Consider the following 105,000-nt stretch of genomic DNA (forward strand, 5'->3'; position numbering starts at 1 on the left):
TGCTGAGCAACATGTTCTCATGACTCAAGCCCAGGCTCTCCCTGATAATTACGGGATGATTTATAAAGAGGAGACGATGACGAAGACCAAAAGAAGAAGGAGGGGGGGAGGGATGGGACGGCTGTGCGACAACTTTGTCCAGGAAGAAACGGCTGTTGATGGATCTGCTGCCATCAGAGCTTCTAAAGTGCTGAAGGCAGATTCCCCCCCGTGCTGAGACGCCGCCTGCTACCTTTAAAAGCGTGATTAAAGAGAGCTAAGGATTACTCACTCACTTGCATTCACTCAGAGTCGGAGAGTCTCGGATGAATTCGAGTCTTTGAGGAAATTCAACTAGCCGGCCGGACCGCCAACTGCCTGTCACATGGAATCTTCCACTCCACCGCTCCTGCTCCGCTCAAACGGGAGAAATTGGTCTTTGCTTACACTTTTGCTTTGCCTGCTGGCCCGTCTTGTCAGTTGATCTATTTTCAGACGGGACTGGCCGAGTTACCACGCTTACTGAATCCCCCACCCCCCCACCCCCCGTCCAAATCTCCGTCAGAAAATATGTACACACACACACACACACATGCGAACACATGGACAATTAGATGGATCCATTTCACGTGCTTGATGTCAGAAGGTAGACAGCTGACTGGGCAGACGGGAGGGGGGGGTGGAGTGTGTGTGAGGATTAAGGGGGGGAGGGTATTCATCTGGAGAAACTGTGGATTAGTCTCAGTGTCAAATCTGATTAGCATTATTTGGAATATAACATAAATATGCATTATTTTCCAATTATGACATTTTAATGAGACTGCGTTCAATTTTAGCCGTGCCGGTGCTTAGGCCCTGATATTAGAGATGTTTGGGAAAGGATCAGGCCAAAACTATCACATGTTGGCAGATTTTCACTCTTTTATTCAGTTCACTAAATTGATAGAATCACACTTCAGCACATTAATCAACTTTTCTTATTTAAATGAAAATCTACAGACTAAGACGGTGTAATTGTCAGAGTCTTCATTTAGGTATTAACGGGTTGATAAGCGTTGGATGTGTCAGACAGAAAGAAAGAACAATAAAGGAACAGAGGGATTCATCATATAACTTATATCTTCACCTCTGCTCTTCTTGTCAAACACAACGTTGTGGTTGTGAGGTAAAGCTGTAACGCTGTGTGTGTTTGGAGGATTGCAGCTTCAGCATCGACTCATCTTATTGATTAATAAATCTTTTGCCGCGCCGCTCCAGTCTGGACTCTATAATGGGAGCTTCAGAAACTCAACTGTCCCTGCCGCTGTCTTCGTTTGGAAGTCTTCCTCTTGTCATGTAGGGACGCTGATCTTTTGCCGCGCCGCTCCAGTCTGGACTCTATAATGGGAGCTTCAGAAACTCAACTGTCCCTGCCGCTGTCTTCGTTTGGAAGTCTTCCTCTTGTCATGTAGGGACGCTGACGCCGGTATGTGACTTTGTGGCTTTGCAGACATTGTTTCCTTTGCTGGACTATTATTGGACACTGTGTCACTAAGGGTCACTGGGGTCAATGTCTGGGCTTGTCTGGACTTGCTGTGTGTGTGTGTGTGTGTGTGTGTGTGTGTGTGTGTGTGTGTGTGTGTGTGTGTGTGTGTGTGTGTGTGTGTGTGTGTGTGTGTGTGTGTGTGTGTGTGTGTGTGTGTGTGTGTGTGTGGGCGATTCTTGTAGGAGTGGCACTTGAAATGACAAGGATGGTGACGGGGGAGGAAAGACGGTGGGATTGATTTACAGGAAGAGGAGAAGGAAGAGAAGGGAGGGAGGAAGATAGTGAAAAGCAGCTGGCCTCCTCATTCTGGAATGTGTGTGAAGAGCAGGTGCATGTAACCGCTTCACTGCCCCTGTCATAACACCGCTTACACACACACACACACACACACACGCAGACCCGGACCCTCCCCGCCTTTGCAGACTGACATTTGTCCACCTACCAGGTTCCTAATATGAGCTCTACTAGTGTGTGTGTGTGTGTGTGTGTGTGCAGAGCCATGCAAATGACTCCAGCCGCTCTGCTGCAGCGTTCCCTTTAAAAACGCCTCTTTGATCTCCTCCTCCACCAGCAGCTGGGGGAGTCGACGCAGAGATGAAAGTTAACGTGTGCCTGTGATGTGTTTCACGCACGTTCTCTTAACATGTCATCTCTCACATTCAAGCCTAATCAAATTAGGTCAACACTTAATGGAGCGCGATGCCCCCCCTCTGACAACGTTATGATACACACACACACGTACCAAGACTCCAATATCCTGCCTCCATGTTCACCTGTCTGCTAGCAGGAGGATTGGAAAGATGGAGGACGGCGGAATAAGGAGTGAAGTCAGAAAAGGAGGGCGAGATGTGAGATAGATAGAGAAGATGCAGGAAGATGGTGAGGGGGAAAGAGGAGGAATGAAAGTGACAGGTAGTATGAGAGGTGAGGAGGAGGAGGAGGGCATGGTGATGAGGGGCTGTCGGTGGGCTTGTGTACTCTGCTTCCTCTCTGTAAGTGCAGATAAGAGTTCTGAGGAGAGGGATAATGCGGAGCTAAATGAACGTCTGGGCCCATACTGTGGAGGGAATTGCTACTGCAGGATTACGGGTCCCCTCATCTTCGTCGGTGCACTTTCTCAGGTACGTGCCTCTGCGTTTTGGTGCGCGTGCGTTCCTGGCACAGTAATTTCACGCCCCTGGTGGACCTCAATTCCAAGATTAAATACCCACTCAACCCTGAACCTCTCCCTCCCCTCCTTATGGAACTCCTCCACCCCATCCACTGCCCCCATCCATCCTACATTTGCTGATTGACCTCCTACCAAAGCCTCAGCGGGCAAATTGAATCGCACTCAACACCAACTAAGACCGTATTCTCATGGTTTCACAACATCGACAATAACAATAATAATAAAAGAACGCCTACAGGAGAAAGTTCTTCTCTTGTATTCGTGGTCGGCTTTTATTTTTAACCTTGGAAAATAAAACCTAAAAGCGGTTTTGTTCGCTCTTTCAGAACATAGAATCAATTTCCAGTTTGCCGCAGTGATACAGAAGGACTTCTTCAGCACTCAGCTGCTTTCGTCTTCTTGCCGGCGTAAGTTGTTTTGCTTACCTATAAATAATATTCAGCCCCTCGTCCCACAACGTCTCTCTCCCCTCTGAGCTGAGCTAACACAATGTGACATCATAGAGCTGATTGCGGCTTTTTTAGCATCTGCATGAGAAAGAAGTTTCCGTGTTTTGGAGTCGGATTACCAAGTTGCCCCATCTCACCCCTGTCGTTTACATTTACGTTTACTCATTTGCCAGACGCTGTCATCCAAAGCGACGCACACATGTGAGATTTGAATACAACACGAGCAGAAATGGTGTCAGGAGAGAACAACTAGAGTCAGAACCATGAAGTGAAGGACAGAGGAGCCAAGGTGTCTTGACCATTGTAGGTGTTTGCATTCACGTGTGCTAGGGCCCATTTGTGACTAAATAATAGGAGCGATGAAGAGTGGCTTGTTGTCCCAGAGGGAGTGTTTTGGGGTTTTTTTGGGTCTGTGCTGGGTTGGCATGTAGCCAGCTGGATTGTTGCTGCCAGCCTGTTTCCTGCCCTCGGAGGTGGTTTTCATCCTGGCAAGTGGTGCAGCTGCTTCAGATGAATCCAGCAGCTGATGAATCCGTTCAGCTCCACCTCAGCTAACCTGTGTGAACGTGAAGCAGAGAAAGAATAGCTCAAGCTCTGTTACTTTAAATAGGCTGCATCCTTATTGCACTGCGGGACAAGCGAGGTCTACTTTTATGCACTTCCTCATTTTCTAATAGCTGGGCTGCCTGCTACGCTGCCAGGCTAAGAGCCTTTTTGGACGAAAATCCAAGAACAAATGAGCAAATTCCTAACCCTGTACTCTCTGGAATCAAACCCACTCTGCTCCTCTCTCACCACGCTTCCAGCATCCAAAGGACTGTGATAAATTACAGCAAGTGATGTCTATATTTTAAATTATGCCACACACAGTTGACCTTTTGGTGACAATTTGTTGTCCTGAGGGACGGCGGCATTGTTGCATCATGCAGCCGTGTTCCTGCTGCAGAAACAGCTGTTATCTGCCTTTTTCAGCTCTTGCCCTTAAAGAGGTGTTACCACAGTGTTTCATCATAGGCATGTCAGGCACACACACTTCACACAGACATTCGGGCTCTGGTCTGTGTGACGGTAAATCGGTTCTGTTCTAAAGAGTATTTTTAAAACTAAGCCCATTCATTCGATCGGATCTCTCCTGTATTCTTGTTGTTATTCTTGCAACAAATGCACTCACTGTACCCTGACTCATAAATCAGCTGTGACTCAGCGTGTTGCATTCAGTGAACAGCTCTCACTCTATGGAGGCACTACAGTTGGAAGTGTTTTGGCAGATAGACAATGTGGTTTGAAGTGATGCTGACGATAGAAATGCCCCCCCAAGCAAAGAGAGAGGGAAACTATCCCAGACATCTTCTCCCTGCAGCTCATCCACTCATGTCCAAAACGTGTTGGCGAATAGTGGAAGTAAAAGGACAACTACATACGGTTGAAGACTGGCGAAAAGCTCCTTTTTAGTGGCGGTTGGGGAAAGACCGGCATTAATTAGATGAGTGGTAATAGACAAGGAGGAAGATGCGGCGGAAATGAAACCAGACAGATGGAGGGATTGCAGAGGAAGCTAATTAAAAAACATAATGAAGTGTGATGAGGATGAAGCAGGCTGAGAGGAGACCCGTGTGTTCCCCCCCCAAAAAAAATTCCCCTCTCCTGCCTCAGTTCTGCTTTATTTTGCTTTTGGTTTTTTTCTTTCTATCTCTGGACTCGCCCTGTGTTTCCCTCTGTTCCACCTCTCCTCTTCCTCTGTCTACAGGTCGAGGTTTTGTTTTCCCCACATGTCTACGTGTCCGTCTGCCCTCGTCTTCTATCACGGTTTCTATTCCCCTGTGTGTGTGTGATCGGGCGTACTTCATTCGACCGCTCGGCCTACGAATGAACGCGAGAAGATGGAGCGGGGCATCTGAGGGGATTGTTTAGAAAAGAAGAAGACGACGGAGTGAAGGGAGACGGCTTGACGCAAAGCAATGATGAGACCTGACAGGATAGAGAACGGGGTTAAGAAGGCGGCGCGTTATTTAATAAGGTGTGGCGCTTCACTGGGGGGTGATGAGAAACTGATTTACTTCATCCTTCCAAGGTCAGGATGGATATTATGAACAGAAGGGCACAGAAGCAATGATGGCCGTGTTCATAAACTATTCATTAACTGAACTGGACTAATTTCACAGCATGTCAGGCCCAAGTGTTTGTGCTCGCATGTGTGAGAGCGTACGAGGGCGTCGCAGACACATCCATTATGTGGTTGTGGCGTGTTGTACTTAGTGTGTGGGTGTGTGTGTGTGTGCAGATGAGACAGCTGGCTCACGTCTAAACGGGGGGATTTCCAGACGCACCTATTCAGGCTGTGTTGTGTCTGTCCCTGTCCCTGTCTGCCTGCTCTTATTGTCTGTCACTCCGTGTTTACAAAAGTGTCCCGGCTTGATAACAGACTCCTCAGGGTGTGTGTGTGCGGAACATGAGGTGAGCCCAGGCGCCTCCCCTTTTTCTGTGTTCTGTATCCTCCCAGCTCTTGTTTATGCCAGCGCCGGGACGTGCCTGGCGAATAGAGGGGGTTGGATGCCTGTGGGGCCGGGGGTGTGACTGTACCCCTCATATGGTGTAAGTGGGCTGGGATATCGGGGGGTCAGGAGAGGGGGAGGAACACAGAGAGAGAGAGAGAGAGAGAGAGAGAGAGAGAGATGCAAAAGCTCCAAGCGACAGAGTTGCCATGGCTACCGGGAAACGGATGAATGAATGACATCACAGTGGCGGGGAGGTGAGAGAGTGTGAAATTGATTTGGTAGAGGAGCGCGGGGAGGTGGCTCTCGTCGGGTTTTCGTCTGGCAGACACGTTTTGCGATCTCCACGGCACACTTGGTGTCTCCCCCCCCTCCTCCTCGGACGGACTCTCGCTGGTAAGCCTCTAAATTCTCTGTGTCTTCCCCTCTGTCGCTCCCTCAGGTGATAGCTGCCGGGCTGCTGGAGAGTGGAGGTGTGATTTCCCTTCCTGAGAACTCTGTCCTGGGTCTTGACAGTGTGTGAGGCGAGCGAGCGAGGCGGGGAGGATGTCTGTGTGTTTGTCTGCTAACGTGCATGGAAGTCATGTGGCACTCCTGCCAAGCCTCCGGGGATAAAAGGCAAGGCAGATGTGTCGGGCAGTTGTCAAGCTTCTAAATATACCCAGAGATATGTTACAGTGGAGGAATGTGTGTGTTTCTGGCTGGGAATGTACAGCAGATGCAAGACCAAGATTTCCATGTGCTGAAATTTGAGAGATTTATGCTCTTATACTCTTTTTAATTAGAAAGTGTGTAGGTTGTCATACTTCATAGCTGCGCTGACAGATTCTTTGCGTACGTGTGTGAGAGAGGTTCATTCAGCGTATTCATGTAGCGGCTGTGGTGTCCACTCTAACGTCTTGAGTGTTAATGCTTTCAGTAATCATCTGATACTCTTCTTCTCTCCGGGGAAATCTTTTCACTCGTCACTTTTCCGAGGGGAGATCTGGAGCGAAGGGGTCGGCGCCCCTGGAGCTGATAGAGTGATGTAGTGAGGGTTTAAGCCTCACGCTCAAGGACACTTCAGTAGAGGGGCTGCTTGCCAAAAGAGGGCACGGACTCTCTTTTGGCTGATCTTCCCGTCCGTGCAAGTTCATTGGCAAATACTCCTCCGTTCATGTCTGTGTGATTAATGATGAAGATGACCCCTGCTGACCCCTGAGGGACAAATAGTCAGAGTTGAAGAGCAGAAAGTAAAGGTCACAGGAGAGTAAAGCAAATCAAACACCTCAGCTTAGTCTCCTGTTTTGGCCAGGATGCTGAATAGGGGAAACAGATCACAGATTAGGGAAGAAGGAATCAACATTTAGGAGCATAACTGTTCTACAGATGAAATGCACAAAGTTTACACAGAGTAATGGTGAATTTAGCCTAAAGGTGAGTTCCCTGAATCTTACAAAGCACTTCCCTCAGTGGTGCTCTTTTGCAGACAGGCATATATGAAAGGAGCCATTTGTTTGTGTCTAGGCAAGATATGCAAAGAGACTCATTTATATTTGCATTTGCATTCAGTCGTTACGCCGGCGTACCTGTGCAGGCTGCTTTACTAAACTGCAGAAGGAGTTGGAGGAAGGAGTCACACATTATGTAGTGCACTTTGAATTCTTCATTTACGATAGTGACGAGTTGGAGTTTAGAACAAAGTCTTCAATCCCTCAAAGTCAGACCCCGTTGTCGCTGTGAGTCTTTGAGTCGGAGCGTCAGATGCCAGAAACCCGTCTGTCCACCTTCAGCCTCGTCCCAACGCTCAGGCCATCAATTATAAATAGGGAGGAGATGAATATATATGAGGCCATTTCAGACTGTTAATTTGAACGGCGAGGGAGAATGTCCTAGCCGGTGACAGGTGTGAATTTGTGTGTCTGTCGTGTGTGTACACTCTTCGCACGCACACAAATCAAGCAAACCTGTTGGCAGTTTGCCTGTGTGTGTGTGTGTTATGAAAGAAGGTCGCAATGCATGTTAGAGTGATTCCGGGCAAATATTTTAACGCGGTGCTGGCGTGTCCTTCCAGTCAGTGGGCAAAGCTCACAACTCTGCAGAGTGGAAGACTGTCAGCGTGCCAGATTTAAGGATGGCACGGTCGGCTGCGCAAATGGGTCACTTCCATGTCGGTAGCAAACTGTCTCAAGACTCTCTCTCTCTCTCTCTCTCTCTCTCTCTCTCTGCAGCCTGCTTTAGCACTCAGTACTGCCCTGTAGCTACACATCGGGCAGCGCTGTGTCACTTCGAGAGCCGAGTCTATTTACGTTCACTTCACCCATCTCCAGTATTCCTCCAGGAAGTCGGTGTTTCTCGGAGGTTGCTTGGTGACAGGAGTTATGTTTACACCACACTGAAGTCAGAAATCTGCTGGTGACGGCTTGTGTTGCGTGTGTGTATGTATACATATTTGTGTGTGTGTGTGTGTGAGCATGTGTTTGTGGAAAGTCGTGTAGTCAGCTGGTTTGCAGGGCTGTAAGCGCACACACACACACACACACACACACACATAAAGCTGTTCCCACAAGCATGCGAACTGTGGAGAGTTTGTTTGCGTTAGTTTGTGAACGGCAGATTTGTTGATGCTTGAAGAAACTACTGTAGATCAATCACTACAACTGCCACTGCGTCTTTATTGTTGTTGTTGTTGACAGTAAATCTTAAATAGGGTGATCCTACATGTTGGTGTGACTAATTAGGTCATCAGTTTGAGTGATATTAATGTAATCTACAGGATGCACAATCAAACATTCCCTCCCTCAGACTCATCAGGGCTCATTTATAAATGAAAAAACAAAACTACCCAGCTCCCTGCTTAATAAGTGCCACAATAATATTTATATTGCTGTGGCTCTCTGCTGTGTCTTCATGTCACAGCGCACTGGGGGACAGTGTGTGTGAAAGAGAGAGAGAGATGCAGAGACACTTGAGGAAGAGGCACAGCTCCACTCGGGCATGTGAGGAATCGGATCTAAACTTTCCATTTAAACCCAACAGATGAATCAGCTGAGCGAGCACTAACAGAGAGCAGATAGCAGATGCAGCGTAAAACACAACCCAGATTACATATTAATATGAGTTATTGTTATGCTGAAACAGGTCTTGGTTTTTGCATCACATTGTGTTTTAAAGATAGCTTCCCCTGATATGCATATTAGAAGATACTGTATCATAGTTTCAAGGGTTTCACTGAGGAAACACGGTTGGTTGATGCAATCTGCTGTTACCGGAATATTAAATCAGCCGCTTTGTCTTAATGACACACCCTTCCTTTATTTCTCATTTATCTTGCTGCTGCAGTCCTTCCATACAAACCACTGCGACAATATATACTTGCATGTCATTTCATTCAAAAGTGTGTATATAGACATAAATACAGTAGGTTCTGGTTTGGTCCCACACACTCTCACTGCCTCTCACACACCCACTCACACTCCTTTAGCTCCTCTACAGCTCCTATTTTTAAATCTAACATGGTAGCTGGTTATGTAAATGCTCTTTAAAGATAACATTAAATTAGATCTCCATCCCTGATAGGAACGCTTGTTTCCCCAAAACAATTGAGTGTCCGGGTCGCCCCAGGCCGGACAAAAGGTCACCGAGGCAGATTATAAAGAAGTGTGGACTAGGGGTTTGCTCTGTTGTCTGAAAGTGCTACTAAAAGCTGTACGTCTCAATTTGTACTCGTTGAACTAACCCCACTTGACCGTTTGACTTAACTGAGACACTCTTGGAGTTGTTGTTTATCGCTGAATATACACGCATGCTAAGCTAGGCTAAACACACCATTGACGTTTCTCTGTCTCTCTCTCTCTCTCTGTACCGAATGCAAATAGATGCAATTGTTATTGACCTTCTGGTTTCACTGTGGGTAGAACGGCAAACAAGCGCACCTCCCCGAAACGAGTACACACCCAACACCTCTGTGTTTCCACCACATGGGTTCATTCAGGTCTTTATCTGTGTTCCTGCCTCCTGCTTGCACATCAAGGCAGCCGAATGGCCCAAAATAAAACAGAACCCGCGTGGAGTTGAATGTTGTCGAACACGGCGCTGCGAGCAAACGTCTGTGTGCCCACTGAGTGTAACTGGAGCTCTTTTAATTTAATGACACAGGAAGCCAGATGGGGGAGTTTGCAAATCATGGGGTTGACTACAAAATAAGAGGCACCCTGTGTTTCATACAGCTCTCTTTCTCTTCCTCCTCTCTCATCCTTCCTATCCTCTGGCTTTCTTCTTCTTCTCCTGCTCTGGTCTGCTCTCCTATCCTGTCTGAGCCTAATCTGCCCTTTTGTCCCCCTCCCTATCTTCGCAGGGGCAAGTTGGAAATTTCTAAGCATTGCCTGTGGCAGAGCGGCTGATGGAGTGCTTGTGTGAGTGTACTGTACGCCTTCATGGTGTGTGTGAGTGTGTCTCTGTGTGTGTGTGTGTACTCAGGGGGTACTTAGGGAATGTAGGGGCTTGAATGGGAGCAGCTGTCAGCATAGCTTGACAACACAAGCAGCATGGTTTGCCTGTTTGTAAGTTTGAGGGCTGCGGTTTCGCAGTTTGCTCCAACTGTGCGTGGGTCCTTCAGGCCATTGTGAGCCATTAAGTGTGCGAGCATTTTTGTGCGTGTCAGGCAGCGGTCATGGTTTTCAGTCCGAGTCAGCCGGGAACAGAACAAGGTAAGAGGAGGACCCTGTGTTGGGTGCTGATTTGCTTTAGGAAGGGGGGGGCAGAGGGGGAAGGGGGGGCCCCGGGTTGGCTGGCACATGCAGGGCCGCGTTGCTCTTTTCTTTGTCTGGTTATTGATTGTCTCTGGTTAAAGCTCGCAGGCAGACCTTTCTGTTCCCCATATTGTCCATTGTGCCAGCTGCTTGGAGATGGGAGCCAGGGGGTGAGGGTAGTAAAAGGGGGAGACAAAGGCAGCGGGAGGAGATGGACTCGCTGACGGGATAGTTGGAGATAAGGGCAGCGTGGAGGGGCGAGGGGGGCAAAAACGTAATTACAGGCAGAAGAAGGAGGCCGAGCAGACAGCAGCGAGAACGTGAGAAGAAAAACAAAGACACATAAGTTATTGTTATACCCCCCCCCTCCTCCCTCATCTGGCTGCCTTTATCGGATACTAATTTTGTTCATTTGTCTTTCATATTCTCCTGACTCTAGTTTTTCTCTCTCTTTGCCCTTCCTCATCAATCCTCCCCCTCAACTCCATTTTCCCTACCAAGTGCTCTTCTTGTTTGTCCTCCTGGCCACCAGTGATAATGAGCTGAATCAGTCCCCCAGTGCTCCATCTGCAGCAGCAATATCCACACGGGAGGAAGCTGCAGCTCCTCTTCCTCCTTCCCACTGCTGAGTCCTATCATGGCACTTGAACTACATATTCCATTTGCAGGCTTTCTGTTTGTAGTTATTCCTACAGATACAGTGCTGCTAGTAAATAATTCAGTTTTCCCGAGCTGTTGACGTCTAACAGCTACATAATGAGTTTCATTTCCACCTCTCCGCTGCCAACACTAGACTAATGTGTTCCCCTCCTGTTTGTTCTAGCCCTTTCTTTTGTACCAACATGGAATATTTATCAAGCATTCCAATCACTCCAGGCTGTCATTCCTCATTTCTACTTTCAGGCCATAATGTTGACATCTAATGGTTTCATACGCTGCCTTCACACAAAGGTGGGAAAAATACATTACAGTGGAACTTGACTGAGCTTTTTGCCACATTTGAGTGTGTGTACATGGAGTTCCGCCTACTCAGCATAAAACTTGTTTTGCCGCTGCAATCGCACACAACGTCATCGTGTTTGTAGTTGAATGGTGACACTGTTTGTCGGGCTGAGTCTGACCTTTCCCGCCACGTTTTTCAACCTCCCACAGCTGTTTTTAGGATTCGGTTTCAACACTCACAATCTCATATGAGTCTGAAGCAAAAACAAGAAAGAAGTAAATGACCGAAGTGCTTCATGTACTGTGGCTGATTGTTTGCCAGTGCAGTGTTAAATTCCTCCCTTTTAAATGTGACGATCCGCCTGGGAAATGATTCCACATAGCCACATCATTGCCAGGTTATTAACCAGTATTATGAATATTATATATTCATTCCTGCCGTTCAGTCTAAACCTGTGCTGAGCTGCGAGGGTAAAAGTCTAATCCAGCGCTCAGGCTGAGATTCACGTGAGCAGAGGTCTGAGGAAACGACATCATAGGCTTGTGCTACCAACTACATGTCTGCACTTCGTAGAACACACTTTTTAACTTTTTAAATCTTTGGTGGATGTGTGTATTGTAGTACATGAATGCTTGTATTTGCGGTCTTCGATTAGATCCAATCCTTCTTTAATGAAGGCAGTTTCTCATTGCGCCCCGGCACGCTTTTCTCAAAACAGAGCAAACAAAAGATTTGGCTGCTCTTTTTCATTTTTCATTATTCATTTAGTTTTTCATCTCCTGTCAATGTTTTTGTTTACTTAGATGAAACCACTCACTCTTCCTCTCAACTCAAAATAGAGCTCACCCCATTGTCCCAACTGAAACAAAACACATCAATCAGTGAACGAAGCAGCGGTTCAATATTGCAACACACTAGCTGCACATACAGTTACGCACAAACACACACTCTTGAGTAATATTGTCTCAGAACAGGAGGGAAGAAAGCGGAAACATAAATGATCTTTCAGCCCCGTGCAGCAATCGTGCATCAAAGCGTGAGTGCCAAATTGCATCATCACATTACCTTACAACTTTGATAACAACAGTCAGAGGCACAATCTAATCAGACACACACATTAGCAATATCTCAGTAGCTTGTGTGTGCGTGTGTGTCTGTCCGTGTGTGTGTGTGGTGTGGAATTCCTAAAAAGGAATAGGCCATGATGAGGACAAACTTGGAAGTGGCTGACTGTATCACATTTTACTTCAGTAACTTTTAATGGTGCCTTGGCTCAATACACAGCCTGAGAATACGTCTCAAGCCCTATTTGGAGGGTAAATGTGTCCCAGGGGGACAGACATTCGAGGGCCAATTAAAAATTACAGAGGACAAGTTAGTTTGGTCCGCTCGGTGCATTTATTGGAGCTGCTGTCCTCTTTTTTCCCTTAAAGGAGCCATTTTAACTGATGGAACTAGGATGGTGATGTCCTCTGATGATGTGGGTATAAAACCGTACCTGTTGCTGTCATTACGACGGCCAATTCCATCAACCTGTGTGTTCTGTCCCTCCTAAGTGCTTTCATTTTCCTCCCCGACCGTGAATCCCGCCCACAGTCTGACTCAGAGATGCAGATTTTCAGTGTTGTTTAAACGATCAGGAGGTAATTTGGCCTCGAAACGCAGATATTGTCCATTTGAACGGCACTGAAATCACAGACGGAGACCTGTAAATGCAGCATTTACCTCCTGTCCCCACGTAATTGACTCAGCGTCCCTTTGAAAGTGTATCACAATAGACTGCGGTTTTTCCCAACGTCAACGGCGTGTAACAATAAACAATATCTCCTCCCATCAGCAGCCTCAGGTCTGCTTCATTCAGACGCTTTTTGAACCGTAGACACAGTGAAACGCTCGATTCGGCCGTGTAATTTGATTCCGGAGCTGCGTATGGAACAATTCGAGACGGCGCGCGCGCGCACACACACACACACACACACACACACACACACACACACACGCAGTCTTATTATGCCGCTAAAACCAACAGACAACACGTAGGTGCAGCTGGGAAGGTCAAATCACATTAACCGCGCACGTCGGGAAGAGAGGGAGGAAGACGAGAGATAACCTGGAATCCAGCGAATACAAAGGCTCTTGGGTTTATGTAAAACTGTGTGTGTGTGTGTGTGTGTGTGTGTGTGTGTGTGTGTGTGTGTGTGTGTGTGTGTGTGTGTGTGTGTGTGTGTGTGTGTGTGTGTGTGTGTGTGTGTGTGTGTGTGTGTGTGTGTGTGTGTGTGAGTGAGTGAATTTCTCATTAACTAGAGATTGTGATCAGTCTTGTCGTCCACTGGGGTAAATGGAGGATGTTGGTTCTCGAACTGTGGGCTATGCAAGTTTGCTCGGTGTGTGTTGTTGTAGTGTGTGTGTGTGTGTGTGTGTCTGTCTCCATGCTCTGTCATAATGTAAAGACACATAGGTTGTGTAATGTTGCCAGTCAGAGTACAAGGTGCTTATTTTTTCATCAGCCTTAGGTCAACCATAAAAAGAGCAAAGTAGGATTGATAATCTTAAATTTGTCTGGTAAAATCCATATTAGTTGTGTAAATATATCCCACATGATGAATAATTAATCCTCAGAGGTCTCCTTTCATGTTTAATTCATTGCCCACGGAAAAAAATTCCAAGAGCATTTTGGATTTTGCCATAATTGGGAACATCTCCCGCGTCACACCTCACACACATCACACACACGGCGTCGGTGTCAGATCGCACATATGCACACACTCCGGGTGGTAACCATAGAGATGATGCGTAGTAACACTGTGGCATAATCGATTGACAGCTCAGGGTGATGGTGGCGGAGTGACAGACGTGTCAGCGCCGATAAAGAAATCCATCTCCTGTGGGACAAAAAGCTGTCGCCGTTCCAGTTTGTCAAACACGTGCGACTGAATGAGCTGTTATTTACAACGATTACCCCGATAGAACAAGTGTATCCTAGCACAGAGCCAGACAAAGGAGCAACCTGCTGAGTGCTTTCTCAACCCTTTTTTGTGGCAACTTTCCTCTCTCTCTCTCTCTCTCTCCTTTCCTCTTCAGCAGTTCTTGCTTCCTCTCTCCTCCGGTCCACCTCAAACATTCTTCTTCTTCACGTACTAAAAATTAATGAATGTACAAATGAAGTCGTGTTGCTTTCCCCCGTCCCTCGGGCTGTGGCACACGGATACATACTAAGCAGCCCCCGGAGCAGGATTTCCTTCCTTATGAGGATTTAGGTCCTCTTCCTCTAACAGGCAGAATCCTCTCCGTATTAAATATCACAGATTATGGATCTTTGGTTATTTCCTTTCCGCCTGCTTTGGTGCTCGACCTACTTATAGCTGCAGAGATCCAGACGTTATTAGACTGTGACTCAGAGTCATTATGTCGTCCCGTATCTGCACCGACACCAGAGATGAGCTAACGTGCCCCGGAGCAAGATGCCTTAAATTGAGACCTTGCGTCGCCTCGTGTCCCGGCGTGTCGCCTCGGCCTCGTACCACACGCTTACACGCCTGTTTCACCAGCAGTGTTACGCTCTGCCTGTGACCTTCAGGTGCTACTGGTTTGTCGTCGTGTTATCCTTGACTTTAGAGTGCTACTCTCCGACACACGAGCAGCAGATGTGTGTGTGCGTGTGCGCGCACGTGTGACCATGTTTCAGTTAAAGCATTCAAAGGCGAACTCTGAGTGTGACTTACTTAGTATTCATTGTAGCACAAGCTTTGCAAGTGCTCAGACACCGAATAACCTCTTCTTCTCCATGAGAAATGCAGCGATGACACACTTGTTTTCCTGACTCGCACACAAACACAAAACACACACTTAAAGCTTTAGGTTTGATTCTCTCCAGAAGGTGTAGCAGTTGTTCAGCCAGTGTTTTGCAGATGATGCAGAGAGTTTTTTGTGTGACCTGGTTTCCTGACAAGGTTTACTCAGGCATCCAGCTCACACACACACACACACACACACACACACACACACACAGACACACATCCATCTTATTTTTTCATTGTCGCTCGCTCTGCCGCACTTGTGCATTCAGTCCCATCTCAAAGCGATCCTCTGATGCCGCTCACGTCCTTTTATCACCTCTCTCATCCCTTTGACAGTTGAGGGAAACAATGGCACAGAAATCTGCAGGAAATGCTGCATACTGTAACCTGCAGATGTGTGTGTGATGGATGTGTGTCAAAATCCTGCCTTACACACGTCCATGTATGTGTGAATGCTCTCTATCCTTCTTCCCTCGTCCTCTCCCCTTCACCCTCACCTTCTCTCACCCTGCCCTGCAAATCCCAGTTTAGGCTTTAACGTATGCAAATCAGACTTACAGCACAAAGTCGTCGGCAGAGCAGAGAGCGACCTACAGACGCACTGAGACGGGGAGCTCGTAACAGCGTGGCCGTGTTTGGGGTAGGGGGGGCGGCAAAAATGTGTATTGGTGAGTGAGTTGGTCTCTCTTATCTGTAGTTGTAATAATTTGTGTCCTCTGTTAGAGCGATGATGAGCACTTAACCTGTCACTGCACCAAAAGCTGCACTGCAGTAGCTTCCACAGTATCACCCTCCCTCTCTCTCTCCCTCTCGCTCTCTCTTGCTCGCTCTCTCTCTCTGTCCTCATTTTCAATCTCTGTCTCTCTCTCTCTCCCCCCTCTATTCATCCTCTACATCACTTGATCTCTTTCTTAATTTTTCTTCTCTTGCTCCCCCTGCTGATGCGTTGCGTCTCCTCCAGTTTGTCAGCCCCCCCCCCTCCACACACACACACACACACACACACACACACACACACACACACACACACACACACACACACACACACACACACACACTCCTCTCTCTCACATCTCTGCAACGAGGAGGCAAAAATAATTCTGCCTCCTTTTTTCCTCCTCTCCTCCTGCTCCAGAGGCAGAGGGGAGCAGAGAGACGCGTGCATCCGATGCCACTGTCTGTGCAGCGTGCATGTGTGATGGGAGAAGGCAGGGAGGTGTGCGCGAGTGTGTAGGGAGGCGAAAAAAAAAGCATTGCGTCATCGGGGGTGTGTTGAGCCGGGGGTGGGCTCGAGCCGCCTGTCAGTCTGTGACGTGAGCGGAGCACGTGCGCCCGGTCATGGCTGGGAAGACGTTGTGTGGCCGTTATCCGGCTGTGGGCGAGCGGGGCTAGAAGCAGCCACAGCTCTCCTTTGCCGACGGGGTGTGTGTGTGTGTGTGTGACTGACCGTGGGAGTGTATGTATGTATGTGTGTGTGTGAGTGTGCGCGTGTGCCGTCTGCTTTGTGCCCATGTAGATGCTGCTTGCCTGCAATGGGAGCTGCTGCTATAGCCGGTGAATAATGCAGCCAGGGGAGCAGAGTGTGGATAGCATGGAGGGATGAATAATGCATCCTGCCGGCTTACAAGCTCTGCATTAGTTAGTTTTGGAACCTGTAGCTGCCGACTTGTTTGCCTGCCTGCCTGCCTGCTTTTCTGCCTGCCTGCTTGCCAGTCTCACTCTCTGACTGGCCGGGACTAACTGACTAACACACAGCCAGAAAAATGTCTCACTACCATTTCATCAAATGCTGTAAGTAACCAGTCAGGATCTCTTTATGCTTGTGCGTGTGTGTGTGATGGGTGTGTGCCTATTTTATCAACTCTTATGTCTGCAGGGTGTCATGTACTGTGTAGGTTTTGATGCCATCTCAGTCAGTGTGTTTTAAAAAGCAGCAACCTGAACTTTAAATGATTCTCTTTGTGATTCTGCCAGTGGATTTGAAAGAAGTTTGGGTCACACAAGGAGATTCAGTGCATGAGCATTTTGTGTGTGTGTGTGTGTGTGTGTGTGTGCGCAGTAAGGGGGTGTTTGAGCGTGCTGCAGAGAGCTGCTGCAGATGTGTGAAGTTGACCAGTGAATGCGGCAGGTACCGGGCAGAGAGAGAGAGAGGGAGAGAGAGAGAGAAGCAAAGGAGAAGAAGATGAGGAGGAGGAAGAGATGGAGATCCCACGAGCGTCTGGCGTGTTCGCTAACACACTGACAGACTGACCGAGAGAGAAAGTCAGAGTAAATCAGAGCGAGAGGGAAGGACAGATGGAGAGAGAGATGCAGAGAGAGAGAGAGAGTGAGGGAGAGAGAGAGAGTGAGTGAGGGAGCTGTGGGATTGGGGAATGGATGAGAAAGGACGAGTGGCATGGAAAAAAAAGAGGGAAAGTGGTGCAGCGAGTGATGAAGAGTCTTTGGAAGGAATGGATGAGAGTGATGCTGAGGAAGGAAGGAAGGAAGGAAAGGGGACATTAGAGATTATGAACACAGACCTGCCTGCATCTGCATCTGCCTCAGCTCAGCTCATTATTAAAACCCTCATACATGTAGAAGAGGGTAAATGAACAATTATAGATTAACAGTGTAATTTCTCTCTCTCTCTCTGTCTCTCTGTCTCTCTGTCTCTCTCTCTCTCTCTTTCTCTGTCTCTCTCTCTCTCTCTCTCTCTCTCTCTCTCTCTCTCTCTCTCTCTCTCTCTCTCTCTCTCTCTCTCTCCTCTCTCTCTCTCTCTCTCTCTCTCTCTCTCTCTCTCTCTCTCTCTCTCTCTCTCTCTCTCTCTCTCTCTCTCTCTCTCTCTCTCTCTCTCTCTCTCTCTCTCTCTCTCTCTCTCTCTCTCTGTGTATGTAACCCATATGTCTCTCTCCCAAATTTCTCTTCCTGCCATCCTCCCTTTCTCTGCCACTGTCAGGCATGGAACCATTTCATACATGTTTGCCATAGCTGCAGTATGCCACCTGTGTGTGTGTGTGTGTGTGTGTGTGTGTGTCTCCCCCCACATCCCTCCTGCGCAGTCTCCTCTAATTTACAAGTTTCAGCACTGCTGCCACAGTTATTAGCCGGAGCCGGCACAGGATCCACATTCAATCAATAACTGATATCCTGGAGATGGGCTGGCGAGGACGCAGAGGAGAGCAGGCTCCTGCTTTTCGTTTCCCCATTTCTCTCCCTCTTTCTCCCTCCACTCACTCCATTTCTCCTGAGATTTATTCTGCCCTGTTGGCCGTTACTCTCACTGTCCTTTCCCTCTCTCGCTCACGTTCACTCCATGCTTTTCCATTGCGTTATTCCATTATTAGAAAACGCCAGTTCACGATGTATCACTCTACTATGACCCAGCAACTCACACAGTCAAGTACATGTTTTTGAAAGGATTCAAAAGCTAAACCAACAGTGAGGTTTGTATTCATGGGGCAGGCTGAAGCTTCGTCTACATGTCAATGTGAGAAATGGAAATTCAGGTTATTTTGGTTTACGGCTAATTCTTATTGATCCTTCCTTCGGTAAAGGCCATAAAAGAATGCTCCAGGCTATATGAAATGAGGACAGATTTTATAGACAATATGTCACAGTATTATAAGCAAAATTACCCCTTTGATCAATTTATATTGAGCCTCTATTCTTATTTATTACACGGCAGTGCAGCTCTCTTGCTATGTCTGTGTAAGAGACAAAACATAATTCAGTGCAGCTTATTCAGCTCTTATTGATGCATTGTTTATAAGAAAAATCAGATGGCCGTCCAGCCGTCAGAAGTGACTTCTTGCACTGGAACAATAAATGGAATTTATGGCTTGAGGACGTGGCTGCAGCCTTGAGTGCATGTTTAGTAGCTGAAATATGAGGGCAGAGGAGAATGTGAAGGATATTGAGGATTTTCTGTGTGTGTGTGTGACGTGTGCAGAGGTCCAGGGGTGTATTATTGAAAGAGACGGTAAAGTGAGGATGTCTTTGTGTGCACATGTGTTTGTTCAGCCCCGGGGCGATGTGGTTAAACTTGGAGTAGAGTTGAGGCAGACACCTGGCATGAGCAGCCAGAGAATGACCTCACATGTCTAAACACAATACAACAGGTTTTCTAAAGCAGATGGTAGGTGTGTATTGTGCAGGAGGGGTGAAGGGGGGGCCAAAGAGTTAGGTGTAAATGAATGTGTAGATGTGTATCGAACGCATAAAGCACTGAGACGGCGTTCATTCATCAGCCTGCATGGTGTTGTTCCTCCCTGATAAGGTTGGAGCCCAAACACACCCTCCAGATGAGAAACGACCGTTTGGAAACCAGGCACAGGGTAGCAACAGTTCAGTCACGGCTGTTGGACGGTTGAAGACCATGCGTGCGTTTTTTTTAGAGTTTGTTTAGTTTAGTTTTGCTTGCCCAGCACTGTGGAGTGTGAGCGCTGCACAAAGACCTTTGCATGTCACTCTCAGGATATGCAAAGAGATGAGAGAGAGTCGTCCTCGGCCATTTTCATCTCCGTGTCAATCTGACAATGTGACTGAGGTAGTCTTGGCGGCGCAGGAGGGAAGAGGACAAACCTGTATACTTCTAAAGATGTGGGACTAAACGACATGACGCCTTTGAACATTACATGCAGCATAGACTTTAAGAACCTGGGTTTGTTTTATGGTGCTTCATGCCTGGAGAGCACACAGAATGATCATAATGGCTTGTTTCAAAGGCGGCAGTGGAAAGACACTTAGGAGAGATGGAGAGAGGAGTTGGCAGTGACTACAGTTTATTTAGCAATAAAAGAGGAGGCAGAGATGGAGGAGGAGGTGGTGCATATGTCCTCTAGGTAGGAGAGGCTGTGTATCTGTTTATTCCACAACTGCAGCTTAGATGTTTTGCTCTGACAGCAGAAAAGAAGTGAATGAACTCAAACCGAAGTCCATTTCTGCCCAGTGGACTCTCGCCGGTGACGCAGCCGGACGTGATATTAAGACTAAATATAACCAGGGAGAGGTATGAGAAGTAGAGAAGGCAAAAGTCTGCTTTACCGTGAAGACGAAGAGCAGCCTGAATCGTCTCGTCTCTTTGCTCTGAAAGTTCTAGCGCTTGTGAAGAGCACGGGGGCTTTTGGGCCTGTATCAGACGGATGTGTGCTGAGTCACTCAGGACACAAAGAAAAGGGAAGTGGGACACATATAGAGAGGAAGGGAGAGCATCCTTTCAAACCGATCAATGCAGAGACAGGAATGCTCTGAGGAGGAGGAGGAGACAGAACGAGCATAAAGGGATGAGATGAAGTGAGGCTCATGAAAGAATGTCTGAGGACAGGAGACAGCAGCGGCAAGAAAAGAGCCACAAAGAGAAGCACAAGATGTCTCCCATTGGTTTACATCTCCTATCATACACACTGACCAAAAACCTGTGTGCTGGGTTAATATCTCCTGCCATTGCCCTTGACCAAGGCACTAGGCTGTGGACCTGGATAGTCCCCTGTAGTGTGTCTGTCCACTGCAGATTTTGTTGTGCTGCTTTTCCTTCTTCTTCATAGTGATACAAAGGGACACACTCAGCCTGTTGATCTGTATTTCAGTTTGTGTGTCTCTCTCTCTGTGTCTACCTGAGCACATTATGTAAGTCTCATTCTGGGCCCACCTCTGGACAAGTACTTCTCTCCACTCAAGTAGTTTTGGCTGCTGCCTACAGATGAGTCCCGCTGAAAGGCAGAGGTTTTACGCCAAGTTAAAAGAACCGCCACACACTGTTGGGATGGGAGAGGCAACAATCACACACACACGCGCAAACACACAAAACGCACCAATGCGTCTCCCCCAGCCCGCTCCGGGGCGAAACGGAGACGGCAGATACACAGCACATTAAATATGCCAAATCTTTGCACACGCTGAACTGAGCACACAGAGACGGACGTGTGAGCAAACATGCCAGCACGCAGAGAACATACATGTACGTACAAGCTGACACGCTCGTTATCCTCTGGGTAGCTCAGCATCCGACGTGATTAAAGTCAACACAATTGGCTGCAGTGTTTCCGCTCCATTAAGCAAACCTGCCTCTCTCTGCAGTGCATGAGCAGCTCGCTACTGCAGCCTCAACACAACGAGCACTGCACAAATACACAACATTTGCATTTATTTATTGCTCTTTCTGCAGGGTTGGCTGTGTTTTCTGTCCCATTAGTTTTTCCTTAAACGGGACAGAAACCACTGAAATGATTTCTTATAAATTTGGTGGAAGAAGTACAGACAAACAAAGTATTAAAAGTACTTACCATCCAGGCTCGTGACCTCTGACCTGCGAGAGGAAGAAGCTCTTTTCCTTTATTTGTTTGTTCACAACAATTTTGTCATTACAAAGTCAAACCTCAACAGATTTTTCCACAGTTCCAAATCTATCTGCTCTTGCGTAACTTTGGCTCCCAATATATTTGGATCATGCAGAAAAAGTTAAACCCTCATTAATTATTAAGTGTTTTTTATATCGACATTTAATCCGATGAGTCTATTTAATGTTAATTGGTTGTTTGTAGAAACAAAACCGTGAATTAACACCCAGTTAGTTTTTTTGCCCTGTGCAGCTTTTTAGCTGTTTTGGTTTTTACAATGTTGACTTTATAGTTGGGTCGTGAACTTTATATCCTGCTATAAAAGGGAGCTGTTCCTGTAATGAAAATAGCCGTTTTAAGCTGACTGTACAGTAACTGTTCAGCACTAATCCACAACACATTTGTTATAGATGAGCTGATTAACAATGTTAGCGTCCAGTGGGTTGTTGATGTTGCTCTATGTCTGCTTATGTGTGATTTGGAAGTGGGTGGTCAGCACATTAGCTGTAACATTTTAAGACAGCGCATTAGTCTGCTTGGTTTAGTGTGTGTCTGCACTGTAGTGGACACAAATTGAGTAATGCAGTCTCAGATCCCTGTTTGGTGATATTTCACGTTGTTTTTCTGTAATTGGATCCCGGTCAAGCTGTGTTTGACATAAACGGCCACAAGTCTTGAATACCTGACACAAGGAGATCTGACTGACACTAGCAAAGCAGTTACAACACCATAAAACTGACAAAGACATGTTTGGGTGTTCTCCAAAAATCAGCAGCCAATTAGTAATTAGATTGTCTGCCATAATGTTTCTATTGATGGAAATTGAAATAGCTAATTAAAAGCACAATGTTGCCTTGATGGACAAATGCACACTTGTTCACTATCAGCCTCACATTGTCTAACTGTCTCCTCTCTCTCCTCTCTCCCTCTCTCTCAATCTGTGTGCAGGTTGTTTCCAGCTATGTAATGTCTTTCGTCAGAACATGGAGATAGACCAGTGTCTGCTGGAGTCTCTCCCGCTTGGCCAGCGCCAGCGACTGGTCAGGAGGATGCGCTGCGATCAAATAAGGGCGTACTACGATAGAGAGAAGACCCTTCAGCGCCAGCAGGGCGGAGTCAAGGCCAGAGCTCCACCCATCCACCGCAAGAAACACAGAATCCGCTTCAGCTCCAGTGACGTCATACAGGATGCCATCATTCGCCGCGACGACAAAGAAGGTGCGTGTGTGTTTGTGTGAAGGGAGGGCTCATTTAGTGGTTTTCAGGTTCTGACTTTGCCTTTACACTTTAAGCCGGTTATGTAATGTTGGTAATGTTTTAGTATCTCAGAGTTCAGACGTTCTTCACCAGCAGTAGCTTTAGTTCTGCTCCGCCTCTGGTTTGGTCTTGGGGCAGGAAGTATGCAGTCAGTATATCACAGCTTAAAAAAAAAAAATGAAAACAGCTGCATCTTCTCGCTTTCACATTGCACAAAGTAATTAAGTAAAGATTAATGCCGCTTTAAGACGTGTTCATGTTTTCAAGTGGCTCTGACAGCTTGATAACATCCTGGCTTTGATATATTTGCATCCCAACTCCTGGGGAGCCAAAATCTGAATATGAAGCTCTTCATGTGATGTCTTTACAAAACTGCAGCGTCTTTGAAATGTTCCAGAGGTTGGGAGGAAATGCCTGTGAGGTGTTTACCTGCATTTGAGTAGATAAAGCAGGGTTAGATAACAAAGTACGCAAGTGAACTGTGACTTTTGAAATTGCCTGAGAGGAAATTGCAAGAGTGAATAAATGCAAAACACCAGGATTTAGTCTAAAGAGGGATTGATATCCATCCAGCTCCCCCGCCTTTCATCTTACCTATGCCAGTCATTTGCCAGACCTTTGCCCAGCTGTCCACGTGTATCTCTGTCAGCCCTTCTTCCTTTGCAGGTCACTATGTTAATCTCTGCTCCCCGGCTGCCGCTGAGGTTCAGCCGGGGTCTGTGGGAGCAGCTGGTGTGCCATCGCAACTGCCAGACTGAAACCAGGGCTCCTTGGCTGTGCATGAATCAGCTCTGTTACCCGCCTGCCTAATGCCTACTCACCACCCAGGCCACCGCCGCACCAAACTGGCACCATTTGCTTTTGCTTTTGGAAGGCCTGCTGGCCATTTAGCAGTGTTCGGGGCACAAAACTGGAGCTGGATTAAACAACATAGACAGGAGGGGATTGAGTTGTATGAGGGATACATTCAATGCTAACAGACTCCCTCAGTTAAGGGACCGCTTTCTTCTGACTGAACTACTGTGTGTACATATCTTTGTGGGTCCAGTTGAAAGCAACATTAGCTCGGGTAGTAGTTTCAGAGCTGGGATACTCAAAAACTATTCTCTGAAAGATGAGGAGAAATGTTTGGTTCCTCTACGTTTTAAATTATTTTATGCCTTGGGATCTTGTGCTGGATGTAAAGAGTACACAGTTGGTCCTCACCACATTGTTGTTCTTGTTTACTCTTCCCTTCTTTTTGTATGGAGGAGTTCCACCTCTGAGGAAGTCAAATAGCCTGTTGAGATAACTCAGTCCTTTGCCTGGAAAGCTGGCCTCCACAGGAACATTAAGACGGATGCATGAGTGCTGATTGCTCCTCTCAGGGATCCCTGTTGTGTTATAAGTAATGCAATCAGCGTCTCTGTATCAAATATGACGCACAGTAAAAACACAATGAATTATTGATCACGTTCTACTCTTACTCATTAAATCTTTATCTTGCGAATCCTTTTTAAGTGTGATAGGTGGAATGGGATTGATTGTGTCCAACCTGCGTAAGAGACCAACAGAAATGGATTACAGCTTCACGTATTAGCGTTGCCTTGAATAAAATATGTCTCATCTTGATTTTCAATGATTTGGTTTTCAATAGTGTTACTTGAAACATAGATCGAAAAGGACTTGTGAGAGTGTGAAGGGGAAAAAGATCGATGCAAGAAAACGTTATGAGATTATGAGCTAATTAAAGTCTTGGAGGAGCTTTTGTGAGCTCACTCCAGGTATTTGATCTTTTATCAGTGGTGGACAGGAAATCACACAGATGAGAATGAAATAAAGAGAAAGGTGGTGGAGAAGAGAGGATGGGGGCGAATCAGATGAGAAAATAGAAATCCTGAATAGAAGAAAATGAAAGACAGTGGGGGGAAAAGCAAAGGGTCAGGGAGGAAATTGAAGAGTTAAGGTGAAGAAATACCAATAGAAAGCAGCCTGATAGAAAGAGAGAGGCGCACCGCTCTCTCTCCCTCTCTCCTCTTCTATTTGTCATATGCAAACATGTGGCTCGCTCGGGTTGTGACATTTGGTGAAATTGCTTTTCCTAAACTCATCTCTTAACTTCATCAAAGCGAGACACGATTGGAACGGCAGCAGCTGTTGCCCTTGGGAACCGCGGAACGCTCAATCAATTCCCATCATGTCGCCCCCTTAACGTGTGAAATATTGCACACGCGTGGTTCTTTTATTGAGATGGCAACGCAACGTGACGAATGCTCCACATGTCAGCGTGAAGCATTTCCGTCTTAAGGAAGGTGATCAGCAATTCAAATTTCATTTCCCCTAAGTAAGGTGATGAGACACCCTTTCCTGGGTGCTAACGGCTGTCTCTATTGATCTACTCTGCATTTTCACGTAGTGGAATTTCACTACTACATACTCAAGGGTATGGCTACACCTCACAACCCATCTTTAATTAATGTTACAGGTTAGACACCCGTAACATCTCCAATTTACTATCCTCAGGGTTGTGTCAGGCGGTTGGGACATCCTGTCACTTCATGGTAGTGTCATTGCAGTACATGGACACACTGCACACACAGTATGACACAGACCTATAAGTTAAAACGAATCTCTTTCATATCCACCCACTGTTATTGATCAGTTTGTAAAGATCCAACCCAGACTCCTGTCAGTCCTCCATATTAAGACAGAGGTGGTACTCATGTCTTATAGCTTCTGCGTGCTTTCCTGGAGCTCTGCTATAGGCTCAATCCATGTGGTGTTTGCAGTGTCGTGTCCCAGCGATGCATTAAATGCTAATAGATGGAGGTCAGCCAATCAGTCAAGGCTCAAGCTCGCAATCCCTTCTCCAACATCGATCCCCCGGCCGTCAGGTCTGAGAAAACGCGTCAAACTGCAAGTCCCTGCTAAATCCCAACGCAAACCCCCGAGACAGGAAAGAGAAATGGCTGGATAGACAGATAGATACAAAAATCTACTCCTGTTTCTCTGAAGTGGTGCATGCTGAGGGTAACAATATGTGAAAAGAAACTGTGATGTATTTGACAGGAAGTGGCCCCGGCTCAGGGAGGCGGTGGAGAGAGATGTCATGATAGCTTTCACTGAGCTCCGGTTTAAAACCTTCCAGTCCTCGCTGATACAGCAGGGAGCCCTTTAATGTCAACTGCAGCATATTAAAAGTCATATTCACCAGCGGGGAGCGTTTGTGCTGTTTATCTGAACTTTAAAAAAATGAATCCTTTGTCTGAAATTGCCAAGTGACTCATTGTCCTTCTGACGCTTGGCTTTACAGATTAACATTAGAGAGGGAGAGAGGATGTAAGAGAGCAATAAAAATAATTACATCGGGGGAAATAATTTGCTCCCACAGGTCCGTTTGATGTTGGAATTCAGTTGAGATGTTTTCCTTTTATGCTGTTCATCAAGTAAGGACTAAAACATCCAGGGAAAGAGAAGTGGTGTTATGAGACCGACCCTCTCCATCTCACCAGGCCAGAAAGTAGATAAACACTTTCTTTGTTCTTGTTTTCTCGTCATTCCTTCCATCATGAACGTACATTTCTGACATAAACATGGCCTACGGGAGCTTTAGCAAAGTTTGTCACAGCGGTAGATAGATCGCTACGCCTGGATAAACCACTCGACGCGAGAAGCCGCCTCTGACGGAACACATGATAAAACACACTCAGTATTGGCGTAGAAGGATCAAATAAAGGAAGGAATTCAAAGCTCATTTCAGAAACATGGGGCAGCGATGTGAGACGATATCTCTCGTGACTATGAATGTGTGATAAGGACGGAAGAGACAGAAACATTTATAAGGGTGAGGGATTTGAAGCAGAAGCTCATATTGTTGTTAAGCAGCGGCAGTGGAATGACGCCCAACGACGGAGAGGGAACAAGCGCGGTAGCTAGATGGATGAAATTGGCAATACTGCTGTAAGTGTCACATTATGAAATACATTACAGGGATCTGATGAAAGTCTTGGCCTGCCCTGAACCAGAAAGAAGGAGGTGTGAAACAGGAGGCTGATGAAAAGTACATTTGATCTTGTACCTACAGGATTCAGTGTGTAAGAACTAACTCATGTGTAAATGTCACTGTGGAGTGTAACTTGTACTCACTGTTGCCATCATTCAGGCTGGGTTAGTGGTTTCTTCACATTGCAGGGGGAGGTGCTTTTCCATATTTTATGCCTTGATCGACTTTCCACCAATTAATGTTGGTCCAGATCCAGAGAAGAGTCAGACTCTGTAATTGGGCAAAAGGAAATGCAAGCAGTGAGCGTACAGTAGCTTCCACGATGCTGAAATCAGTAGCGTGCAAATGGTTTTCATGTATCTTTAATGGTTATTGGGATAGATGGTTGTATATTATTATTCTGCTTTGCTTTTGGGAGGTATGGTGCTAGTTTGGGCCTCAGTTTAGTTCTATTTACAGGATTCAGGAAATAGTACATATGAATGATGTTATTATTCTATATTTTACTCCCTCGCGCTCTCTCTCTCTCTTTCTAGCTCTCTCTCTCCTCCTACTGTAATTCGTTGCCATAGAAACTCCACATACGTATGTCTGTGACAGCTGTTTCATAATTTTCCATAAAATTACACCTGACGTTGCTTCTCCCTTTCCCACTCAGCAGCCTACTGATAATACTGACTCACACAACACACACACACAAACACAAACACAGAGAGAGAGAGAGACATTTTAGAGACCGAAGCATGAGATCAACATGTAATCAAATCACTTATAGAGATTTGGCAGAGAGGGAAAATGACTGTTGTTGCTGTGGGACAAACCATTGTAATTGACAAACATCTCTGTGGTGTCCATTGTTGTGTCCCCGTTCCTTCAGTCATCCCTCCTTCACGCCTGCATTTTCTCTCCGAATGAGCTCACCAAATGTAGCTTTTTTTTATAAATACATTTATGGTCCAAGTGGATAAATCCCAACGATTTCGGTCATCAGTTGGCTTCATTTCTTCATATTTCCTTGAAAAGATGCAACACGTATGTAATGCCATGAAACGGTCCAAGCTGTGCACAGAACACTGATATGTCTAATGTGGTACAATTCAAGAGTTCCCGCAGGATTAACTGAGCCGTGGAAAACAGCGATATGGCTATAAAGTCGGCACTAAAGCCGGTCCTAACTAGCATTTATCAGTATGGCTGAAATGCAGATTTTCCATTTCAGTGTTTAAGGTTCTTTCAAGCGAGCATTAGTTGGATTTATTGATTTACATTGTCAAGCAATGAGGGGGGGAAAAATGTGAAGCCAATATTTCTAGTAAGTCATTATGTGTACAAGCGGCACAGATGGATCCCATGTGCATACACAGGCCTCACATAGAGCCTCCAATGATTCCCTATGTTGATCAGTTAATGGTACAGCTCTAGTATCGATTCCTATTGGCCATGTTGCTGGCACTTGTCTTTGTTTATTTATTTTTTTACTGCCCTATAGGGTCAATATGTAGCTCTTGACCTTCGACTTCTCTTTAGACACACTCAATAATATCCCATAAAACTCTCTCTCCATCACAGCCTGCCGTCTAATGGGCAGTAACAGATGCGAGGTCTTACAGATCAGACTTGACCCTCGCTGCCGTCTCTAAAGATCACAGACCTCCCAAACTGCACATCATGACAGTTACACCCCTCCTTAAAAACTGATGTTTCTCATTTGCTAATTAAGCAACCGTGTAATATAACATTTGACAGGCAGGACAGTAAGTGCATTATCTATTCCCCGGTAACTAGTTTAGCACTACATGAGCCCTAATTGCTGCTTTGCCATCCTGAGCTGCTACAGCGTGTTGAGCGGTAGGGAGATAATTGTGTAGATTGACTTCGAGGCCGACCAGTTTGTTTCTCCTAAACCATTTAAAAGCCATTAAAGCAATGAGGACTATTTGTAGAACTGGGAAATGTACAGTATGCGTTTAGTCTATTTGGTGTGTTTGTGTGTAACGTGGTGCTCAGTGGAATTGGATTAAGGTGTATCTCTTAATCAGTCAAATTAATTATGTCTTTTTGTTTTATTTCATAATGAATCACTTACTCAATTGAAACTTATGGAGTAGATAAGTCAGTGTGATCATTATTCTATACAGTACACTTTGTCCCTGTCCTGTGTGTATGCATGTATGGAGGACTGACACTGTGTGTACTGATACTGATTTAATACTGATCAACCAGAGCTGCATGCTTAAGTATTTTAGAAAATGTGTCAAAGAGATATTGATTTAGTTGGGTTGTCCATCTGCTGTTCTATACTAGCTGACCCTGTGTGTGTGTGTGTGTGTGTGTGTGTGTGTGTGTGTGTGTGTGTGTGTGTGTGTGTGTGTGTGTGTGTGTGTGTGTTTGTGTGTGTGTGTGTGTTGGGGTGTGTGTTTGCGTGGGTTGCTGGTTGGATGAGGTCATTTAATCTTCTCTGTCTGGATAATGACCCCTTAAGTGAAATGATCTCATGGGGGTCCTCAACAGGGTTCATTAGATGGAATTATCACCACGGTAATTACCATGGTAACTGTCTTTGGAACTGTTTGGCATTGCCACATCCAGCGCCTGTGTGTGTTTTGTGCGTGCCTGTGTGTGTTTGTGGACATTGCGTGACAGTGGTGGTATTTGTGCTGGCATAAGGTCTGTGAGGGCTCTGTCTCTATCCGTCCTGTGGGGTGGGATTGTGTTGACATATACTCACAACACAACACACCACTCCATCTCCACACATCCTCCCTTCAATCCATCATGCTCTATTTCTCTCTCTCTCTCTCTCTCTCTCTCTCTCTCTCTCTCTCTCTCTGTGTTCTCATCCATTTTTCAGCAGACATGTTGTACATTTTTAGCAAAGGCACGATCGATTAAATGAACCACTTGTGTACATCTGTGACCTTGACTGGTTGAACTGAACCTGTTTGGTAATGGCTTGTTTTGCCCAGCTGATGTGTGTGTGTGTGTGTGTGTGTGTGTGTGTGTGTGTGTGTGTGTTTGTCTGTGTGTGAGCAGCGGGTTGCACCTCTCACTGGAGCTTGCGTGATGTGAATGTGTTGAATGCGTGTAACCCAGATGAGTTCTGACCTGGTGCCGCTGGAACAAGCAGCTACCAAACACACACACGTGCACACACACATGCCACTCATCCTCACAGATGTGCCAAGGGCAATCAGAGGACACAGCACAAATTGAACTGTATGTGGGTTTTGATACTGAATGGCACAAATCAAAGGCTGAGTGCCGGTGTGTGTGTGTGTGTGTCTGCGTCCGAAACATCTTAACACTTGTTTAAGTGGTAGGCACCAAAGCATGAGGGTAAATTACAGCTTTTGTTGTGTTGCAGTGTTGCGTCTCCTGAAGGAGGGAGCAGACCCCAACACTCCTATTTCTTCTGGGGGATCCTTGCTACACTTGGTAAGAACCACACACACACACACACACACACACACTAAAATGACAATATAATAGAAAATCAGCCCTGTTTCATAACATCAACAACACAAAACATAATAGCTTTGGGCTGTTGCACTTCTTGGCGTTAAATTGTATAGGCATACTTAATAAACATGTAACTCAAAGTACGTCTTCAGCATTGTGTACCCCTGCGGCAATACAGGAGTTTAATTACAACAGCAACACAATATATATTTCACATGCATTTAATAAAAGCTGGTAATTACTGAAGCGCTCAGCTGCTCTGTTTATAGTTAGCTGGGCCTGGGGAAATATAAATTGGTGTTTTAACAATCAAGACGGCGTGTAACAAAATGGCCACCTCAGGAAAACTGCTGTTCCCGCTGTTTCCGCAGTGTGCTCGCCATGACAACGTGTTTGCGGCGGAGCTTCTCATTGAGCGAGGACTGAATGTCAACCTGCAGGAGGAGGACCTGTGGACAGCCCTGCATGTGGCCTGTGTGTGCGACCATGCCGACGTGGTGCTGCTCTTGCTGCTGGTGAGACACACACACACACACACACACACACACACATGATCATACACTGTGTAGAAGAAAGGATGTACCCAACATGCAAACATGGTTGTTTAATTCCCTGCTTGTTATAGCTTGCTACAAATTTGAAAGTCTTCCAGAATGTTCCACTAAGCAACCTTTTATGTATAAAAATCCCTTTGAATTCGGTGACTTGGCAGGCGGCTTTTGACCCAATAATGCAAAATAAGACTGCAAGATTGGACTGCGTTTTGGCTTATTAAAGCTTTGAAGCCCAGTATTCATCCACATCACGACGCTCTCCGGCTCTATCAGTGAAAATGAACATATCCAGAAAATTCTGCATTAGCATGATATCAAAGAAAAAAGGCCTGGTCTGTGGAGAACACGTCCAGCTCTTGTCAGGTCTGTCCTAACAAGAGCTGCGGTTGTACTGATTAGGTCCAACCCAGCTGCAGGGGAGGGCATGTACATCCAGCCCAGTCACTCTCTAGGCTACGGATTGGGCTTCCTCAGTCTTGCCTGCTTCGGTTGATTAGACCCGGGGAGAGCAGGAAAGCTTGGGGTGAGTCCTGTCTAGCCTGGATACAGCGCTTGGCGCCTGAGCGATTGCTGGCCGCCTCTCAGTGGGGCGGGCAAGCGATATTCATGAGAGGAATGGATATGTTTGAAGAGCTGCCAGAGAGAGAACGAGAGTGTGTTTGTCAGCTCGTACGATGGAGATCGTGTGTGTGAGTGTAGCCAGCGTTGGTAGGTTTGTGTGTCGTTATGCATTTGATTTTCCTCGAGGCGGAGATTCAGGCTGCGGGGTTCATAAAGAAGAAGGCTGTGATATAGATATGCAAAACACAATATATGCAGAGAGAAGGAGAAAGAGAGATTTAATAAGGTTCCCTAGGAGGCAGTTACTAAATGTCTCCCATTCACCACTAAGACAGAGCTAGTTTCCAGCTAATGAGGTCATATTTACACACACAGACCTCAGCCCTGTAGGATGAGAGCGGGTGATCTGTTTGATTCAGCCGTGTGAAAAGTTCAGACAATTTCCCAGCTTACCCCAGGAACATGAAAACACATTTTGCAGCTGCCCTCAAGTGAAATGCAAAAGAGGACTGCTTGAGGAATACACGGAGTGCTTATTTATTAGACTGCAAGATACAATATGTGTATGTGCGTGTGCGTGTGTGTATCCTTCTGCATACTTCTGAGTTTGCGACTGCAGTGGGGTGTGTACTTCCTGAGCTGTCACCGAGGAAAGTCAGCATTTGCAAGAGAATCTTGATGACATCGCCTCGAGTCATGTCCCCGGGTGGCCGTCGTGCCCTTTAGATAAAATTCATGACCTTTGCTTGCACTGAATTTTCTAACTGTGACAGCCATTCCTTAAGTCAGACATGCATCAAATTTTGATATTCCAGTCTGACACAGTTACCTTTATCTCACACAGTTTGGCTTACAGTGAATGTGCAGTAACACTGTAATTGCAGACTGTCTTAAGCAGGAGGATTAAAATGTCACAGATTCCAGTGGGGCGTGTTGGCAGAGAGTGCACTCTCTTTTATTTAGGTAAAATATTCATATCTGCGCAGCTCTTCCTGGCACGCTCAGCAGGAAAGATGAGTTTGTAAAAGAGGAGCTCAAAGCACTTCCTTCCCAACAGGGTAAAAATAGCTTTAGTGAACCCATATTATCGATAGAAGCGCAATATCCATTTTCTTCCATTCAATGACTTTGACACCCGTCTCCTGCAGCACAGAGCCTGCCAATGCCCAGTCATGCTGCTCCGCACTCAAAGCTGCTTCCTTATCAGGCCTGTAAGCGGGAGATTTTCCTTCAGAATGTGATGGGTTCACATTTTAATGAGAAGTTCAACTGGGCGTCTAGCTGGATGGGTTTGATTGGCAGGCTTATCTTTGATTGGCACGGCAAGGAATATTACTGCTAATATGTGTTAATCTATTGTATTCTCCCACCTTCATCATCTCCTCCTGTCCTTGAATTTCTGTCCCCGGTTCCTACACAGGAAAGTGGAGTGTGTTTTTTGCTGACAAGATGTCAGCAATCTTGTCTTGCAGGGGGGAAAGTAGGGGGTTGATGAGAGGATGGGTGCATTGTCACTGTGCCTGGGTTGGCAGGAATGTTAATTCTCTTATCTCCTGCCTCCAAACAGCAGAACAGGGAGTAAGCCAGTTCTAAACACTCCCAATCCCAATTTCTAGCTCCAGCTCTGGTTAATTTCCTTCATCATGCCATTGGCAGGATTAACCGGGTGTAAACAGTCTACTCTCACTTAGCAAATTAAATTCATGAAAGCGATGTGTAGTTCTCATTAGCACAACGTAAAATACTGCACATAAGTCTGAATGTTTTGTGGAAGCTGATGAACAAAAACAGAATTTGTCATGGGTTTTTCAAATTGGTTTCAACATGCTGTGACTCAACCGGAACAGTCCTCAGTGTGGCTCGGCTTGTGTTGCTCATGAGCAAAAAGCAGCCACACCAGAAGTTCTCAGTACCCATGATGATCATGCGTTTCATCTTTTAGCTTTTTTTCCACCTAGGACCCAGATCATACCAAACCACGCACAAAGCCGACTGCCTGCCTCCTTCTCTATTGCAGCCTGAGCTGAGCCCAATCCAACACAACCATTTATTTCCCAGCCCTGCTTTGAAGTAGATCCAAAGGTGTGGCATTTGTTTCAACCACCTGCAAATGTACATGGCGAGTAATAAAACACACCCAGCAACAAACCACAAAAACACTGCAAGCTCTGCAGATATTATGCTGGCCTTTTGCAGGTCACTCCCCTGATATGTGCACATGGCCTTTCCAAGTTCCTCTTTCAATGGAAACAACACCCTGGCCGTGTGGAGAGCTGCAGATATGCCTGGTTTGAAGCGGTGATATCCAGTTCCAGTAGGGTTTCAGATAATGTTGAAAGCTTTCTCCCCAATGCCACCCTCACTAAACACGTATCACATGTGATTGCTTGATTTCTGTCTGCATTTCAGAGGATGCCAGATGTGGTTTGTGATTAGAGAGCTCTACTTCATTTGCCCCATTCTTCTCCTTCAGCCTCCTGCAGACAGAGAGCTTCCAATTTCCACCAGTTTCCCTTGAGATATTGGCGTCAGGTCCTTATATACAGTACATACATATTCAGTATGTACATGTGTGAGGGAAGATGTTGCTGTTCCACAAGAGACGAGTTGTTATTCCCCATTTTACAGTTCAGAATCCCCCTGAGTAACACTTATGAACTGACCCAGTTGCAGTACTACATAATGCATTTGAAACTCTCAAAACTTTGAAGTCAAATGTTTTGATAATGACAACACTGTTTCATCATTTAGTCGTTGCACATGTAGAACTGCTTGAGGTGACAAACAGTAGGAGGCCTCCAGGGAGAGGGCGGGCTGAGCATGGGTTCACTCTGCAGTATGGCATAGTCATGACATAGAATCCACTGTTCCACGGCTGTATTCCAGTAGATAAAGCTCACTACTTTTCATTCAGTGCGCGCTGATCTCTGTGGTCTATTTCAGCTATTTAAGTACAGACGGCTCTGATGTAGGGTGTGGTATGTACTCCAAATCTTGTAGACATCATCCCGGCTACTTTGAGATCATAGACCAGCATGCAGCCGCACAGCAGGGCCAGAAAACCGGGGCTTCAGCTCAGCTTGGGATCAGACGCCGGTGAAGTGGAAAAGGAAGCAGGCCATCGATTCAGTACGATTCAGCCCTGCAGTGAAAAGGATCATTGTTTTCCACATAAAGAAAAACACACTGCAGCAAGAAACACTGATATTCAACTCTTCACAACATGTTCTACCAACTTTATCAAGAGAATAGCACTTAAAATCATGATTAGCTACTATTTCAGAGTAGGCTCCTGAATACTGAGTAGTGAAAAGGTAAATGTTCAGGGTGATTAGAGCTTCACAAGTGGCTATGGTGTGAATTTAGATGTTTATCTGGATGTTTTAAATGAGGAGTGAGTGGGGAGCTAATTCATCCGGCGTCTGTGTTGCCAGTCCAGCCCAGCATTGATGGCCTCAGGGACGGCCCTTATCACATATCTGCTAGTTGTTGTTATTGATTCTGTGTCAGTCACTGCCTCCACCAAGCACTTATTATGAACCGCCGACAGTGTCTTAATAAGAGATCGCTGTCTCCAGGACGACCAAGGTGGATTCAGCATACAGTATTATAGTGCGGAGCATGTCAGGGTCAGAGGTCAGCTTGTTAACCCCCGAGGAGCCGGCGTGGCTGCCAGTCGGCACCGACTCGTTTATAGCTGTCAGCGTTTATCATTGGCTCTCAGACACATGATTAATGCCTCCAGATCAATATCCCACACATCACAGCTGCTTTGCTCCGTCTCTCGTTCTTTGAGCGGCAGGTACCGCAGCGCCAACTGTTCGCATAATGATTTATGATTTGCTTGCTTGAAGATAATTATTCCTTCACCAAATGAATGCCCTCAAGGCTGTGTTCAAAATCATTTCTTACCTTTGACTCAGTGTTTTTATGTTTGCACTGTCATGTTTGTTCCAAGGACTTTGTGTTTGTTCCTGCATCCATTGGTTTGTTTAATGACTTTGATGACAATTTCAAAAGACTTAATTAGGAGAATGTTCCAGCTTGGAGGAGGTGTGAGCTGTAATGAGTTCTTTTAGAGCCATTTTTACTTTGCATTTCTTCGCGGCATCCATCATATCTACGGTCTGATTTTAAATCTGACAGTCCATGAAGGTGGTCAGAGGTGAGAGTGGCGTCCTGACAAACCGAGCAGCGTGCCGTATATCTGTCTGTCAGCTGATAACTTCATCCACCCAGATCCCTATTGACATTAACTGGACCTTGAAATAAATTGCCTGGGATAGCGGACCCCTTTACGAGCCTCCGTGCAGCACACATGCACGCACACACACACTTTAAAAGAGCTGCTCTGAGGGGCGCTGTCAGTTTTACGAGGAAGTTGATTACCGTCTAGAGGCGACGCACAAATCTAAGGTTCACAGAGAGAGAGTTCCATATTTGACATTAGAAGGTAAAGGAGGTGTAAGAGTCTGAGTCACACATCATGAAAGGTTTTGCAATGTTGGATTCTGATTGAGATTTATCCTCTTTTTTTTTCTACCTGTTTACAAACACTCATAAATGACAGTGACGCCACAAACAGCAACAAAACACCTTCTCTGTTAACTGGAATTGACTGTTTGGTGTTCTCTCCCTCACACTCATTCTCACTCAGTCATTTATTAGATGGATTCCTTTATATAACTGCAAAGCATTCTGATAGATTGGGAAAGAAATACAATTCATAAGCAAATTGAACTGAAAGAACCAAGAGGGTTTGGCTTCGTCTGAGCCAGGTCCTTATCATGATCAACCATGAAGCTCGACAGTACTTGTAGGTGAAATTGTTGACCCAGTCTTCTTGTAGCTTTTCTTCTTGGTGTTCAGAGCACTAAAGGTAAACACTTTCATGTCTGCCGCCTCACTTTTCAGTCTCTCTCCTATGATTTCCGTGCTCTCTCTGGCCTCTGTCGCTCCCCTGTCTGTGCCATAAATCTCCTTGTCCCACTGCAAACCGGGTCATTAGAATTCTATTAGCTGTAAATATTCAATAAGGATTCCCACTTAGAGGCCCCGTCCCTGTTATCAGACCGAGTCCAGCTACGACTGGCTCGTGTTTTATGGTTTAGTCAAACAACAGGTTGAGATTTACAGCTGAATGTTGACAATTGGCACTTGAAAGGATGTACTTTGCTACTTTTAGTGCCAAACCGCTAAGAGGGGAAGATAAAACAGAAATGTAGACAGAAGCGAGGCCCGCAGAGGTAACTGAGCTACATTTCCCACAGCGTGTACACCTCACTGCTCTGCTGGTTAAGCATTGCAGCATTTTTCTAAATACTGAGCACAGTAGAGTTCCTGCAAAGAGAGGCGATCAATCAAAACTGTATTGTGTCCAACTGCTGTGCTGTCGTCAGAGTAACAGTCATTAGAAGAGCCTGGGGGAAGGTCTCTCATGTTATCTCCTGCTTTACCAGGGCTGTTATGGCAGGGTCCTTGTTGAGTAAACACACATTAATCTTGTCACACGCAGACACGCTCACCCCGATGATCCCAACAAACGTTAACCAAAGCTTCATTCTTCAGTGCCCCTCCCCCAGAACCTTACTTAATGAGTTATTTAATTCACCCTGTTGTCTGTTAATATCTCTGTGCTTCTGCCCAGGTATTAAGCCGCTGGGAAGCCGAGATAATTGGACCCACTTTGTCATGCGTTCAAGCCTGATGAATGGCCGTGGCTAAAATTTGGTGTGTTGGTGTCTTTTCCCCCCTCTCCTCGCCATGTGTGTGTGTGGAAGGCCGGGGTTAACGTTCTGCTGCAGGACGTCGACGGGAACATTCCCCTGGACTATGCTTCTGAGGGAACTGAGAGCAGCTACATCCTGCGAAAACACCTGGAGGAAAATGGTAATGATGAGCAATCATCTCATTTACAATCTTTGTTTTGACTTTCACCCTCCATTCATGAATAACTAGAGTACCTGCATGCTCGTCTCCATTTTATCTCCCTCTCACAAGGTGAAGAATGAAGTCAAATTAGGAAGAGCCCATTTTACATTCCAGTTACAGTTAAATATGATGTATTCTGTGTGTGTGTGTCTCTCTCTCTCTCTCTCTCGCTCTCTCTTGTGCACTTCCCTCCCGCAGAGGATGGAGAAGGTCAGCACAGAAACAGGGAATAGAATAGTTATAAAGGACAGGAGTGTAAGGAGAGAGAGAGGGGTGGTAGGTACAGACAGAGTGACAGAGAGGGAGAAACAAAAAAGTGGCAGAGTGAGGGAGAGGGGGAGGGAGAGAGATAGAGAGAGGGGAGTGGTGCTGACAAAGCTGGACAGAAACGCATACAGACAGTGATGGAGGGTCTTCTCTCATCCATCTGTCATCAGCCACACATGAGGCGGCATGGGATCACATGACGAATGCCTGCTTCTGACTGCAGACAGCTAACTCATCAACCTTTAGACCACCCCACAACACACACGCACAGACACACACACACATGCACATGTACTTAAGCCCACCAGCCACTGAATTTCCGAGGTGGATTGTCTTCTTCCAGCCCCCGTGGGGATCTCTTCCCTCCTGCCTCCTCCAACTCGCCTGACGCCCCCCCCCCCCCCACCCGTCATGATGAGCTGACACAGTCCTACTCCCACAGACTCACTCGGTCACTGTTGCCATAGAAACATGACTGCATGCTTTCCATCCCCATCAAGTTTGTGTGGTTGCGGGTAAAGACAGACAGGCTGTCCATGTGTCTGTGCATCAGCAGAGGGAGAGAGAGAGACATGTTTTTACTGTGTACTGTGGCAAATGTGTTTCCTTCTTGTGGTCCTATGCCGGCGTAAACACAGAGGGTAGGTCAAGGTGTGTTGACCTATTAAATACTGGATTTTTACAAATATCGACCTGGTAGAGCAAAATAATTTCCCCATGCCCATAAGCATCCCTGGAATAGCTACAGACCTGGAGGCTCTCATTAGTTTGCCAAGACAAACGTATCGATTAGCCGATCCAATCAGTCTATATGGAAAGGACTCATTAGTAAGTGCCCTACAGGTGAACAGAATGAAAAATAGATTCATCTGCAATCAATTTGCATCATTAAAGCAAGTGTGTACATGTGAATGTGGAGCAGGTCATGGAGCTTCTTGGTTCCCTGGTTCTGTGTAGGCCAAGGAGACCATCTAGAAAACCAAGGAGTCGTTTACATACGGACTATGTCACTGATATTAGTTGTAGCATTTCTGAGATAATTGGAGTTCATTACCAGGCCTGTAGTCCATGGAATGGTGTTCTAATCCTTTCCTGAATTTATACTGAAATAGCTAATAACCAAATGGTGAAAGACATATGAGTGTATGAACTGTAATGTGTGCACACGGCTAAGTGAGTGAGCCTTTTGTCTTTGCAGGCGTGGATGTATCATCCATGCATACCATTAAGACACAGAGACCCAGCACCATGCTGTCTGATGTCAGGCAGCTCATAACCACAGGGGGAAGCCTCAACCATCCCAATGACCAAGGAGTCACTCTGGTAAGTCAAGTGTGGGGAGGGGAGGGGATCTCCATCTCTGAGCTCTGAGTCCACCAAATAAGCAATCTGTTTCTAATTCCTAGTTTATTTTCTTTACACACAGGTAATTCACTTCTCTATGTTTGATCCTTCTCTCTCTCTCTCTCTCTCTGAAGCTCCACATAGCCTGTGCCAGTGGCTACAGGGAGGTGGTGTCTGTGTTGTTGGAGAATGGCGCCGACCCTCACCCTGCTGACGACAACTTTTGGACCCCGATCCACTTGGCTGCTAAATATGGACAAGTAAGAGCCGCACAAAACAATGAAGTTGGACTCAAATGAATTTCAGCTCATCCATACACATTGATCTGAAGTGATTGCAAGCATTAATGAAAGTTGTTAAAAATAATGAGGAAACTATTGACGGGAGGATTGCTAACCTGAGGCATTGGCCTCCAGCTGTTCTGCGGCCTCTGATTAACTGGTCTTTTTGGGCACATTGATCAGAAACAAACTGCTGGCACGGCGCAGCTCTGCATATGCATTCATATCAGCATTTTAGATTAGCAGTTTAATGGTCTCTTTTAGAGGGAAGGAGATTGATTTCCAAATGGGTCAGAGGCTGGGTGAGGAAAGATGTGTTCTGTTAGGAGGGGAGGGGTCGGTCTATGAAAGCAGGGAAGTGATCACGTTAAAATCTTGCTGACTGAACCAGATATTTAATTACATTTCTGGGGCTGTGTGCACAGCTGCTGACAAAGACAATTTATTCTTTCAGTATTAAACACTGGCTTTACTTCTTGGGTTCAGCCACTCTGAAAAGTATTCATTTTGCTGCAAGAGTGCATTTCAAAAATAGTCTCTTCCTCTCACAGACGTCTCTCCATTTCATTACATTACATTACATTACATTACATTACGATCATTTGGCAGACGCTTTTATCCAAAGCGACTTACATTACATTACCACCCTTCGCAGAGGGGGGAGCAATACCTGGGCAGAACCGGCTACCCTCCGGTTCCCAAGCGGAAGCACTACCCACTGAGCCACTGCCTCCCATTCATTCCTCCCAACTCATTTTATTTTAATTTTCTCAACTGTCTGGATTCCTCCATGTAATTCTCCTTAATTGCCACACACACAGTTTGTATATACATACAGTATATCCTTCCCTACACACATATAGGTGCACAGATGTGAATGTGAAATTCTTCCAGACTGTACTTTTTGGGATTCAATGATAACCAGCTTGCTCTGTCGCTTTCAGCATACATAATTACTGTGTGTGTGTGTGTGTGTGTGTGTGTGTGTGTGTGTGTGTGTGTGTGTGTGTGTGTGTGTGTGTGTGTGTGTGTGTGTGTGTGTATGTGTATGTATGTGTATGTGTCCGCACTGGCGTGTGTGTGTGTGATATATACAAGTGCATCTGACTTCAAAGTGGCAGAGTAGAGGATTGGAGAATCGATTACATTTTCCCTCGCAATGCTAAATCACCTCGGCCCTCAGCTCTTTACTCTCTGCTGGTTGCAGAGGTGCCAATGCTTTGCTGCCTGCATACCAACGACTCACTGAAGCATAGCCTTACTTACCTCGTGTTACCTTGTATTTCCAGCCTCGTCTCACTAATTAGAGGTTCTGCTGACACGAGATAGGATTCGCCTGGAAACTATTGTTAACTCGCACAGATATATTAAAGGCAGAGACCCTTTCAGATTCAGACTTGACTCTAAGGGGCATACGTACTAGACATTTAAGAAGATGCACGACCTTGTTACTGCAGCTAATTAAACTTCCCGTTATCAGAGCTAGGATGAGTCAGACCCTGCCTCGCACCATGCTGAGTTTGAGTTGGTTCTCTTTAGTGTTGCTCCTTTGAAGAAAGGTTGTTTTTTTAAATCCAACACAAATCTCAGGATATTAAAATACAGAACTGATTGGATTGGTTATAAATTAGAGATTCACGTGAAGTCCATGATAATAAAGCAACCAGAAGACTCTGAACTGAAAACCGCTTCAGTGTTAATCCCCAGATGACTTTTGAGGCTAGTTTAATATTTATTAAAGCACACTCGGGCCTCTACTGTACCATTTAACAGCTTTCCCCTCACAGCAATTAAAAAGAAATGAACTCTGCGAGACCCTAAGTCAGCTTTAAGGTTACCGTGTCCCTGCTGAACCCTGCACACTGACCTTTCCCTGGTCCTCTCGTGAACTTTGACCCATTCAATGGCTCAGGCTCGGTGGGACTAGTGGGCTTGTTGTCAGTTTTTATAGGGTGTGAGACTTGTAGCTAGGCAGCTGTTGGCTGAATGTGCTGACTCACTCTCCCATACTGCAGATTATTACTCTGCTGTAAAGATGCTACGCTACTAAGAGCTGCCTGAGCGGGGGAAAAGCATGTTGGTTCACATCACATTCCATCTTCATCGCACACATCAGTATTCGCAGATCACAGCGCGCGTACCACCTCTCGGATGCGACCAACAGCCGTTGGTCAATTTCGAGAGGCAAAGAGAGGGAGTGCGACAATGCAGAGGATGAAAGGGTAATGAGAAAGAAGGGAGAACCAGTCACAATTCAGAGACTGAGAAGCAGCGGGAGCAAAGATTAATGGGGAAAACCTTGGCGGAATTTATTTGCGGAAAACATAGATGGCAGCTATCACATTGTGGTTGTGTTCTGTAATGAGGACAGACGTCTGTGGGGTTCCGCTGTGATAGGAGATGACGGATGGCAACTCTGCTTATTAAAGGACCTCCTCAGTCAGGGGACAGCAGTCATACACACCTCAGTCATCTGTCACAAACATCCCATGCACAACACACTTAACTTAAAGTTACCGTAGTAGTTCATCTTGCCTGAACACCTGAGCTGTAGTAATAAATGTAAGAATGATCTCCTCCTCTGACCTATAATTGGTGGATTCCCCTGGAGCCATTTTTCTTCCTCCATTTTTTCTCCCTGGAATCTAACGAAAATGGATGTGTTGTGTTTCTGCCATCTCTCCTCCTGCAGACGAGCATTGTTAGCCAGCTGCTGAGGCACAGAGCAAACCCCACGCTGCTGAACTGCAACCAAGACAAGCCCTCAGGTAACACACTTAGGCATTCACGCTCTCACACATGTTCATGCACCACACTTACACACACAGGGAGAGAGAGAGAGTTCAGTATGGAATAATGACATCATTACGCTGTACTATTTCCTACATCCTATAACAAGGAGGCGTTAATGAAGCAGAGAAATTCATTTTTAGAGCTCTTCCCCAATTACATCAGTAATCACTGTGATAATGTGACACACACTGTATACATGCAGGCATAATACAGAGTGTGTGAGCTCTCCTAGCTTCATATGACATTATTACTTAAGCCAGATGTCCATATATTGACTGATGGACTAAGAGAGTTATTGAAAATCAAAGAGACTGATGTATTGAATTATCTGATGGGCATGAAGATAGAATATCATTAGTGAAGGAAGATGCTGTTTTGTCTCCCTGTAAACCGGGTGTTGTCATCTGGGAGTTGTTGACACCTTCTGTCAGGTCTCATCTAAAGGGTCAAACAAACTGTTCCTATAGATTGACCTCCCACACACACACACACACAGCCTAGTGAAACTCCCCACCCCTTAAATCTTAACGGAGCCATTCCACTCCTCCCCCTCTCCCTGGTAATGTGAAGAACGCACACGCTGAATATAATCATTATCATAAATGTCAGCATCTTCGCACTTGTGACGGTGATGATGAAGGTGTCAAAGACGGAGTCACAAGTTCGCTTGTCTCCAGTGTGGAAGAAACAATGTCAGCTGTCTGTCAACCTTCATCCCCGTTGTTTCATCACCTCTCAGGCTGCCTCACCCCTTCCAGCGTTTAGGCTTAGCTGAGAGAAGATGTGACATCACCCAGAGACTGATACAATCCCTCCCCTCCTTTTCACTTAGAGCCCCCACCCCCCCTCCCCTCCTACAGACGCGTGGAAACAGAGATACAGAGCGAGAAATGGGCGTCTAGGGGGTTGTCAAGTCACAGGGAAATAAAAGACAAGATGAAGCCATCTCCCTCCCTTGTGTCCTGTTAGACCTCATTACAGAGAGGGGGTTCTTATCTCCCCCCTTCTCTTAAGCACACTTGGATTGATCCACAGTGGGGTCCACATTCTGCATCAGTGCAGGCTCATCTGTCAGGAGGACAGAAGGGGTGTATTCTGCCGGGTTTTAGAGTTTAAAGGCTTAGAGTGTTATGCTCCATATCCAACAAAAGTGCCCCATCACCGCCCTACTGCCAATATTTTTTAACCATGTAAAATCACCCTGAAGAAGAGACTAACCTTATGTGCTGGACCTTGACTGATACCTCAGGCTTTTTTCCTTTGGTATTGATGCATGTTAGACTGAGCTGCAACAAATGTGGCTCAGGCGAGACAGCTCCTTTGTCATTCACAAAGCTGTATTTAATTATTCCTGCTCTTTTTTCTGCCTCTGTCCTCTCTCCGTGTCTGTGCCTTTGGTGTGTCCTTGCACGTTTTGGTAGAAGTGGAGCAACTCACTCACCAAAGCATTGCTCCACAGTGCCGCTAGTGGCCAAAGTCTGTGAATTTTGTATTCCACATAGACTTGTTATTCTGAGAGGCCCGTGTTGTGTGTGTGTGGCGTCTCCAGACATTGCTGTGTCCGAGCCCATAGCTGATTTGCTCCTGAAGGCAGAGGAAAGCTGGCTCCAGAGACTGAAGAACCCCTCTGCACCTTTACCATCAACTGACAAACGCTACGATGAGGGATCACATGACCTCAACACACCTGTCAAGAACTTGTGAGTTCATAGTTTCATCTTTTCATTATTATCCGCTTATGCAAATTGTGTGAACCATGTTGACTTTTTTTATATTTCCCATTCAGTTCCTAACCTTAACCCTCCAATCTACTTGCTATCTATTCTGTCTTTCTCAAACGCCTCGCGTTTCCATACAGGAACCCCCTCGGCTTGTCCATCTCTAAGCGGGACAGCCTGCTGGAGAAATGTGCCATGTTCAGAGAGACGGGAGGGGGGCTGAGCCGACATGCCTCCCAGGATAACATCCTGGATGGACCCTTCAGCTCTGGAACCAGCAAACTGGAGCAGGTGACTCCTCTGATCACTGCTGGATATTTGTGTTTACAACTGTTGAATCTGTGTCCCAGTGTGTGCAGAGTTTAAACTGACAGAAACATTGAAATACACACTTTACTGACTCAGCTTGTTACTTTGCCGTTTCTTCAGGTGAAACTGATGCCACCGGCGCCCAATGATGACCTGGCTTCCCTCAGCGAGCTGACCGACAGCAGCCTGCTCTACGAGATGCAGAAGCGGTTCGGCAACGACCAAATCTATGTAGGCCTCCACTTCTCAAACACAACCACACAAAGAATCCCGTTTGGCATTAAACATGCATTAGAACAACACAGAGGAATTTAAACACACAGTTTCTCCCAGGCATATCTGGGCCACACCAGTTGTTTACTTGCAATGGTGTGTTGCGAGGTTTATGGTCTGGGAATTGGGGTGTGATCACATCACACACGCTTCACTTTACCCAGTGAGCTCAGCTGTGGGATTCCCTCTAGCGCACACGATTCCAAACACTCATCTCACACACACATTTTACTCTGAAGACAGTAAGTAAAAGCCATTTATATTTCACAGCTTTGGAGACTTATGACCTTAGACGATGAGAATCCCTCTCCTCCTCTGTTCTGGCCTGTTGCTTTTTATACACCTTACTCTACACACACACACACACACACACACACACACACACACACACACACACACACACACACACACATCATCATGCACATCCACACAGACAAATAGACATGCCCGTACACATACTTACATGCCGAGCACTGGAGACAATTGCTAAATCAATCCCATTCTCATTGATGGCAAAGAAAAAAATCCATAACTGTGTTCAGGAGTAAAATGACTTTATTTCCTATTGGTCCACTTCAAATCCCTTCCATTTGGTCCATTCCTCTAAAACTGTAGTCCAGTCTTTATCTCTCCGTAGGGACTGAGCTCTATAAAGACTGGAACCAGATCAATGTGGATCTACCCGGTGTTCTCCCTCCCCTGTAGTGAGACCGTGAAAGTGTGTAAGGGTTTGTTCTTTTCGTTTTTTTTTTTGGAAACCCAAAGAGGCGACAGACAGTACAGTTAGCCACAGCAGGGGATGGAGATAAGTGGTTGGCAGAAAGGCAAGTGGAATGATGGATAAAGGAGGCGGCCGGTGCAATTAGATATCAGAATAAGGAGGGATGGATTCCAAGAATGGGAAGATATGTTTGAAGAGAGGAAGGCGAGGGACAAAGCAATAATGGACTCACAATAACGTTTTATAGTACAGAACTGCTTCTCAGGTTACTGGTAAATGAATGTGAAATATAAAAATCATTTTATGCACGCATGTCCTCTGCTATTCATCCTGGTTCTTAGCCAAAGTATCCGACCTTATGGATGCAATAAAGGGCGTTTAAAGAAAATGGTGAAGAAGGCAAATGTGAGGAGAGAAATATGGGGAGGGACAAAGGCAGTGAATGCTCCATATGTTCCCAGCAGGGGTAGGATGGTCAGAGATGGAGCTTTGATGAGTGATCTGCTGCCTTCTGCCAGGATAGAAGGACTACTACACTGCCAAACCCCCATGGAGAACCATAAGGGACTGCAGGAGGCAATGGGAGAAGACATGATGATCTCTCGTGGCAAACATGATATAGAATTAAAAAGCAGAGTTTGGAGGGGGGAGGTGGCTGACATTTCACACAACACAACAAAAAGCAGAAAACATGAGGGAACGGGATGGAATTTTCCTCCTCGGGGCAATGGGGAAGTTGCTGGAGCCATTAACCTTGAGCCAAGGCCTAAGGACAGAGCAGCATGTTACAGAATGTCAGCAACGCTTGCCCTTTCCCAGGGGACTGAGTGTTAACTGTTTGCCTTTAGACAGCCTCCGGGACTCTGGGAGAAAGGGAGGGTTAGCAGTTTAGCTGAAGGGTCAGAAACTGGAGGCTGGTTAATTATATCTAAATGGCCTCAGGGTATGTGTGTGTGAGTGTGTGTGTGTGTGCTGTGTGTGACGGCGGATTTGTTGTTATTGGAAAAAAGGTTATTTGTCAGGTTATCGTTAAGACTTCTCTTGTTCTGGGGGGATTAAAGGGGCCGTCACCATCATGATTATTGATTATTGAAGGTAAGCGGTTGAGGTAAGATTGACGTCTGTGGTCAGCCCTTGAATCTGACGGTGGACTTCTCTCTGTGGAGCTTTGTCCTGTAGCCCCTCTGGTCTCCAACCAGCAAACACACACAGTTAAGGTGATTTGGAAACTCTGCTTTGGTGTGAATGTGAGCATGAATCAAGTGTGTGTGTCTCTCCGTGTGTGACAGCTCTGTGATAGACTGTCAGTGTGTGCATGTCCAGGCCTGTACCCCCATGACCTCTGCTATGGGCTCCATCCCCCGACGACCTTGCACAGGATAAGTGGATGCAGCAAAATGGAGGGATGGAGAGATGGAGAGGAGTTTGAAGACTGAATGATTTTGAGATTAGATGATAATTATGTGTTCTTTTCCCTCTCTTACAGACATATATTGGACACATCCTGGTGCTTGTGAATCCAAACAAAGAGCTTCCCATTTATTCCACCTTGGTAAGCCTGCACTTTAACTACCCGTATAAATTTCCCGTGGCCGCCACTTTTGCTCTCCCAATATGGAATTGAACAGTAAACCGTTTCCAGCTCGGTGCTCAGTAAACTTCTATGATACATGCATTTCCATTTCACAGCCTGCGCACTGTGCATGCAAAATTATACCATAAATGAGACAAGCTGCCTGTATAGTTAGCAATGCATGAATGGATGAAATTGACCTCGTTGTGGTTGATAAATTATGCAGCCTTCCTGTCAGTGATACAGAGTGTAAGGCTGACGCTGCACCAGCCAGGGAAAGCAGGGATCCAGTTCAGCCAGACTGAGCAGCACACACACACACACACACACACACACACACTCGCATGCAAAACACACACTCTCATTCGCCGATCCTCGCAAAATTTATAGCAACACAAATTATCCTTGCTGTCTGCGGAAGAATAACATCAGTAGTACCTGAAAGTACATCATTCATCGCAGCCACTTGTTGTAATTTTACGAGGCTGTTTCATTACAAACGTCGGTTCGCTGATTTTGGAATAGAATTCATTATATTATTTAATTCCTCAGCTGTGTAAAGAAATAGGAGATGACAGTGCGCGTGCCCAGAGCCTTAATGCCAGCTGCAGGCTTGCCCGGGAGGGGTTAGGTGGCCAGAAGGAGACATCTCCTGCTGCCACGACAGAGGGAAGCCGAGCCCCCTCTATCTGTCTTAATCCTGCTGAGGCTGGAATCTCTCCAGGCATGTGTGCCCATCTGAGAGGGTGTGAGGAGGTTCAGGGAGGAGACAGAGTGAGGAGGACATATGTCACAACATGTGGGATCTGCCGGCTGTCTGCCACCTCCTCTAGCACGGTGTTCCACTGTCCGTCCATGAGAGATGCTGGTCAATGTTGTATTACTATGAAACAGGATGGAATTAACCCCTACAGTGTTTACAGTTTGTGGTGGTCACTTTCAGTTACACACACGCTCATTTCACTCTCACTGCAACTCTATCCTCCGTCTTGCTCAAGCCCAGGTGTGTATCCTTGTTACATAATGGTGTAATCCAATGTGTTGAGGAGTGTGGTGCGTCTGCGTCTCCCTCAGGTCAGTCAGCTGTACCTGAGCTCCACGGGCCGCCTCTGCTCCTCTCTGCCCCCACACATCTTCTCCTCAGCAGAGAGAGCTTACCACATGATGCTGCAGGAGAGGCGTCCACAGTGTTTCATTCTCAGGTACTAACCCCTCTACCACACACACACAGGCAGGAATCTTGAACCTTTTGCCTTCTTTTCACACTCAGCAAAGTCATTTTGTCAGTAAAACCAAAGTTCAGTCAGCTGCCCGATTGGTCCACAGGCGTCCACCTCATGCCTGTTAAACACCTGAGAGATTAATAGCACTCGGCCCCAGACCTGTTCAACGTTCACAGAGAGATGGATGTGTTGTAGGAGCATTTCCACGTCCCGCTCTTTGTCCTTGGCTGGACCGAGGCAGCACCCTGATTGCAATTAAATCCTGTTCTGGCTTTCCAGTGACATTCCCGCTGAGTTGCAAGCAATCTGGCAGAGAGTTAATGCACCCTGGCCACAAGCTATCCATCTCTTTTTCTCTCTCTCTCTCTCTCTCTCTCCCTCTCCCTCCCTCGCACACTCACACACACCAACTCTAAGACAATATATTGTATGTTTACATTCTGACACTTTACACACACTTCTTTTCCTCCAATTCTTTCCCAATTCATCCCTCTCATTTCTCGTTCATTCATGCCTCCCTCTGACACATTTTGCACAGCACACACACACACACACACACACACACACACACACACACACACACACACACACACATGAACAGATGTTCACATAGACAGAAACCCCTTTTGCATTTACAGGCAATCATTGGCCATGATCCCCCAGGGCCCATGCACTAACAAAATGCCCTTGAAATCTAATAAAAGCTGTTAAATGAAAAGACAGTGGAGAGGCCTTTGGACTACAAACTCAGCAGAGCTCTTAGTGGGAACTATTACACACACACACAGCACATCACGGTACACTGCAGTCATTAGGAGGGGTGTATGACCTTCTCGAGCCATCTGCTTAGTGTTACTATGCTGGTCTCTCCTCTCTGCATGTCTGTGTGTCAGAGCATGCACTGAAGAGGTTCCTTATGTCAGATTCAATAACCACTAGATGCCAAATTAGAAACAGGCCTCCCAAGCCAGAATCAGCATATGGGATGTGGTAATTGTTGTTAAAGTTGGTCAAAAGTAGTGCACCCCACACTGGTGATGTCAGCTGGGTGTAGACCTGTGACAGATGCGGCAGATGTGGGAAACACCCCAATGACACATGACACATAGGCGGTGTAATCCACTGACATTTCATTTTCTCATTAATTTCGTCTTTTACACTCCATGACATAAATGTATCAAAATGGCTTCAGTTAGCATGTGTTGCTTGGTAATATAAAGTATTATATGGAGGCTGTTTTGTCCTCCGCTATCGTGTAATATCCTGCTAAGTTCATGTTTCTCTATCTCTCTAGTGGTGAGAGTGGTTCTGGGAAAACACAGGCTTCCAAGCAGATAGTGAGACACCTGACAGCCCGCTCCAGCCCCAAAGGCTTTGCACTGGAACCCAGGATGAAACACGTAAGTCCGGATCCATCAACCTGCAGTATCAGATAAAGCACTCATGAGGAATGTTTGGAAATTGGAGGACTCATTGTCAGAGGTGATGTTTACAGATGACTCAAACGCTCCATAACGACAGAACCCTCGGGCTTGAATCTTACATCTTTTGTGTCGCTCACCACTCCCTCTCTTCTTTGATTTTTTGATATCTAATAAATCCAAAATGCTAAAAATATCATCAGAGGCAAAACGGCGACAGCATATTTATTCTTCACTCCGGCGTGTAGTGTCTGTGATCAAATCAATCAGAGTATACACAGATCTGTCAAGCAGGGTTCAGAGCTCTGTGAAAGCATCCCACTGGTTTTTCTTGCTGTGGACGGGGAAAGAATAGATTTATGCAGATATAGATACATCACATCACAGTATGGGGCATTTGCCTGGATTAGAGTTTATTTCTTATCTTGCTATCTGTTTTTCGGTCAAATAGATCATCTTAGATTGTATATTTAAAGTCCTCATGACGGTGGCTGTGTGTATAAAGCTGATTGTTACGAACAGAATCATTGGCAGAGAATCGGACTGAGCGTAATTCCTTGAAGAGAGTTTGATTCTTCCTCTGCTGTACATCATAATGAGGGAGCATTGTTGCCAAATAATAGCAGCATGCAGAAGAGCAGGAAATTGCTGCAATAGCTTATTTATTGTGTGAGTTTGTTGTATTCATCATTGTAGTTGTACCATCCTCAGTGCAATGCCCCTCTCCTGATGAAGTCATCTTGTCAATATCTGGGTCAACTCAGTCTGTGATCATTCTAGGACAGGAAAAACGCCGGATTCTTAGAAGAAAAGAGGCGTAAGGACATCTAGTGGTGGGAAATGGAATGATGACAGAACTGTGTGCTCTCAGTTAGCTGGATTAGCACTGAATACATATGAAACCTAACACAGACACAGAAGTTGTGTTAAAAGTTATGCTTAATGTGATTTGGAATTTTGTAACAGGACAAATGTAACTTGTGACAACATTGTTTCCATGGCATATGCAGGTAAATTGTATTCTGGAGGCTTTCGGTCACGCAAAGACTCAAAGGAACAACAGCTCGAGCCGTTTCATCAAGCTGCTCACCGTCCAGTACTGTGAAAAGAGGAGGACGCTGCTCAGAGGTAACCTAGATGTCTGTCACTGTTGTACTGCAAGTCAACCGTTTCATTGTTTGTAAAGCTTTGGTTTTGACATTGTGTGTTTTTAGCACTTAAGATTAGCAAAGATATCTGTACTATTTTAATTACATGATTCCAACACAACATGTATATTGCTGAAATGTATATGTAATAAGAAAGTAATGTTTGAGTGCTTATTTTGTGTGTAGTAGTGTAGTGCTGCACTGTAGGCAATCGTCAGCAGGGGGCAGTAAAAGCTCAGTTTAGAGCTCAGCCTCTCACCTCATTTTACCTGAATTTATCAGATCAGTCCACACTGCCACTGTCAGCACAGTTCAAATGTTATTCTCGTTGCTGCTGACGTGTAAAGCATATATGTCGTTTCAGCCCGTGTTTACACATACATGCTGGAGAAGTCTCGCCTGGTCCACCCGCCACCCCAGCAGCAAAGCTTCAGCATCTTCTATCTGATGGCTGAAGGCCTGTCGCCGGAGGAGAAGAGTGCACTTTACCTCAACAACGTACTGGCTCATAGGTACCTGTCTGTCAATCAAATCACTGGAGAATTTATGTTAATGTGCTGGGCGGGGACCTGGCCCACAACAACTGTTTAGGTTCCAATTTGACTCTTTATATGTGACTGTACAGTAGAAATAAGATTTATGTTTAAACAAACCAATACGCTCGCAATTTACTATTCAAACCAACCAAAATATATAAAGACTTATTGAATTATCTTGTGCTTTTCAGCCTGATAACAGTTAGCTGGTGTGTGATCAGGCCAACAGTACTGAGTAATGTGGCTTATTTAAGACTACCAAAATTAATCTCACCATCTTTTCCACACAATTTCCCTATTTATTTCTAGTCATCAATCATGTACATAAACACTTTCCTATGTATCAATATTGTGCAAACAGTGTGTGTTTGTGTGTTTGTCTTTTACAGTTCACACTCTGATGTGCATGTCTCTTCTAAAGTGACAATGTCCCGTCCATTTTGATAACAGCCAACCTCACCCGAGCTGTTTTTACACCGTAGCTCCTGTAGCATCACGTGTGTGTGTTATTGTGCTGCCTGTGCGTGATCAGGCTCTGCAGATTTAAAACCCCGTCCTCCCTTTCTCCACTCTTAGCAACTTATCCCTTCCTCATCATGATCTCATTTTCATTCCAGTAGATGAATGGTTCTCTGGCATTTTGTCATTCTGCATAATAGAGCCTCATAAATCTTTAGGGTTTCTCAGCCAAAGTTATGCACATAAATTCCTGGATAGTGTCCCATGTAAATTTAATATGTTAGTTTGACATTCCAAAGTTCCCTCAGCGGCTTCATCTTCCCATCTTTGCTGTAGGTATCTAAGTGGACTTTCAGGTGAAAACCCTCCCGTTGCCATGGCCTCAGCCCAGAGCAGGGAGCGTCTCGCTGCTCTGAAGCAAGCCCTGCGAGCTTTGGCCTTCAATAAGCAGGTACTGTATATTTTAGTGTGATCGAAATTGAATTATCTAATTAATTATCTGCCTCAAGATTAAAATGATCTGTCAGCGAGCCATATGTCAAGTGTGACCCGATGTGAAGGACAGGATGTCGATATATGCAACAGCATACATGATATTCACAGTACAGCCTGTCCTGTACTCCAACCTGCGTGTACAGTGCATCCATGTTCCCAGCACATTATCGGCTTCTATTCTTAGATTCCCAGTCAGCATCTGTCAGCAGTAAATGACCACCATCTCACCTTTTAATCCAGCAGCAGTCAATACACGCAAGCAAGGGAAGAAGGGTGGGGGGGCTGTCTGTTCACAAGTGCATCCTGAGAGGATTGGGACAGGAATAAGGCCAGAGATAGTGGTATTATCAGAGGGTGCTAGTGTCCACTGGACGAGGAAGAGTAGAAGGGACTGAAGAAGCAACGGGAGAGTGGGAGTGATAGACCACCCATTGGTCTCTGTCTAAGCTCTCATCATGGGATGTCTCCTAGTCCAGACCCAAAGGTCAGTCATCATTAACACTCCCTATCGCTCTTTTTCTCTCACTCGCCCCCTTTCTTCTCTTTCCTAAGTGGGGGTGGGGGCGGATGGAGGGGTGGCTCTGTGTATAGAGTGTCAGACAGAGACTAATGCATGTGTTTATCTCCCAGATATCAGCTCCAATATCCTGCCCTGTGAGGACACATGCACAGGCGTAGATGTGGACACACAAACGCACGCTCTCAGAGGTTGTGAGGGTCCGCGCTGTGTGGGTAATGGGGTATTCCATTAAGCGTCCTCTACTCAAGGGCAGAGAGGAAAGGAGGAGGAGGAGGATGAGGAGTAGGATGGGAGAGTAGGATAGAGTAAGGGAAGTGTGGGAATGGGGGTCAGGGGGTTGAGTTAAGGGAGGAAAGATGGAAAGGATGATCACTCCAAAGAAACTTAAACGAAAAGGATAAATATCTCTCTCTCTCTCTCTCTCTCTCTCTCTCTTTCTCTCTCTCTCTCTCTGGCAGGAGGTTGATTCAATGTTTACATTGCTGTCCGCTGTGCTCCATGTTGGGGATCTGCGCTTCACCGCATTGACAGATGCCGATACAGCCTTCCCTTCTGACCTGCAGCTGCTGGACAGAGGTCAGCACCTGTGTCACATGACCTGGCTCCCCCTGTGGTGGTGGTGGTGGTAGTGGTGGTTGAAGGGTGGTGTGGGAGGAATCGCGACTATTCCCCATCAATTTGAGGTCCTTTAGCTCTTCCAGTATTTGCTTTCAACAGCCCTGTTTGCTCCGCTTTGGAGTTGTGCTTGGCACTGTGCCAGCTCAAGCCACAGGCCACACAATCACCTGTTTGGTAAGCCCCCCATATTTGGCCAAAACGTAACCATGGTGATGAGCGATCCCTTCCGCTCTCCATGAATCACACATGTACGCACACACACTGCCGGTATTGACGTCCGTGTTTCCTCTCTTTCTCGCTCTCGCTCATTATGCAACCACACATGTGCTCCTGTGACCCCTGACCCTGGGGGAGACGGTAAACAAATGACATCAGCGCTGCGACGGGAAAGAGCCGGTCGTTGTCAGGGCGATGTGATGTCATGGCTGGTGATGGTAGAGAGGGGATTCTGGATTCTATCGGTTGTTTATGGATTCTGCCCAGAAATCCACTGATGAGTAACTGCTGCCAGCACTGCTGATCGATTAAACAGGGATGAGCAGTAGCAGAGGTTCTGCTGATGATCAGATTGTGTTGTCACACCAAGGCCCTCCCTCTACACAGCACTATGATATTTTTGTCACGAAATTTGGTGATTGCTTTGATTTTCTTCCATTTTCATTCAATTTCCACACAAACTACCTGGTGCCTCATTTTGTTCTGCCAGAAAATCAGGTTTCAGGCTCAACAATCCATGATGAAATAAAATGAAACAGGATACATTATCTGTTTTTTTATGTGGAGATACTTGGAACACACACACCGGTGAGCCTGTCAGTAACTACACATTCTGTGTAGACACGAACCAAAAGATGTGTGTCTCAGAGGTATAATGTTATGTATATTTGATTAGATTTTGCTGTTTTGTCCACAGTTGCTGGGTTGCTGCAGGTGTGTTCCAGCGACTTAGGCGCCGCCCTCACATCAGATGTTCAGTACTTCAAAGGTATTCTGTTGCTACAGCTTGGCTCTCCCTGTCCCCCATTAACAGATTCACTCCGCCACAACACTGCTGGACTGAATTTACTGATAACCAAATATAGACCAAAAACCCCACCAGAAACTCTGAGCTTGAGTCGTGTCAGGCTTTTGTTTGTGCTTATGAGCTTCAGATTAAAATCAAGAACACGTGCAGCATACCATCAAGTGGAATTGCCAGAATTTGTTGTTCCCCTTCTATGTCAGGTGACATGATTACTCGGCGCCACACAGTGGAGATGTCCGAGCAGTACAGGGACCAGCTGGCCAAGGCCATTTACGGACGCCTCTTCAGCTATCTGGTTAACAGTATCAACGACTACCTACACGGACAAGATGAGAGCATCGGGTATAGATGTTTGAGTCTCTGTCTCTCTCTCTCTCTCTCTCTCTCTCTCTCTCTATTGTGTGTGTGAGAGACCCTGTGTCTAAGCATGCATTATTAGTGCGCATGTGTATGAATGTGCGCCTATGGATGTTCAGCCGCCTGAAGAATGTCTGTGGAATCCCAGGGGGCTGATAACTGTTATCACAAACACACACACTCACTCAAGGCCTTTGACATAACTATGATGTCGCTACGACAACACAATATCTACCTTTAATAGGACGTTTACATTGTATGTCATGCACAAATAAACAGGCACGTGAACGGTAATGTGAAAAGATTTGAACTACATTGTCGAGATGAAGGACACACACACGTAAACACACTCAGAAACATCTAGGTGGAGGCCAGAGGATCCTTGATCTTGTTGATGTTATTGAGTCTTATCACACTCCGTCAGATAACCCCGGCCATATCTTCTGGAATGTGTTTATGTTTCACCCTGTGTCCACACCAGCCACAGAATGCAATAAATGCATCAGCCGCACACATGCCACACCCGCTCCAGATATGTTATTCCAGACATACACACACACACACACACACACACACACACAGTACACACATATGAGACGTCTCAAACACACTCTTGCACTACGTCTGGAATAATAGTGTTCTGTATTAAACACATGTGTCGTGTCTGTGTGTGTTCCCCTTCCTCTCCCAGTGATCCGGCCTTAGAAATCGGGATCCTGGACATCTTTGGGTTTGAGGAGTTTCAGCGGAATGGATTTGAGCAGGTGCGGTAGTATCACATTCTATTACTTTGCACTAGTCGCATAACGGCATAGAACACATCAAGGTTATTTCTGCTCTTCGCTGTGAGCTTATCTTTTCTCCCTATTCAAGCCCAAATTCTGTGTCGCATTCAGGGATTGACGTCACCCCCAATGCCGCCCTGAGCTATTACCATCTCTCTCTGAATGTCATACAAATATGTTTTTTTATTCAAACAGAACTTCATCACATTCTCAAAATATTAGCGATTGTTATCTGTTCTGGCCCCTGACGTTTCCGTGTGTCATGAATGAATTGACGTATGTGCCGGGTGGCTCGCTGTGGCGTGATTTCCGACTGTCCTCAGATGAACCGAGCGGCGACACAATGACTGCCTGTGTGTGAGCTAGTAGAGTATTAGGCAGCTTGAACCCCATCTGCGTATGTGTGTGTGATGTGTGTGAGTTTGTGTGAATGTGTGAGTGTATGTGTGTAGATGGGAAGATCCGCTTGTTTTCAGAATCATTGTTAAATGTGTGTGTGTGTGGTGTCATTGCAGCGGGTACAGTGTATATCATGCGCCGCTCAGCTGGCTGTAAATCTGCTATATCCGCGGCGAGCATGCACAGTGTGTATATCACAGCATGTGAGTGTGTGTGGTCTGCAGGTGTAAATCAAGTGTTTATTCTTGCTTACCCGCGGCTTACCTATTCCCTCCTGGGAACTCACACTTCCCTCTAAGCTTTTATCAAGACCAGTGCGTGTATCTGTTTTCGTGTGTGTGCGTGTGTGCGCGCGCGTGCGTGTGTATGCGCGCGCGGCTTTGCCATTTGCGTGTATGTGACGGGGATGTTTGTGGATTTGCCCTCTCCTCTGTAGTTCTCTAATCCAAGCTGAAGAGAGGGATTGTGTGACCTTTCTTCCTCAGGTCACAGGGAGAGCTAAAGGAGACACACCAGCAGGCAAAGAAGGGAGTTGGCTAATGAAAGAGAGAGAGTGTGTGTACCTTTTAGCATATGCTGGCAGTGCCCCCCTCCCTCCCAGCCTGTTAAATGACACCCTGCTCTAATCACTAAATCACATACATTGCACACACACACACACACACACACACACACACACACACACACACACACACACACACACACACACACACACACAAACATTACAAACAAGAGAGGGAGGGAGAGGCTGGATAAACACGATCATCTCTTACAGTAGATGCGTGAGCAGTAGTGACAAACAAGCCCACACACTCCGATGTGTTTGTACACACATGCGCGCAGGCAGAACGACATGTACACAGGCACGCCTCGCATGCACAGCGTGATCGGGGTCATTAGTGCCGCCCGGCCTTGTTAATTAGAGCTGTGTTTGTTAACGGTGTGTTGTACCTTCTCAGCGCTTTGCTAATGAGCTAACTCAATCAACCACCTGCTGGGACTGAGCCTTTAATGGACTAGACGAGCTCCTAAGACAAAGAGTAGACAAACATCGCCGGGAGAAAAACAGAGCTGCAACCCATGAGCAACCACACCTCTAGATCAGCATTTCTTAAGCAGCGGGCAGTGAGCCAAAAAGTGGATGGCAGGTTGTTGTTACTGGATGGCGCAATAGTGCCCTGTTTGTAAACAACATCAAGACCTGCCTGATGGTTATGAATAATGTAGCTACATCCATCAAAAGCCAAACCAATTGAGTTTTATTTTAACCAATTTATTTGTCCACGGTCGACCTCGACACTTGTGCGTCATTTCTAAGTTAGATTTCTAAAATGAGGTTAGAAGAGATGAATGCATCCTATCTTTGGTTGCAACCTCACATATTCAGGCACATTCACTTATCTGCTGAAAAACCTTTAAAAAACACCTCATCTGCCACTCCCCCCTCTCATACACACACACACACACACATACACATAAAGCCTTGGCGTGTGAAAGGTTTTGCCCTGCTGCACATTGTTTTTGTCGTGCAATTTCAGGGCCACTACAATCAGGAGCATAAACCCAGGACGTTGACCTTACACAAACCAAGAGGCAGAGGCGTAGCACCGGCAAAGGCAGGCAATTTCCTGGGGCCCCATACTGAGACGGGGCCCCAGAGGGGCAATGACACATCTGCTGAAACCCCCTTTATATCTTCGATCAGCAATGTTTATTAAATGACGTGTCTGAAACCCCCCTACAGGGCCCCGATTCCTTCAACTCTAATTTATTTGATTACTCAGTTTTGTTTTTCTATTACTAGCTGCGTTTTTAAATGTTATTTCTGAATTTCTATTTTTCTACAAGTCTCATGTTTTATTGTTGTTCTTGCAGGGGTTTCAGAGACCCTTTTTTTTTTCCATCCTCTCACAAACAAATCTATCAGAGTGTACATGTACAGAGCATCCATGTGTGATTTTATTTTAAAAGGTCGACGTCATTAAATCCAGGCACACTGAGTCACTGGTTTGTAAAATAAATAAATATACTGTATGTATTTAGATGTAAAATGTCACATTCAGTGTAGGAGTGGATTCAGTTAAAGCAGGTTGGCAGAGTTTGTTGTTTGTTCTACTATAAATTCACGAAAAATGGCATTTGATCACAAGGAAGACTTGTGGCTGTGCTCTGATTGGTAGCCAGTGATCGGTGAGGACGATGTAGAGGGATGTCCCAGTGTACCTTACACGGGGGGAGTCCCTGTGTAGGAGTCTCGTAATGTGGAGGGCCGTGTTTACGACTTGTCAGTTATGCCCCATTTACTTCACCGTTGGTGGCACAGCTGTGTGTAGATTGTGTTATGCATTTAGATGCTTCCTAAACAAACATTTGCCAGTGTATGTCTGAGCTACCTTGTGTTTATAGCTTGACGGCTGAGTCCAAGTGTGTGTTGTTTGTGTTCCAGCTGTGCGTGAACATGACCAACGAGCGGCTGAGGCTGTATGTCTCTGAGGTGCTGTTCCAGCAGGAGCAGGCTGAGTGTCTGCAGGAGGGCATCGCCATGGAGACCCCACGCTCCCCTGGCAACCAACCAGCTGTTCTGGACTTCTTTCTCCAGGTACGTTGCTGGTTCAGACCGGTCCAATCCAGTCTGCTGAGACGGGCTCTCCTGATGTGCACACAGCTGTGAACACACGCAGAGCTTTGACAAAAGCTTTGAAACCCCAGGGACAATTTCCTCTCTTCAAAATTCAAATTGTTTTTCACTTGCAGCATGAAGAGACTGACTTCAGCAAAAGAATCACTCCTTCACTCCTTCTGTTTGCTTGTGTTTGAAGTTTCAGAACTGAGATAGCAGTTATGTGAAAAATTTTGGTTTTATTACTTAAAAGAACGGTTAGGCCGATTGAATACACGGTCATAACATTAGGGAAATTAACTGGTTTGGAATAAATCTATATAAATACAGTAGTATAACACTCAACATGATTGAGAGTGTATTGAATCCAGGTCTGTATTCCAGCGATCTTGACGTGTTTAGTCTAAATGAAAGAACAGTCAACATTTTTAGCATTTTTGAAAGATTTTAACATTTTTAACATTTAATTAAAAGTGCCTCAAAAAGTTTAATAACAGAAAATGTAACAAAAGAAAAATGAATCGCAATTCAACAATAGAACATGATGAAACCTCTGTTAGAGCTCTAATTTATTCAGCTCTTTCAAAGTGAAAGTGAAGTCACAGTGGGCGATTCCATTTGGTCAACGCCCCTGTAGCACTTTAACCTGCCTCAAAGCAAATACCTCCCATGTGGTCACCAAAAGTATCGCAAGGAAATAACTGAATTCTTTTTAACATGGCTGACACATAAATAACACGTGAGCATCTGTGTGTGTGTGTGTGTGTGTGTCCAGAAGCCTCAGGGACTGTTGAGTGTGGTAGATGAGGAGAGCCAGAGCCTGCGGCCAGCAGAGCAGACACTTTACAAGAGGCTGTCGGCCCAGCTGGACTCCAACCCAACCCTTGGCCTCTCTCTGACCACCAAGGACGGCAACGGAAACCCCCCGCCCAAAGACCAGGGACCGGCCTTTACTGTCAGCCACTATGCCGGACAGGTCAGTCTGCTGCACAAAGTGTGTTTGCACAGGGTTTGCCGTGAAGCGTTCGAGTGCATCAGACACACACACAGTTCAGCACAATTCATGACACAGACACATGAGTAAAATCAGCTGGTTTCCAAGAACAAATGTCATCTCTTCCTTGAGTCAAGGTAGTAGTTAGCTTTCTGTTTTAGTTAAATAATCATCACAAACACAAAAAAACAAATTAAAGATATTCTAAAATACACTTAACAATAATGTTCAATTGTAACATACAAATACAAATATAGAGAATGTGTGTGGTAACTACCTCACAGTATATAAATGAATATACAAGTTTATCTGAATGTCCCTGTATGGTTTTGTTTTTTTTTGCTAGATTTCATATGACCTCACAGGATCACTCATAAGAAACAAGGACTCCCTCCCGCAGAATCTCTTGTTTACAATGAAGTGTAAGTACCCATCACTTAACTGAATAACACACATGAGCACATTGAGGCGAAGAAACACATCGGGTCACAAAGAGACACTCTTGTCTAAACTAATGGCTAACAAAACCACTCTTTCACTGTTTCATCCCGTATGCAGCAGACAGCAGCATCAGTGTGTGTATATTGTCTATAGAAGGTGCCAGATGTGGGGTGTTGTGGTTAACGGGGACACAGGCCGCCGTTGTGCGAGTGCCAGGCTGGCCGTGCGTCCAACGGCCTAATTGCCATAATTTCCATGATGAGGCTAATCTTCTAAAGGCTAACCCTTCACTCACACTTGGCCGTTGTCCCTTCATCTGACGGACTCGATACCTCGCCGCCTTTCATCAGCGCACACGCCACGGCGTCCTCGCCCCAAACATGTGTACACAAACAGAGGCACACAAGGTTAATAGGAACCCGTTTCACACATTCAGCGGCCTCATTCCCCCTCCTGTTTGGGTTTATTGTTGGGGTTGGGGGGGCACGTGGGGGGCAGAGTATGTAAGGCTATAGTCTGGTCGTGGTTGATGATTGCTATAAATGAAAAGACAATTACTCTTGGTGTAATTACTGTGAGTAATTAAGCCTCTAAAATGAGTCTGCTGTTTGTTTTTTCTTTCTCAGTTTGCCTTGCTGCCTCTCTCTCACACACACACACACAGACACACACACGCCCACATTCACACACATGTTGTTTGGCTCTCTGAATGAGCTCATTGTTGTTGTGGACCATGTGTTGGTGAGTGGCTGGTCCACCCCCGCTTGGTGACTGTTTACATCGGGCCTAACTGATTCCTCTTTCCCTACTTCTTTGTATCCCCCCGTCTTTTCTTCCTCCACGTCTGTCCAAACCCTCCTCCTCATTCCCCTCCACCCCTTCTCTCCACCAATGCCTTTCCTCCTTTTCACCCTTATTTTCCTCCCTCTGTGTGTATGTGTATTGTCCCTGGCAGCCAGTGAGAGTGTGTTACTGCAGCAACTCTTCCAGTCCAAGCTGACTCAGACTGGTTCCCTGGTGCCGGCGCCCCAGGGTCGCTTGGGGCTACGGGGGCCTAAAGCTGCCATGCTGCTCCACAGGATGCCATTGGTTTCCCCTGACACTACCAGTGCCGCCCCCCACCCACCCAGGAAGTACCACGACCTTACAAAGGTACAGGACATCAGTCACCGCCTGGCAAATGTTTCATGAAGCACCTCACAGCACTGATCTCATTGTTGGCTTGTAAATATGGCTTTGGCTCTTAGGGACAATGAGTCCATACAGCCCAGTGGTTAAAACAACATACATTGTTGTTGCTTGTTGGCTTCTAAAACCCATTACACAACTTACGGGAAATCACAAGTGGAAGGAACACAGTCGGAACGTGACACAGTCGATGAAAAGCTGGGTACTTGGAAATCTGCCTGCTGTGCCGATCAATGGAAAAACAGTGAGAATGTATTTAGGGAAGAACAGTCTAATTCAGGCTCCTTCCCACCATCGGGCTATATATAAACCTGTGGGAATTGGTTTGTGTGGCTGTTCCAAGAGAAAGACCCTCCATAAACATGTGCACATACACACACACACACATTTGACGATCTTGATAATCATCAAGCTCGTCACATCTACCCAGTGTTTCATACCGGTGCATGTGTGTGAGTAAGAAGCATTGCAGGTTGTGTGAGCTCCTGTTGGGTCCTGCACGGCAATCGCTGTGGCTCATTAGCCACCTAGAGCAGACGCTTACACAAGCAGCCTTATGATTTAACATGAAGTAGCTTTGCTGTGTTACATTGAGTATTAAGGTAAACAGCAAATGGAATGGGCGGAGCCGGGCCATTAAGCGCATGAGACACATTAAAGGGGACTGATGGGAGCATGGCCCAGTGGGACTCTGGGAATTGCACATAAATTAAAAACAGCATCCAAGACAACATTATTTTAATAATGTGTTCATGTCCTGTTAAAGCCATGCAGCCTTATTTTGTGCCAACATGTGATGATTAGAGCCTGGATTCTTTTATGGGTGTTTTCAGTGTTATAGATGAGCAGCCAGCCACTGTTTCCTCCTCATTGTTTCTGTCATCATCAGATCCTGAAGAAGAAGGGGGTGAGCTCCTTCATCCAGCGTCTGGAGAGGTGTGGTCCCATCACAGTGGGTGTCCAGCTGAGGGTGAGTCCCCTTAGAGATGGAATCCTGTTGGCCCTCTGTCCGTAGACGTTAAGTTTAATTCTCTCTGCAAAATCAAAACTGGTGAAATTGTGAATAAAATGTAGAATGTTGCTAGAAAACCCATCATCTTGGTCATATTATGCATCTCCCCTGAGTGAAAGTCAGACAGTGTTCTAAAAACTCAATTTACACCTTAACTTAGACAGAACAAGTTTCACTTGACCTTTGCCAGTTATTACCGAATTATTTGTAAATGACCTAAATCTGTTACAATTGTTTGTCCCAAAGGTCTTGACCCTAATCAGGCTCTCGTTTTGCACACACCCTCTTCCTTAAGATAACAACACACCCAACGACCCGAGGCTACCAAAATGAATAATGATATAAAGTAACCATATTCTGTTCTAGAACTGTTGCTCTACCAATAAGATTGCAAAGGCAGTTGAGTATGTTTACCAGCAGACTTGTCAGAGAGCAGTTTGATGTCTGCTAGTTGTACGCGGCGGTTGAAGCGTGGCTCAGGGCCGCGGCGGCTTTAGATTGAATGAGCCCAGTGTGTTGCACAATCAGAGCTGTGGGCTTGTGGTCGACGGGTTCCTCAGGGAATGGCAGGGAAGGAGAGAGTGGGCTGAAGAATGATGCTGTACCAAGCCAAGCATGAAGCCCTCCACATGAATGAATGAACAATGAACAACAGCCACTGTGTGCCGTGCACACGCATTTTTGTGTGTGTGCATGGGTGCGTTTGGAGGTGGAGTGAAGGACGGCACTGACGTTAAAGAGACAAGGGGCGAGGTGTTGAGAACTGCACTTTTGGATTTGTAGAGCATAGAATGACGTCAGTTTGGGGCAAGAAACAGATGTGTATGTGTGTTTGCGTGTGTGTTTGTGGGACTTGGATGCAGAGCATCTGTGAATTTGGTGTTTTGAAGAAAAGCTCTCACACTCACACACCCTTGGAGAGAGCAAAGAGCTCTTTGTGTTTTGCTTCCTCCAGAGGCAAAACACTCCCCGAAAAATCAGACCACTTTGTTAGACACACAAGGTGATCTCACTCCGGCCGCTGTGCTTCACTGGCCAGAGTAATGACATCAAAAGGAAGGCGCCTCAGTATGCGCTGGTTACTGTACACAGCAACAAGAACAGCCACAGGGTTGGACCAAATAAAAAAGTAACAATGCTTCAAGAGCTCAGCAGTCTGTCTACTCAAACTACTTATGATACTACTGTGTACTGCAAATGTAAAAATAACTGCATACTGTGTGGCCTCTGTCTGCATCTAATCCCCTTTCCCTCTTCCTCTCGTAGAACTCGCTGTCAGAGATGATGAGTAAGCTGCAGGCTTGCACTCCCCACTTTGTGGAGTGTGTGCGCCCCAACAACAGCGGTCATCCCGACAGCTTTGACAGCTTCCACGTGTCCACCCAGCTGCAGTACATAGGGGTGCTTGAGATGGTGCGCATGATCCGTTATGGGTATCCTGTCCGCCTGCCCTTCCCCGCCTTCCTCAGCAGGTCAGTGCAAACGGAGCAGAGCTGCAACTATCCTAACTCATTCTCTGAAGTTAGAGTCCTTCCCTCTGTGTGACGCTACACACTGAGCTCAGTCATTAGTTGATACAGTGCAAAAATCTGTCAGCCTCCTCTTCATGGGAAAAGCCATAAGCTCTCTCTCTCTCTATCTCTCTCTCTCTCTCTCTCTCTCTCTCTCTCTCTCTTTCTCTCTCTCTCTCTCTCTCTCTCTCTCTCTCTCTCTCTTTCTCTCTCTCTCTCTCACTCTCTCACTCCCAGCAGGTCACTGTGATCTGTGTCAGATCTTACATGACAATGCGTGCAGGTCAAGACAAAGTGAGCCCAAAGCTTTACAGCGTGTGGCGTGTCTGCGTCTGCAAATGAATGCAGGAGCGTACACACTCCTCACCGTCACATTAACGCTGACAGGTCACAGCGGCGTTGGCAACACAAAGTGAGCTTTGAAGCACTTTTTTAGGGTATGATGGTGGTCTACTCCAGCTGATGAATGCCACTATCACATTTCCTGTGTCAGCCTGACACACAAACACTCGCACACACACAAGCTCAGACACATTTGAGTCAATTGTGTGTAAGGTCTCCGTGTCCCTCACGTTAATCTTCATCATTATCTCTCTCTACCGCCCCATATTCCTGCTCTCCCCTCACTTTGTTCATGGCTTTCTTGCAACTTAGATCCCTGTTCCCCACTTATATTTCTACCTTTTTTTCCCTTTTTGTTTAACAAAGGAGGAATGACATGTTCCTGTCACCTATCTCTCCTTTGAGAGTGAGGATCTACCTTCCTCTCTCTCCTCTTGCTCTCCCTCTCTCTTTCTCAGTCTCTCTCTCTCTGTCTGGATAGAATGTGAACATTCTGCGGTATAATGGATGTGATGTGGAAACAAGCGGTCCTACTGACCCTCCTCAAACGTTTACACTATTCTCCTGTAAACATCATCATATCGCCATTTTTCTTCAAGGTCATTTACTTCAGGACGCACATGCACACACTGTTTACATTCGGTTTGAAGTTTGGCCTCGACAAAAAACACCTCATGTCTTCAACTTTAAGATTCAATGAGATTAAACTAAAACATGTTATATGTTGTGTCACAGTTTATCATGAATACGATGTCTTAGAATATGCAGTTGTCAGTATTGCGTCAGTATTTTAACAAATGCAAACAAAAGGACAGGAGCTGTAAACAGGAAATAGCTGTAATCTCTGTATCTAAAGCTACATGCATCTGTATAAAATGGACTAATGTTGCATTTTCCCTATTCAGATGAATTTTTAATGAATAAATGTATGTATTTCTACATCTAGCGTGACACTAGTTGCTCCTAATATTGAGCTTCCCTGAGCGCAACACCGCTAAATCACAATCTCTCCTCACAATCCGCAGCCGTACTGAGCCACTTTGCATTTACGTCTCAGTCGCTGATGTTATGACAGTGCGGCGCTAATATTGGCGGGGAGTCCATCTTTAACTAACAAAGACTCGGAGCGTATAGAAATCTGCAGGCGGTGAGCTAGAGGCGCCCCGCAGGACGCCGGGAAAGTTTGAAGACGCGGCGCTTTTACAATATCCTTCGTATCTCACGCCGAAAGCAAAGCAGACACGTTGTTCACAATACAGGTTTTGAATGGATTCTGTAGGACTGGGAGCATGTCGAATGATGAAGTGAATCCAATATAGATTGTAGCGTAGTCATTCCCTAAGCTGCTACCAGGGCCTTTGTGTTCCTGATGGATGTACCTTGTAGAGCCTGCCGTCTCATTGTTCAAGCTGTAATTGAAAGATTCCCAGTGCGGCTTTTGCGGGCTGCTGTTTATTAAGCCTGTCTGTGTGTACGCGTGTGTGTGTGTGTGTGTGTTTGAATACGCCAGTGTGTTATTGTATGCACGTGTATTATTGGGCGTACTTGGGTGTATCATCTCTGTGTTGGACGTTGGTTTCCTCCACAGATAAATGGACTTCCTCAAAGGTCAGATGGTCACAGTGTGGGGGGCAAGTTGCTGAGATGGGTAAAGATCAGTGTGTGAGGGTAAAAGTGTGTGTGTATGTGCCTGTTTTTCCATGGATTTGTCACATGTACAGTAGGTTGAGGTTCCTGTACAGTAATAGTGACGTTACTCTTTCGATTTAACAGGGGAACAACTTCCTGTTTGAGTGATAACACTTCTATTTACATGCTCACTATACATTTCAGTAAAATGTACGCATGAATGTAAATAGGAGGATTCTGTCACTCACCTCGTGTACATGACTCGTTAATCAGTTCACAAGGGGAAGTGAGCCAGGTGGGGACACGCATGCACAGAATGCTGACACTGTCTGTACGTCACCATTGTTTACATGCTGAAGGAAGCTGACGTACGTTCACACACTCTCAGTCTGTTATCAGTTCTGATCTGATTGTGGAGTTTACTCTATGGTTGAAAAAAATTGTTTATTGGGTTAATTGTAGCAAGATCGAAGTTCTACCGTGAATGTAAGCGTCACGCGTGCGTTTGTCACAGGTCTGATCAAAAGATAAAACGCGCCGCGAGGCCTGGACGATCACAAGGTCGGGGCAAGGTGACCGTGTCTGGGGCTGTGTGTAAAGCAGAGTGGGAGAGGGCCAAAAAATGTGTGCATGCGTGCGCGTGTGTGTGTGTGTGTGTCTGATGCTTTAGTAAGGTTCCAGAGAGACGGATGAAGGCAGTGCTGTGTGTATGTGATAAGAAGGCTGTCATATCACACACACTGACACTCCAGATCAATGCGTTCTGTTAGAGGATGTTATTAAAAGAAAGTGCATCTTGGCACACAAATAGCAACTTCATGCTTAATATGCAACACAGTGAAATGCACACACACACACACACGCACTCTGCCGGTGCTCTATGTGATTCAGTGTGAGTGTGTTTTTGTGTTTGAGTACCATGTGTCTCTCTATTTAACGTGTGTGTGTGTATGTGTGTGTGCCTGCGTTCTGCTTCTGTTTATACCTCAAAGCCATGTTTACTTTAAGATACAGAGAGAAGGCTACCACTCACAAAGACTCCATTCAGCCCAGCCCAAGTGCCATTCATATCTCTCTCCCGCTCTCGCTCCCTCTCTCCCTCCTCTCTCTCTCTCTCTCTCTCTCTCTCTCTCTCTCTCTCTCTCTCTCTCTCTCTCTCTCCTCTTCTGGGCTCGGCACAGACGGAGCCAGTGAATGAACACAGCTTTGGCCATGGAGGAAGCCGCTGCATGGTGGGGGTGGGCGGCCACGCTGCTGTCTCCTCACAGAGCTCTTTCACATTCAATTCCTCATTCTTTCCTCGTCCTGCCGCCTCTTCACCATTTTCTGCTGCCCGTCTTCTTATCCTCCTCCTGCCTCCTCTGTCATCCTAATCTTCGCCTTCTGTAATTTTTCTCTCTTTCTCATTCAATGTCTTCCCCTTTTTCCCTCTCTGCTTCTCTCATTCCCTCTCTCACACACATACACACACACACACACACACACACACACATACCATCTCAGTTTCATTCCGTTTCATATTCTCTTTTCTCTCTTCATTTGTCACTCTTTCAAAAAAAGGCCTCGGCCCCTGACTAATCAAAATGACAGGCCTATAAATCAACCCTTGATCTTCGAGGTTGCTATATCCTCATAAACACAAACATACCAGTGTGTGTGCGCAATCACACACACACACCTAGTGGAGCAATGCCACTACAATCAAGTCATAGTGACCGCCTGAAGCCAATTACATTAGTGTGTCTTGGTAACCAGAGTGATTTATGAGGAAATCTATTTTACTGTTGCTTTTATTTGTCTTTTATGATAGACTATGTGTTTTGTAGCCAGGTTTATTTTCTGCCAATGTGTAAGGTCAAATACTACGACTTGAACCTTGCTTCTGTAAATCTCCTCTCCATGGGTGCTGCTTCCATAGCCAGGAAGTGGCTGAGGAAGAGGCATCAGTGTGTATTCATAAAACATGTCACAAATGCAGCCCACTCACTTATAGATCATATTTTTATATGACTTGTTCCAAGTGGGTCCCCATTTCCTCCATCTGATGGATAAATACAGACATTTGTAGGCTATTAAGGTACCTAAGGAAGACTTTCCATCATTCCAAACTGTACATATGCCCGCTTTGGGTCAAACCCCTTGACTAAGCAAAGCCAATGGGCATTCAGGGTATGACAACTGAAGGTTTGTCTGATTGATGGGAGCATCTTTGAAGAGGGATTGAGTGATTTAAATTCCGGCCACATCGCTTTTATTGCTTTTGTGATGCTCAATAACACTGGTCACTGATGGCCCTTTGGTCACGTCGAGCCATGTTGGTGCCTAACGTGTCCTGTAGCCCTCCATTTAAACTCTTATCAAAGACGCTATTTCACCTCTTTGCGTCCACATGAAGCCCCCCTTGGGTCTTGTAAAAAACGGGGACCATCGTTGGTTTTCATATCCTCATAGGAGAGGTCGTGGGTTTACAGAGTTCCTTTGTATTTTATGGGCCTACAGGGACAGCCGGTGCTGTCTGCTGGACTGGTATTACCATACAGAGAGAGGGTTAGGGAGAGTTCAGCCAGGCTCCACTCCTGCAAATCAAACACATCCCACATTCACACACACACTTGTTCACTATAGACAGCACAAGTGGTTTATGTTTCCAGCTTGTTATATTTGCTCCAGTTATCAGACACGTGATGTCATCGGCTGGCCCCGCCTCCCATTCATGACAGAGCAGAGCGTTTAACTGGCAACATGCTGTGGGCAACTAAAGGAAGGATGACTGCTAAGTTTGACAAGATTATCCAAAATATTTTTAGTTGAGGAGTTTTCAGAACTTTTTAAAGACAGCCCATGCCTCTGCCAAGGCCGAACAAGCAACAAGTATGTCCTAATGGATTATTTTAAAGTTGATCTAATGCGTTTGTGACAAAGTTTCCCCCTGTGTGTCACTCACAATAACTACTTTGTGAACTTGAAATTTTCAAATTATTTGGGTCAGATTGAAGTTTGAAGCTGTGACCTTTGACCTGTAAGTGAAGCATGCTAACCAATACACCATCATGCAGAGGCGAAACAACTGCAGCATCTATGCCGTACTCACTTAATTAATTTGTCATTTGTCAACTGTTTAACTGTTGATAGCCTGTCATGGGTTAAATATTCCAGCAGAGAGATTGGTGTATAACTGACAAAAATATGTTAAAATGCCGTACATCCCAAACCATGACCTCCTTGGCAGAGGTAAAAAGTTGACTAAGCAAGTTTAGTGCCATGTTTGCGTTCAAACAGCTCTTGATATTGTAACTGCTACAGTTTGTCCTCCCCCCTGTGAGCTGCTTAGGCGTTCCCCTGGAACAGCTGGGAGGTTAAAGGCTCAAGGGCCCTTCAGCAATAACTGCATGTTTGCTGTGACATTTTCCCATCTGGTCCTGGCATTTAGATCATCAATCTTCCATTCCTAAGCGTGACACGACTGTTGCCCAGTACCTTATTACCTCATTTTTACTTTTTAAATCAAACACATGAATACTGTTTTCATGCAACATTATGGACAAATGTTTTACATCTGTCTGCATTCATTCAAATGTTTTCCGTCCCATTGCACAAAAGGATTAATCTGGATGTTAGTTTAAATGACTCATCTATGACTTCACTAAATGCTTAATAGCTTTTGGGCCCCAATCTCTATTTATACACCTTATTCATTCATTCATCAGTCATCATTCACACCTTACACGCAGCAAACATGCTCGGCCTTGAGTTAAGGATTACATTTTCTCTTTCTTGCTCACTCTCTTTCTCCCACACCTTCCTTATACTCCCTCAAAACAAAACTTGCATCCAGCTAACCATTCAACAGTTGTCAAGGGCAACACCAATATGAACAGATGCTGTTTGGCTGGTCTACCCTATGACCTCGGTGACCTTTGAACCCATTGCTTCTGAAAAGAGGAGGAGGAAAGAGGAGGGTGCTGCTAGATGTCTCCACGTAAAATATCTAAATGTTTGTTGAGCACCAGCTTCCATATCCTCAGGCTCTGTGTCGCTCTTCTCTCTGTGTCTCAGGTACAAAGACCTGGTGGTCACCACTTTGGGAGACAAGAGGAAATGGTCGCCAGAGGAGAAATGTCGATCAGTTCTGCAGCAGTCCAAACTCCAGGGATGGCAGGTGTGTGTGTATGTGTGTGTGTGAGGGTTGGGGAGTGTGCATGCTCAGACTTCTCCCTAATCTCTGTCTCTTGTCTCTCCTTCTGACTCCATCAATAACAAAAGATTTGCCAAATGACTTAATCCCTGAAAGATCCCATGGAATCTTTGTCAACTTGGTCCAGCTGTCCCACCTCATCATCATTCTTCTCACACACACTCACTCACACACACACACACGGAGCAGCCTGGACCCCTCCACCCCTGTCTTTCCTGTCTGCCAGACTGCTGTTGTGTCTGAGAGTGTGTGACCCTACAGGTCACATCAGCTCCCGTCTCACACACGCATACACACTCCTTCACAATGCCTGGCAGACACCATTTCACACAGCTCTTAGTTACACACACACACCACACTCAGAAGTAGCATGTATAGGAATGAATAGTGTTGGTTTGTGGACATATGTCACCCCGTGGCCTGGTGCACCTGGGGAACACTGGCTCATGTCACCCCCCAAAACACCCTCTGTTCAGGAAGTGAATGCAGTGTGAACAAGCTCACCCACACCCCACACACACTCCACACCCACTTATTTCCATAGATCATTGATGCATGACTGCTTTCCCAGCACATCACACATCACTCACACACATCACAAGGTCTTCAAGCATCTCCCTTCAATTGAGGAATGTTCTAAAAAGTTATCTTAAAAATAGAATAATGCTTTGTGCCAATGTTTGATATGGACATTTGTGTGTGTGTATGTGTGTGTGTGTGTGTGTGTGTGTGTGTGTGTGTAGATGGGCAGTAGTAAAGTGTTTCTGAGATACAGCCAGGCCGACCAGCTCAACGACCGCTGCTACCAGCTCCACAGGAAGATCATCACCTGTCAGAAAGGTAAAACCCCCAACAACTAATCATTCCACACTCATGTCCTCATTGGTTTATGTGTGCATTTGGCGTGTTGGGGGGTCTTTGTCTCTCACACCTCTGCCGTCCTCTGTCGCAGTTGTGCGCGGCTGGCTCGCCCGGCGCCGCGTCCATCACAGGCTGACGCTACATCAGAAAGAAGAGTGCTCGGTGCAGCGATTCCTGCAGGGGGCAGAAGACATGGGGCTGCAAACCTACGACCAGCTGGTCATCCAAAATGCCTCCGACATCGCGCGAGAGAGCGACCGCCTGCGCTGCCATGGCAACAGCCTTGGCAACAGCCCGCCGCTTGGTGAGAGGCCTGAGCCAGTGGGCAAGGAGGAGGATCAGCCTGCGAGGAGGTAAGGAGCCAAAAACACGCCAAAGATGGCAGAAGTGGGGCAGCGTCTTCAAGCTGTGTAAATAAGATGCATTCTTTATTTTCCTTGTTTTAGTGCATTTTTGTTGACATTTGCCTCCATTCCAAATGATATTAATATATTCAAATCCACTTCATGTTATTTGGATGATGGACTCTACTGCACACATTATTCAGCCACTCTGGGTTCACATCTGACCCAAGCAGCACTTTTAAAACTCACCACAGTCGAGCACTTCGGCTTTTCTGAAGTATTATTTAGTCTGAAAAATGACAATCAGCAGTTATTGTCATTTACAGGATTTATGACCTTATGAAAGAATCATTTACCTTCATAAGTATGTATGCGTGTGCCTGCCTGCCTGCCTGTGTGTGTGTGTGTGTGTGTATGTGCCTGTGCGGCATGTGTTTGGTGATTAATGATGTCATTGTATCCCTGTGCGCCTCAGGCTTTTAATTGTGACTTTCATGATGGATAGTCAGATAATGAGCTGTCCCATCAGATTGTATTAGTATTGTGTTGCACCTATGGAATGGTATCCTTATCTCCACCTCAGCTCATTGTAACATAACATGTGGAATAATGCCAAGAGATGACGGTGGGAGACTGAGGGCCTCAATTAGGAGGCTTTGAAAAGGTTAGAAGAAGCTCTTTAGGCGTCCCTTTACAGCCTAAGCACTAAGTGTAATTAAGAAAAAAGCTGATTATGTGTACATACCAGTTTAGATTCCATTTATTGCTATGAGCGTGCTGTATAATATTATCTTCATAGCATCTCTATCAACATACGGAAGTGTATCCTTTGGTGATGATTACTTCCACTGTTGTTGTGACTTCTGGCATATCATAATCATGGTAGCTATTCTTTTATAGGGATTTATAGCCACGTTCATACACACATACAGTTTACAGTTACACATATACACTCATACTCCATCCACAATCATGAAAGAATGAATCATTAATGATCCAAATTATTTAATTAATAAAGATTGGAGAATTATTATATCTGTGGTTTTGCTTTTATGCTTCAGAACAGAACAAAATCTAGATTTTTCAGTTTCCCATTTAGACCTGCATGTGACTCCTCTGACCTTCTTTGCAGGGTCTTGGAGAAAAGTGGGAAATCCCATGAGGGTCCTGTCAACGGTAGCAATCGGGTTATTCGCCACTTCCGCTCCAGCTCAGTTCCTATCCCCATCGTCTTGGAAAACATGGCCCATTCTGCTGCCAGTCCATCCATCAAATCCGCCCTGCAGCAGGCGGCCTACAGCGCAGATGACGGGGCGGGCGGGGGAGGACTCTCCTCTCCTCGGAAGCAGCCTCCTCCCAAACCAAAGAGGGACCCAAACACTCGTCTGAGTGCGTCTTACGAAGCAGTTAGTGCAGGACTGATGCTTGCACCCAAAGAGAGCCCCACTCCAGAGGGCTGTGGTTCCCCAGCAGGAAGCCCCCCTAAATCCCAGTTGTCCCCCACAGACCCTGCAGGTATGTAACTACAGGCCTTTAGAAGATAGGGAGGCAGTAGCTCAGTGGGTAGAGCTTCCGCTTGGGAACCGGCGACGGTTCGAGCCCGTGCCGAGGTGCCCCTGAGCAAGGCACCGAACCCTCAATTGCTCCCCCCCTCTGCAAAGGGTGGTAATGTAATGTAATGTAAGTAGCTTTGCCAAAATGATCGTAATGTAAGATGCACATGCCTGTAATTGATGGTGGTCCTCTGGTCTCAGCGCTGTTGCACATTGTTTTGTCTGTCTGTGTTGCTAATTGCTATCATTCATCATTTCCTCAGCCTTGTCCAAACCCCGCCCCCACAGTGATGACTACACGACCATGAGGAAGGTACCACCCCCTAAACCAAAGCGCAGCCCAAACACTAAGCTGACAGGCTCATATGAGGAGATCAACGCCGTGGCCCCCCACCTCCACCAGCTGCGCCCTGCTGAGGTGAAGCTGGCCCTGCTGTCCCGGGCCGGTGGGCTGGGAGGGCTGGGTGGCCTGATGCAGAGAGCAGCCTCTGTAGATGCTCCACACGGGACAACACTAAGCCTGTACCACGGCCAAGATGAGGAAGACGTGTACATAGAGATGTTAGGCTCCCACCCGCGGGCTATGAGTCTCCAGGAGCCGCCTGATAGTCCCGAGCAGGCTGACTCTGAAGCTGTTTATGAGGAGATGAAGTATTTCCTTCCTGAGGATGGTGGACTTCCTGCTGCCGCCATGACCAAGGCAGCCAAGTTGGAGTCTCTGACCTTGGGTCTGGTGGGATTCGGAGCGTCTCCTACTCCTAGTGGGGAGACCAAACGGATGGTCGCTGGCCTGGACATTCCACACTCCCACAACGCTGGAGCCTCCAAAGGCCAGCATGGGAAGGAAGGTGGCTGTGACATCCCTGCCCCATTCCCCAACCTGCTCCCCCATCGCCCACCTCTTCTTGTGTTTCCCCCTTCACCTGTCACCTGCTCTCCAGCTTCAGATGAGTCTCCCCTCACCCCACTGGAGGTAAAGAAACTGCCGGTGTTTGAGACAAACCTGAACTATCCCGCCGGCCCAGACAGCCCTCTGTCCCCACAGTACGGCCGCCAGAGGGCTGACTCCTCCCCCAGCCTCTCTGTCCTTATGCCAGAGAAGGCTACACCTCCACTCACCCCTCCGCCACCTCCCCCTCCTCCCAGCGCTCCCCCGCCCCCCTACAGACCCCCTTCGCACTTCCCCTTCCCACCTGAGGCCAACTTCCTGGCCCTGACTCGAGCAGCATCTGTCACAGGCAGCACAGACTCGCCCAAACCCTCACAACGAGCAGGTGGGGAACCGCTGGGGAAGCCGCCGCCCTACTCACCGGCCAAGATGTCCCGCCCCGAGCCTCGGCGAGCTCACTCCTGCTCTTCCTCGCCCCTGCTGTTCAACCCAGCCAACGGGAGACCCCTAACCAGCCCCCTGGACGAGCTCAACACTCTGTTCAGCTCAGGGCGCAGCCTGTTGAGGAAGTCCACCTCTGGTCGCAAGATGAGAGATGGAGGTCTGTCACACACAGAAACACACACTGTTTTTCCTTCCTATGAGCATTATTTTCAATTTATATGCCTTTGTGAACCAATTGTGTGCCTGTGTGTGTGTGTGTGTGTGAGTGTGTATGTGTGTGTGTTGTGGGTGTGAAATAAAACTTAGCTTTGCTGTAATTCCTCACCATGTCCAATGAAAACCCACCTGAACAAATGCTGGTGTGTGTCGGTGTGCCTGTGTGCATGTGAAGCCCATTACACGTTCTCTCTCCTGTGATGAGTTCATGATCAAAGTCTGAGTCTGGTCTGTGCCATGATTTATTGGCTGCTGGGTGATTACCTCCTGAGCAGCAGGCGGAGTGCAGGGCTGTAGGTAAGTAATATCCCACTCTTTTTGTGTGTGTGCACATGGGTGTGGGCCCCTGTGTGCACATGGGTTCACACACACACACACACGACCTGTGATGCACCAGCACCTCCCAGCCTTGTCTCCTAAATCCCCATTTTTACATTCGGAAGCTGAATTTATCCCTTGTAGCCCTCCACCCTCTTTCTTTGGCCCACTTGCCGCAGCCCATTTGTTAGGGCCTCCTGTGCGGCGCCCTCTGACTGCTGCAGCTGCCTCCTAGCATGGTAGCTAATGAGCGAGCCCACTTAGGATTACGCTGCGCCGTAAGTACGATATGGATGAGCTGCTGCGTCTACATGCCGAGCACACACAGACTCTGACTTTGATACAAAGGTTGACCTTTGAGAAAGCAGGGCAGGTGTATTTATCACTAATAATCAATGTGGTGGGAAGGTCCCTGGGTCAGCCGTCTGCATCACATTAAGGCACGGCGAGGGGGTTTAGAAAAGTGTTCCCCCCTCCAGAATCCAAGCATGAGAGCGAGCAGAAACTCTGTTGTCCCACTCTGTTTTTCTGAGTCTCTGGTTCCTTCAAGTGTATTAGTAGTGGCTGCGTTAATAATACATGAGCAGTAGAATGATGAGGATGGGTATGAAATATTAAACAGCTCACTCGTGTTGGACAGAAAACAGTGTGACTGCCCAGCAGCAGCAGCAGCACAGCAGAACATGCCGCTCGCTGCAGAATACGTGATATCTGTAAAGAATTAAGATCACATGTTAGCCTGGCGCAGTCAGCTGTCTGCCGCCGTAGGCTCATGTTGTCCCGGACCTGCTAGTTTGTGCACTTATGTCATGCGGCTATAATGGGGACGTGGTCATGGGTCACCAGGCTAAAGTCCTTATAAGAGAGAATCTGAGAGCACACGCAGACAAGCTGGTGGCGTTCCGCTTTGCCCGTCAGCACCTGTACCTGTGCAGGAAATGCCCTGACGTCATGGAAACAGTCTGCGCGACAGGGGGAAGTCAGCCACAGGGTTCGCAACCTCTCTGTTATTTTGAGTGGGCCAACCGAGGCGGCGCGCTTAGATCAGCCAGCCAACGGATGCCAACAGGCTTAACAGGGCAGCCTACTTCCGTTCACTCTCGACTGTTAAATGACTGGGTGTGATACCTGACGCTGCGGGGGAGGCCAGGGGTTACGTTTGCTATCTCAGACATCTCTGTGAAGAGCAGCTGCCTCTACCCTCCTCCTCCTCTTCCCCATCCTCAGGGAACGGGAAAACCACAGGAATGCCAGGGGAAGATGGGCAGGTGGTCTTGGCAGGCTTTGACTCGCTGTCATAAGACACCGACAACTTCCACCGCAGCGCAGCGCAGCGCTTCCAAAGCTCTGCCCTCGCCCCGCTCTTCATTTTACAAATCCAAACACTTAATGCGACTCATCTCCTCTTAAGCACACCGCCCCCGCGTCAGCTCTCTCCCTCTACCTGGCCTCTCTCTTTCTCTCTTTCTCTCTCTCTCGCTCACACAAACACCCACACACCTCATGGGACCTACAGTAGAGGCTGGTGAGGCTATATTTAGGCGTCCTGAGACCATGCAGGGACCAGAAGTCACACATTCTCATTGTGGAATGTCAGCTGATGAATTCCCATTCACACGCCCACGCACACGCACACATGCAACCGCAAGCATGTGCGCACATAAACACACCGGCTCGTCCCATGTGTGAGAGCATGTGAGCCCTGAGGCGTAGTTCCAGGGGAAGAGGCAGGTAACGTGGAGTCACCTTCCTCCCCAGCAGTGATCTGAATGAATAAAACCGCTCCATAAGATGCAAGTGAGGGAAAGAGACATGGGAAAAAAAACATTGTTCATGTTTTTTGTGTATTTTTAATAACATCGCTGCACAAATGTGTGTCGTTCCTCTCACTTCCCTCCCCTAGTTTTTGTACATTGCTGACAAAAACCCTTAGATTTGAGGCAAAGAAGCAACCAGAGAGACACAGAGTTCATTCATTCAGGTTCTTCATTCAGTTTCTTCCTTTTTTTCTACGGCGAGCTCACATTTCTGATGTCACTTGTAAACCACAACAACACCCAGTGAGAATAGGGGGGAGTTGTGTGTTTTGAAAAACACGCCGATCTACGGTCGTGGTGAAAGTGAATTTTCTGTGTGTGTTATAGAGCAGTGACCTTTATTGTCTGGGGCGTATCCTTCCTCTCACCCAGTGAAAGCTGGGATTGGCTCCTGCCCTCTGTCACCCTGAACACGCCGGTGTAGAGAATTGAAAACGCTGGAAAAAAGACGCTGTCTGCATTGTTAAGCAGCCCGCCTGCATCCCACCAACTCTTTAAAGATGCTATCTATGATGGAATCCATCTTTAAATGTATATCATACCCACTGTATTAGACTGAGCGCTGTGTTTGTCTCCCTGTTCCCCCCCCCCCTAGGATTCAACTCTAATATCAACCTGCCAGGTAGGGAAGAATGTGGATCGGCCCCCACCTCACCGTCTCTGCAGCTACAAGACAAGAATGCTAACAACCACCCTCCCCACTCCCCGAACCCCGCCCCCGTGGAAAACGGAAACCAGCTCTCTAACGGTAACAACACCACACATTGTTCACTGCCAGTCACAGTACAAATGTTGTGTTTCCTAAAGATGCAAAGGATGTCGACCAGATGCACCTAAACCTTTTTTATATTTGATGAAGCCTCATTAAATCTCCTAATTAAAATACCACCTTTAACCACAAGGGGAACGGCTATGGGGAATTCTCGTTGTCATGTCTGGTGGTCTGGGGTGGGAGGAGCTGTGGAGGTAGGAGTGAGGCGCAGAAGGTTAGAAGGAGGAAGAGGAGGAGGGAGTCCATCAAATCTCCCCCAGCGGTCCACCCACTCCACAATCTCACAGTCGCAATAAAGACAAAGATTGGAGCGAGGCGTGTATGTAAATCCATGCCGTTTTTTTTTTACACCACTGACAATCCCGCGCAGTGACAGGAATCGTACGCTCTTGCTTAACCGTTAACGTCCCATTTCCCTCAATCCCATGTGCCAGAACATAATCACTCAAATTCATCTCGGAGCCGTCTGATCTGACTGCAGCCCGCAGATAGGCACGGAGAAAAGAGGAGGAGATTTGATAAAGAGTGAGAGACAGAGGGGGAAAGACGTGACACAATTGATAGATAGATAGAAATGAGGAAATGGGAGCAGAGACTTATTAAAAGTGGATCCTAAAGGGTTCGGCAGCAGCCAGAATGGGATTACCATATTCCTGTAAAAGGCCGGGTGAGGCTGACGAGCACTACGCCGTCTTTCAGCAATGTTTCCCTCTGCACGCCCAACGATTTTTCAATGCCTCTCCTGATTGCTTCCGAGTATCTGCAGAGTGAAATATTCTTCTGTCTGTGTGTGTGTGTTGTGTGTGTGTGTGTGGAAGAACCCTCAGTCACATGTTCCTGCTTTTCATTATGCTGTTGTCGTCGTTGTTGTTGTGCGTACAGGGTTGTTGGAGGATGAGAGTCACAGCAAGTCAAACTCCTCCTCCGCCACTCTGCACAGACACATGGACAGCCATCATACTCAGGTAAACACACACACACCCACACGTATACGTTACTTGTAAGCAACACTAGCGCAATTATCATGTCACTGGAAATTACAACCTATGTTCCCCTTGTCCTGAGTGGCCTCGCTCTTTAACACGCTTTTGCTGTATTCTAACGGCGCAGTCTCAATTACCGGCACAAAGTGTTGTAACGAGGGCGTTCACATGCGACACACACACGCGATACGCAAAGAGAGGGCTGGATGAAGCCGAATATCAGAGGGGTGCGGTGATTAATCGCTGTCTCCTCTGCCAGTCACATTACTCATCTCAAAACCTTTCACAGATGTGCCAATAACAGAGACGCAGACATGAAGGAGAGGCCTAGGAGAATGAATCTATTTTATTGTACACGTTGACCCAAAGAAGAACTGGCGAACTCAAGGCTACATTCAAATCAGTGCAGTAAAGGTAAAAATGTGTAGTAAAGTGAAAAATAAGGTCACATTTAATTAGATTTGGTTCTTGAATACACAGTAAAGCGAGTGAAGCGGCAGAACGGCGGTTTCGGCCTTCTGACTTAATGGAGGTAACCGTAATGGAGAGCCAGGTGTAACTCTGCCGTGCTCTGGTGTGACTTTTCAAACCAGAGGCTGCGGGCATGTGTCATCGCCGCCGTCGGATATCAGATAAGAGTTTAATCATCTGATGCCAAACACGCTCACACACAACGCAGTCGTAGTGGGGGGGGGTGGGGGGATCCTGTTTATCTTCCACTTGGTGCAGAGTGTTTACTGACTTCTTCTCTTTAATCACGTCAAAGTCGCTATAATCAGCATCGTTTAGTAATTACTACAGGAGTGTTTAGTGCTTGTCGGTGAAATCCCCATATTATCAGCTGGATTGATTTGCGCAGGAGTCGTCTATGCTCCCTTCAGTGTCGGGGGCTCTCGGTTTAGTAGCACCGGCTGGCCTCACGCAGCCTCATTTGAATGACGCCGGACTGTTTGCACCTCTCCTCCCTACTTTGCCCTGTGCTCGTCTTTGCACCGCCTCAAAAATAGAGCCTCTTATGTAACCCAAGTTTCCCTCGGTGGGAGAGAGGACAGATAAACTCCAGGACCTTCAGCATAGAAGGTCCTGTCCTTTTTCTAATAAGTGAAAACCGAGCCGTCACCTCTTTTAATACCTGTGGTTTTAATGCACACAAACAAACACACACACGCGCGCACAAAAGTAAAGCACACCTATATCTGGCCTGTATTTTGTTTTGGGTTTTGTTGTCGTTTGGAGCGAGCCGGAAAGTGGCCTCCTTTGAACAACATGTCATGTGAGCTTTCTCTGCTGAAGACAGGTGTACGGTTACAGGATTGAATTTAATGTCCTGCGTCCATCTACACACACACACACACACACACACACACACACAAACACACAAACACACACAGCTTGATTAAATGTGATCGATAAAGTCCGATAACGAGGCGGAAATCATCTTGAGTGTCTTGACAAACACGAAATCCAGGCGCGATCAGACGCAGACGCTCAACGACAAATTGCTAATCACACCTACGATACCGAGCGTCGCTAATTGAAATGAAACAGCCAGCGGACAGCCAGGGGACAGTTTGATGGCGCTCACATGACAGACGCTGAATACAAGACCCCTGTGGAGCGTTTCTGTCACAACTGAGAGACGGCGAGCACATGATCCCCACCCTGGCCTTTCTTATTAACGGGATGAAACACCACAGCGCCATAACTGCACAGAGAGATAAGAGCCTTCCTTCCTTCCTTCCTTCCTTCACCCCTGCTGCCTACTTAGTAATGAAAGCTTGATAGATGAATTAATGTGGCTTGGACTTTGTTCTCATTCTGGACAAACTACAGCCCTGTCTCACTTCTAACTCTCCCCTCATACACAGATATGCATAGATCAAGCAGGATGGTTTCACTAATAGCAGACACACACACACACACACGCACACACACACTCGGACAGACACAAACACACTAGTGAATTAATTCCGCCCCTCTCTGGGTTCTACTCCCTGTCTACTGTTGCCAAGATCAAGTCTGCAGAATGAGCAGGAAATGGTATTTCAGGGGCTGAGTCGACATAATAATCATTGATATACAGCACACGGGTCCTCAATACAGTTATATATCATACACTGAGTCCTGATTCACCCCGTGGTTCCGACCCAGGAGAGAATTCGCAACATGGAATCGGATCAAAAGTGTCTGGATAAGTGTTTTTTAATGGTGATTGAGCGGCTCAGTCAGTAGTGCACCAAAGCGCGAAGGGCCCCCGAGTTAAGCACGCAACATTTCTAAGCGTCAGGGTATGCCGTGTACCCACAATGCCCTGCTGCCACAGCTGGAGAGACTTTAGTTATTTGTATATTTCCATATGTGTGTGTGTGTGTGTGTGTGTGTGTGTGTGTGTGTGTGTGGTGTAAGAGACTGACGTGCCAGCACACTGTGTTCGAGGCCAGCTTAGTTTTTAGTCTTTGACAAACTACAACGCACATTCCAGGTGCAAATGTAAGAGTTTACTGGGTTTGGGTTTTCAGAATATGTGAAGAATGAAAAGGTTCCACGGAAAGTATTCTCTCTCTCTCTCTCTCTCTCTCTCTCTTTCTTTCTCTTTCTCTGTCTCTGTCTCTGTCCCTGTCCCTGTCCCTGTCCCTGTCTCTCCTGCGTTTCTAATGAGCTTTGTCACTTCCCTGCTTCTCTCTTCCAGAGGGGTCATCTTAACTTCTCGCCGTTCGGTGCAGGGGCTGCCCTCTAACACAGCGGAGGGGGCAGAGGGGCGGGGGTGGAGGGCGTCGCTGGAAGCCTCCGTCCACGTGTAGGGATGTGGTGAGTGTGTGCGCCGTGGCCTCACAACGCCTCTCAAAACGCCCAATGGCAGTGTCTTTCACAGTCTGAGGTGGGACCCGGCTTTGGATTATGACCATATTGTCCCGTTAGCGTTCAGGAGTATTTTGAAGTCACCGAAGTGGAAGACATATTTGATGAAATTGCTTGATTAATCAGCTTAAAAAAAAGGGGGAATTCTGTCCTTCCAGCTTCCTCTTATGCAAATTAAAAAGGGTCCACAGACTTGAAATCCACTGCTCTTCCCGCTCATCACCTCCGCTTTGCCTGCTTCTCCCTCCCACACACTGATCCGGAATCAGACCAGCGACCCTCCACCCTCTGTCCTTGTTTTGGGGTCAGATTGTGGGATTGCAAAGTCTGATCCTCCAATCAGTGACGCCGGATAAACTTTCTGCCACATTCCATTTTATTTTCATCCCTGGAAATGAAAAACTGCAGCTCTTATGTTCAGCGTGACATCATCCCTTCACATTCGGGCTCGTCAGCATTGTTGTTCAATACCTTTAATTTCCAAGATGTCAATTTGGAGCTGATCCGTACGCTCGCACTCTCTCAGCACAGGGAAGCGAGTTTCACTGACATACACACTCGATGAAATCATTATCTGATTATTCACACAGTCGATACCTAATTACCATCAAAAACCTGCTCCTGAATCGCAAACTAACAAACAAACCAACCAACAACACACACAGGGGGCAACAACCTTGTCGGCAGGGGCAACACGATGATGTGTGTGTTCAATAAGTGTTACCCTTGCTTCATGCCGGCGTAAGAAGCTTACAGTATGACGACCTTGTACGCTGCCCTTGGATTAGCATAGTTTAATGCACAGAGAAACGCACGCTCGGATACGCTGGAATTTTACTGCAAAGGTGAGCTGCAGTTTTTTAATGTTAATAAGCTTTATGTCGCCGACTCCATCACACAATCTCCATTTCAACCTTCCAAGGATCCTTTTCCCGCCAGAAAAAAAACCCATTCCAGAGTCACACCCGCACAAACGGCCAACTCTCGCATTTTGAAACCGTATTTTTTTTTTTTTTTGGGGACTAATCTGCTCGCCGTGTTGTCTGGAGCGACTCCCATTACCATGAGTTCATTCAAGAGATGGGAACAAATCCATGACCCAGAATGCCATTCAATTAGCTGCATTCCAAGCCCTGTTGATGTAGGATTAGCAGATCTAACGGGGTGGATGGGAAGGAAGGGATGGATGAGGAAGAGGAGGAGTAAGAGGGGGCCGACCGGATCGCTCAAGAATGAATGGGCTCCCTTGTTCTGGTTTTCCGTAGACATTAGTCAATGGTGGTCTAGACTAATCATAAGAAGAAGAGATGGGCTGTGTGTTTGCTTTTTTCACCACTATTGGCTTTGATGGTGTCGTGATTAATTCTTCTTTGTTTATCCCTCGTGACAAACCTCTCGGCTCGGCTGTGGGTCAGCTGAATTGATGGCCCTTAAAAGTGGGGGGAGGGGCCAGACAAGCACTCTACGCGTACGATACTTAGAATAATGACACCTTTGGGAGAAGAGGGGAGAGTCGGAGAGTGGGTGACGGACAGGCGGGGGGGGGGAGCGAGAGACGGTCTGTCCACGGATCCTCTCCTGTTCTCACTCGCCGACGCTTTGCCAGGCCTCACCCGCCTCCTCGCTTCCCCCCCCCCCTCGCCCAGTTTATCTGTGATCTCCCGGTGTCACCAGGCCGTTTCCTGTGAAATTCCCAGCAGCTCATCCGGCGCCATCAGTAACCTCGCTCACCTCCACCACGCCGTCTCTCTGCTCAGGCCTTCAGACATGGACCTTTATCAGGAGGTCTTTGGCTGTGGGATTTACTCACTAACCACCCAGGAGCAGTAATGACCCGTCCCTGTGTGTGTGTGGGCGGATGTGTGTGGGTGTGTGGGTTGTGTTTAGAGACCCTTTTGCTTTTAGTAGTTTTGAAGAACACATAGGACGGTTATTGATTTTTGTTTTCCTTCCCTTGTGTTTGTGTTTCGTGTAAATGAGATGGAGAGACTGAACTGTATGCCAAGGACGCACGGAGACGGATGGGATCAATCAGAAAACATAATGTAGCGCCTGGCTGTCTTTTGGGTTTGAAAGTGTGTGTGTGTGTGTGTGTGTGTGTGTGTGTGTGCGTGTGTGTGGGGTCAGGACATCAAAGTCCAGATGTCCGCTGTTCACCATAACATTACCATCACATTACCTTTGCATTAACATATTGATCGATTGGCTTCTTCCCCCAACCCCCAAAAATCAAAGTTGATTGACAGATCCTTTAAAACACGGGCTAGAATCCAAAAGTTAACAACAATTTCTTATTTTCTTAAATTTGAGTAACAGTAACAAACAGTAAATGGGAATTTGTTTACTTTTATATTCAGATGAGAAAACTAAATATTTAGAGGTCAAACTCATCAATAAACGTGACCACGCCTTAGGTTAAGTGTTATTGTGTCTAAATAAATGACATCATCCACAACCGTGACACTTTGTTCCCGTTGTTTATAATATGAAATATAAAAAGATCAATCTAATATCTGCATGCACGGCACAAGAGTAAAAGATTTAGCCTTGTTATTGAATGATGCAGAAGCTCCGCCTCCCTCTGTCCACGTACAGGCAGTTCTGTCTCTGAATGTACAATGCTGTTATTTTACCTTCAATTATTTAGCGATCACGTCGTCCCTGCCGTCCTCGTACGCTCGCATTCCTGCTGCCTTTTGGCCGAGTGAAGGCTTACGCAATAACACACTTCATTCTACTCTCCTGTCTGTAGGTGAGAGGCTAAACTGTTTTCCAAATGCAGTCATACAGAGACTTTTCCATACGATGCTGTTGTGAGTTGGAAGATGAATCTTGTTGAGATTTCACAACCACAAACTATGATACGCTCAAATATGAATATAGAAAACGAAATATAAAGTTTTAGGGTCTTTATTGGAGAGTTTAGAAATAAATTATTAAACTGGCAACGCTTTATTAGATGCTGACCATTGCACTGAGTGTGAGTGTGTGTGTGTGTTGTACGTGCACATGCATGCATTGCGGAAGGACATGGTGTTCCTGCTCGTCTGCTGTTCCAGTAGCCGGTGTTCCTGGCTGGCGTCAGTGCACAGAATAGCCTAGCAGGAAGGTGTAAATTATGGATTAGGTCGCTGAGCATTGTGGTTCTCCGGGCAATCGGTCTGTGTGTGTGTGTGCATTTGTGTGTGCGCGTGTGTGTGTGGATGTACATTTATCCAGATGTGTGGTTATAAGCCTCCCAAGTAAGTTATGTGTGTAATGTGGATTGATCAGTGTGTCTGTGGCTGTGGTTATTAGAAGTGTGCAGTGTGTGTGTTGGGTGGGTGTGTGTGTGTGTGTGTGTGTGACTGCTTGGCCTAGATCCCTTTAATGCATCACAGAGTGTACTGTATATTTGGCAATATGCAAGGAAAAAGTTAATCAGTCCTGCAAAACTGAGAAACAGGGAGACACCATTCGTATGTGTGTCTGTGTCTGTGTCTGTGTGTATGTGTGTGTTTTGACTGTGTTTCCAGGGCTTGGTGATGACGTTCACTTAAATGCTCCCCTGACACAAAAATCTGCCATCTAAGTGTTTAGCAGCGTGTCAGTCCTCATCTGGATGCGTTGCTCTTTTGCGTCCCGTCCTCTTCCTCCTAATCTGGCCCGGATCACCAGGATCCAGCAGGCCGCCGCTGCTGCTGGGAAGATTGGAACTTCTGTCACATTGATTTACCGGGGTATTGACGAGCAGATGACTGATGGCGTCCTCTGTGCAGACTGACGCTGGCGTGTGTGCGTGCGTGTGCATATTTGCCCCGTGCGTCTGTTAGAGAACAGAAGAGGCGTTTGAGGTTTCCCACTGTAACTCACGAGCGCCCCAACCCCCTCCTCCTCCTCCTCTCCCCTCCTCCCTCTCATCTCCTCTCCTTCTTTAAGTTGACTTATGGAGCGTCTGGCGACAGAATATTGAGATGGGGTGTTGTTAAAGCTGTCAGTCACAGATAGGGATTCCCCCTCGCTGGTTCCCCTCCGTGCTGGGAGTCTCATGAGGAAGCTCCCAGCTCCACCCAGATTCATCTCTGTCGCAGCCATTAGAGTGATTCAGGAGAGTAGCCGGCCCACTGTGGGGGGAGAAGCTCAGCGTGATGATCATTGCCTATTTCCACATGATGGATTAGGCCAAAGTGTGTCCCATTATTCCCTGCTCTGTAGGTGTGGAGCTCTAACGCAGGCATGAGCTGGATGATTCTTTTTTTTTTTCCATCCCTTTTAGCTTTTTTCATACTTTTACTCACCTTCTGCGTAAAGATCACCGCTTCCCATCTGTCTCCTCGCTCCCCTCCTCGCTCCATTCAGATCCCTGCTTGCACGCTCATCGTTTCCGTGTAGAAGAACGTAAACACCCTCTGATCTTTCCTGTCAATTTCTCTCCTCCCCCCGCCGCCGCTGTCCCACCCCCCTCCCTCAGGTGATCCAGCGGCTACGCGTGTGCGGCAGAGACGACAACGGCGCCGCCCTGGGGGAGCTTCTGAGATGGCAGCGAGCGCAGTGTGAGGGGCGGGGCGGCTGGAGGCAGCGTCCAGCTCCGTCCCCACCCCTGCCCCCCACGCTGCTCTGGACCAACAGGAAGGCCTCTCCATGATGGATGTTCCCAATAGATGGACGTGCCTCCCTGCCCCCTTTTAATCCTCACTCACACACACACACACACACGCAGACCCCACACTGTCATTTTTAATACAGTGAATGTGGACCAAGTGACCAAGTGTCCAGGGACTTGTCCAAAGCCTTAAGCCCCAAAGCATGAGCCTCGTCCCTGGACGTCCTCTCAACCTTTGACTTGGACTGTGAAGGATGTCCCTTATAAAACCTTGACAAACACACACACACACATACACACACACACATAGGATGAGTGGAGGCTGTAAAGGTTTAGGCGGGGCGGTTAGCGTTGGCGGTTTAATGAGCAGAGGAGTCGTTTTTCTGTCTGTATCTTTGCCTGTGCTGTTGTCAAGGAGCTCCACCTCAGATCATGGTGCTGATTATACTGTGCGTGCTGATCTGTGGTGCTCTCATGAATAGTTGCGACCCCTCCCCACCCCCACCTCATTTTGAGCGTTTCCAAGTCAGGCGCCACAGGACACATCCAGTTTGAGGCATCACGCTCCGGCTCGGGTCACGGGACATTTTCAGGTACACAGCTAGCTCCCACTTAGCCGCTCATTAGTGGGCTGGAGCTGTAAATGCTACTGCAGCCCTGGCAACAACAAGGGGGTGAGGGGGGGGGTCAGGGTAACCTCAGAAATATCCCAAGGTGCACTTCTCTTCCCCCACTGTCGCCACCAGACTTTTGAGTTCAGCACAAAGATACAGAATGGACACAAAAGAAAAAAAGCCTCCGGCCAAAACTACAAACTGCTGCACTTACCTTTACGGTGACAGGGGGGATCCCACCAAACCTGTTTCTGTTTCAGATGTAAAGACAAAGCTTCAGCCGACAGGTAGATCATCTCTAATGTTCTGAACATGACACCCTGTGCCAAAGTGACACCACTTCAGGAAGGTTTGTCTGAACTCACACAGTTATCCAAACACGATGTACACAGAGGTCACATGTATGTACAGACGGACGGACGGAGGGACGGACAAGACTACAATGACCAAATCATAGAATGGTTGCGTGGTGATCCAGCGGACTCTCTGTCTCTCTCTCTCTGGTTGGACTGATAGAACATATAGTTGAAAAAGATACACTTGAAAAGTAGCAGCTTAACTCTCCTGGCGTGTCGTCGTCATGTGAGCGGTTCCATGTGTTGCGTGTCGTTCAGGAGACTGTGCCGAGCTCAGGAACTCACGCACAGATGAACTCAATTATTGTACAGATTTGGACCACATACACGCCCATTACCTCCTATGTCAGCCCTCTCCCGTCCCCACTTAACCCCGGCCAGCCGCCCTATTTGAACCTCCCCCCCCCCCCCCCCCCCCCCCTCCTCTCATATGGATAAGACCGGTTCTACGGGTGTTTCCATGGCAACCACTCTGTAAATAGCGACCAGTGTTGTGTGTGTTTTTACTTTTACTACGACGGAGGAACAAACACAGGGGGCTGAGAGAGGAGGAGGCGGAGGCGGCGGCGATGTAATACTGTGTATGATGATGAAACAGAGATTTAAGAATGTCTCGGGTTCGATGCAATGAGGTAAAGACAAGAGGTTTATTTTAAAATGTGAATATCTTTGTTTTTCTCCAGAATGATTCTCTATGACTACGAAAGTCTTTATACTCTATTTAATATTATTTGTTTGACCCTACTTGACCCTGACGCTCTGTTTCCAACGACGCGCGGCGGAGGGTTATCATTGTATATGGATGTTCTATTGCACAATGTTTCTGTTGTGTGGCGTGTTGACTTCTGTAATGGGCTGGGCGTGTCTCCACAAAAGACGTTTGATCCCCGACACCATCGGTCCGAAATTGCGCGCGGGCCGCAGAAAGTATCAATAGCGCCGATTGATTTCTCATTGCCACTGATCACCCACAATGTGTCTGATTGATTTGGCCTGAAGAATTAGCAGCACCTTCACAGGATCGACCCCGGAACGAGACGAGGGGCTCAGACCGGAGACAGGCGCATCAGCTCAGCCTCATCGAGCGACTGGACGACTGCGCCAATGCAGAGACGCAAAAAAGTCCATTTTCTTTCTCTGCCTGTGCACATTAATGGAAACCCTGTGTAGCTTATTACTGCAAACATGCGCCTGTATCTTCAGAGCATCTGGCTGCTTATTGTGATTGTTGTCTGTAGAATGTATGCAGGCCTATTTTTCTTCTTCTTCTTTAAATGAAAATGCAGCATTTCTGATAAGGCGGTGATTTGCTCCATGAATCACACCTTGTGCGGCGTGATTGGGTTTGCATGAGCGGCGCTGCAATGCAGAGCTATTTCCAATATTTTTCTCCTGTTTGTTTGTGTGTGTGTGTGTGTGTGTGTGTGTGTGTGTGTGTGTGTGTGGGGCTCGGCTCATTCACACAAAGGTTTGAAAACGCAGTTATCCAGCTGCAGGATACAGAACGATCACACAAACCGGGGCCTTTTCACACCTGTGTGTTCCAATCAGAGCTGGCTTCACTTCCCCAGGTCACCCAGTTCCCCCAAAGCAGCCGGTCTGAGAGTCTGAACATGATCTGAAACATCCCCAAGGTGACCTGGAGTCCATCTCACGTGACATTACTGCCTGTCCAGAGCGTGTCAGGTCAAATCCACCGCGGCTGGAGGGGGAAACAGCAGGCAGGTGTCTTCCAGAGAGGAGCAGGGACCTGGAGAAGCTCCTTATAGTCCCACTTCTACTTGCCGCCACCTCTTGCAGAAACAATCCCGCTGAGTGGCCAGAATCCTTTTTATCCTTAAATTAATTATTAGTGTGAATAACTTATCTGACATGTAAACATCCGGAGTGTCAGGATCCCTTTCCCTTTCTTCCAGCCGCTGCCTCGGTGCTCGGTCTGAATCCACTTTCCCGGTGCATCCTACCACACAACAATGTATTCTGGCATCTCTGCGCTCCTCAAGCAGCCGAAGCAGAAGTGATGCAAGCAGCGGTGGAAGGTGCCTGAATCTTTCCTCCCTCCGGCGTGGGCAGGGCCGCTTTTACACACGCTGGAATTCATTTGTTGTTATCTCATTTGAATCGTTGTGACTCAGGTTCTTCTGCGAAAAATGATTTGCTAACTCCTGGCAGTGTAACGCTGATAGATGCCAATAATCCACGGCAGGTCACATGATTGATTTGCCGCACGGTCCTCTCAGAGGGGAGTGAGTCTGGCTCCACTCTGGCTGCATGTCCACATGGTTTCATACGTTCAGATTCAGCTATTCTAACAATGGAGACCCTCATTGGGACCACGGCAACCAAACTCCCTTCAACAACAAGAACCAAGACAAAGCTGCTCAGCCTGCCAGTGCCAATGAAAGAGAACCGAGTCGCTCTCTCCTTCATTCTCTGCAGGGTTCTGGTTGCCATGCGCGTTGCTAATGACATCATTAGCTTTTGATCTTTGATTTTTCAGAGGGTGTCGGTCCTTTTCTTTACCGTGCGCGACAACTCAACACAACACGGGCCTGACCGCTCCCCACTGCACTGTGAATCACTGCACCGTCCCCTTCTGCCGTCTCACAACCCGGACAGGCCCTTACACCTTTCACACACACGAGCCTAGTCTGTCGTAAGCATACCAAACTCTGGCAACCAAATTACCAAACTACTGCCAGTAGTTCCAGCTCCCGGTCCACATATAGCAGTCAGATGAGACACTGGATGTTTTAGCACCTGAACGGAGGGATTTCACTGCCTTTCATAGTTATTCTTGTTGTTGTTGTTGTTGTTGTTCTTTTGTATGATTTCTTTTGTACATGACACACACACACTATTTTAACCTGCATATATGTGTTTGTGAAATGAAAAAAAGATTGTATGTGTTATTTCATAATTATTCCGTTCCCGATGTTTTCTAAGTACTGTACCTGTACAGCAATAAAAACAAAGTTGTGTCAATGCCACATGTAGGGCTGTTTTGTTTTTGCATGTGTGTACTGTAATGCTTGCACACTGTAAAACCTGTATTTGCATTTCCCTGCCAGGACCAGATGCAGGAACAACAGTGTGTGCTCATGTCTGTCCTGATTTCAGAAATCTCTCTGTACAGTGTTCAAAGCACAAAATGTTCTAATGAAGGTTGGTATGTGCACAATGGGGCAGGCAGGGTGAGTGAGTGACAACAACACGTCATTGTAATTAAACTTGTGCAGCTTGTGAGCGAGAGGGGACCTGACATGCCGGGACATAGCAGTGCAGGTGATATGCAGTATTTCGGGTTATCTGGGGTAAATGGCTCCCGGGTCATACTCTGCCATCTCCCTTCATGTCAAATCAGGCGGCACGTCATCGCCTCCCAGCAAACTCCTGCCTCTGTTTTCAATCTATTCTGTTTACATTACAGGCCGCGGCGTGCCGAGCACCCGTGTGATTATTACAGCGTGGATGAAGCCTGAGGTTATCCAGGGTCAGGTTCTGACTGGCCTGGAAGCTAAACACATTGAGCTAAAGATCACCTGTGACACTACAGACCAGAGAGCAGACCAGTCTTTATCTGCTGAAGCAGCACTCACCTACACAGTGTGGGCAGATGGAAGCACAACAAACTAATTTGTCTTTACACGTTGAGACGTTTACTGTGGTCACAGGGTTCTGCATTGTCTGCCAGTGTGATGTGACATTTCTCAGGATGACAGTCTACCCTGCAGGGTGTGTGTGTTATCCCGGGGCTGTTTTCTGTTCCGTAATCAGGTCAAGGCAGGCGTGAGATGTGTCAGTTGAACCAAACGCGGTGTCTTCCCACATTAATAACAAATTTCCACAATCCCACGATCCGAACATATGATAGTAAGCTGCTGGAATGTTTCCCCGGAGCGGTCGCGTGGGTGTTGCCATTTGAAGTTGAGGTGCGAGTGTGTGCGGCTCCTGTTAGAGGCTGCTGATGAATACGCCCACAGGTGTTCAGGTGGATTGTGGACTGAGTGGAAACTGGAATGACAGAAGTAATTCATTATTAGATTAATGCTCAGGTGAACACGTCGCGTTTTCATTAAGTAAACGTGGAGAATCAGGAGAAGCTTCACTTTATTCATCGTAATCCTACTGTATAACCTGAGTGAGTGAACTGTACATTTGTCTGGTTTGGTAACTGCAGTGGTTGGCTGAACATTTAATTTCCTCTGTGCTATAAATCACATTTCAGGCCGGTTAGAATGGAAATCATTTATCTCTCTATCAAAGCATCTTACTTGTATGTTGGCGCTGTAGTCTGGCACAGTCACTCGCTCTTCATGTTTTCCCTCCAAAATCCAATTTGATGGCTGCACGTTCCTCACTGCAGGGTCGGTGAATGTAACTCGTTATTCCCCACCAAGTGTCATGGCGTGTGTTTGCTGTTGAGGAGAGTGTGACTGTAGGCCGGTTTCTCCAGAGCTCTTGATGCTGTGGCAGTAATGAACCTCTGCACCAGAGGAAAAACATGTTAATTAGATGGAAATCAGCATAAATCAGGCCGTGTTTACCTGGAGCAACAGGATTCTTTTTTTAGGCTTGTAAAAATCCAATCCATCCATTCTCATGCCACATTCTCTAGCCTTCCCTGATGCTTCCCAGGCGTTCCCAGGGCAGATGGGCTATATAATCCCTCCAGTATATTACGGCTCTGCCCCGTGGTCTTCCCGCAGTTGGATGAGCCTGGAACATCTCCCAGGTGTATCTCCAGTCATGTGGGACCGACCCCTGGCTACAGAAACTGGTATGTAAACCTCATCTCACTCATCCACCTCTGCATGCGTCTCCACACCGTCTCATCTCTCCCTCACACTCTGATTCTCCAATGTGTCATGTATTTTCCCGCAAACCATAGAATTCTATTAATTTCATCCATATATGTGCATTCTGACCTCAATCACAGTACAGAGGCTTGGTGAAAGCTCTGCTCTGATTGGCCAACCACAACATGGCAGATGCAGACTAAACAGCCTTGGAAACAAACTCAGGTTTTCAGTTAATGGATAGATACGATACAAATTAGAAAAAATTACAAAAAGGCCGCTTTAAATTGCTCAAAGCTACATTTATAGGTATTATATTGTGTTAAAGCCTCTGATAGGAAGGGTGTGTGTTAGTAGATCACATCCTGTTTACAGCCACTTCCACCTGCCATCCATTAATACACTGCAGGTTATATGAGATAAGTGAGATAGACGGCAGACACATTAGAAGGATTGTAGTGATATTACATTCTGAATGAGCCTGATTGGCTGCACACAGACGTCGTGTACATCTTGAACAACAACACTGAACACACACACACATCTACAGCTCATACATGATTCACACTGAAACAGGACAGAATCCCTTCAGTCCAGCAGCAAACGGAGGCATTGACGGTTTCCCTCTCGCTTGCATTGACCGTCGATCCAAACCCAAACAACACACACCACCGTCACTGCGGGTGTGTGTGTGGAGGAGGGGGGCTGTCTCCTGATTTATCCCCACCATGAGGAGTGTCAGGTGGCTCCATTCTGTCATTTAGAGCAAGTTGACAGCTCCGCCATTACGCAGAGGGAGGGGGTAAATGACCAGGAGGCAATTTGGCCCAAACTGCCCCCTGATGCTTCACCAATAAACCCTGAATCGCACATACAAACCTCTTCCATTCTGGCCTCTGACTAGTGGTCACCTTTGTCATATATCTTCGGTCTCTCTCGACTCTCCTCCGTCTCCATCGCTCCCTCAGGGCTATTTTAGTTTGCGGTGATATTTTCAAGTGCGTTAAGGATGAATGATCCAGAAGTGAACCGTTTTGGCCTGTAAACCAAGTAGAAAATGATGATGGAGTTTGTTCCTGGGCCAGCGGCAGGACGGAGCTGGGTAGAAAACGTTGAGGAAGATTCCTGGAATGACTGGGGCCTCACAAGCGGGAGGTGTTTTCCACTTATAGGGGACCACAAGCACATGATAGCAAACACATGTACACAAAAGTGCTCCGCCACATGCAGCACGCTGTTGAAGAATCCAAAGTGCATTCTCTGTTGAAAAGGCGAGAGGTTGTCATAGCAGCAGCAGCAGCAGTGCCTTATATCGTTTAGCCTACAGGTGATCGTTCTGTCAAGGAGAACACAAAGTTCCCATTAGCAGCATTCTGGGGAACTACCACTCTTACAAAGTGAGGCTTTCAGTCTTCATGTGAGATGTTTGTACCCTCTCACGCTGGATCAAAGCAGCTTGTTTCTGTGGAGGACTGAAGCAGCTGACGGGCTGCAGAGGAGAGAGGGGGGGATGGTACAGAGGGGAAGTATGTGGAATTGAAAAGGCAAGATATTGATCTTTGTATGTTTGTTTTGGTCTACAAACAACCTTTATGAATTCACCCGAGACAAAATTACACAGTCTACTGTATGTGTAGGGTCTACCTGAGTGAGTGTGTGTGTGTGTGTGTGTGTGTGTGTGTGTGTGTGTGTGTGTGTGTGTGTGTGTGTGTGTGTGTGTGTGTGTGTGTGTGTGTGTGTGTGTGTGCAGGAGACAGAGGTGAGAGCTGTATGACTCCCTCCATCTGAGACATTTCAAAGGCCACGAAACACAGGAGTAAACACGTTTCCCACCGCTATTGATTACTTGAGCACTGGTTGTAGGGTTTATGGGTTTATGTTGACTTATAAGCAGCCCGGGGACTCCGGCTGGCTCCGCTCTGATCGATGCCGTGGAGAGAAGACACAGGTCAGAGAGCGAGCGTCCTCAGATCCACGCCTCCGCCGGCTTTATGAGCGTCAAAGGTTTAGGGTGAACATGAATGACGCCACAGAGGTTTGGCTCTCACCGCCTGTATTTCCCCCTCATCACATAAAGGCACCATAATGACCATCATTCAACCCTATTTTACTGCCGACTCTAACCTCATCATCCTCCTCGCGCCTCTTCTTGCCCCCCCCAGCGCTCCTCCTCCCCCTCCCCCCTCCCCCCACCCTTCCTCCCTCGTCCTCCTCTGACCCTAGCCCGCTCTCCTTCCCTGTTCCACTTCCTCGTCTCCACCCATTTCCCCGCAATGCCATTGGCTTCCATGCGTGGCTGGGGGAAGAGTGTGAAAATCAATAATATCATCTCAACACTGTCTCAAATTCCAATTAAAGACTTTGAAGTCTGTCTCTCCAGACGGATCCATCACATCGCATCAGACTGCGAATCTGCAGCAACTGACACAAAGGCAGACGAGCAGACATTTGCATTCACACACTGGCTGTGGGAGAAGAAGGTAAATAGCACTCAGATCCTCTCTGGAGGTGAAATTAACACAATCTTAATGGACAAATACTCAATTAAATGTCCTGTGTAAGTATTTACAGTTTGTCCTCGGGGGCTCATTCAGGGTGGAGCGAGGCCGAGACATTCAATTTGCAATCCTGTGTGTCAGTGCCTCAATAAATTCCTTTCCCCATCAGAAAAAGGGATAAAGATCCTTCCAGCCGTCTATCTTGATGTAGCACAGCATTGATGTAGCATTCCTATGTTTTTAGGGAGGGAAAACAAAGTGATAAATCAACGGGAGCAGATCGGTAACAGATGATGAAGGTGCTCCACCCTCCCTGGGCTCAGACAGGAGTCTTCTTCACTTCCTCCCTCACCCCTAGCAGTCAGCAGATCCGCAGACAGAGACGTCGACTTTGATGATGAAGCTAATTAACATGGCAATTAGCAAGGTTCTATACCGCTGACAAGGTCAGACACGCAGACGCACTTTTTCACACACTGACATGGGGACGAGCACACACACAGAGAGACACACACACAGAGAATAAGCGTCTGTCAGGTAAGGAACCCAGTGGGGCTCTGGGTAATTAGCTGTGTTTGCACTGTGGTTACAGACACATAGACAGGATTTCACACATCTATCAGACAAAAGAAAGGAATCAACACAAACACAACAACAAACCTCAGCCACCCTTACAGGATTCACATTTGCTGGCGTGTGTGTGTGTGTTTGTGTGTTTGTATCAGGATATAATCACCGCCGATTAGCCGTCACATCCTTTTACTGCTTGTTGCTCTTGGTGGAAATATTATGCAAAAGTAGGGATTCATGGGAACTCTCCGAGATGATGTCAGTAACCTCTGTATTGTTTCCTTGGCAACGGGAGGCCGAGTCAGTGCAGTGTAACCATTGTGCTGCAATGCTGCTTTCCTCCCCAGGGTGCTCCTCTCCAAGGACCCCTCTTTGCTGTATGTCATGTTTACATTAGCAGCCCACGCCACTTCCACCAGTAAACATATGGAGCCGTACACTACGGGGGCGTGCGTCTGTTAAAGCATCGCCTCAAAGGAAATTCCACAGGCCGCTCTGACACGTACGCTCAGCGGGAGTCCATGGAAAAAAAAATGATTGACCTGCAGGATAGAAAAGATGATTGATCGCGCATTTCATTTATGTAGAGGAAGGCGTGATTTCTCAACAAGAACCTTTTAGGAAATATGGAAATGCTGGGCGAGCTCTGGAGGCCGGGTTGGAGAAGGGAAAGGAAAAGCGCTGCGATTCCCCTCAGCTTTGTCCCGGGGGGCCGCGCCTTTGTGGGGTAGCCAAGCTTTCCTCCTTCATTTGTCTCCGCTGTCACAGCAGTAAAATGAAAGATTAGAGAAAAGCCCGCTCCATTTGTACACTGGAGCCATTTGAGGACAAACGCAGAGAGCAGCACACCCTATCATTTCCCTTTGATCCCACATAGTTGCTTACAGCCCTACAGTGTTCTTCAGGAACCTCTACTCCCTCCTCCTCCCTTCCCCTCCCCTCCCCCTCCTCTCCTCCCCCTCACCATTCAGCTCCAGCTCTGCTTCTGCAAAGCACTTTTAATCAAGCTTTGGTTAACTGTCTAATCGAGCATTCGCAGACTAATTAAATCTCATACTTGCCCTAGTTAAGAGGTATAAGTGATTTAATTATCATGGCTGGATCCTCCTAATGTGAGAGAGAGAAGCTGAATGGAGCTTCAGTCTCTCCTAATCTGCACTCACCTACAAAGCAGTCTGTGCTCGGCAACATCCAGGGTTAAGACCTATTGGGTGTGTGTGTGTGTGTGTGTGTGTGTGTGTGTGTGTGTGTGTGTGTGAAGACTTACATTTTCCTGGTAACAATCTCTCAAATAGATTCTGCAAACCTGTTTTATTAGAATTTATGGCAATGTTTTGGAAATGGCGATAATAATAAAACGATCTTCACAGTATGACCTATAGGAAGTTTTATTTTGTAAGATACATGACCAGGAAATGTAAGAGTTTCAGGCGGTCCGTGTAGTTAGTCAGGTTAGTAGAGTCTGGGAGGTTGAAGGTTCTAATCTCCTCCTGCTATCAGATTGGTTTTGCCCTACTAAGCACATCAGCACTTAGATCTGTGCATTTGTATGCAGCAGGCATAGCACAAGGCTCTTCTCTTACAAACTGGCAGGTGACACCATGTCTGCTGGACACACACACACACACGCTCTGCATAATCCTTGAGCATCTCTGATCTCATTTACATCACAGCTACATTACATTCCAGGCCCTCATGCTGAATATATTTATTTTTTGTCAGATCCGATCTGTTTGTTTTGACAGATCACATTGTTTGTCAGTGACCTGTGTGTGACACTAGAGTGAACCACACAACATCACTGACCTGCTGGATAATGAAAATGGAACCCTTGCTCTGTCATTTATCATAGTTTATTCACAAAATGGTGGCAGTGTGTTTTCATCCAGTGCAGCATGGAAGCTTCCCCCCCCCCCCCCCTCCTGCTGACCCACAGGGCGGCTGTGGCTGAGCTCCATGTCGCTCTGTAGAGTGGAAACCCTGAGTGACACCACAGTGACATGAGCACAGCAGTGAGACGTGAAGGATCCATCTGATCAGGCTTGAATCAGATCTCACACCAAAGTTTCAATAGTACTTTTCTTAATTTTAACTGTTGAATTCTGATACAGGGGTTGAGCGAGTAGTAGAATGAATCAGAGTTTGAAACACACATATTTGAGAGAACCGTTTTCTATGTTAATATCTGCAGGGTGCGTCTAAAAATAAAGGAGGGGAAACCGTTTGGAATGTGGACGACACAGATCCTGGTTAAACATGGCACTTGGCAGCTTCTGTCTGCGCTCATTCGGAGCAGCAATCGACGAGAGATGGCTCCTTTTTTTTTTGTTGACAACCGCTAAGTAGACGTTACCCGATCTGCTGTGGAGTAAAAGGCCTCCATCAGTGTTTACTCTGAGCGGCTGGTTCCTTTTGTTGTGCCTCGGTCAGAGGCCCCTGGTCGTGTGTTGAGTGGCGTCATGTCAGTGGCGCAATGTTTACACGGAACACAAAAAGGGAGGCATCACAATTCTTGCAGTGAGGGTACCAAACACGGGCTTGTGCAAACTGGCAGGTGGTGACACTCCAAGTGATTACGGTTCTCAACAAAGAGGCCAGTGTTATGACCCGTCACCCAGCCGGAGAACAAGACGGACAGCGGCAGCTCCACAATACGACTCACGGGGATTAAAGCTTAAGTGACAGAGCGCGGGCGAGCTGTGTGTACAGTAGCTCTGCCCTGTTTTACATTACAGGTGGAACCATGAGTGATGCTGTTTACACTGCCGCCGACTGTCAGTGGACTACATGAATGAGTAAATAAATCACTCCCCCTTTCAGCGAGGAAGGCTTGAATGAAGAGAGGAGGATAGAGAGCGAGCAGGGGCGGGGTCGGTTTGTAAGTGTGCGCCGACTCCTGAGTGACACGTTGAGTGTGTGCACAGCGCTAACAGAGGCCAGGGAGAGCCCCCCGTCACACACACACACGGTTCAGCTGCATCACTGACGCCATGTCAGTGTGGCGGAAGACTCGACGCCTTCTCCAAACAAATGATTATGCAAGTAATAAATATAAATGTAAAGAGATAGCGCACAGTTTCACTTTCATTTATCAATCGCAGCTGAACACATGCAGCTGGCCATCGCTCGTTTTTGCTCTCCAGCTTTGTGTTCTCAGGCTCTGCAGAGAGGAGTTAGTATAATATGGAACACACAGGAGACAGAGAACACACACACACCCCTCCCCTCTCCTACAGAAAGATCAAGTTGAGCTTACACACACCCTCTGAGTTCTGGATTGGTTGGTTTGATGGTCTGCGTGCTGCGACCTTTAGTTTGGAACTTGACATGCTCTGGTTCGTCTGGACACGTTTGACTTGAATGCCAAGACTTTACTTTCATTTGCATGTTACCGACAAAACAATGACAAGCTGATTTATATCTGTAGTTCCATAGTGTGTAGCCTTAAGCAGTGAAAGGTTTTGTTTTCATGTCTCTCTCTCACTCCCCCCTCTCTCTCTCTCTCTCTCTCTCTCTCTCTCTCTCTCTCTGCTCCTCTCTCTCTCTGGTGTTGATGGTACCACACACTTAGACAGACGAGTCAAAAGTGTAAAAACTGAGCACTTCCAACTCTGAAATACTTCCACCCCCCCTGCAGAACCGGCTGACACCGCCCCTGATAGGTCACCCTGGTCCTGCAGTCTTGGGTGTCGAGGAGCACTCAGACTTCTTTGCTGGCAGCTTGTGCGCGGGGTCTCGTCGTTCCCCCGGCCTGGAACAGAACGTTACGCACCTAAACTGGATCTCATTTGAGATTGCTTCCTCTGGCACCCGGTGTTCCTCAGAGCTGTCAGGCCGGTGCAGAGAGCACCAGCTTTCTCCCTCTGCGTTTGCCTGCACACACACATAAAAAAAACGTGGACGTGCAGATTAAACACAGAAGAAGAAGACAGCGCGTTCCTCCCAGAGAACAAATACGTCCTGCGTCGTCGTGTGGAAAGTTCTACCTAATAGATGAAAACGTGTTTTTTGATACACAGGATGACTGATTACTTGTGCAGGTTGTGTGTTTGCTCAGTGATAAGTTTAGGAGGAGCTGTCAACGTGAATGTCCACCTCTTTTTTTTTTTTTTCTTAATAGAATTCCTTCCATGCAGCCCTGTGATGCTGCCCGTGTGTAAATATACACACAGCGCACTCACGCATGAGTAGCTATAATCACACACACACGCAGGCACACACACCAACCGTGCCACGACGAGGCTGTGTGCTTTCCACTGCCAAAGATAGCGAGAGAACACACACACACCCTTATCTGTAACCATGACAACACGCTAGATCCACTTTGGGGCGGTGTGACGCCCGTTCTGAATGGGAATGACACGGCACGCTGAGCCGGGTTTAGATAGGAACGGGAGCCGGCCACTGTGGGAAAAGTGGAGAGATAGCAGGAGCTTTGATCGTTCAGGAGATTACCGCCGGAGATCCTGTGGGATTCTTGGAGGCACTTGATGTTCTGCTGACCTTGGATCGCAACCTCAACCCACTTTGCTCATTGAAGAGGCAGCAGCGGTAATGGTTGATGGTTGCTAGGGACGACTAGTGTTGGAATAAGAAGCCTTGTGACGCTGGGTCTTAACTGCTCTTCACGTGTGAGTGACGTGACTCCATAGCAGTCAGACTAATGTTTAGACCCTAAACAGAGTGCTCTTTATTTGAATTACCCCCCCCCCCCCCCATGCCCCCCCTCTTCTGTCCTCCACAGACAGAAAGGTCAGACAGGGAGCGCCATAAAGAGGAGCAGAGGAAGGTCAGCGAGTTCCTCTAAAGTTCAATCAGATTCAACAGCAATCCCCCCGCCCCGCCCCCTGCAACTCTCTCTGCCACTCTGTCCTCGTGTGTGTTTGTGTTAGTGTGTGTGTGTGTGTGTACGTGTGTGATTGTGAGATTGTGTTTCATAAGCAGGAGGACACATTGACCCTGAGGGAGAGTGACCCCCGGGGTCAAAACAACAGGAAGGAAGTCACATGCCTCATTCAAACTCACAGACATAGAGACGAGAGAGACGGAGAAAGAGGGAGAGGGAGAGGGAGGGAGAGAGAGAGAGAGAGAGGGAGAGGGAGAGGGAGAGAGAGAGAGATGTGATGGACAAGAATAGGAAGAATGGGCAAATTCAAAACTCTAATTCCCACTGAAAGACAAATAGAGAGAGAAAGAGAAGTGTGTGTGTGTGTGTGTGTGTGTGTGTGTGTGTGTGTGTGTGTGTGTTTCCTTGCCTCCTTGTTTTTCTCCGTTGCTCTGACGCAGGTGTCTACAGACATGCTTGGCGCCCGTCCAGGTATGGATTACAACACAGAGACCACTAGATGGAAAACAAACCCAACACTGGGGTGAGAGAGAGCGAAAGAGAGAGTGAGAAGGAGAGAGAGGGAGAGAGGAGGGGGTGGGGGGGGGACAAGAAGGCCACTCCATTTATTTCCTCCACCGTCTTTACCGGCCCCCTCGCCTGTCACATTCATCTCACGTTGCTTGTGTTTTTCTTCTTTTTAACAGTGGAAAAATGCTTTAAAACGCTCCGATGGCCTCCCGTCTCTCTGCGCTGATGGCAGCGGAGCTGTAAACTTAACAAAGACGAAGACAAACATTGTATCATTCCCCCCCACCTCCCCCTCCTCCTCCTCCCTCCCTCCCTCCTCTTCCTCTCCTTTTTACGAGAGATGTCCGGGTCAAGAGGCAGGATAAGCAGCCATCATTAATGACACAAGTTATTGGTCCCCCCAGTCCTGACGGGGTGTGAGTGTGATATTGGGCCATATAAAAGCAGGTAACACTGCCCGCTTTATTGGCGGGCTGTTAAACTTTGACCTTTTTAATGCTTCCTGTGTGGGGTATCTGGGTTAGATTGCGCAAGAATCGTTTCATTCGTTTGTGCTTTCGTTATCAAAAGTGGATCTGTGTGTGGCAGAGGGAGAAGTGCTACTGCATTAAAACACTCTGACGCCTTAGTTAGGGAACGTTAAACCTTTAAGCTTTAAATCTTCTGTCAGATGTGTTCAAATGATCAATCGCAACAAGACTTTAATCTATATGAGTTGGAATAAAGTGTAATGAAGTGGAGACTGAGGGAAAATCTTTAAATGACAATAAGATACAAGATCACATAACAGATATCTGTGTGTGTCCCCTTTAATATAATAATAGTGTTCTATGTTCTGCTGCTGCTTTAATGGTATTTGGTTTAATCTTAGTTTTGATGCAAACTTTTTCTTTAATAATGAATTTAATGGTTTAATAATTCAGGTCAGATATTGTATTTTGAGGTCACATCTGCAGGCAGTAAGTTCAGTCTGACTCTGGTGCAACTAAGAAGTCAAAGCAAAGCAAGCAGAGGAAGAAATCTTCATTATGCAGGAAATACAGTCTGCTGTCTGACACATCTCTCCTCCTCTCCTCTCCTCTCCACTCCTCTCCTCTGGTGGACAGCACTAATCCCCAGACAGATGTCTCACTCGACTGTCATATCAGAGTGTGTTTTGTCTGTCTGATGGTGTAGCTCGCAGCGCTCTGCCGGCCCACTGAACACATGCATCCTGTTATTTTTTGCCGGTTTTCTGGACGGCGTTGCATAACTCTGGGTAATTCACTCCACTTGCCCTCTGACTTAGAGTTAAACCAGAGCGGGAGACGTCTCCACCTGTCACCCGTTGCTGTAATGATAACTAACTAAGTCACATTTCCACATGGAGAATTCAAAGGACAATGGCAGGCGTGACAGTCACGCACACAGATGGTTGTCATGCCGTGAGCTCGTGCCTGTAGATCTTATTTTCATAACCATGGGTTTTAACTGACAACAGTTGACTGACATTTAGTGACATTTAGAAATAATGTGAGCTGTGTGTGGAATCTCCCAGCCTGTCAGGCAGGAGCTTTGTTTGGGTGTCAGTTCAGCTCTGGTCTGGTGTTGTGTGCGTGTGTGTGTGTGTGTGTGTGTGTGTGTGTGTGTGTGTGTGTGTGTGTGTGTGTGTGTGTGTGTGTGTGTGTGTGTGTGTGTGTGTGTGTGTGTGTGTGTGTGTGTGTGTGTGTGTGTGTGTGTGTGTGTGTGTGTGTGTGTGTGTGTACACCCTGTAGCTATATTTCCTCTCCGCTTGCTCTGTCTGTGCTGATAGTGATCAGCGGAAGTCTTTATGAGTTCCGTTATGGCTGAATGATCACCGTGCGTTCACATACTTTCAGACACGCACCTCTCTTCACACGTGGACTCCGGCCCGGGCCGCCGCGTCCCGTGTCGGATACAGGAAGGAGATTATAAGCTTCCTGAGGAGCTGATGAGAGCGGCGGCGGGGGCACGGCAGACATAGAGGGGGACAGGATGAGGTCAGCGGTGCTATGGATTGGTCCGGTCGGAAGCTCTCAGTATCACTTACAGCTCGACCTCGAGACGGTTAGAGATGGAGAGTTTGGGGGGGTGAAGGGGGAAGAGGGGGGCAAATGTGAGAGGGAAAGATGGATTTGAGGACGAAAATAGAGTGAATGATGGGAAACGTGCAGCGAAATCAGTCACAGTCACACCGAGGGAGAGAGAGAGAGAGAGAGAGAGAGAGAGATGTGTGGCGTCGCGGTTCAGCAGTGAGCGCCGTTGTTAAGCGCAGGATGTCGAGGTCAAGAGACTCTCGGACCAAAAGATACTTCAGGGCCCAAACCCGACATTAAACCTGCCCTGACCTTCAACTCACCACGGCTGTCAGGGAGACTGTTGTTTGCATGGATAATGACCAAGGTTTTAGTGTGTGTCTCTGTGTGTGTGTGTGTGTGTGTGCCTGCGAACATGAAAGGCCGTCTCCACAACAAACACAAGTGCCGCCGTGGACAGCGCCAAAATGTCCAGCACTCCTCTTATCAGCTGTCCGATGATAATTATTGCATGTACAGCCAAAATATGTGTGTGAGTGTGTGTGTGTGCGTGCGTGCGTGCGTGCGTGCGTGCGTGCGTGCGTGCGTGCGTGCGTGCGTGCGTGCGTGCGTGCGTGCGCAATTGTGTAGCGAGTATGTTTGAAGAGCAGATACCTGGGAATGCAGGTAGCCCAAACAAGGTCACAGTGAACCTATGAGAGTTTGCCTCTGACCTATAACGGACAGCACAAGTTGGTCAATAATCCAATTTGAAGAGACAGAGGGGAGTAATGGCTCAGATCAAAGTGTGTGAGTGTGTGTAACCCAAAAACGTCTGTCAGTCTCTCTTTCTCTCTCTCGTATCCCGTCGCGAAAAACACGTTTACCCAATCCAAAGCCCCCTGCAGCAGCTTTGTTCCAGCAAGCAAGTGGGTTTAAAAACAAATGACGTGCTCGGCCTTTTATTATGTTCCGGACACTGTTTTTCCCCGGGCTGGAATGCGGACAGGAATGTGTTGTTGCTCTGCGAGTGCTCAGAGGGAGAAAAACCTTTCGTGCTATCACTCCGGAGGGGAGAGAGGAGAAAAGAAGGAGGGAGTGTGTGTGTGTGTGAGAGAGAGAGAGGGGGAGAGAGAAAGAGAGAGAGAGGGAGGCCAAAATACGGGAACAGAAAAATTGAGGATACAGGAGAGAAAAAGGATTGATCGCTCCAAAAGTACTTTCAGGAAAAACAGTCCATTACTATTAAGTATGAACATGGGGGTGATAAATCCTCTCCACTTTGGTTGGAGCTATGATGTGCCATTGGTTGCTACCGGCGACCTACTCTCGTCTCTCTGTGTCTCTGGCTTTCTTTAGGCCCGTTGCGATTGCTCTGTGCTCCGGTTGCATAACCTGCCTGCCTGTTTGTGAACCTCGCTATCCTCCAAGGTCCGAACTGACGATGGTGTTGGTAAGTGAGGCTTCTTTAAGGACGATGGAGGCGATTCCTGGTGGAAGACGCTCTCTGTCCAGTCTTCTTCTGGAGCTCCGTCCGAATGGTGTCAGGCTCAGATTTCAGACGGATGCGTGAACATGATGTGTTGGGCAGCAGGGAGATGTTGCAGTGTTCCATCAGTCACTACGTCTTCATGCGCTCAATACTCTCGTACGCAATGTCGGGAATGAATTGGATTACACCATCTGCTTGAGCATACAGGATGTGTTGCGTCATTAGAGTATGAGGTGATGGAGATTAATAACTAACGATACAAATAACATCACACCGTAATTGTTGTGGAAGACAAGTGTAGCGTAACATCACTTACATCACTCGGTAACAAGATCTACAGTTTCTCTTCACACTTCCTCCTTTGTAAAGAAAACAGCAAACACGGTGCAAAGGCAGCGTGGAGAGGATATGTGTGTGTGTAGTGCAGCGGTGCGTGCGTTTGCACAGTGAAAATGTATCGCGCTGAGGTGAGGCCACCTTTGGGCGAGCCGGACGCGGCGCTTCAGATAAATCTAACCAGGATGCGTGGAGGACGAATTGCTTTGTAATGGAGCCTATTACAGGTTCAGGCTGGAAAATGGGATTTGAGCGTGATGTATACGAATGTGAGGATGCATAAATGTAGCGCCAGAGTCACATAGAGAAGTAAAAATAACCGGGCGTGTACGTACCAGGAGGGCCCCCCATCCTTCACGCTGGAGGGAGGGGGGGGCACTCGGGGACCTATTTGTCCGGGCGGGGAGAGCCAGGTGAGGGATGAGGACTGGAGAGCCTCCGCGTGTCTGCGGCCTCACAACAGGACAGGAACACCCAAGATGGATGAGCGAGGGGCTAAACGAGGAAAAAAAGGTGGATCAAAGAGCGGGAAGAGAATGGGAGCGGAGAGGAGGAGAGTCGGGGGTGGATGGGAGCGGGGGAGGGGGAGGGGGAGAGAGGATGAGGAATAGGCGGACAGTCTCTCTTTTGATCCATCACTGACTGAGGCTCCATTCAATGTGTCGACGGAGACCACCTGGGGGTCCTCGGGGAGAGGGGGGGTGTGTGTTTGTTTATCAGCACCGGCACGTGTGTGTGTGTGTGTGTGTGTGTGTGTGTGTGTGTGTGTGAGAGAGGGGGGGAGGGGGGTATCAGTCTGCGATAGATGCCTGTCAGCCTCACGGCCCTCCACATTAGGGTGATTGAGGGAAACTGATGGCCTCCTTCCAGACAGTGTCGGTGTCTCCGGGTGGAGCTGCTGTGAGATCCGGGAGATGGAGAGCAGCTTCCATTACGCTGATAAAGGAGAAGCCGGGGAAGGTATTCTTTATCTGTGGGCCCCACTTTCTTTCTCGCTCCCCCGTTCTACTTTTAGGCGCGTTCCCACCGTGTTCTCGTCCATGTAACAGTTTGGCTTCCGTTACCGTATAAAGAAGAATCCCAGCTCGTCTGCTTGATCATTTATTTATCCTCCCATCCCCACTACAGGCCTCCATCATTCATATAATAATGTGGCAATTCCCAAATGAGATTCCCATCCCCCCTCTCTCCACCTTTCATCCGCTCCATCCTGTTTATCACTTGTGGATATTTGGATCCTCGCACACACCCCCACACACACCCACACACACACACACATACATTGCATCATGTAAGGTTCTATCCGCAGCTTGGTTGCGTCTTCATGTAGCCGGAGGTGTTACAACGAAATAGAAATAGAAACAATGGTGACCTTGTCCTTCGTCTCTGCTCCTCCTTCTATCTCTCCTTGTATCTCTCCTCCTCCTCCTCCTCCTCTTCCTCCTCAGCGGAGATTCAAAGCACACAGGAGGAAGTCGTCAACAGCATAGTGGCAACATGGCAAAGTCCCGGCTCAGGCTCGGGCTGTGTGCGTCACACGAAGGCCGGGATGAGATAAGACGGCAGAATGTGGAACAGTATCAGAGATAAAGAAAAGAGAAGCTGAGGGAGACGGGAGCACGTTGGGGCCAAAGTGGAGTTGACAAACACACAACCTCGGCGCACACACAAGGCCGTACACACACACAAAACAACCGCCTAAAACATGCAGCTGTGTCGCTAAAGTAAATACCAAACATTTTCCTTATCATTGCTTATATATTTAATAGAACGGCTCCAGTGTGACTCCTAAAGACCAGATGAGTTCAAATCTCAGCTCATCTGAAAGACGCGGAATTAGACAAACGTGGCTGTAATCTGAGGCGGCGTAGCTTCGTGTGAGAGATCGATTCCCCCCCAAAAAAATCCAAACCGGCGGGTCAATGCTTCATCGCCGTAAATACATAAAACGTGATCCATTCACAGCCACTCGCCACCTTGGCTGCC

The 105,000-nt window shown here is 46.9% G+C and overlaps 1 protein-coding gene across 1 annotated transcript; it reads left to right on the forward strand.

Annotated features, from left to right (window-relative positions):
* The first annotated feature begins 16,849 nt into the window (after positions 1-16,849).
* On the forward strand, positions 16,850-85,020 carry myo16 (myosin XVI). Its single transcript, XM_076159174.1, has 35 exons — positions 16,850-16,877; positions 22,349-22,618; positions 30,004-30,074; positions 30,470-30,613; positions 36,994-37,102; positions 38,610-38,734; positions 38,890-39,015; positions 41,729-41,804; positions 43,379-43,529; positions 43,688-43,838; positions 43,977-44,087; positions 46,337-46,402; positions 47,498-47,625; positions 48,941-49,046; positions 50,078-50,195; positions 50,580-50,727; positions 51,547-51,661; positions 52,684-52,801; positions 53,757-53,828; positions 54,068-54,209; positions 54,916-54,988; positions 57,855-58,007; positions 58,804-59,004; positions 59,369-59,444; positions 60,419-60,615; positions 61,541-61,621; positions 62,930-63,135; positions 69,202-69,304; positions 70,084-70,180; positions 70,293-70,554; positions 71,678-72,060; positions 72,362-73,588; positions 76,378-76,530; positions 77,437-77,519; positions 84,847-85,020. Exons 1-35 carry the CDS (start codon positions 16,850-16,852, stop codon positions 85,018-85,020), a joined length of 5,844 nt encoding a protein of 1,947 aa, XP_076015289.1.
* Positions 85,021-105,000: the final 19,980 nt, after the last annotated feature.

This window comes from Genypterus blacodes, unplaced genomic scaffold, assembly GCF_046128005.1.
Source record: "Genypterus blacodes isolate CSIRO-AG114 ecotype Tasmania unplaced genomic scaffold, CSIRO-AGI_Gbla_v1 ptg000093l_1, whole genome shotgun sequence".
Lineage (NCBI taxonomy): Eukaryota > Metazoa > Chordata > Actinopteri > Ophidiiformes > Ophidiidae > Genypterus > Genypterus blacodes.

Excerpts from the sequence above, each read along its gene's own strand:
- myo16 (XM_076159174.1), top strand. The coding sequence starts at position 16,850 with ATGTCTCACTACCATTTCATCAAATGCT. Across the intron at positions 61,622-62,929 it reads CAGTGGGTGTCCAGCTGAGG|AACTCGCTGTCAGAGATGAT; the intron begins GTGAGTCCCCTT and ends TTCCTCTCGTAG. Across the intron at positions 63,136-69,201 it reads TTCCCCGCCTTCCTCAGCAG|GTACAAAGACCTGGTGGTCA; the intron begins GTCAGTGCAAAC and ends TCTGTGTCTCAG.